The 144,179-nt window shown below is 39.9% G+C and overlaps 7 protein-coding genes, 1 long non-coding RNA gene and 1 pseudogene across 8 annotated transcripts; 4 read left to right on the forward strand and 5 right to left on the reverse strand.

The window, feature by feature from the left end:
* Positions 1–57,824: 57,824 nt before the first annotated feature.
* On the forward strand, positions 57,825–63,540 carry LOC147864014 (callose synthase 10-like). Its single transcript, XM_087319331.1, has 12 exons — positions 57,825–57,840; positions 57,958–57,983; positions 58,079–58,108; positions 58,210–58,310; positions 58,839–58,894; positions 58,939–59,123; positions 60,053–60,175; positions 60,265–60,494; positions 60,584–60,698; positions 61,268–61,372; positions 63,272–63,345; positions 63,462–63,540. Exons 1-12 carry the CDS (start codon positions 57,825–57,827, stop codon positions 63,538–63,540), a joined length of 1,140 nt encoding a protein of 379 aa, XP_087175457.1.
* Positions 63,541–63,948: 408 nt separating this feature from the next.
* Positions 63,949–96,248, forward strand: LOC147864015 (callose synthase 9-like). Its single transcript, XM_087319641.1, has 40 exons — positions 63,949–64,151; positions 64,384–64,560; positions 64,695–64,794; positions 64,882–65,005; positions 65,320–65,509; positions 65,590–65,642; positions 65,738–65,798; positions 66,944–67,025; positions 69,987–70,036; positions 76,187–76,273; positions 76,584–76,672; positions 76,747–76,777; positions 76,894–76,964; positions 80,299–80,401; positions 80,501–80,652; positions 80,736–80,844; positions 86,026–86,087; positions 86,220–86,295; positions 86,426–86,586; positions 86,700–86,806; positions 87,442–87,582; positions 87,669–87,737; positions 87,936–88,116; positions 88,200–88,293; positions 88,720–88,839; positions 89,281–89,396; positions 89,515–89,598; positions 89,668–89,780; positions 89,869–89,921; positions 92,519–92,695; positions 92,770–92,817; positions 92,906–93,055; positions 93,129–93,242; positions 93,333–93,421; positions 93,631–93,786; positions 93,887–93,989; positions 94,731–94,850; positions 94,926–94,976; positions 95,054–95,236; positions 95,540–96,248. The coding sequence occupies exons 1-40, from the start codon at positions 64,134–64,136 to the stop codon at positions 95,834–95,836; spliced, it is 4,362 nt and encodes a 1,453-aa protein (XP_087175767.1). The 5' UTR covers positions 63,949–64,133; the 3' UTR covers positions 95,837–96,248.
* Positions 72,961–74,205, reverse strand: LOC147864016 (uncharacterized; annotated as a pseudogene).
* LOC147864017 (uncharacterized) lies at positions 93,752–95,653 on the reverse strand. The gene is made up of 2 exons (XR_015529800.1): positions 95,523–95,653; positions 93,752–94,393 (listed from the first exon to the last, which is right to left on the reverse strand). It is a non-coding gene; the product is annotated as an uncharacterized LOC147864017 (long non-coding RNA).
* Positions 96,249–99,420: 3,172 nt separating the features above from the next.
* LOC147864018 (uncharacterized) lies at positions 99,421–105,799 on the forward strand. Its single transcript, XM_087319642.1, has 11 exons — positions 99,421–99,550; positions 101,852–102,086; positions 102,342–102,460; positions 102,577–102,767; positions 102,849–103,108; positions 103,427–103,533; positions 103,623–103,809; positions 104,083–104,372; positions 104,516–104,674; positions 104,806–105,039; positions 105,389–105,799. The coding sequence occupies exons 2-11, from the start codon at positions 101,897–101,899 to the stop codon at positions 105,572–105,574; spliced, it is 1,923 nt and encodes a 640-aa protein (XP_087175768.1). The 5' UTR covers positions 99,421–99,550; positions 101,852–101,896; the 3' UTR covers positions 105,575–105,799.
* A 2,027-nt stretch (positions 105,800–107,826) lies between these two features.
* Positions 107,827–113,035, forward strand: LOC147864019 (pentatricopeptide repeat-containing protein At1g15510, chloroplastic-like). The gene is made up of 2 exons (XM_087319644.1): positions 107,827–107,892; positions 108,011–113,035. Exon 2 carries the CDS (start codon positions 108,485–108,487, stop codon positions 110,531–110,533), a length of 2,049 nt encoding a protein of 682 aa, XP_087175770.1. The 5' UTR covers positions 107,827–107,892; positions 108,011–108,484; the 3' UTR covers positions 110,534–113,035.
* On the reverse strand, positions 111,095–112,106 carry LOC147864020 (uncharacterized). Its single transcript, XM_087319645.1, has one exon. It carries the CDS (start codon positions 112,104–112,106, stop codon positions 111,456–111,458), a length of 651 nt encoding a protein of 216 aa, XP_087175771.1. The 3' UTR covers positions 111,095–111,455.
* A 19,073-nt stretch (positions 113,036–132,108) lies between the features above and the next one.
* Positions 132,109–134,405, reverse strand: LOC147864021 (uncharacterized). Its single transcript, XM_087320339.1, has 3 exons — positions 134,219–134,405; positions 133,320–134,110; positions 132,109–132,602 (listed from the first exon to the last, which is right to left on the reverse strand). Exons 2-3 carry the CDS (start codon positions 133,952–133,954, stop codon positions 132,389–132,391), a joined length of 849 nt encoding a protein of 282 aa, XP_087176465.1. The 5' UTR covers positions 133,955–134,110; positions 134,219–134,405; the 3' UTR covers positions 132,109–132,388.
* A 3,567-nt stretch (positions 134,406–137,972) lies between these two features.
* On the reverse strand, positions 137,973–141,776 carry LOC147864022 (uncharacterized). Its single transcript, XM_087320606.1, has 9 exons — positions 141,668–141,776; positions 141,403–141,570; positions 140,950–141,020; positions 140,799–140,858; positions 140,232–140,498; positions 139,043–139,105; positions 138,834–138,902; positions 138,329–138,374; positions 137,973–138,227 (listed from the first exon to the last, which is right to left on the reverse strand). The coding sequence occupies exons 1-9, from the start codon at positions 141,717–141,719 to the stop codon at positions 138,166–138,168; spliced, it is 858 nt and encodes a 285-aa protein (XP_087176732.1). The 5' UTR covers positions 141,720–141,776; the 3' UTR covers positions 137,973–138,165.
* Positions 141,777–144,179: the final 2,403 nt, after the last annotated feature.

Below are 144,179 nucleotides of genomic sequence, written 5' to 3' on the forward strand. Positions count from 1 at the left end.
TGGAAGAACGAATCCTTGACAGCAAGGTGGAGCTATCGCTGAGGGAAGTGCTCGAGATCGCCAAGAAGGATTTCCACGACACCATCGTAGACTTGGTGAAGAGGAAGAGGTTGTCGACAGAGATAGAACCGGAGAATCCGGTGGAGGTGCGAATGACGCACATAGAGGACATGGCGCTGGAAGACGAGTTGGCGGAGAGCCACTATTCAAGGCCGCACTGGGCCAGAGCGACCACGGAGACCCCCGTGAAGATCGGAGATGTTCATGAACCGGTGGTGGCGTTGGTGGACCATGGTTCAGAAATCAATTTGATGTCCATGGACTTCTATAAGAAGGGAAAATGGCTGATCAACACCAAGCACGGTTGGAAAATACGGGCGGCGACGCGTGCCACCGAAGAACTGCATGGAGCCTGCCTGAACGTACGAGTAAAGATTGACGATGTTGAGATTGACCAACACTTCTTCGTGCAGGAGACGTCCTCACATCCGGTTATACTAGGAGAATCGTACATCACGGCAGCACGGATGGAGACCAAGGTGCTGGACAACGGCTCGGCCTATGCAAGGATCAAGAGCCAGGATGGACGTCACTCGGTCCAGTTCCTGACGGTGAGACCGAACCATGAGAGGAACCGCGAGACCCTTGGGGCCGAAAGTCGGGAGGATTTTTCAAGAGGGCTATCAAGGCATGGGGCCGCGATAGTCCGGACACTCCGGGAAAACCCCACAAGTGTATGATAGCGAAGAAGACCTGTGCTATAAGTAGGGAATTTTGGTTCTCCGACAACGGAGGGTGTACGATAGTCGACGTTGTTGGCCGGAAGAAGAGAAGGGCGGAGGAGCGACTTCGGGCATGTGGCGTCCTCGACCTCGGAGAGGAAATCAACGGAGCCGTGGAGGCGGTCTCTTTCGACGATACCTTGGGGGAGCTGCGGGAGGTAGTCGGAGGAGTCCTTAAAGAGGACCGGACGATTCCGGTATGTTCGGAAAAGATGTACGAAGTCATCGCGGACTTCAGTAGAGGGCTCGAGTTGGATCGGACGGCCCGGGTGGACACGAGGTACAAGACTGTGGACCGGAAGGTGAGACCAGTCGCGGCTCCCTTGCCGGAGGGCAGCGAGTTGCGAATAAAGGGGGTTGTGTCGGACCCGAGTTTACGAAATCCGGCCCGCATAGGACACATGTTCACCGACATAACGCTACGCGAGCTCAAAATCGGTGGGGGCGGCTTCCTACTGCTGGCGGAAGAGGACCGTTTTCGGGGAATGCTCGGAAGGCACGGGAAGGCTTTTGCATTCTCACTAGAGGAGATCGGGTGCGTAGACCCGAAAGTCGTGGAACCGATGGTGATATTCACGGTACCGCATGTGCCGTGGAGTCTCAAACCGATTCCAGTACCCAGAGCTCACATCCCGAAGTTGGTGGAGCTGTTAAAGCAGAAGGTCGAGATGGGAATCCTTGAACCGTCGAGTGCCCCATACTCGAATCGGTGGTTTACCGTGCCGAAGAAGGACGGCACGCTGCGCTTTATTCAAGACCTGCAGCCGGTCAACAAGGTGACCATTCGAAACGCAAGAATCGGACCGACAATAGACGAGTTCGCGGAGGCCTTCGTCGGAAGGTCGATTTACTCGGTCGATGATCTCTACTCGAGGTATGATTAGTTCCAGCTTGCCGTAGAGAGTAGAGACATCACGACAATACGAACTCCTCTCGGCCTAGTACGGATGTGTACCCTGCCGCAAGGAGGGACGAACTCGGTGGCTCACATGGTGAACGCAATCAACAAAGTGCTGAGGGATTGTATCCCGGACATCACCATGCCATTTTTGGACGACGTCCTGATCAAGGGATGCCCAGTGGAGGAAAGGGACAAGACGATCGGACCGGACGGATGCCGGAAATTCGTGGCGACGCACATCGACGACTGTGAGAAGGTGCTGCAAAGGTTGGAGGGAGCAAGGCTCACCTTCTCCGGGGGAAAATCGGCCTTCGGGAAATCAGAGATCATGGTCGTCAGACACCTATGCGAGCCGTACGGCCGGAAACCGTCTCCGGCTAAGGTAGAAGCCATCTCCGCAATGAAGAACGACTGCAGCTCGGTCACGGAGGTTCGGAGGTTCTTGGGAGCGTGCGCATTCTACCACATATGGATCCCGCAGTACGCTCATGTCGCGGAGCCGTTATACGGGTTGCTGAAAAAGGGGCAAAAATTCGAGTGGAGAGACGAGCATACGGAGTCTGTCCGGAAGATGAAGGAAGCACTTGCCGCAGCTCCGGCGCTCTGAAAGGCTGCCTACGGAAAGAGCACTCCAATTTACGTAACGGTAGACACGAGTCCGACCGAGATCGGATGGGTCGTCAACCAAGAGGACGAGGACAGCATGCGTTCCCCGATCCGGTTCGGCGCGAAGGTCCTTAGCGAAGGACAGCGAGGATACGCCCAGGTTAAACGCGAGCTCTGGGGTATCGTTTCAGCGGTAAAGGCCGATAAAGACTACCTGATCGGGACAGAGGTAATTATCGAGACGGACTACCTGCCGATCCTTGGCATGGTTTCCGGATGCGTGACGCCGGACCTGGCAATGCTCAGGTGGATAGCATACATCAAGTCCCTGAATCCGGAAATACGACACATTTCTGGGAAAGACAACGCCATGGCCGACATGCTTTCAAGGGCTAGGTTCGAAAACGACGGCAGCATGGTTTCAGAGGACGAGGAAGTCGGCGTGGACTTCTTCAAGGCGGCTTACGTAACAACCGGCAGGGAATGCTCTCCAACGCTTAACGATTTCGACGAGAGCAAGTACGACGGGGAGTGGCTGCAGACCGGCGGGTTCCTGAGAACAATGACACCGGACGCGGCATGGACAACGGACGAGGCCAACCGGATTCAGAAGAAAGCCTACCGATTCTTTCTCCGAGAGAGATACATATGGAAGCACCCGAAGAAGAGGAATGACATCCCGCTCCGAGTGGTGGCGAAGAAGGAGGAACAGGAGGATTTGCTGGCGGCGTACCACGATAGCCCGTGGGCTGGACACCGTGGAATGTGGGCCACGTTCGAAAAGCTAAAGGGGAAGTACTGGTGGCCGGGACTATACCGGGATGTGCATCAGTTCGTGAAGACTTGCGAAAGCTGTCAAGTGCACTCCATGATCCGACATTGGGACGAGCTTTACCCGACCTACCCTCTGACCGTCCACTTCATGTGGATGGTGGATTTGGTGACGATGCCAATGGGGGTAGGACAGATGCGGTATCTGGTGCGGGCTCGGGAAGATCTAACGAACCAGGTTGAAGGCCGAGCCCTGCAGAACAAGACGACGGCAGCCGTGTGCCGGTTTTTGATTGAGGATGTAGTATGCCGATATGGGTGCATAGGGAAGATCGTAGCTGACCGTGGTGAGTTGGACGTAGAAGAGGCCGAAGAGCTGTTCGACCGGCTAGGAGTCAAACTTTCGCTAACCACAGCGTACTATCCAGAGGCGAACGGGAAGGTGGAGCGCGGACACGGGCCAATTGTCAAAGAGCTAGTACGGGCGTGCGGAGGCCGAGTCGGGGACTGGCCACGACTGCTACCTTATGCCTTGTGGGCGGACCGGACTACGCACAATTCGGTAACCGGGTTCATGTCGGCCGAGCTGATGTTCGGACAGAAGCCGATCATGCCAACAGAGCGAACGATCTCCTCATGGGCCACGGTGGACTGGAGGGATGAGATGAGCCGGGAGGAACTGTTGGCGGCGCGGATTCAACAGCTCGAGCGGAGGTCGGAGGACGTAGAGCGAGCCGCGGAGAAACTTCGAGTAGCGAGGATAAGGAACAAAGCCTAGTTCGACCGAACACACCGGTTCAGGGAAAGGAAGATCGAGGAAGGCGATTGGGTGCTAGTCTACGACAGCAGCCTCGACAATCAGCACAGGGCCACACGGAAGTATGCGAGGAGGTGGTTCGGGCCTTACGTAGTAACAAGCGCCAACGGCAATGGGACGTACCATCTCGCGGAGCTCGACGGTACGAGAATGGCGATACCGGTAGCGGGAAAGAGGATCAAAGCGTTCAAGAAACGGCACGACGGGGAGCCGGGGCTAGGGGGCATGGACAACGACGACGAGCAGCCCGAGGCGGGGGATGAACCGGTAAACGAGGAATAAAAGCAAGGATCGGTTTTCTCCCATAGGAACCCAGTTTTGGCGCATACCGGTGGATGCACGGTTAGGTGGGGGCGGATGTCGTGAAGAAAACCGTCCCCAGGCGCAAACCGTGTATAATGTGTGTGAACCGGCCCTTACACGTGGGCACGTCCCTTGTCGTATAGTTGATAGGTAGTATTATAGATCTAAATACTAACGTAAGCTTAAGATAAGGATAAAGAAATGATAGATAGAAAGGAGAAAGAGAAAGATGGGTGCCGATCCACCCGACCACCCCCGAGCGAAGGGATCGAGATGGACTCGAGCCTCGATCGGCGTCCCATACCACCGCCGTGGCGTCGAGTCGTACCTGGTGCTGGTGCGCTCGCTACAAGAGTTGACCCACTACAAGAGCAGAGTCTCGATGTAGTCAAAAGATGATCCAATGAGGGTAGCTAGGCCTCTTATTTATAGCGATACACAAGGCCCCCAGGCAAGTTCACACTTGACCTAATGGGTTGTCTCAATCCCGAGGATTAAAAGTAATCCTCCCCTTCTTTACACTCTTGTTTAACCCTCACACTTATCCACGTGTATAGAATACTACAGTAAATTCTTACCACGGGATATTATATGGTCATTGCCCGTAACATACTCCCCCTCTTTAAAACATTGCACTCTTGCAATGGAAAGTTAGGGAAGTTAGTTCTAAGAGTATTTTCGCGTTCCCATGTGGCATCTTTTATTGATTTATCCATCCATTTTATTTTAAATTCTCGGATTTCTTTAGTACATAATTTTTTTGTTTTAACATCGAGAATTCTTTCTGGTACATGTGGTTTAGAAGATAATTCTTCAAAAGTAACCAGAGTTTCAGTCGTAACTGTATTGTCGCCACAACCTAGAAGTTCTTTTAGAAGACTCACATGAAAGACTGGATGAATTCCGACACCATCGGGAAGAGCGAGACGATAGGCTGATGACCCAATGCGTTTGAGGACTGTAAAAGGTCCACAAAACTGTGGGGCTAACTTAGCGCACTTACCCGTAGACAATGTCTTAGAATTGTGAGGTACACGTAAAAATACCTTCTGTCCAGGGTTGAATACACGAGGTTGCCTATGATGATCGGCATAAAAACGTGATCTATCTTGAGCTGTTTTTATATTATCTCGTGCAATATGCAACATATCTTGCATATCCCGAAGAAAGTTTTGCGTACTTCGCAACTCATCATGATGTATATTAACATCAATTGGGGCTCGTGGCTGAAAACCATACATCAACATAAAAGGACTATATCCCGTCGACGTATGCTTGGAGCTGTTATAAGCAAACTCCAAAATTGGGAGATAACGTTCCCATTTTGTTGGTTTTGCACCAACGTATGCTCGAAGCATGTCCTCAATAATTTGATTTACTCGTTCTGTCTGTCCATCGGATTGAGGATGATCCGTGGAGCTCATGCTCAACGTAGTTTCTAACTTCTTAAAGACTTGTGTCCAGAAGTCACTAGTAAACTTTGGATCTCGATCACTCACAATATCCATCGGTAACCCATAAAAACAAAACAATTCGTCAACGAATTGGTAAGCCAATTCAAGAGCTGTTACCATGGTTTTAGTAGCAATAAATCTGGCCATTTTAGTTAGTCGATCAATGACAACCCAGATGGCATCATGACCTTTTTGGGTGCGAGGAAGGCTAACAATAAAATCCATGGATATACTTTCCCACTTATTATTGGGAATGTCCAAGAGATGTAAAAGTCCTGCGGCTTTAAGTCGCTCGGCTTTGTTAACCTGACACTGGTGACATTTAGTCACATAGCTATGTATGTCAGGACGCATCTTAGGCCAATAAAATTGAGTGGAGATGAGAACGAGTGTACGATGTATTCCAGGGTGCCCTGCTGAGGGTGCATCATGGCATTCAAAAAGAATCCTGTTTTTGACCTCGGGTAAATCTGGAACACAAACCTTCCCATTGCGGTAGAACAAACCGTTAGCAATGTGGAAGTATTCCTTCGAGGATGTGGTGGTGTCTGTTCCAGACTCAACTCTTGCCCAGTATTTTGCGAAATAACTATCATCAGGATACTTTCCTCGAAGGTGATCATAAAGATCTGATGATATTTCAGTGAAGCTAAGCATGTTAACTTCACGGATGCGACTTAGTGCATCAGCGACAGTGTTCATGGAACCTTTACGATATCGTATGGAAAAATCAAAGTCTTGGATGAGATCAGCCCATCGTGCCTTACGACCTTTCAGGTCTTGTTGGTCACAAAAATATTTCAAGGACTCGTGGTCCGTAGTTACCACAAAGTGATTTCCATAAAGATAATGGCGCCATGTTTTGAGCGCATGTATAACTGCAAATAATTCCTTTTCTTGAACGGTATACCGACATTGAGCAGAATCAAGTTTCTTACTCTCGAATGCTATTGGTTTACCATCTTGATACAAGACAACACCTATAGCATAATCGCTTGCATCGGTTTCAACCTCAAAAGGTTTTGAAGGATCAGGTAAAAGAAGTGGAGGAGCCTTGCAAACCAGGTCCTTGAGTTCCTTAAAGGCAAGGTCTAGTGTAGCATTCCACACAATAGGTTTTGTAGACTTACGCGTTTGACCTTTTAAAAGATCAGTAAACGGAGTCGTCAATTGGGAGTAATTACGAAGAGACTTTCGCAAAACCCCCACAAAACCAAGGAATGATCGAACTTCTCGAATATTCCGAAGAGTGGGCCAAAGCTTGATTTTCTCGATGCGAGAAGGATCAATTTCAACTCCTCGTTCAGTTATGAGATGTCCTAGATAAGTAATTGATTTCTTGAAGAACTCACATTTTGAGATCTTCGCATAAAACTGTTTGTCACGCAATGTTTGTAAAACAAAGCGGACATGTCTAGTATGTTCTTGTAATGTACGGCTATAAACTAAAATATCATCCAAGAAAATAACGACAAATTTTCCAAGTTGTTCTCGGAAAATGTCATTCATTTCTTGTTGAAAAGTAGCCGGAGCATTGGTCAAACCAAAAGGCATAACCAAAAACTCGTAATGGCCATAGCGCGTACGAAATGCCGTTTTAGGAACATCGTCCTCACTTATTCGTATTTGATGGTAGCCAGTACGGAGATCAAGTTTCGTAAAATACCGAGCTCCCTGGAGACGGTCAATTAGATCGTCAGCCCGGGGCAATGGATACGAATTCTTGATCGTCACTTTATTCAAGCGTTGGTAATTAATACACATACGCCATGTGCCCTCTTTCTTTTTAACCAAGAGAACTGGTGCATCCCATGGAGATTTACTATAACGTATATAACCCATTCGTAAATAGTCCTTGAGTTGCTTAGATACCTCATCTTCTTCGGATCGACTTAAGCGATACGGAGGTATACTTATTGGTGCAACACCAGGTACAATATCTATATGATGGTCTATATTACGTTTAGGAGGTAACCCATCAGGTAGTTCACTTGGAAAAACATCATGAAAATCATTTAAGATTTCATCAAGTTGTTGTTGTTCAAAATATGTTAATTGAATCGGGACATTATCGATATTGTAAACGTGAATGTTCGGATCAAGTACACAATAAAATAACGTAGAACAAGACAACTCGGATATTGATGGACACGAGGAAACAATCGAGAGGGATTGTTTTTTTACACATTGAATAAAATGCGTACAATCGTTCAGTACAAAAGAAATGGAATGACGAACCCAATCAATAAATAAAGAAGAGTTTTTATTATAAAACCAGGGATAACCCAGTATTACATCGGTGGTACAAAGATTCATTACATGGAAGTCTACTTCCTCTATATAAGTATCAATAGAAATTCCTAATGAATGAATCGCCCCGTTGATGTATTGTACTCTTCCATCATCCAAGTGCACCGTGTAGGTGTGATCACTTACGGTGGGTTGGATTCCCCATATCTGAACCAAACGATCATTCAGAAAATTGTGTGAGCTTCCCGAATCAAATAAAAATTGTACGGGAGATCCATTGATATACCCATTTGCACGTAGTAAATCACTGGGACCCAATACATAGTGAGGGAAAGAACATTGACAATTACTTAAATGATGTGTATAGACCTGAAGGACATTAGGAATCTGACCTTTATGGTCTGCAACTTTAGCTTTGTTGTCGTGCTCTTTCCGTTGGAGCTTTCGACATTGATCTTTTGTATGACCCTTCTTTTTGCAGAATACACAAAAAGGATGTTGTCGCTTACAATCGCGATCCAGGAATTCGTTGGGTGTCTTGCGTTTCCCAACAAATTGCGACTGCTTAGTCCCGGGCGCTTCGTTGGGTTTGTTATGGTCCTTCTTCGAAGTGCGTTGATAGCAAAGAACTATTTCAACGGCCTCTTCGAAGGATTTTGGATCCTTATTGTGCACTATCCAGTGATAGTCCGAATTGGGGATGCCATTGACAAAACAAGCTATCAACCAATTGTCCCCTTCTAGACCCGATTGTTGGATTTGGGTTCTAGCATGGTGAACATAGTCTTCTAGCGAGGAAAATTTCCTGCTAGAGAGGTTCATTAAAGCTTGTGCTGCCTCGGTTCGAGAGGGAGGTTGCAGAAATTGGCCCTTAAAAACCGTGACAAAATCTGTCCAGGTATCGGGCAATTTCCCCATAGTACGGAGGCCACGCCACCAGGCGGCGGCCTTACCCCCGAGTTCTCGGCCGACATATGCAATCTTCGTACTATCTGGCGTGGGATAGAGCTCAAAATGAGACTCCCATCGTCCCAGCCATGTGCAGATTGCTTCTTCGGTTCTTTCCTTTTTGTCTCCTGTAAATGGCTTAACGACAAATGATGGTTCACCTTGTCGCTCATCAAGTCTATTAGTCTCACGTTGTAGACTAATGACACGTGCCTCAAGAGCACTTTGAGATTGCCGAAGTTCGGTCATCTGTTGAGCGGTGAAACTAAGGTATTGGGTTATTTGTGCCAAATACATCTCAGTGGACATTTGTCCAGGAGGATTCCCTGGAGTTCCTTCTGCTTGAGCAGATGACATGGGGTCGTTAATTTGAGCCATTAAAGATTATTTCTGGAAAAGAAATAGGACAAGGTCAGAGATATAGTCATAACATCATGTCGTGATGTAAACATATCATGGGCGAGCATTAATCGATATCATTATCTCACGTCAATACCCCTCTAGACGTATGAGATGAGGTTCAAGATCAGGTTACTATGGTAACACAAAGGTGTTTTAAAAACCATGGGGGTGACAAATAAATGTCTTTCCTTGATCTCTATATCGATTTTTTCATGGTGGCTCCCCGAGGCTCAACCATGTATGTTCGCGTCATGAATTGTTTATACACGAAAAAAATGTTAATAATAAACTATGTTTCGGTGCCCACATATGTGGTTTCGGCTCTTTAAGTCCTATTACGAGGACCCTGAGGTGCACTTAGACCTTAAGTCTAAACATGTGTTATAGTCATATGTATCAAGGATGTTGTATGGTCTTGGTCATATTTGAACTCGAGACCTCGAGAACAAATACATTAAACACTTGAGCCAACCAAGTAAGTTGCTCTTCTCGAATACTTAATGTTTGATGCGTATAAGAGATATGCGAGATCATATATGTTTTTTTTCAAAGAACATATATGTCAAGGGTCCTTATTTCGCCCTCATTTACCAAAACTATGTTGGTACGTTACCTATCCTCAAGTCTCGTAATTACGATGGCATACGCCAAAGTGCAACCTAATGGTGAAGCCAAATGAGCCCTTGTTTCGTAGTAGGCTCACGTGGGCCATCACATGGTCACGTCATTACGATTGCCTCTCGTAAGAACGAGCTCATGGTGGCATCGTATCCATGTAACAAGGGAGGGATGTTGGATACGTGCGTCATTGGAGCGACCTCACTTGAAGTGGGTCAAGCCCTACGTACTCAACATCATTATGGCTATTGGCGTTTCTTTACGTAACGAAATCGAGGTCATCAACGGGGTTATCAACAATAAAAAATTGTTGAAAAAGGGATGGTGACAACGCCATTCTCACAAAAATGTGCGGACGGCCACCAACATCCTTTTCCCGACCATGACAACTTTCGACATAATCACGTAATAACGAATATACACATATGTTTACTTTTCACATATATACGATCAAATACGTATATATGTGACCACATATGCCTATATTAAACATATCGTTATATTAAATAGCCACAAATGATGTGATCGAGATACGTAATCGAGGTATATACCTCTACGCACACGAAACATCCACAAATAAGAGATCATCGTAATACGCAATTGAGGTATTGACCTCTTACGCATACGAGACCAACCGCATATCGTTTACAACAAATCAAGGTATTAAACTCATACGCAAACGTAACATATGTTCGTGAAAGTAATACGTAATTGAGGTATTAACCTCGTACGCATACGACACTCATCACATATTATTAATATGTCAAACGAGGTATTGACCTTGTGCACATATGTAAACGTTTTAGATAATCAATTAAAGACCACTACAACATCATTGACTTAATGAAAAAAATTACATATAAACTAAACACATGATTAGATGGGAGAAGAGAGAATAGAAAGAAAAATTATGGAAAGAGTTACCGAAGTTCTTTGTTGATCGTTGTTTGGATCAAGGCCAACCGCACAACGATCGATCAGCATCAATCAAAAGACAAATGAAAAACAAAGAAACATTAGTACAAAAATCTGATACCAAATATTATAGATCTAAATACTAACGTAAGCTTAAGATAAGGATAAAGAAATGATAGATAGAAAGGAGAAAGAGAAAGAAGGGTGCCGATCCACCCGACCACCCCCGAGCGAAGGGATCGAGACGGACTCGAGCCTCGATCGGCGTCCCATACCACCGCCGTGGCGTCGAGTCGTACCTAGTGCTGGCGCGCTCGCTACAAGAGTTGACCCACCACAAGAGCAGAGTCTCGATGTAGTCAAAAGATGATCCAATGAGGGTAGCTAGGCCTCTTATTTATAGCGATACCCAAGGCCCCCAGGCAAGTTCACACTTGACCTAATGGGTTGTCTCAATCCCGAGGATTAAAAGTAATCCTCCCCTTCTTTACACTCTTGTTTAACCCTCACACTTATCCACGTGTATAGAATACTACGGTAAATTCTTACCACGGGATATTATATGGTCATGCCCGTAACAGGTAGGCACAAAGGTTAAATCCTAGGTAGCAATATTCTATAAGGGAAATCGAGGAGTATCTCTGTCCGACAGGACAGATAATTAATGTGATGTAAACGGGTGAAACGGCCTCCCTCCTTGAGCTATAAAAGAGAGGGAGACGGGGGAGAGAAGGTATTGTGCGCTAGAAGGAACGAAGTGTTGTCGGACTGGGACCGAGCTCTTCTTCTCTGTCGTTCTCCATAGCTTTCTTTTGCGCAGGTTCTCAAGAGGCTAATTCTGCTCCGTGGAACGCCCGTGTGCTTCCGGCAGAATCTCCATCTTGCTCTCCTGTGTGCGTGGGTGATCAGGCGTCGGCATCCACCTCGCCAACTTGGTCGGCTGTAACGGTTCGAGTCGTCTGCATACATACAAATACATGCCTATATTTACATACACACTCTAGTGTTCTCAACTTGCGTCTCTTGTGTTGTTGTGACGCGTCCCCGTGCGCTTCTTTGTCTATACGTGAGTGAGCGTCTCTCTCTCTCTCTCTCTCTCTCTCTCTCTCTCTCTCTCTTCCTCACCTATTCCTCGGTCCAAGACCCCAGTGGTCCCGCCTTGTTCTCCACGCACACGCGTAACAACGCGACAACACGCTCTAATGGGTGAAATCGAACCTCATGAGGATCGAGCCTTACAGAAGATAGGACGGAAGAAGCAAGTACATAATTCTTCACTCCTCATGGAACTACCCGATCTGAACATGGCCTTAGTCGAGGCATATCGCAATCTACACCACACTACTCGGGCAGCCAAGGACATGGCCCAACGTATCAAAATGGCGCATTAGCAAGCCAAACGGGCTACCGACCTATGGCAAGCCGCAGAGGAGAAACTGGTGACATTCACGCAGCAACAACCGCCCTTAATCCTCTCTGCACCGAGTGACATTGTGTCACCAGCCACTCTTCCGAACCCGAGCCCGAGTGCTGATGGTACCGTTGCACACAAAGACGACACTGCCCACCCCAGGTAGCCATGGCCGAGGCCAGCACAATGACGGACTCGGTACAGACAAGTGAGCCATCGTCATGGGCAGATATCAGCCTGCACCCCCAAACCAGCCAAGCCTCCAAGCAAACGCCACCACCTCCGATCGTCATTGAACGAGCGACACAGACAGACAGGGAGTCCTCGGCCCAAATCCAGCAAGCGGCAACCCAGACAAGGCCTCCCCTTAGGGCCTAATAGGAGGAGCTTCAGGCCCAGATCGCTCTGGCTGAGTTGGCAGAACAGAACCACAACAACATTCTTGGCCAGCTACGGGAACAAGCCGCGAGCCGCTGTCGTGAAGATTTTCGGCAATAGTGTGAAAATCCCATAAAACGTACGAAATCGAGTATGAATCACGTAATACAATAATTGTGAAGATAACATTTTTAATATCTAAGTACAAAATGATGGAGGTTTCGAATGCACTTTATTACACGAGAAATGGACAACTAAATGTCAAGATATGAGGGTATAAAGTTTGTGAAAAGAAAAGAGAAAATTGTGAGATATCCCACATAGGCACGACAAATACGGCTCTCATCATATATAAAGTGGAGCAAAAGATATTATCTTTGTGTCTATGTGTGGAGCATAGAGAGTTCAAGGTAACTTGAACTAAGAGTGGAGGTGGCTAGCTACTCGAAAAGGGTTTTGGCCAACCAAAACCGGACCGGCGATGGAGCCGGTGATCCGATGGCATCTGACCGCAATCCGGCGGCGGCATGCGGCACCGGTATCCGGCGTCGGCGGCGGCATCCGGCGGTGGCACCGATATCCGACGGCGGCATCTGGCGACTAGATAAAATAAATATATAAATATATATACATATTTACATATACAAGGAGGGCAAGTATGGATTCGAACCTTGCACCTCCAAGTTAAGAGTCAATTGGTTTACCATTAAGCCATGCTATTTAGTTGAAATTATATTTCTATCATTGTACTTTTACATGTAAATTCTCATACATGAGAGCTAAAATGAGTGACATGGTTAGCATGCACCACATGTAATACTTAAGCGCCAAATGGCAAACATGCAATTTATGCATGTCTTGTACCCTCACATGCATCATATGCATGAGAGCATCTATAAAAGAGGGAAGGGGGAGGAGAAAAAGACAGGTTTTTTTTATGAAAATTAAGAGGAAGAAATTCGTTTTCAAATCAATCGTGTAATCTCAACTTCTCTCTTTCCCAATCTATCTTAAGTACTTTCTCGCCAAAGCTTGTATCGACTCTAAATCCTTCTGGTCCAGAACCCCGTCGGTTCCGCCTCACGATCCGCACGTAGTGACGGATCTTCACGACATAATTAAGTGGTGAACCCAACGTGAACGAGGCGGTAGGAAGGATCAAGTCGAGATTAATACTTGGAGATGGCGTCCTCAAGCAACCAAGCAGGAGAGCTCGAAAGGATGATGCTAATCGTCGAGCAAATGATGAGATCTCGGGACAACGACGCGAGCGTGGAGAAGGTTGTCGATCGTGTCGTAGAGCTCGAGGGCCAATTCGATGGAAGGAACGTTACGAAGTTCCTTGATGCATATAAGAGGGAGATGAATCAAAGGGACGTGTCCGAGGCACGTCAAATCGCAAGCTTCAAGAGAGTTGTCGCCAACAACATCCAAAGACGCGTCATCGAGCTTCAAGAAGGAAAGACAACATGGTCCGAGTTCGAGAAAACGATACTAGCGGAGTTCGTGACTGAAGACTCAACGAGGATGACTCGACATGCCCTGATGAAGTGGATAGAGAAGAAGAATAAGAAGATGAGCGTCTCGAGGGTGTACGACGAATTCGACCAGATGTTTAGTCGTCTCCCCAATACGGACCAAGTATTGCTTGAAGAGGACAAGACTTTGTACTTCTTGAAGGCCGTGGACATAAAGGATAGACGGGAGTTGGGGACTCTTCTCGAAGATGATACCCAAGCAAATGGGCTCGTAGCGGACTGGATCGCGGTGTAGCGGGCATGCAATAGGCTCGACAAGCATCACCAATGGGTTGATGACACCGACTTGACGAGACCGACTACCACGGAGAAAGCAAGACCGCCGAAAGTAGTTGAGCCGCCAAGACAAAGTAACGTGGAAGAAAAGAAGATTGATGACGACATCATTGAAGAGCTAGCAAAGAAGTTCGAGAAGGTCACTCTAGCCAACATGAATCGTCGGGGCCCTAAAGGAAAAGAACCCTTTAGATGCGTGTGGTGCGATAGCATGGACCACATGAGAAGGGATTGTGCAAGCCTTCGAGAGGCGATTCGACAAAATATCGTATACATAGAGGACAACATGATCTGCTCAAGCGAGACTAGAAGACCCCTACGGGTGAATTTCGGAAGAGGAGGAATGAAGAGATCTATGGAGGATGCCGATGCGACTCATGTGGATGCGATGCATTATGCTGCGTCGGCCGGAATAAGAGTCTGGAAAGACAAGACTGAAGCTGCTAGAGCGGGAGCAAAGTTTTGGACCTCCGTTCTCGAATATGAGAAGAAGGGAAAAATCACATCGAACGAGGTAGAGCTTGCGGACCGAAGCGTGCAAAGCATAACCGGGTGGTCGGATCCGGTGGACGACAACACCATACTCGCAGAGGTGATGTGCGACAACCACGAGGTGTTCGTCAAAGAAAAGAGAAAGAGAATAGAAGAGCAAGGGCCATCAAAAAGACATGAAACAAGGAACGCGAAAAAGAAGGACGATGCGGAGACGAGTCGACCTTTACAAACGGAGGAACGAGAATCAAGCCGAAAAGGGGAGCCGAGCATACGAGTTGAAGAAACGGTTCGGCCCGTGAAGGTTGGTGTCAAAGACCCCGCTCGGAGGACAAGGACCATATCTACCTATAAGCTAAGGTCGGACATAGAGCAGACGACGGACCTAAAGAAGATTCTCGAAGAACGAGTTCTTGATAGCCACGTAACTTTGTCCTTGAGGGAATTGCTTGGCATTACGAAGAAGGAGTTCCATGACACGATCGTGGACCTTGTAAAGAGAAAGAGACAACAATCGGACGAGGAAGAAGAGAAGCCGCAGAAAGCAAAAACGAATGCCATAACGATGGCAAGAGACGAAATCGATGAAGATATGGTGGACAACCACTACACTCGACCTCATTGGGCACGAGCGACAACGGAGACGCCGGTGAAGATCGGGGAGAAGAAAGAGACCATCGTAGCCTTGATCGACCACGGCTCGGAGATCAACCTCATGTCAACAGACTTCTACAAAAAGGGAAGATGGCCAATCAATACAAACCACGGATGGAAGCTTCGCGCGGCAACAAAGTCTACAGAGGACTTGTACGGAGCTTGTCCCAATGTCAAAGTCACGATTGGGGATGTGGAGATGGATCAACACTTCTTCGTACAAGAATCGGCGTCACATCTTGTCATCCTAGGGCAACCTTATATCACATCATCTTGGATGGAGACCAAAGTGTTCAATAATGGAGCAGCCTTCGCACGAATAAAGAGTCTTGACAACCAAAGATCGGTCCAATTCCTAACAGTGCGAGCCAATCATGAAAGGAATCGAGATAGTCTCGGAGGCGAATCCTCGGATTTTTAGAGCGGACTATTGAAGCATGGAGCACAAATAGTCTGAGCAATCACAAGACCCCACAAGAAAGAAGAGTGCGTGGATTGCAAGGAGAAGCAACATGTGTCACACCTAGTGGCGCATGTAAACTAGTACTACCCGACAAGAAGCACAAGCGCCGGATACAAGAATTCGAGAAGATGCTGAAAGAAGAGAACATAATAGAAGAAGGAGAGTTCGTGACTCATATTATGGAAGAAGCCTCATTTAATGACACCATCGGCGAAATCGAGGACGTCGTGGACTTGAGCTATCTTCACAATCAACGCGTGATTTCGGTTAACTCCGTCAACATGTACGCTATCATCGATGAATACCGTCGTGGCATCTCGATGAAGGAAGCTGACATCAACACGAAATATAATACGGTGGATAAGAAGATCAAGCCAGTTGCGGTTCCGCTACCGGAAGATAGCTGGCAAAAGATGAAGGAAGTCGCTAACGATCCAAGCTTAAGAGATCCGAAGAAGATAGGTCATGACTTCACCAAAGAGACGAAGGGGAAGCTACGAGTTGGAAAGGAGGATTTCCTTCTCCCTGAAGAGGAGCGAATGTTTCGCGATATGCTTGAGAGACATGGGAAGGCTTTCGCATTCTTCCCATGAGAAATCGGATGCGCCGACCCAAAGGTTATAGAGCCAATGGTGATCTTCACGGTGCCTCATGTGCCTTGGATTTTGAAACCGATACCGGTTCCAAGAGCACACCTTCCGAAGTTGATCGAGCTCTTAAAGGAGATGGTGAGTATGGGAATTCTAGAACCGTCGAATGCTCCTTATTCCAATAGGTGGTTCACGGTGCCGAAGAAGAATGGATCATTACGATTCATCCAAGATCTTCAACCCGTCAACAAGGTGACAATTCGAAATGCCGGAATCGGTCCGAGTGTGGACGAATTTGCCGAAGCGTTTGCGGGCCGGTCCATCTACTCCATTGGCGATCTCTACTCCGGATATGACCAATTCCAATTGACGATCGACAGTCGGGACATTACAACCATGAGGACTCCGATCGGGCTTGTGCGGATGTGTACCTTACCCCAAGGCGCAACGAACTCGGTGGCTCATATGGTGAATGCCATGAATAAAGTCTTGAAGGATTGCATTCCGGACATCACGATGCCATTCTTGGATGATATTCCGATGAAAGGATGTTCGGATGAGGAGAAAGATGAATCGAAAGATAAGGAAGGTTGTAGAAAGTTCGTTGCGGATCATATGAAAGATTGCGAGAAGGTGCTTCAAAGGCTCGAAGATGCGAATTTGACATTTTCGGGAGAAAAATCCGCATTCGGGCAACCAGAGATCTTGGTGGTAGGTCACTTGTGTGGAGCATACGGCCGGAACCCCTCGCCATCCAAAGTGAATGCAATCCAAGACATGAAAGAAGAATGCAAAAAACAAACGGAGGTTCGAAGGTTCCTTGGAGCGTGCGCGTTTTATCATATATGGATTCCTCACTACGCTCATGTCACCGAACCGTTATATGGACTACTAAAGAAAAGAATAAAGTTCGAATGGCGAGACGAGCACACAGAGGCGATGCGAAGATTAAAGAAACTGCTTCTTGAAGCTCCGGCACTAAGGAAGGCCGACTATGCCGAAGGGAAACCAATTTACGTGACCGTAGATACGAGCCCAACCGGAATCGGGTGGGTCATCAATCAAGAAGGTGAAGATAATGCGCGATATGCCGTCCGGTTCGGAGCAAAGGTTCTCAGCGAACGGCAACAAAGATATGCCCAAGTCAAGCGGGAACTTTGGGGTATTGTGTCGGCAGTGAAGACGGACAAAGATTACCTGATCGGGTCAGAAGTGATAATAGAGACAGATTGTCTCCCAATTCTCAGAATGGTCTCGGGATGTGCGACCCCAGATCTTGCTATGCTAAGGTGGATCGCCTACATCAAGTCTTTAAACCCAGAGATCCGTCACATCGCAGGGAAGAAGAACGCCATGGCTGACATGCTGTCGAGGGCAAGATTTTCAAATGGAAGTAACATGGTTTCGGAAGATGAAGATGTCGCCCTCGACTTCTTCAAGATGGCTCGATTGTCGGCGGAAGACCAGGACACGCAAACCCTCCACGCCTTCAACGAGAACGAGTACGAAGGAGAGTGGTTACTCATCGGTAGATTCCTAAGAACATTGACGACCGATGCTTCGTTGACAAAGGAGGAGGCCCTACAAATCCGGAAGAAAGCTTATCGATACTTCTTGAAGGGAGGATTCCTTTGGCGACATCCAAAAAGAACGACAGGAATACCACGTCGAGTGGTGGTAAAGAAAGAAGAGCAAGAGACGCTGATGACCGAATTCCACGAGAGTGCTTGGGCAGGTCTTAGAGGAACATGGGCGACGTTCGAAAAATTGAAGGAGAAGTACTGGTGGCCAAGCATGTACAAAGATGTACTCCATTTCGTTTCCACATGTGAAACTTGCCAAATATATTCAAATATACATCATCGTGATGAGTTAAAGCCGACATACCCACTCACCATTCACTTCAAATGGATGGTGGATCTGGTCTCGATGCCAATGGGAGTGGGACAAATGAAGTACTTAGCGCTCGCAAGGGAAGACTTGACAAATCAAGTGGAAGGACGAACCTTGACAAATAAGATGACTTCAGCCGTTTGTAAATTTTTATTTGAAGATGTTGTTTGCCGATATGGATGTGTAGGGAAGATAGTGGCCGACCGAGGGGAGTTGGACGCGCACGAAGCGACGGAGCTCTTCGAAAGACTAGGCGTGAAGCTCTCCCTCACGACTGCCTACAATCCGGAAGCAAATGGGAAGATCGAGCGAGGGCATGGACCTATCGTTAAAGCCATCGTACGGGCATGCAACGGTCGAGTCGGGAATTGGCCACGACTATTACCCTATGCCTTGTGGGCCGATAGAACGACACATAGCTCGGTGACAGGGTATATGCCGACGGAGCTTATGTATGGACAAAAGCCGATTATGCCCATTGAAAGGACGATCGCCTCATGGGTAGCGATATCGTGGGGGAACGAGATGAGCCGAGAAGAGTTATTAGCAGCGCGGATAAGGCAACTTGAAAGAAGACCTGAAGTTTTAGAAAAAGCGCGAAAGATGATGAAGGCAGCCCGAGTAAAGAACAAAGTTCAGTTCGACAACACGCATCGACTTCGTCCCAAGAAGATTGAAGAAGGGGATTGGGTTTTGGTTTACGACAGCACCCTTGACAATCAACATAGTACAACAAGGAAGTTCGCAAGAAGATGGTTCGGGCCATATGTGGTGACAAGTGCCAACGATAATGCCACATACCACCTTGCGGAACTAGACGGATCAAGGTTGGCCGTACCCATTGTGGGGAAAAGAGTAAAGCTTTTCAAGAAAAGACAAGACAAGGATCCTGACCTCGATTACCTCGATGATGAACATAATAGGCCGGATGAAAATGAAGACATGGAGGAATCTAATTGATCATCGTAGCCGAAATCTCACTTCTTCTCTTCTTGGCACGTACCGGAGGACGTGCAGTTTGGTGGGGGTGGATGTCGTGAAGATTTTCGGCAATAGTGTGAAAATCCCATAAAACGTACGAAATCGAGTATGAATCACGTAATACAATAATTGTGAAGATAACATTTTTAATATCTAAGTACAAAATGATGGAGGTTTCGAATGCACTTTATTACACGAGAAATGGACAACTAAATGTCAAGATATGAGGGTATAAAGTTTGTGAAAAGAAAAGAGAAAATTGTGAGATATCCCATATAGGCACGACAAATACGGCTCTCATCATATATAAAGTGGAGCAAAAGATATTATCTTTGTGTCTATGTGTGGAGCATAGAGAGTTCAAGGTAACTTGAACTAAGAGTGGAGGTGGCTAGCTACTCGAAAAGGGTTTTGGCCAACCAAAACCGGACCGGCGATGGAGCCGGTGATCCGATGGCATCCGACCGCTATCCGGCGTCGGCGGCGGCATCCGGCGGTGGCACCGATATCCGACGGCACCGGTATCCGGCGACGGCATCCGGCGGCGGCATCTGGCGACTAGATAAAATAAATATATAAATATATATACATATTTACATATACAAGGAGGGCAAGTATGGATTCGAACCTTGCACTTCCAAGTTAAGAGTCAATTGGCTTACCATTAAGCCATGCTATTTAGTTGAAATTATATTTCTATCATTGTACTTTTACATGTAAATTCTCATACATGAGAGCTAAAATGAGTGACATGGTTAGCATGCACCACATGTAATACTTAAGCGCCAAATGGCAAACATGCAATTTATGCATGTCTTGTACCCTCACATGCATCATATGCATGAGAGCATCTATAAAAGAGGGAAGGGGGAGGAGAAAAAGACAGGTTTTTTTTATGAAAATTAAGAGGAAGAAATTCGTTTTCAAATCAATCGTGTAATCTCAACTTCTCTCTTTCCCAATCTATCTTAAGTACTTTCTCGCCAAAGCTTGTATCGACTCTAAATCCTTCTGATCCAGAACCCCGGCGGTTCCGCCTCACGATCCGCGCGTAGTGACGGATCTTCACGACACCGCGAAGCGAACCTAAAGCGACTACTTGCTGAAAGGTCGGTCGCGCTTGAAGCACGAGAACGAGAGGTGATGACCCTCCAGATCTCTTTCACTGAGGCTAAAGAACGTTTCATCAAAGAAACCGAACGGAATAGCCAACGGGAACATGAGCTCTTCGTAGACAACCAGGAATTACGACATCATCAAAGAGCCTTCCAAGACATGGCCAATGAACATATGCAAAAGTGGAGGATCTCGGAGGAGCAACGAGCAAAAATTTCCAATGCATATCACCAATTGCAAACCGAGCACATCACCGTCAAAGAACAACACCGGGACGCTTGGTGATAGGAAAGGGACGAAACTGTAGCTAAGCTCACCAACCGTTATGAGCAGACCATCGCGCTCATCACTGAAAAAGCAAAAGATAATCAAGCTACTTTAGCACTCTTCGCCCGCAAAAGCCAAGCCAAAGCCAAGGCCGCAAGGGAGGCACTGAAAGTTCACCGCGCAAGCATCGGCATGGACGATACCAAAATGAAGACCCTAATCAACAATTCACCACGAAGATCAAAGAAACGCTTGACCATGTCTGGCAAGGGTGGTCAGCCCAAGCCACGGACCTACACATACTACGCGCGGATGCCGAGAACCGGTGGAAGGAGGGCTGAGGGTTTTACAAAATGGATGACACCAGCATCCAGACCCTCCGTGAAGACTTAACAGAAGAATATCATACCTTGGCAACATCCCACACCGCGGCCATCGAGCAACTCTTGGAGGAATTCAACGACGATCTAATGGTGTTTTGTTTAGAAGCCGAAGCGTACAAGGAGGAACGACTCGCTACCGGGAGTCACAGGGCTCCACAAACACTGAGCAAGGAACCGAGTCACTCCCCACGGCAGCTCAACCGGAAGAACCGGCCCCTACCGACCTCCACATCCCAACCGAGCCACTCACCACGGTAGTTAGACCAGAGGAACCTACCCCTGCAGACGTCCACATCCCACCGGAGCCACAGACTATAACCCCGACCCTGCCTGAATTGGTCCCAACAGAGGAGGGCACACACAACAACACCGCCATCCTTGACTCGGCAACACAACCTCCATCACCAACCCCACCTGCCGAGCAGCCAGCCCAACCCCACACCCCGAGGATATCCTCGGCATATTGGAAGAGGAATAAAACTAACCTATAAACCCTCGTAGGAACGGGCAATTTTTGTAATTTGTGTTGTTTTGCCAAATCCATGGTGAACCGTGGGTCCAACAAACAAAGTCCTGTCCCACGGGCATGCCAGGTGTTGTCCATAGGCCAGAAATATAAATTAATTAAATGTAATATGTCGGTAGGTAAGGCGAGTAGGTAAGGTAGAGTTAGGTAAACACCAAGTTTCGAGCCTCACAGTCAGCCGACCGCTCGGCTCTGTATGAAGAAAAAGAAAAAGTATATAAACCGAGGTCTGCATACCTCGGCAGAGGGGGAGATATCTAGAGCCTAGGTGAGGTCGTTTCATAGTTATAAGAGCTTTGTAAGGTCACCGGTTGTGGGCCGTGTTTTTTTGTAATCATCGCTAACTATTTGCAGTAATACATATCTATTAGCTCTTGTTGTTTTCATCTGTGGGCCGTCGTTTCTAAGGTCTCAACTACGTAGATGACCCGGGCTCTATTCCGGGTATGCTCTCCGTTTTCTTCCCCTAACGACGCCTCTATGCACAAGTCTTCACGTTAAACTTCCCTTGATACCGATAGCTTGTAGGCATATCGAAGGTGTTTCCAACAGAACGGTTAACAAGCTAGAGGGTTGAATATATGTGATGGCTGAAAGCCAACGGAAATCTAGCTAAAGGTTTGAAGAGCTACCTAAGTATGAAAGTCGACTGAGAGCCGATTAATGTTAAGTGATGAATCAGTTGAAGCCAATTTGGCTAGGGAAAAATATGTAAATAAGTACATATATGTATGTATGTATGTATAAACCCTAGGTTGTTAGTTCATTTCGATTAGTGTGTGAGAGATAACGATGCAGAAAAATAGGTACAGTGGATGGTGTTGTGCAAGTTGAGCTCACATGAGTGTGTTGACCCTTGAATCTGATCTCACCAAAATCGATAGCTCTATGCAATCCAGATTCTAGTGTTGTCGTTTCTCTATTACTTCTTCTATTCATTGTGTTAATCCGTCAGCTGAGATGAAGCTCTATTCAAGATTGTGGCCTTGACTGAACGACTATAGCCCAAAACACTTGTATACAGTCATATAGTGATTTTTTGTTGAATCAGTGGAATCCTATGGTTTTTCCTATTTAGAGTTTTCCACATTAAATTTCTGTGTTGGCTCTTTCTTTTCTGTTTTTTCTGTCCATAATACCTAATTGTCAGTTGAGTAGCGTAGGATAGACCTATAAGTCAGTTGTCCGACCTTGTATTCCCCATCAAACTTGTATCAGAGCGAAGTTTTTTTTTTCCTCCCAAGTTTTGTTTTGGAATATGGACGAATCCTTTCGTGGGATGTTCAAGCTGACCGGCCCAAACTATTCAGTTTGGAAGTCGAAGATGAGAGGCATGCTTGTGTGCAAGGTGTCATGATATAGCAAGACTCGAACCCATGACCTTATGCTACATGGGTCGAGCTCTTGACCATTAGGTTATACATTGTAATACGTAGAATATTATTTTCATTTATGTTTTATTATAGAAAATTGATGTATATTCCAGATTTCTCTGGAACATTCTAGAAACTTCAGGAGTATTCCTTAGAACACTATAAAAGGAGGCACAAGGCATTATTTCAAACCAAATCGGTTCAACGCCAGTCTTAAGCCTCCTAGTTACTGTACATTTTCTTCACATAATATATATCTTTTCTTATCATCACTCTCTCTCTCCCTCCTTCTCACTCACTCTTTCCTTCTCTCGAGAGTTCTTCACCTCTCTTAGTACTAATACTTCTTTTAGTACTAAGTCCTTCTCTGTCTTAGTACTATTCCTGACAGTTTGAACCGATTTGCCCTACCTTCTGTCTCTCTCATTTCCTACTAATCTCTTATTCCTCTTTTCTTTCATCCCATGGCCACTGTTAGCGCTGAAGAATATCAATCTGTTTTCTCAGAATTTCAATGCTTGAAAGAGAAGTTCCATGCTTTGGAACAAGAAAACCAACGGTTGCTGGGGGGATCTTCAACAAATCTCCTTAGAAAAGCAGCAAACGCAACAACAGCATGGGGAACTTGCATTACGCGTGCAACAACTCGAAGCAACCATCGTAGCGATGCAATAACAAGGGCTCGGAACACAAGGGATTCATAAAGAACCCAAGATTGGCCTTCCCACGAAGTTCGATGGAACGCGATCGCAGTTTAGAGGGTTCCTTAACCAAGTACAATTAGTTATTCAAATGCATCCTTCCCGGTATCCCACCGATGCATCACGAGTGGGTTTAGTAGGCACTTTGTTAAGTGGCTCAGCGTTGGCATGGTTCGCTCCACTATTAGAAAAGGAATCTCCGTTACTCAACAATTTTGAAGAGTTTCTAGGTGAGTTTAAAGCATGTTTCGGAGATACTGACAGCATCAGGACCGCAATCAACAAAATTCGGCGATTACGCCAAGGTGACCGTCCAGCCTCCGCATACGCTGCAAATTTTCGCCTACTCGCCTCTGATATCCCTTGGGATGATCAAGCGTTGATGGAGCAATTCTGTTATGGTTTACGCAACGATGTCAAGGATTTATTCTTGACCTTCCCCGAAGAGCCAAAGTCCTTAACAAAAGCAATCAGTCGCACGGTGAGATGTGACAACCGCCTCTTTGAGCGACGTTCGGAACGACAGCTACAGATACCGAGGGCAAGATCAGAGCCCACCTATGCCTCAGTGGTAGCAAGACCTTTTCCGAGGGAGTCATATAATGTGCCTCCAGCAAATACTCTGACTCCGATGGAGGTTGACACTACACGTCGTCGAGGGCCATTATCCGAAGAAGAAAAGCAGCAACGTCATACAAATCGACTATGTCTTTACTGCGGTGGACCAGGACATATTGCAATAAATTGCCCCCTTAGGCCAAGAAGACAGGTGAACCAAATAGTTGCTAGTTCTAATTGTACTAAACCCGAGCCTATTTCAATAGGGATATTTGATAGTCCTAATAGTACTAATAGCCCAGATCTAGCGAACAGATTTGATGTCCTTAGTCAATTAGAAGAAGAGTTAAACGACTAAGTCCAGCCAAAATAGGAGCCGTTTGGTTCAACAACCCTAGATCTGTGCAGCCCATTAGTGGTTCCATTCCCTCTAAGCAAGTTAGTGATGTGTTCGTAGCCCAAGTAATAGTTAGTACTAAAAGTACCCCTCCAGTACATGTCCTAGCACTCCTAGATTCCGGAGCTAACTCTTGCTTTATGGATAAGAAATTTGCTCAAGCTCATAAGATATCCCTAAGAAAACTCCAGTGTCCAGCCTTTGTAGTAGTCATTGATGGACGTCCCATTGCTTCCGGAAATATCATAGAAGAGTCAGAGCCCATTAATATTGTCCTAGATAACTTAGCATGTGTAGTATCATTTAATATTATTAGTATCCCAGAACATCCCATAGTTTTAGGATTACCGTGGTTCGAGTTACATAACCCAGACATAGATTGGAGAACAAGAGAAATCCGGTGTCGACAAACCCAAGGGTCAACTCAGAAGATGGCAACCATTTCGCTACGTCAGTTGCGTAAAGAAGGGCACAAGGAGGAAATGTTCCTCTTTGCAATATCAGTAAACCCCTCCAACACCACTAAAGAAGAATCCACCGTTCAACTTCCCGAGAAGTATTGTCATTACGCCGATGTGTTCGATAAAGTACAAGCCAACACACTTCCTCATCATCGACCGTACGATTGCCCCATCAATTTACAACCGGGAAAAGAGCCGCCATGGGGACCGATCTACAATTTGTCACCAACCGAGCTGGAAGTCCTTCGAGCCTATATAGAGGAGAATTTGGAAAATGGTTTCATCCGGCATTCGAAATCTCCAGCGGGCGCGCCCATTTTCTTCGTCAAGAAAAAGGATGGATCGCTTCGTCTCGTTGTAGATTACCGTGGCCTGAATAAGGTTACAATCAGGAATAGGTATGCTCTTCCCCTTATCTCAAGTCTTTTAGAACGGATCAATGGTGCCAGGTTCTTCACGAAGATTGACTTACGGGGAGCATATAACCTCGTACAGATCCGACCAGGAGACAAATGGAAGACCGCATTTGACACCAGATATGGGCACTTCGAGTATACGGTCATGTCGTTCGGCCTCACTAATGCGCCGGCAGTCTTCCAGCACATGGCTAATGATATATTCCGAGATCTTTTGGATGATTATTTGATCGTCTATTTGGATGATCTACTGGTTTATTCAAAGACCCAAGAAGAACATGATTCTCATGTACTATTAGTACTAAAACGACTTCGAGAACATGGTCTGTATGCAAAGTTGGAAAAATGTAGTTTCGGATGCAACCAAGTGGAATTTCTCGGCTACATCATTTCGTCAGAAGGCATCTCCATGGACCCAGCTAAGGTCAAAATGGTGGTAGAATGGCAGACTCCGCGTTCGGTGCGGGATGTGCAATGCTTCCTAGGCTTTGCCAATTTTTACCAGAAGTTCATACAAGATTACTCAAAGATTGCTCTACCTCTCACACAACTTACCAGGAATGGACAACCGTTCATCTGGTCTGAAGAAACGGATGTGGCTTTCGAGAGTCTTAAAAAGGCATTTACCTCGGCTCCAATTCTAGCTCATGTCGATCCAGAAAAACCATTCATTATCAAAGCTGACGCATCGGATTTTGCATTGGGGAGCATTCTGTCACAACAGGGGAATGATGAGAAGCTACATCCTGTGGCTTTTCACTCACACAAGTTTGACGCCACCGAAATCAACTACGAAATTCATGATAAGGAGCTATTGGCAATAGTGGATTCTTTTATGCAATGGAGGCATTTTCTGGAGGGATCCTCTCATTCGGTCACCGTATTTAGTGACCACAAGAACCTTGCCTACTTTCAGGATGCTCGTGTGTTGAATCGATGTCAAGCTCGGTGGGCCCACTTCCTCATGCATTTCGACTTCAAAATTACATATCGTCCAGGGAAGCACCAAGGGAAGGCAAATGCATTATCACGGCGTTCGTATCTAGCACCCCGTCCCGGCGAGCCAGCTTTCGATAACCAAAAATAAGTCATCTTGGGACCGGCACGACTACAAGCAACACAGATCTTTGACATGCCCATGGATTCCCGCGTTATCGATACCATATGCGAAGACTTGAAGACAGATGCGTTCGCCCAAGCTATACTAGCACAAATTGATCCCTCTCGAGCGTCGTGTTCATAGTCACAACCACCAGGTACGGACTATCGGCAATTCAAATACCATGATGGATTACTCTTCTTTAAAGAACTTTTGTATGTTCCTAATGGTTCTTGCCGCCTTCAAGTAGTACAAAACTGTCATGATACATATATAGCTGGCCATTTTGGTAGTACTAAAACACTACATTTAGTACAACGATCATTCTGGTGGCCCTATATGCGACAATTTGTCAAGGATTTTGTTCGGACTTGTGATACATGCTGCAGAGCGAAAATGCCAAGGCATCATCCATATGGTTTATTAGAACCATTACCAATTCCAAGCAAGCCGTGGCAGTCCATTGCTCTAGACTTCATCACAGATCTTCCAGTCTCTAAGGGGTTCAATGCGATTCTAACGATGGTCGATCGATATACGAAGATGGCTCATTTCTTGCCATGTACTAAGGAGATCTCCAGTGAAGACACTGCCGAAATTGTCATGCGTGAAGTATGTCGGCATCATGGACTTCCCGATAGTATCATCAGCGACCGTGGACCCCAGTTCGTGTCAAAATTCTGGAAGCACCTTTTTAACATGCTCAAGGTCAGTTGTAACCTCTCCTCCGGCTACCACCCACAAACCGATGGCCAAGCCGAACGAACCAATCAAACGCTGGAGCAGTATCTGTGTTGCTTTCTCAGCTATCATCAGGATGACTGGGCAAATATCCTCCACTTCGCCGAATTTGCCTATAACAACTCTATCCACGCATCCACGAAAGTTACGCCATTTTATGCTTATACGGGATGTCACCCCCGGTGGTGTGTACTTGAAACCCCAGAGGTGTCCACAAATCCTTGCGTAGAGGATCGTTTGGAGAGGTTACGCAAGATACAAGCGGATTTGTCTACTCATCTCCAACAAGCTCAACAAACACACAAGGTTTATGCGGATCGTCATCGACTCCCATCTACTTTTAACATTGGAGATCGGATATGGCTACTCCGACGACACATCAAGACTACTCGCCCATGCGAGAAGTTGGATTATCGGCGATTAGGTCCTTTCCATATTATAGGAAAGATTAATGATGTCGCTTTTCGTCTTGATCTACCTCCACAACTTCGGATACATCCGGTGTTTCATAGTTCTCTCCTCGAACCCTATCAAGAGAGCACCATCCCAGGCCGTATTACACAGCCTCCACCCCCGATCGAGCTTGAAGATGGACTTGAGTACGAGCTTGCTGCCATCCTTGATTCCAAGTTTGTTCGCAACAAGCTCTACTATCTAGTCGATTGGCTAGGATATAGTCCCAACGAGCGTACTTGGGAACCAATAGAGAATGTCACCAATGCTCGTGCTCTTCTTGAAGACTTCCATCGTCAATATCCAGACAAACCGGGTCCTCAATCCAAAACGACTCGTTACACTCGTCGTTTTAAAGGGGGGATAGTGTCATGATATGGCAAGAATCGAACCCATGACCTTATGCTACATGGGTCGAGCTCTTGACCATTAGATTATACATTGTAATACGTAGAATATTATTTTCATTTATGTTTTATTATAGAAAATTGATGTATATTCCAGATTTCTCTGGAACATTCTAGAAACTTCAGGAGTATTCCTTAGAACACTATAAAAGGAGGCACAAGGCATTATTTCGAACCAAATCGGTTCAACGCCAGTCTTAAGCCTCCTAGTTACTGTACATTTTCTTCACATAATATATATCTTTTCTTATCATCACTCTCTCGATCTCTCGATCTCTCTCTCCCTCCCACTCACTCACTCTTTCCTTCTCTCGAGAGTTCTTCACCTCTCTTAGTACTAATACTTCTTTTAGTACTAAGTCCTTCTCTGTCTTAGTACTATTCCTGACACAAGGCATTGTGGTTGCCGATACAATATGGCAAGGACAGACTTGACAAAATAGATGCATTAACTTGGGAAGCCATGCATCAAAAGGCAATCACATATATATGGTGTTTATAGACAGGAGTCTATAGAACAACTTCAATGATGAGACAGAAGTTGATGTCATGTGGAAGAAGATAACGAGTATGTTTGAGACGAAAAATGCCTTAACTCGAGTCTTCGTCTTTAGGAAGATAGTGAGGCCGAGATACCAGGATGGCTTAAGTATGGCTGAGCACTTGAATGCCTTTTAAGGGCTAATAAACCAAACCATCTCTCTAGAAATGCCTCTAGGTGATGAGGTATTAGCTTTGTTGTTGCTAGACTCACTTCCAGACATTTGGGAGACACTTGTGGTGACTTTAAGTAACTTAGCACCACGAGGGAAACAATTGACACTAGACATGTTGAAGTCGAGCTTGTTGAATGAAGAAGCTTGACAAAAAGACAAAGAGTCCAACTCTGACCATAAGGCCCTAGTCACAGAAAGTGACTCTAGTAGAGGAAGGGGCAGGTAGAGAGGTCCTCTAAACAGGGACAAGTACAGATCGAGGTTGAAGTCTAGATGAAGGCTCATGTGCTTCTACTGTGGAAAGTCGGGGCATTTCCAAAAGAATTGTTGGCGCTATAAAAAGGACAAAGGGAGTGTTCAAGGTGTTGGACCGAAAAGGATTTTGAACTATAAGAACACCTCGGCCATTGTCATGAGTGAGGAGAACCTATTGTTCGTTAGTGAATAGAACAGTGTAAACCTCGCATATGATGAGTCCACTTCGGTAGTTGACTTAGGTGTATCATTCCATCTAACTCCCAAGAGAGAGTGCTTCTCATCCTACACAATTGAAGTCTATGAATATGTGATTATGGGAAATGAGGATGCATTTAAATTTGTTGGAATTCCTAATGTGTGTTTGTTGACATCTACAAGTTGCAAAATGATGTTAAGATATGTACGCCATGTTCACGATATCAAATTGAATATGATATCAATCAAACGGTTAAACGATGAAAGCTATAGTGGTAGCTTTCAGAGGGGAACGTGGAAATTCTGCAAAGGCAATCTAATAGTGGCTCATGCTCAAAAGCAAAATACACTTTATGCGATGCATGTATGGTTGTGCCGAAGTGAGGCAAATGTGGATGCCGACACAACTGGTGAGTTGTGTCACAAGAGGCTCACCCACATGGGTCATAGGGGAATGCAGATGTTGGCCGAAAAGTAACTCCTACAGGAGGTAAGAAATATGCATCTAGATAAATGTATTGATTGTTTGGCCAGCAAGAAAAATAGGTCTTCCTTTCGCCCTAGGCCTCTGATGAGGAGGAAAGTTGCTTTGGAATTGGTGGACACAGATGTATGTTATGTTGATGCAAAGTCACATGTTGGTGCACAATAGTTTGAAACGTTTATTGATTATTACAATTGAAAGTTGTGGGCTTTTGTCTTGAAGATGAAGGACCAAGTGACGTCCGTCTTCAAGGAATTCCAAGCAAGAGCAGAAACAGAGTCCAAACAAAAGTTGAAGGTTGTCCTGACAGACAATGGGGGTGAGTATACAATACCCAAAACTCCTGAGCTAAATGGTATGGCTGAAAGGATGAATAGAAGGATCGTGGAAAGGATCATATGTATGCTATCACATACCAAGCTTGGAAAGACCTATTGGGTTGAGGTGTTGATGATGGCAATTTACATTATAAACAGGTCTCCCTCAGTGACACTTGATGGTGATGTCCCCACAGAGGGTGTGGATAGGAAAACATGTGTCTTACCGGCATATGAGGGTGTTCGGATGTCTAGGATATGTACATGTGGCAAAGGACCAAAGATCAAAATTGAACAACAAGTCCCAGCCATGTATTTTCTTGGGGTACTATGAGGACGAATTTTGCTATAGACTATGGGACCTGATAGGCAAGAAGGTCATAGGAACCTGGACATAGTCTTTATGGAGGACAATACTATTGTTGACTGGGAAATGGAAATACCAGGGTCATCCTCCTAACCAGTCGGTAGATGGAAGCCGGTTGAAGCAGCGAAATCCATATTGGTAGAAACAAGCCGAAGCGAATACAAGCCGACTAGAAGCTAGCAGCCGACTGATGTACATATAGAGTCGGCCAACACTAGGCAACCAACTGATGTACATATAGAGCCAGTCGGCACAAGGCAACCGACTGATGCATATGTAGAGTCGGCCGACAAAAGGCAATCGGCCGATGAAGCTGAATCAAATTCGAATGAAGACCTAGCTAAGGCAGCCGAACCAGAGCCAACTACTCATGGAAGAAGGTACCCCCACGAGGAGACGGAGAGCTCCCTGCTGATATCTAGCCAGAGAGTATGTGTTGCGAGCTTATGAAGGGGAGCCGGAATGCTTTGAGGAAGCAATGACTGATGCCCATAGAAAAGGAGTGGTAGTGTACCATGCAAGGCGAAATGGATTCCTTGCATGAGAGCCACACATATGAGCTGACTAAGTTGCCAAAAGGAAAGAAGGCACTAAGAAATAAGTGGGTATACAAGTTGAAACCTGGAGAGAATGGAAATCCACCCCGATACAAAGCCCGCATTGTGGTGATTTAGGGCTTCCAACAGAAAAAAGGTGTAGATTTCGATGAAATATTTTCCCCAGCGGTAAAGATGACATTCATTAGCAGCCAGCATGAACTTGGAGGTAGAGAAATTGGATGTCAAGACGCTGTCGTGGAGGATTTCGTCCACAAGGAGAAAACACATTGAATGCCTAGGAACGAGGGTGTGCACATATGCAAATGAAGGGGGGCTTATGTACAAACAATTGTAAATAACATAGTATTAATAAGTACAAGAAAAGATAGCTTTTATTAGTGCTTATGAGCCCTCAAAAAGAGGGGAAGAATAATAGGACGTGATGGGAGGAAGTAACAGAATCATGGGACATCTTTGAGGGAAACGGATGCCATTACAACTTGATGTAACTGGCCCTCCTTGAGCTATAAAAGGAGGGGAGGAGTATTGGAGGGGGAATCATTTTTGGGTATGTCGAAGTGTTGTCGGATTTGGAGAGAGGGTTGTGGTTCTGCTTGGGTCCTGCTAGTTGTGGGGGGCCTCCGCTCGCGTAGTGAGCCCGTGTGCTCCCAACCAGAGGTTCACAACCATGTATTTGCCTAAGCCTTGTGTTATGCTAGCCGGCCTAGGGCCATTCTTGTATTTTTTTATTTACTATTAATCGATTCATTGTCTTCTGCATTTGTGTGTTGTGTACTATGTGATCTTTGTCTTCGTTGTTTCTTTTCTCGTTTCATCTCGTGCTTGCGGCATGCATCTACGGGCTCGTGTGCTCATTACCCAGAAGTCGGATCCAAGGCCGGTCCGATCACGACAAACACTCAGTCGGCACCTATCATTAAGCTCTCTAGTCCGAGATCCCGATGGTCCCACCCAAGCTGACACGTAAGTTGCGGACTACCACGACAACGCTTTCTTGCATGGTGGTCTAGAAGAAGAGATCTACATGCAACGACAAAAAGGATTTGAAGAGAAAGGGAAAGAAAACCCAGAATGTTGGTTGAGGAAGAGCTTGTATGGGCTGAAACAAGCTCCCCGACAATGGTATAAAAAGTTTGAATCCTTCATGGTAGATCATGGATTCTACAAAACACACTTAGCCGACCATTGTGTTTTTGTGAAGAGATATGATGGAGGAGATTTTCTAATTTTCCTATTGTATGTTGATGACATGCTTATTGTCATACAGGACATAAAGAAGATCGCAAGTTTGAAAAAGGCTTAGCGTAAGTCCTTTGCAATGAAAGATTTGGGTCTGGCAAAGCAGATATTGGGGATGCACATAGTCTAGGACAGGACAAAGAACATGTTATGGCGGTCACAGGAAAAGCACGTGACAAAGGTGCTCCATATGTTCAACATGCAAAATGCCAAGCCAATCAGCTCGATATTGCCAACAAATTGCAAGTTGAATGTCAATCAATGTCCGAAGACCAAAAAGGATAAAGTGGAGATGAGGAAGATACCATATGCCTTAGTTGTGGGAAATCTAATGTATGTTATGTGTGTAGCATGTTGGACATTGCATATGTTGTCGGAACTATTAGCTAATACATGAGCAATCTCGGAAAGGAATATTGGGTTGTAGTAAAGTGGATACTCAGATACCTGAGAAGAACCTCAAGTGTTTGCCTCAAATACGGCTCAGGGCAACCCATGCTTGAAGGGTTTACAAGCAGTCAATGATTATTCTAGTTGATCTACATCTAGGTATGGAATGATCTATGCTGGGGGAGTTGTATCTTGGCAATATAGGTTGCAAAAGTCTGTGGCTTTGTCAACCACCTAAGCTTAGCACATGGCGGTTGAGGAACTAAAATATGGATGAGAGATTTCATGAGTGAGTTAGGAATGAGGCAAGATGAATTCCTCAACCGCCATGTGCTTAGCACTGTGATAATGAAAGTGGCATCCACCTTGCTAACACTCTTGGATCAAATATATCAAGAGGATATATCTTTGGTTACGAGAAAGACTGGAAGAAAAGGAATTTGCCCTTCAAGTAAAGATCCATACAAATGATAATGGATCAGATATGCTGATGAAAGTTTTGTCAATGGACAAACTAAAAGCTTGCCAGCTGAAGATAAGCATGGTCGACTCTTCCATACATGATGAGTGAATGGGGAGTTTGTTATAAAATGATGTCCCTCATCATGGGAGAAGAGTTTATTCGGCTAGAGGGCTGAGTATATGGGCTGGCTTAGAGCCGACTGAAATCTAGGTAAAGGGTCTAAAGAGCCGGCAAATGCCAAGTGTTGAATCTAGGGACAAATATGTAAACATACATATATACATACATACATGTGTGTGTGTATGTATGTATGTATGTATGTATGTATGTATGTATGTATGTATGTATGTATAAACCCTAGGGAGTTAGCTTATTTTGATTAGTGTTTAACAGAGAACGATAAAGAAAAACAGGAGTGGGCGGTGTTGTGCCGATTGAGCTCGCATGAGTGTGTTGACCCTCGAATCTGATCTCACCAAGATCGACGACTTTGCGTAGACCAGGTTCTAGTGTTGTCATTTCTCTGTTGCTTCTTCTGTTCATTGTGTGAATCTGTTTGTTGAGACGAAGGTCTGATCAAGGTTGTGGCCTTGGCTAAATGACTATACCTCTCATCGGCTAGGGAAGCCCAAAAACACTTGGACATACTGTAATAGTGATCTGTTGTTGAGTCTGTGGACTCCCATGGTTTTTCCCATTTAAGGTTTTCCACATAAATTTTTTGTGACTGCTCTTTCTTTTCTATTTTGTATGTTCGTAACACCTACTTATCAGCTGAGTAGCTTAGGATAGACTTGTAAGTCGGTTGTCTGACCTTGTATTCCCCATTATTTTTGACATACTCATAAGGACCCATGACACATGAAAAAGAAAGAAAGAAGAAAGAAAGAAATATTAATGTCTTCTAAGACCAAATTTGGCCCATGAGAACATGTATAGTCTAGACTCTATAAGCCTAAGGAGTTGGGCAAGGGGCTACTACTAGCTTATACACCCTTCAATCATTATCACATCTTAAGACACAAGGCAAATCTCCCTTCTTTCAAATTTGTTCATCCCAATTTCCAAGATATGATATATAGTTATTTTATATAAGTGGTATTTTATATATTTGTCTCTTGTCTTTTGGTGTGGGGTCACGGGTGGTCAATGTGGTTAAGCACTTTTGAACTATTAGTATATTAATGTTAATATTGATTGTTTATCATTAGTATTTGATTTGTAATGCATACCTCCATAGAACGTTATAACGTCTTCGTGCAAGCATTCAAACGTTTGAAAAGGGAAAAATGCGTACTTTTTTTTTCTTTTTCTTTTTATTATCATTATAGATTAGCTCACCCTAGTGGTGAATTGTCATGCTATTGTTGTCTATGTCTTGGGTTCAATTTTGAACTTTTTCATCTCTCTCTCCTTATTGTCGTGTCATAGCAAAATTTTATGTTAGTGTCATGTTCCTTTTTTTCTTTTCTTTTTTCTTTCTTTAATATTAGAAATTAGCTCAACCTAGTGGTAAATTGTCATGCTACCATTGCCCATCTTGGGTTTAATTCCCAATTTTCTCATATCCTTCTCGTTAGTGTCACGTCATGGAAATTCTTAAGAAGCATCCCAAAGGTATGCATGTGATACAATGCAAATATTGCAATCATACTTATGTTGGTGGTTCACAATGGATTAGAGTCCACTTATTGGGATTGAGAGTGAATCAATATATAATATAGACCATAGTCAATCCAATCCAACTTCCAAATGATTTACCATACACGTTGTCGTGCCTTTCAGCTCCGGATCGTTGCGTCAGTCGGGTGGGAACCGCTGGGGTTTTGGACTAGGAGGAAAGAAAATTCTAAGGCAATTAAGAATATGAAATATATTGTAAGAAAGAAAGATATGAAAAACTCGTGAATCCCACGAGTATAGTGTATTAGTGAGTACTCAAATTAAGAGAGAAAAATAGTTAGCAAACTCGTGGATCCCATGATTATATTATATTAATCAACCCTTGTAAAATAATCAACAATGTAATTTTTCACATAGTGTGCGAATTACACTACGACACTCACCCCCTCCGAACCCGCACATCCTCCGGTATGTGCCGAAGTCCTCGATGCTTGCTATTCACCTTCATCCGAAGCTTCCTCCAATTCTCCCCTTAAGTCGATTATGAGTTGTAATCCACTTTCCTCGCTTTCCGCATCACCGCGATCTTCGTCTGATTGCTCCTTCTTGTCGGTCTTGTCTAGGATCACATAGGGTTCTTCTTCAGTCCGCTTCTTGAAAATCTTTACCCGTTTCCCGGCAATAGGCACTTGTAGCATCATTCCATCCAACTCGCATAGTCGGTAAGTTCCATTGTCGAAAAATTTCCGAATCTCATATGGCCCGAACCACCTTTTCACGAACTTCCACATCGTTGTATGTTGATGATCCAAACTACTGTCGTAGCAATCACCCAATCTCCTTCTTCAATCTTCCGCGGTCGTAGTCGGTGCTTTGTGTCGAACCAGCTTTTATTCCGGAATCGTGCTTCTTGTTGTCGACGTATTGCTTCCGCTATGTCTTCTAGTCTTCCCTCTAGTTGTCGTATCCGGACTGCTAGTAGTTCTTTCTCGGCTCATCTCTTCCTTCCACGGTAGCACTGTCCATGTCGCGATTGCAGTTTCCATTGGCATTACCAATGCTTGTTCGGTCATGAGTTCTGTTGGCATGTAACCGGTTACGGAGCTATGCGTCGTCCGATCCGCCCATAGTGCATACGGAAGCATCAGCGGCCAATCCTTCACCCTTCCATCGCATGCCTTCGCAAGTGCTTTGACAATCGGACTATGTCCTCGTTCGATCTTCCCGTTGGCTTCCGGATTGTATGTCGTTGTCAGTGTTAACCGAACTCCATGCTTAGTGAAGAATTCCTTAGCTTTATCAGAGTCGAGTTCTCCCCGATCCGCAATCACTTGTCCTACGCACCTGTACCTGCAAAACATTTCTTCCAAGAGGAATTGGCATACCGTAGAACACGTTTTCCTCCGTAGCGCCCGACCTTCTACTTGGTTTGTGAGATCTTCCTGAGCTAACACCAAGTACTTCTTTTGTCCGATCCCGGTTGGCATGACAATATCGACCATCCATTTGAAGTTGATTATTGGTGAGAATGTCGGATGTAGCTCTTCTCGGTGTCGAACTCCGGAGTAGATTTGACACTTCTCGCAACTTTCTGTGAACTTCGCTATATCTTTGTACATGTTCTTCCACCAATATCTTTGCTTGATCTTCCCAAATGTTGCCCATGTTCCCCGATGTCCAACCCAATTAGATTCATGAAATTCGGACATTACCTGGTTCCATTGCTCTTTTGTCCCGACTACTCAAAGTGGTATGCCATCCGGTCTTTTCGGCTCCCTCCATAGTAATCCACTTTTCAAGAAGAACTTTCGGACTTGCCGCTTCTTACTTCGGATCTCGGCTCTCTTCTCTTTATTGTTCGATGATTCCTCGATTTCTTGTAGCACTTTCCCGATCAACAAGCTTTCTCCCTCGTATTCTTCTTCCCGGAATTCTCAGATTACGTTCACCCGGCATATGTGCTCCGAAGCAAAGTAGTCTTTGGAAACTTCTTCATTATCGGATTCGGTTATGTCATCTCCGAACCGCGCCCTTGATAGCATATCCGCTACAGCGTTGTCTTTTCCGGAGATGTGTCTTACCTCCGGATTAAGTGACTTAACATATGCAATCCATCTTAGCATAGCCACATCCGGTATCGTGCAACACCGCATCATCCCGAGTATCGGAAGACAATCCGTTACGATCACTACTTCGGCTCCGATCAAATAATCTTGATCCGATTTGATTGCCAACACGACTCCCCATAATTCTCTTATAACTTGTGCATATCCGCGTTGCCTTTCGTTAAGAACCTTTGCTCCGAATCGGATCGGATATCGCGAACCTTCCGGATCGGCTTGATTGATGACCCATCCGATTCCGGTTGGACTTGTGTCAACCGTTACTATGATTGGTTGGTCGTAGTTCGGCTTCTTTAGTGCTTCTGCCCTCCGTAGTGATTTCTTGAGCTTCTTCACGGCTTTGGTATGCTCCGGTTTCCATTCAAACTTCTTACCCTTCCGCAACAAGTGATAGAGTGGGTCCGCTATATGTGCATAGTGCGGAATCCATATGTGGTAGAATGCACATGCTCCAAGAAACCTTCGAACTTCGGATTGTGACTCACATACTTCTTTCATAGCTTGAATTGCATCGATCTTGGTTGGTGATGGTCTTCGGCCGTATGGCCCACATAGATGTCCGACTACCAATATTTCTTCTTGTCCAAATGCCGATTTCTCTCTGGAAAGTGTTAGATGCACATCTTCTAACTTCCGTAACACTTTCTCACAATCACGGATATGGTTGACTACAAACCTTTGGCATCCCCGTTCATCCATAGCTTCATCTTTTTCTTCCACCGCACACCCTTTCATCGGAATGTCATCTAGGAACGGCATCGTTATCTCCGGTATGCAATCCCGAAGCACCTTGTTCATTGCATTCATCATATGTGCGACTGAGTTCGTCGCGCCTTGTGGTAGTGTACACATCTGGACTAACCCCATCGGTGCCCGCATGGTAGTGATGTCTCGGCTCTTCACAGCTAGTTGGAATTGGTCCTATCCGGAGTATAGGTCTCCGATGGAGTATATCACGCGACCGGCAAATGCTTCCGCAAATTCGTCCACTATCGGACCGACTCCGGAGTTCCGGATTGTGACCTTGTTTACCGGTTGCAAATCTTGAATAAATCGGAGTGACCCATTCTCCTTCGGAACCGTAAACCATCGATTTGAGTACGGAGCATTTGATGGCTCTAGAATCCCCATCGCCACCTTCTCCTTGAGCAAGTCGATGATTTTTGGAATATGTGCCCATGGCTCCGGAATCGGCTTCAGGTTCCACGGCACATGGTCAATCGTGAAGATCACCATCGGCTCCACTATCTTCGGGTGAGCGCATCCTATTTCTTTCGAAGTAAATGCAAATGCTCTCCCATGTCGCTCTAGCATCCCACAGAATCGTTCTTCTTCATTCTTTAATAGGAACCCACCTCCACCAATCCGAAGTTTCTTCTGGGTCTCATCCGTGAAGGCATGTCCGATATCCATGGACTTCCAAAGTGTTGGATCCTGCGAGACTTCTTTCCTCTTTTGTTCGCTATCTACGGGTAACGGTCTCGCAGCCGGTTTCATTTTCTTCTCCACGGTCTTGTATTTCGTACTTACCACTGCTTCTTCTTTGCGGAGCGCATCCGGGCCCATTTTCACAATGATCTCGTACATCTCGACCGACTCCACCGGAATTACCCGGTTTCCCTGGCTTGTATCTTCCGCGAGCTCTTCAAGCCGTTGTAGTGTGCTCCCATAGAACACTTCTTCGACTATTCCCACGATTTCTTCGTCCTCTTTTATTATTGATGCCGACCGTAACTTATCCTCCACTTTTCGGTATTCTTTCTTCATTCCTCCAGTTACGGTTGTGTACGTGGATGCCCCATCCGGACCGATTCGTACTTGTTTTGCACCAAGAGGTTTCTTCCTGTGTGGGGTATTAGGGCTTCTCGGACTATCACTTCCCCACTCCGCAACAGTCCGCTCTAAAAATCCATTCTTGTTTGGGACAAGAGCTCTCTCTTGTTCCTTTCATGATTTGCCAGCACCGTTAGGAATTGGATGGATTTCCCTCCGTTTTGGCTCCGAATTCGTGCAAAAGCCGCACCGCTATCGAGCACCTTCGTCTCCATCCCTGATGCCGTGATAAAGGGTTTCCCGAGGATCACGGAGTGTGAGACCTCGTCTTGTACGAAGAAATTTTGGTTGATCTCGACATCCCCGATCTTCACCGTCACATCCGGACAAGCCGCAAATAGATCTTCCGTTGCTTTCCGGATCTTCTATCCATGATTGGTGTTAATAGGCCACTTCCCCTTCCGGTAGAACTCTTTGGACATCAAATTGATCTCCGATCCGTGATCAATCAATGCTAGCACGGGCTCTTTGATGTTGCAGATTCGGACCGGAGTCTCCATAGTTGCACGCGCCCAGTGTGGCTTTGTATAGTGGGAATTCGGAATCTCGTCCTCCACTTCGGTGTCGTTCATCAGAACGGTATTTGCATTCACCATCGGCGCATTTTTCTCCGTAGTTTGTCTTTTTCTTTTTATGAGATCCACAAGAAGATCATGGAACTCTTTTTTTGCTATTCCAAGTAGTTCCCGAAGCAAAAAATCTACCCGGCTATCAAGGATTCTCTCCTCGAACACCTTTTTCAAGTTCGTTTGTTGTTCGATGTCCGAGGCGAGCTTGAATGCCGAAATCGTTTTTCCTTTCCCTCTTCCGTCGGACTTCCAGCTCTCCGGTGTCTTCGATGGTCCAGTCGCATCCTCCGTGCGTCGCCGCTTCTCGTCCACATATACCTCATGTAATTGACATAGGGCGTATACGCTATTCTTATCGACGGGGCACTCCCATCCCGTAGCTTCCCGGATGCCTTCCACGGTGCTTTGGATCTCGTTAGAGTCGGTTTTCTCGGTGTTTTCTAGCACTTCCGGCCAAAAAGACACCTTTGCTCCCGATGACTCCTCGACACGTATTCCCGCGGTCGTCGCGTAATTGCTCTTCGCAGCTATTTCCTCCTCTAGGACCTTCTTCATGCCACCTTTTCTGAAGTTCGGTCGGAGCGGCTTCTGAGAGTCCATCGAATGAATATGATTTCCCTCGTAGTAGATAAGATCCTGTCGTAGCGCTTCCTTGTGCTCGTCGCAATCCCTCCGATCATGTTCGGTGCTATCGCACCATATGCATCGACGGTCCATATACTTGGAACTTGTAGGACGGTCATCCGACTTCTTCACCATCGCGATTTTTAGATTCTCCATCTCCTTCAGCAACTGCTCCATCGTAGTTGCGTCGATTCCCTTCTCATTCTTAGCTTCCCGAGCCCGCAGTTGATGGTCTTCCGATCCGGATCTCGGTTTCGGAATCGGTTCCGAAACCCTCTTTTCTTCGTTGGCAAGCCATTGCCCCCTCTTTGTGTATCGCGCGACGATATTCCACACGCTTTCCCATGTTTCGGTGAGGTCACTCTCAGTAGTCGTGTCCTCTAGAAGCACTCCAAGATCCTTCCGGTCCCGGACATCTACGGCTCGTAAGAACATGATAACTTTGTCCGGTGCGAGGATAGTTTGATCTCTCGCAGACAACCTCCCGAACCAACTTTCGAATGCCGAAAACACATCGAGGACCTTCATCCCCTTGTCCGGCGTTTCTACCCAATCCTCGAATCCTCTCTGCGTTGCCTTGGAGGAGTCCTCAATAGCGAACGTGGTCTTTAGCGCCTCTTCAAATGCTTCCCACGTTGGATTTTGTTGTCGTAGCACGTGGATACTTGCTTGAAGCCCGTCAGTAGCTACTCGGTTGAAGGATGTCACTTGCAGTCCTTCCGAAATCCCACATTGTATCATTTCCGCCTTGTAGTCCCGAAGATAGTGCGATATGTCATTCCCGTTGAATTGCCCGATCTGTAGCCGCTCTACTGCCGCCGCTATCTCCGACATCGCACATTGTTCTTGAAGCATCCGCTCGAACATCATCATCATGTTGTTAGCCTCCGATTGATTTTCCATCTCCTTGCCACCCGTGTTCACGTCGGGTTCACCACTTGTGTCGTGCCTTTCGGCTCCGGATCGTTGCGTCAGTCGGGTGGGAACCGCTGGGGTTTTGGACTAGGAGGAAAGAAAATTCTAAGGCAATTAAGAATATGAAATATATTGTAAGAAAGAAAGATATGAAAAATTCGTGAATCCCTCGAGTATAGTGTATTAGTGAGTACTCAAATTAAGAGAGAAAAATAGTTAGCAAACTCGTGGATCCCACGATTATATTATATTAATCAACCCTTGTAAAATAATCAACAACCTCTATACATCTTTCTCTCTTCCTTATATAGTGTTGGAAGAGTCTAAGTTTATCCCATGCAAGCATCATGCTTTTCCTATCTTTAGTTTTCATGCACACTGCATGTCCATGATTAGCTTTCTATCTCATCTTTTCTTTTAACTCGAGTGTCTATGCATAAATAACTTTTTGTACCATGCATGTCTAGAATATTTACATGGGATAAAGTTTAGTATAACTTTAAAATTCATAATACGATGTCGTGCCTTTCAGCTCCGGATCGTTGCGTGAGTCGGGTGGGAACCGCTGAGGTTTTGGACTAGCAGGAAGAGGAATACAACTTAAGGCTAGTTATCAATAGTAGAAAGAGAAGTAAGATAGCAATCTCGTGAATCCCATGAGTTTAGTGTATTTAAAACAATATTTAGATTATAAGAGTAATTTAGATGGCAAAATTCGTGAATCCCACGAATATATTAGATTGATCAATCCTTGTATATTAATCAACAACCTTATACATATTTCTCTCCTCCTTATATAAAGATGGAAGAGGCTAAGCATGGCTTCATGCTTTTTCACCAAAAGTGTCCATGCACACTAAATGTGCATGTGATGCTTTGTCATTTCCTAAGTATAGGGCTCATGCACGCTAGATGTGCATGAGTCACTTTTAATGTCACGTGTAAATAAAATATTCACACCCTAAAGAATACATGATTTTTACCTTTTAATAAAGGTATGTGTAAATAAAGGTCTTATACGTATTAAATCTATATGTATAACACTAAAGATAAGTTATTACAATGGTAAAGTTGGGGTTTATCTACGTGGAGGGGCAGGGTTTGAATCTTGCCCTATGCACGTGATAAATGTTTTGATATATTATTTATTTATTTATATGTATCTAAAATCGGATATATTATTTTATGGTTTTCACGTAGTGTGTGGAATACACTATGACAACGCTAGTATAATGATAAGGCTTAACATTATTAACATGGAGGTGCAAGGTTCGAATCTTGCCCTATGCATGTAATATATAATTTTATACTTTCTTCTATTTACAAATATGTCTCTTCATCTGGTGAGAGACTCTCGCCGGCCTTCTTCATCCGGCTCTTGCCAGTTCTGCTTCATCCGATTCTCACCGGTTTTCTTTATCCGGTTCTTACCGGATCCTCCTTACCGGTCCTCTTCGTCCGTTTCTCACCGACTCTCACCGGCCTTCTTCATCCGGCTCTTGCCGGGTCTCCTTACCGATTTCGGTTTTCACCGGTTCTTCCTTCCGGTTCTTACTGGGTACTCCATATCCTATTCGGAGAAACCAAAAATGTAATTTTTCACGGTGTGCGAATTACACTACGACAACATTTGATTGAATCATCTCGAATGTGAATGCACGTATGATATGTATGGTTCATTCTATCCATACCTCTATTAAATATGTCCATGAAACAAGATCAAGGTGTTAGAAGCATATATAAAATGCCAATCTACATATAGAGAGATATATGGGTAAAAGCGTGCGAGTGGAAACATTATTATAGCTAATTAGCTACTAAAATGGCCATAGCTAATTAGCTATTTGTTTAGCTAGTCTTTTTTGTGGGAAAATCAAATATTTGAAAAACTAATTTATGAAAAAACTCAAATATTTGAACTTCTGTTTCAGACGTAGTGGAACTTGGGGAATAGCACCATCATCTAAGGTCGACTTCAATGTCATCAATTTCCTATTTAGCCTAAGTTTGATTTTGAACGCAGATGGAGTACTCAAAGCATGAACACAGACGTAGCTCCCGCAGCAGAAGAAAATCGACATTGCAGATTGAGAGCTACAACACAGAACCCGCTTGATCATCGTCCATGTATGTTTCAGTTACAGAAACCCCAAACATTTGTTTTTTCTTTTTGACTATTGTCTGAACTTTGGTGCCGATTCATATTTCCCCAAAATCGAATAGGGCGAAGTCCTTGGAGTCCCATACAAGGATGTCTCGCAGATCGGGCAGTAGCAGCAGGTGTGTTTATATTACTTTTTTTGTGTTTAATCCTGTCTTTAGTGATGATTAGGATTTCTTATTGAAATTTCTTATTAGGGTTTTTGTTTATAAATTTTTTATTAGAATTTCTTATTAGGGTTTGTGATTGAAATTTTTTATTAGGGTTTCTGATTGAAATTTCTAATTAGGGTTTTTGATTATAAATTTCTGATTAGAATTTCTGAAAAGGGTTTTTGGTTACAAATTTTGATTACAGATTAGAATTTCTGATTAGAATTTTTGATTAGGCTTTTTGTTTATAAATTTCTGTTTAGAATTTCTGTTTAGAATTTCTGATTAGGGTTTGTGATTCAAATTTCTGATTAGGGTTTTTTATTATAAATTTCTGATTAGAATTTCTGAATAGGGTTTCTGGTTACAAACTTCTGATTACAGATTTTGATTAGGGTTTCTGATTTCAAACTTTTGATTACAGATTTTGATTAGGGTTTCTGATTTCAAATTTCTAAATAAAAATTATGATTAGGGTTTCTGATTTGCTAAGTTAAAGAGTTTGCACTATTTCTGTTGTTGTTGATTGGGGTTTCTGATTCTGACATATTCTGATTTTGCACTATTTCTTATTTCTGAAATGATATTTCAGATGGCTCGTTCCTCCATATCCGAGAGTGTTAAACTTCGCAAAATTTTGCGAGACAAAGGAGGACTTCCACAACACCTATGGTCTGTCACTCGAGGGTGTTGACCCTGCTGTCCTAAGTGATAAATTGATCAGTGATGTAGACTGGATGACAGTATATACAATGCCTAGAGTCAAAGGCAAGGTCAAGCTGAAGCATGTACGAGCCGACTTGTACGATGATTGCATGAGGCTGCACCAGAAAGTTCATTAGGAGATCCCAGTCAACAATGAGTTGTCAGTTTCATTTGCTAGAGCATTTGCATATGAGTACTGCAAAACAGCGAAGGAATCCAGAGACCTTGAAATGTATAGGGTAGCTTGGGCAGTCTATGCTGAGGCATTGGTAAAAAGATGCCGAAAGATGGGGACCTTCGCACAAAAAATAGACAGATTTTGGAGCATAGCAACTGTTGATGCAACTGCCGACTCCCAGCAAAACTGGGGGCATACACCACACCGACACCCAAGGAAAGCCAATGTCGATGATACAGGTGAGACATTGGTTAGCTATATGCTAAAAAATGTCCATGAAGCCTGTGAGACATTGGCATTTTTTAATACTGATTTAGAGAAAGCCACAATGGCTTCTGCAATGGAGAGCAAAGTTACTTCCATTGTTACAACGATTAGAAATAAGATTCAGGTAACTATTGTTTTGCTGGTATGTGATTGTGTTATAAATAACTTTAAGGGTAAAATGTCTTAATCAAGCATTATCTGGAATAGGTTGCGCAACAAGAGCTTGAATTAGAGGGGCCACTGGATCCCCAGCGTAAAAGACAACTATAAATAGAGATCCAGGTTCTTTCAATGAACTTGGACCTTCTAGGTGTAAATATTGTTGCAGATTACAATTTGGAAAAGCTTCAAGTAAGTTAACGATTCCTGAGCAAAGTTGGTGTATCCTTCTCAGACAGGAATAATTAATCGTTAAATTTCTCTGTTGCGTTGAAGGAACAATACATTCATCAAGAACAGGTAGTTAGTTGCCTTAAGAAGCAGCTACATTTTGTGGAGGGAATGGTAAGGACCAGACAGGATTTGGACCTGAACATTCTTGCTCCCTTACCAAATGAAGGAGAACCAGAAAATGATTTATTGACAGTTCAAGCACGTTGCATCGCTTGCGGGTTAGGTGTGGAGAACAAAACTGCGTCTTTGTTGGTTCACCTACAACCATGTAACCACACATATCATCTGCTTTGTTTTCAACATGCCTATCGAATTGCTGCATTCTGTTTGGGAGATTGCAATACAACTCTACCAAATGAGTGGAGAAAACTAACAGGTATACCATATTGTAGCTAATAAGCTTAGTCTTTTCTAATTAGCTAAGCCGTAAAAAGTATGGAAACTATTTTGCTGCTATCGTTGTAGCTAATTAGCTACTACCATAGTTTATTAAAGTAGCTAATAGCTATCCTATTAGCTAATTAGCTATTGCCATAGTTTACTACAGTAGTTAATTAGCTAAGTGGCAGCTAGTTAGCTACTAGCTAATTAGCTATCCTACTGGCAGCTAATTAGCTACTAACTAATTAGCTACCCATAGCTAATTAGCTAGTACCATAGTTGTGTAAAGTAGCTAATTAGCTATCCTACTAGCTAATTAGCTACTGGCAGCTAATGAGCTACTAGCTAATTAGTTATCCTAGTAGCTAATTAGCTATGGTACTAGCTAATTCGCTAGTGCCATAGTTGTGTAAAAAAGCTAATTAGCTATCCTACTAGCTAATTAGCCACTGGCAACTAATTAGCTATCTTACTAGTTAATTAGCTATCCTACTAGCTACTTAGCTATCCTACTAGCTAATTAGCTACTGGTAGCTAATTAGTTACTGCCATAGTTGTGTAAAGTAGCTAAGAAGCTATCCTAGTAGCTAATTAGCTACTGGCAGCTAATTAGCTATCCTAGTAGCTAATAAGCTATCCTAGCTACTACATAGTTGAGAAAGTAGCTAATTAGCTATCATTGTAGCTAATTAGCTATCCTACTAGCTAATTAGTTGTCCTACTAGCTAATTAGCTATCCTACTAGCTAATTAGCTATCCTACTAGCTAATTAGCTACTACCATAGTTGTGTAAAGTAGCTAATTAGCTATCCTAGTAGCTAATTAGCTATCCTAGCTACTACCATAGTTGAGTAAAGTAGTTAATTAGCTATCCTAGCTACTACCATAGTTGAGTAAAGTAGCTAATTAGCTATCCTAGCCACTACCATAGTTAGTAAAGTAGCTAATTAGCTATCCTAGCTACTACCATAGTTGAGTAAAGTAGCTAATTAGCTATCGTACTAGCTAATTAGTTATCCTAATTAGCTATCCTAGCTTCTACCATAGTTTAGTAAAGTAGCTAATTAGCTATCCTAAATAGCTGCCATGTTATTGTAGAATCTTGTGGATTAAGGACGGCACATGATGTGTCTAGTGCTGATGACGCTGCAACAGATGAGGATACTACTGCCAACGTGGCTGAAAGTAAGAGTCCTGCTATCACATCTCCTTCAGATCAGCTCCACCCTATTCTTTTGGAACAGTGTACTGAATTAGGCAACGATGTGAAATGCCATGAAGTAGTGGAAACAACATGTAAAACTGAGGTTCACAACAACAATGTTTATGAACACTTGATGCAACATTTCTTCGAATCTCAAGACCTTGATTCCACCCCACCGAGCCCAACTACTGAAAATGTCCAAACAGATCCCTCTGTACTTGAAAAGCTAGTTCAAGAAACGACTGATGTGCAATTAGTTGTTGAGGTGATGGAAAGGTTGTCAGAGGAGGACACACTTGTGCATTGGGTGAAAGAAGCAAGGCTAAATGGGGAACCGACCAAAAAAAGACTGAAGAAGGGGCCATGATCGGGAACAAGACCAGTTACTCGGTCAAGGGACCCAGACGTTGTCGTGAAGTACGAAAGCTTCACATTAAAAGTCTACAATAAGATAAATACGTAACTAAAATAACATTTGATCATGTTTTATGTATAAAGATAATATTAACAACACATATGATAATATTATATATATGTAAAGAAAAATAATATATATATATATATATATTATATTACACGAACAAGTCTTAGAGAGGACTTGAACCAATAACCCCACCCTATGACTCTCAAATCTTACCATTTATTCTATACTAGTAATATACATAAAATAATGCATACTTTATATATACTTTATATTACATAAAGGATACTTGAACCAATAACCCCACCCTATGACTCTCAAATCTTACCATTTATTCTATACTAGTAATATACATAAAATAAAGCATACTTTATATATACTTTATATTACATAAAGGATTTGCTTCATGATATAAAAATAAAGTTGTATGTTGTATTCAAAAAGTTGTATGTTGTATTCAATAGTATTTTGAGACTTGAACCCACAACCTCATACACCAAAGTCAACACACCTACCATTAGGCTAGGCCCTTTCTCTTTAACATTATGTTTTCATGTTTACTGTTATTGCATATATTGTTTCATACATACAAGCTCAAATGAGCGAGATGTTTATCATGCATCACATGCATTTCATGCACTACATGCATGACTTGTACCCTCCAATGCATCATATGCATGGGGGCACCTATTTAAATGGTGAAAGAGAAGATCAAAGGGAGGGATATGTATGAGATATCAATCAAATTATGTATTACATAAGAGATACCATAAAAATAGATAAAGAAGGGAAGAAGTTTAACATAAAGGTGGAGCTCTAGCTTGGCGGTCGTGGTAGTCAACTCTCAACAAGAGGGAGGCGGTTCGAGCCTTATCTTTATCAAAATATTGAAGTGAAGATTGTAGTGGTCTACGATCAAGAAAGAGAAGAGCGATTACCTTGCAAGACAAAGTTCGGAGGTTCAACGACGTGCACAATCATTTTGTAACTCTTTCATGAAAATGATTATAAATTTCATACACTTTCTCATATATTATTTTATATCTTATCTTGTCTTATCTTATATTCCTTAAAAATCCTATTTTGTCATATCTTATTGATCTCTATTCACTCCATCTCTACTCTTTCGTCTCTTCCGTCCATAATCCCAATGATTCCTTCCTCACTTTCACGTTATCTTTTGTGTGCGCAACGCTACGCTTCTAGGCGAGCCACGTCACGACAACGTAGTGGAGCGAAATATTGTTTAGTTGGATATGATTGTTAGCTTAGGGATTTTGCTAGGGTTTTATGAAGTTTTACTATCCTGTTGGAGAAGTAAAACCTCATATTGGTTGTTGCTTGATCCACATTATGTAATGGAACTCTATGATGTTTTTCCAAGATAATTTGAAGAGTGTTGTTCTATGACTGAAACTCTTTGATGTTCAGGATGTTGTTTTGTGAGACTGTTAGTTACTTTGTCAGTGTGAATATGTTGGTGTTTTCTGATGTTGCAGAGTCTAAAGGGTTTGATTCTATTGCTCGTAAGGCCAATGGCAGTGTGGATATTGTTGATGTTGCGGAGTGTTTAAAGGGGCCCATCTTGAAAGTAGATGTAGCAACTGACACAAGTGATCTGGTCACACAAGTTGATCAAGCATGTTGCACGGATGACTTGGTGTTGCAGGTAGATGCAGCATGTGATACCAGTGGATTGATATCGAGCAGATCAGTAGCTACATGCACCAAGGTAATCCAAGGATTGATAACTAAGTCGACAAAACAAGAGCACCAGAATGTGAAGCCAGGCCCAACACAGTCGACTAGGGGTTTGAAGAGGAAAAGGATGCCAGTTGTGTCGGCCGAACCTGAGCTGATTAAGATTGATCGTGTCCTACCAGAAAATGGTGTAACAGCGGCTCAGTTTCAGGAATGGAAACCTAAACCACTAGAAGTCGAAAGAAGAGCCTTGATCTTGGAGCTTGATAAAGTCTTGATGAGTGTGAGATATATGCAGCCAAGGAGGGACGCGAATCAGTTTCTAGAGTGGGTTGTGCAATACTTTGATTTGTTTATTTGGAGTGAAAAACCAAAATCAGATGTGTGGAAGTGTTTAGCAAGATTCTTCCCAAAATGGCGAAGTCATTTTAAAGGTCAATGTGCACGAGAAAATTGTGAGCAAATGGAAGCTGCAAGATTCAAGAAACTTTCTGATTTTTGGGCTACTTGGCCTGAATATAATGCCGACAACACATTGATTTTGGATACATAACATTTCCGGCACTACTTTAATATTCGGAGATGCTGTCTCATTCTACCCGAGGAAATGCCTGAACAGTACCTGGTGCAAACAGTGAGCTGCCAACTAGGTGCATGGTTGTGGACTCCATACCGAGCTCGATATGCGGATAATATATGTAGACTCGTTCCACTGACTAGCAAGAGCTTAGCTGTTTATAGGAGATTTGTAGACATTTCCAATGGTAATTTATAAATATGTAAAGAGATGACATTGTTCAATGAAGAATTTAATTACTTGTTCCCACTGTACTTATCTACTATGTAATTTGAGGAATATGTTGCAGATTGTTGATTTCATGCTATTGATGACTATTTAGCTATTGACAGCTAATTAGCTGCATTTGTACAGCTAATTAGCTACTTATGACTATTTCGCTATAACTTATAACTTAAAACTTAACAAAAAAGACATGATTTTGTTGAGAAAGAATCCCAGAAAGCAAACTGTATACAAGAAATTGATTCTCAAACGAATTTATTTAATTGTTTTCGCGAAATACATGTTTGTTTTACAAGAGAACATGGTAATTGCTACATGTAGCTACAAATTCCATGGCATACTATTGTAAATACATTCATACACATTAGCACCAACAGTGTATAAACCTGAGCAGCTATTGTATTCTGACATTGGGACGTTGATGCACCTGACCAAATGAGAGTACATGTACGCCGCGGGTTTGTCTTCTAACAGCTTGTACACATATTCGTAGTCATCTAGTTTTGCATAAAAAAGGCCTTCGATGTAGAATGTCCTGGCAGATACAAAATTTCCCCATGCATCTACAATATTCTGCCTTGCACACTGTTTACTAACCGTGCACTTCAATATATAGAAATCAGCACCCTCTGAATTGCCTTCTTCAGCATTTACAGCAAAGTTATCCCCAACGTTCAGGACATCACTCAAAGTATCTCCAAGTCCCTCATATGTGAAGTCAGCATTCTGCCCTGTTTCTCCATCAACTGCTTCCTTATCATTCAGAGTGTAATACTCCCAGTTCTGAATGTATGCTTTGTTTAGACAATATCTCCAATTTCCCTGCACACAATGGAAGCAAAAACAAGTCAATTCTCTAACCGCAATACAATGACCATCCAACCTGGAATAACCGCGAACAGCATGCAGAGATCGCAATTCGGGAATTCCTTGGCACTCCCAGGTCTTCTCCCTATTTACTTCATCTATCTTCACTTCCCAAAATTCACGTTTGATATCTCGGACTTGCGAGGAATAAACACATGTTGCACTCGTTGACATATTTGTTCTTAAAAATTCAATTCATGTGCACACCATCTATCTTTAGTTGTTCATGGGTAAGTGCCCGCTTTAAAACAGCCCCTGCACCATCATGTTCACCTTTACCATGGCTAGACCCAAAAAAATTCCATCTCATCTCCAAACCTGTTATAGCAGGATACCTCCCCACAAAATAAAATGGACGTCGAGCCTTGAATTGTGACGCGGCTCCGTCAAACCAGACCCAATGTTGAGTAAGCTCCAAACGTTGAACGTCGAGCCTTGAATTGTGACGCAGCTCCGTCAGACCAGACCCAATGTTGAGTAAGCTCCAAACGTTGAGCTAATAACCACTACCAATGTAACTTAAAACAGTGTTGGACGAACAAGGTATCATGCTTCTTATCATCAGAAATAAAGAAATGAATTACTTTTTTAACATCACCTGAAACTCGAAAATATGTTATGTGCACAAAAATGGTTACCTGAACTGAACACCAATGCATAGATTGAATTTCATTCTACTGCTTGAAAGTATAATTCTCTGCGAAATCTACTACTGAGACTACTACATCATTTGGGAAATCAAATATGTAAGTCTTAAACTAATGGGCCTGCCATGAATAAATGAAGTTGTGTTTAATGAACTTTCCTAGAGATACTACAAACAAAGACACCAAATCCCTTGGTTTAAGCATCTTCCGAACTAGATCCTTTCTTTTACACACCTTTCCTTCGAAATTGGTGTTCACTGACTCAAATAACTTCACGGAGATCAATATTTCACTACTCAATTCATTTGGACACCACCTAAATCTAGTAGGGCCACAATCTTGACATAAACCCATGACACATTTATGAATATGGAAGATAGCGTCAGTTTCTCTCAGACACAATATTGAATCTAATAAATAACTAATGGAAGAGATAACGTGCTCAAATGATTTACACTCCTCTTGCGGGCTTGATCGACAGATTGGGCATCCGCATGTGCAAACTGTATTAGTTAGGGATTCGTTATGGTGACGTAGTAGATTAACAGAGTCCTTCAGAAAACTCATTTGTACATGGTAAATGCAACAACATGTGTATCGATCCTTTAAGCATCTCACAAAGTGTGGCTTAAGAGACTCGAATGTTCGTAGTTGAACTTTGATATTTGGATGCATTCGTTTGAACCTAATAAATAAATCGACCTGCGTAATAAAGGGGAATTAGTTATTCTCATAACTAGCTAACTATCCTAGTAGCAGCTAATTAGCTATCCTAGTAACTAATTAGCTATCATGGTAGCTAATTAGTTGTCCTAGTAGCTAATTAGTTGTCCTAGTAGCTAATTAGTTGTCATGGTAGCTAATTAGCTATCATGGTAGCTAATTAGATTTCCTAGTAGCTAATTAGCTATCATGGTGGCTAATTAGTTGTCCTAGTAGCTAATTAGCTATCATGGTAGCTAATTAGCTTTCCTAGTAGCTAATTAGCTGGTAATAACGAAATTAGCTATCCTAGTAGCTAATTAGTTGTCCTGGTAGCTAGTTAGCTATTTTGGTAGTTAATTATCTAGTAGTAACTAAATTAGCTATTGAGAGTAGCCAGTTACCTATGTAGTAGCTATCCTAGTAGCTAACTGAGGTAAATGTAACTGATAAGCTAATTAGCTTGTCTACTAACTGAGCTAATTAACTTTCCGTGTAGAGTCAAAACAAATGTTGAGATCAATGTAAATACCTGAGGTACATCAAGAAGATGAATGGGATGCTCCTCGTATTGATTTCTTCCAACACGTTTCCTGCATAAATCCTTTTTATTGGGTGAAACCCTACTCTCATTAGTCCAAAACATTGTGATTACATCCTTGATTTCAAATGTTATGGGTGTCATTGGCTTACATCTTGTAGTTAGCTTTAGTAGACTAGTTCCTTCACCCGAAGAAATTATACGGTTCATTGTATTGTACATTGTTTTTCTACTAACACCAATTACCTTAGATAGCTCATTGATGTTTATATCGTCAACATCACTATTAAGTAACATCATTAGACTAGACCTTTTTAAGACAAGATCATCTTCTGACCTGCTCATGGATACGAAACTATTACGAAGATTATTTACTAAAATAGATGATATGTTTGCATTAAGACCATCACAATCAACTAAGTCCTTTATCGATGGATCATTACATATTCCATAAAGTACTACCTTCTTTTCTTCATTGCTGATGTGCTTGGTTTGAACATTGAAATAGTCTACAACCTTTCTCTCTATGATGGTAGTCACATTACTTACATTCTTAGCTAAACTATCCTTACCTTTACTGAGTGTGGCTTACGTATCCTTCAACAATTGACGATGTTTCCTTCTTTTTCTTGCCCAATAGTTTCGTATGGCTTGTTGTGTCCTAATAGCATCATCCCTATCCTTATGATCATTGAGGGGTAATTCTAAACACCCTTCTTCCCCTTCCATTTGGCTGGACATATTAAAACTCTAAATTTCCAAAAAAAAACAAGTATTTAAGATGGCTATGGGCAACAACAATACACAAAAATATTCCACAATACACAAGATTAGACACAACAATACACAAGATAATCAATAGACATAAAAGTTATTGCAATCCAAGACCGAACAGTAGAGGAGTTCACTCCATTGGATCGAACAGTTGAGAAGGCGATCCAGAACCTACCAATGGCAACAACTGAGTGTAGAATGTTGCCGTTGGATGAGTGAACTCCGTCAAATCGAAATGTGGAAGCAATCCAGGACTGGACGGTAGCGGCCCCTGAGTGTAGAGTGGCACAAAGAAGAGAACCCCGTCAGATTGAACAACTCTTTGCTGATGCTTGGAACGCACAATAACGGCCCCTAAGTGTAGAGTGTCACAGAGAAGAGAACCCCGTCAGATTTAACAACTCTTTGATGATGCTTGGAACGCACAGTAGCGGCCCCTAAGTGTAGAGTGGCACAGAGAAGAGAACCCCGTCAGATTTAACAACTCTTTGATTATGCTTGGAACGCACAGTAGCGGCCCCTAAGTGTAGAGTGACACAGAGAAGAGAACCCCGTCAAATTGAACAGCTCTTTGATGATGCTTGGAACGCACAGTAGCGGCCCCTAAGTGTAGAGTGGCAGCAGGTGGACTCGATAGGGTTTAGCAACAGTGGTAGCAACTAACCCACAATACTCAACTAGAGATGGCCTACGTGATGTGGCAAAGGATCATGCATAATGGACCTAGGAATTCGATATATAATTTATGGTACACATTTATGGTGCACATATCAATTTATGTTGCACATTTATGGCACTCATTTACATATGTAATTAAAACACTCTAGTATTTTCAATGGTAGTTTTTTGCATAATTAATTTATTAATGATGGCTTTTTACTAAAATGACTATTTATCAATGGTAGCTTTTTGCATAGCTAATTAGCTATGTCAAGGACATAGCTAATTGTTTCCACTCTCATGCTTTCACCCATATAATATAGTTAAAGGGCCACGTACCATGTTTTAGAAAGCTTGGACATCGGGGATACGCCTCATTCTTGGAAGATTGGTTTAGTAAAGCCATTGCCAATGTTCCTTTCCTAATGTCCTTTTAGAAGCATATGTCTTTAATGGGGAAATTTACAGATTTCTGGAATAGAAATGGGTGAGAGGTTACTTGAAGTGTTGCCTTCTTTACCCACAATTTGCTCTATATGGTTTCTTGGAAGGAAGAGATGTTTTGAATAATGTTCTAAATGCACAAATGACCATTCATGATTATGCAAAGGAGTTGGAATAGGAAGTAGTCATGTTGCAATTAGAGCTTGAAAATGTATGTGATCATAATGTGTAAATTGGACTTAGAAAGAGTTGGAATGGGAAGTAGTCATGTTGCAATTGGATCTTGAAAAGGCAAGTGATAATGTGTATTGGACTTAGAAGGAGGCGTTGGAATAGGAAGTAGTCATGTTGCAATTAGATCTTGAAAAGGCATGTGATCATAATGTGTATTTGTTTTTTTCTAAGTGGATTGATGGGTCAAATGGGTTTTGGAGATAATATGTTGAAGTTGACATATACCATAGGGGACGGTTCAATTTCAAATGTAATACTTAAATGGAGAAGAAACAACCTGTTTTCGTTTGAAGATCAGCTAAACAAATCTGCTGCTGTTTACTATTGTCACACCTTTTATTATTGTTAAGTTCCATAATATGACCGTAGTGGATCAAGAATTAATATGGCACTGCAAGCTGTTGGAGATGATCATATCATGTTTCTGGAAGCTACACATAATAGCATTTACAGGTCAAGGCTAAGGAGATGTGGGCATATTTGTTTTAAAAAAAGTGTGTTTTATCTGCAAAATACATGTATCCTACATTTTAATACTGTAATCTCCAAATTTTCCTCTATGTATTTAACAAGTAATTTATGGAGTATTTTTGGTAGGATTCCTCCATTAAATGCAGTTTTTTGTGACATGAGACTTGCATGACTTAGGGAGTTTCAATCATCCAAAATAAAGTTAGAAAAACAGTTGTTGGATGCAGCTGATACTAAGTAAGAATTTTACAGCTGATACGGATGTGGGGAATGTTTGTCGTTGCTTCAGGGTTTGAAGATTAACATGCACAAATCTGATTTGTTCTAATTTTTTATGGATTGAACAACATAAAATTGAGCTTGGGTGAGGGTTTAGGGTTTAATTGTATTCAATTGTATTATCAATATCTGATACTGGCGCTAGTAAGGTTTCTTTGCTTAGATTCGTGTTTCAGCACATTGCAGTGATTGCAGCAGTACTCATGGGTTTGGCAATGTCGATGGACATTTTGAGAGCTAAGTAAGGTATCTAATTTGGAGGATTATGTTGGTGGAGGCCTTGCCTTTGGTAGATGTAGCTGTAAGTAAGCTAAAAGAAGAATCGATAATGCAGGAATGCAGGAATTTGGAAATGGAAGGATCGGGCGCAATCGCTTTTAAATGTTTCTCGTCCAACTGAAATTAGTGGATTAAAAGGGATCAAGGCTTTCTTAATTACATAGCAGCTAATATGAAATTAGTGGATTAAAAGGGATCAAGGCTTTCTTAATTACATAACAGCTAATATGAAATTAGTGGATTAAAAGGGATCAAGGCTTTCTTAATTACACAACAGCTAATATGAAATTAGTGGATTAAAAGGGATCAAGGCTTTCTTAATTACATAACAGCTAATATGAAATTAGTGGATTAAAAGGGATCAAGGCTTTCTTAATTACATAACAGCTAATATGAAATTAGTGGATTAAAAGGGATCAAGGCTTTCTTAATTACATAGCAGCTAATTGTACCGTCTGTTGGTGATGGGATGATGGCTTAGGATGGAAGCGAAAGGACAGGAATCTATAAGAGGAAGTGGAGATGACAGCGATGGCGATGGAGATGATGCCTTCCTTCTGCCTCACGAAAAATCCCTTCTTCCTTCTTCTTTTTGGTCCTTTTTTCCCCTGCTTTTCTGACAATTAATTAATCAACTCTTCTTCTTCAAGTCTTCTTTAATTACCAACTCTGGAAGAAAGCTTGATTTGGAAGCTTCTCATCGACGCTACCTCCTCCTCCCCACCATTTTCTTCTTCTTCTTCTTCTTCTTCTTCTTCTTCTTCTGCTGTTTCCTGCTATCGAAGCTTCATACCACTTCTTCGCCTCCTCCTCCTCCTCCTCCTCCTCAGATCGCAGCAGCTATGGCGAGCCCTAGTGATGAATCCGCGCTAAATAACTGGAATAAACTCATCGACGCTATAAGGAACGTTATAGTGTCAACTTCTTCATATGTGGCCGAGTACCTCCCTGAACTAGCAGGCAGTCTCAGCTCGGAGGTCCCTCAACAAGACTCTCAAACTTTCAACAAGATGAAAGCCATCCTTCAGTTTGCAGACGAGATCGAACAGAAACCCTATCCTCTTCATGCAGATGTGGCTCAATACCGTAGGCTCTTCTGATTACCTATCATTTTGATTCTCTCTCTCTCTCTCTTTCTCGACTCTTCCTGCAATTTGTTTTACCTGTGATTTCATGGCATCCTTGTTCGTGGCTTTTTAATTCTTGATTGATTTTCTTAATTTTCCTGCATTGAGGATTAAGAGACCAAGTTCTCTGTTGGTATTATCAAATGCTGAATATGGAAATCGATACTCAGTTCCCTGCATATGTTCAACATATTTGTATCTATAACAAGCACATGCATACTCCTCATACATCTACATTGTGTATTGTGTATTGTGTGAAGTGCATGCAAAACCATGTACAGTTGATTAATCTGGCCTACATTATCACTAGTATATTGTATATGTGTTTTGGTAGAACAATGAAATAATTTGTGTTTGTATGTACAAATGTACATACACACACGTCCTATGATTCAGGCCTCTAATACTGCAAATTGTGTGGTTTGACCTGTACATTTTTGAAATGTTGAAGGAATCTCAAGAAGGTTTAACAATTAATAATAATAGAATTTCTCTGACTTCCGGCGATGCCAAAGTCTGGGTCCTTAATTCTCATATGCTTACTAGTGGTAAAGATGATCTTATGCATGAGTTGATAATGGGGAGAATCATTGTACATTTCTCGATGGAAAGGAGCTCAAGTAACAGGAAATTAATTAAGAGGGTGGGATGTCATGTTTCAATCCAGCATAATATTGTTCGTGCTAATTTAGCTAATTAATCCCTCGTTTGGTGGAATAAACCCACCACGTCCTTAGATTTTGAGAAATTATTCCAGATTTCCTCGACTGAAATGTACATCCAAAAGGCCAAATGTGTGTGTGACAGGCGAATTAAGGGCTTTTTTATATGTGTGTTCACATGCCTCAGCTATTAGATGCTTATACAGTAGTTAGGTTTGTAGTATTGCCACTTCATGCAACAAAGCAGCAATTCCTTATGGAATAAGGCATGCAACCATCTTAGTCTTGGGGGGATGAATTAGCGGCTAGTTCATATCCAGGGTTCTGTAAAACTTTTGAAAATATGATCAATTGAAGGGATTTTTACAAGTTACCCATGTTAAAAGATGACAAAAAAGAAGAAGATGACAATTCCTGCAGGCATGAAGCTTGTGTGGACGGTGTTTTGCTCATTCTTGGGATTACATGATTAATATAGCCATTGATACTCTGAAAATTAAAATAAGGTTTACAGGTTGTGTTAAATATTAATTCCTACTTGAACTGTTGCTCAGGTTAATGATTATATTGATTGATTGATTCATATGTGTGTGTATACATACTTGTATTTGTGATTCTAGTTTACCGCTATGCGTACAACTTATCTGAGCAATTAGATAACAACAGCTATGGCAGAGGAGTTCTCATGCAGCTCCAGATGGGGATCAAGGTTGCTTTCAATAACTGTTCTCTGCATTAATTTTCTATCTGTGGATATGGGGAAATGCTGTTGTAAATTATTTCGTGCTGATTAATGTTGACAAAGTATATTGGTTTGAAAAAAAAACATTTCTCCTTATAAAAACTCGTGAGAAGTACTTGGTATCTAAACCTGTTTGAAAGATTAAGCTTCCTTAAATTTTGAGACCTTGCAGGTATGTTAAACCTGTTTGAAATCATTACACGCCAACTAGGTTTCCTTTAAAAACGTCTGAGAGCTTGGCATATGTTTCCATTACTTTTTTTGCAGAGAAAATATAAGGAATTGAAGCCTCATGAGGTACTCCCACATTTCTTCTTCTTTTGTCATGTTCAGCAGCTTGTTTTGGAATAACTCAAGAGTTTCTTAATTTGGAAACATTTTCCACGACTGTTCTGCAGGAAACGTCGAGTGATCTCAGAAAGCTCATTGCATTTCGCGAACATTATAGGCGTATGCTATATGAGGAAGGGGCATCCGAAGATGATCCGCTAATGGAGGAGTGAGTACTAACTATATACTAAGCATACATACCTTAATCAGATTCTTATGCGAGTCTAAAATACCCTCATTCGATCGTCATTAATCATGCTGCCCGCAGCAAATTAATGCCTGATCCATTTCTTTGGGTGTCCCTTTCACTGGTTGTCATTTGGAGATTGAATCTTTATATATATATGAATAGTGCATGCTTCTATCTAAGACAGAAATGATATATCAATCAATGCCTGAACTATTATTTAAGATCAGATCATGTCCCATAAGATCAGGCCTAGCAAAGATTGCAAATTTGGCGTACATTAATTACTTGTTAAAGCTACGAGCAGGTAAAGAAAAATCAAGGCGCTAATTCTTAATCTAGGAAGCTTCCTGAATGGCTTGAAGATATCATGCTGTAAGCATGAGTTAATTTACTGATACCTGCAATAAGCTGCTGGTTTAGTACCTAATCACTAGACGATCCGAAAACATACGAGGGAGCTTGAAGATGATTGATTAGAGTGACATTGGGTTCTTTTCCTGTTTGCAGGCAAAAAAAGGCATTAATTCGCATGCATTTGGAGCTTTTGGACGAGGTCATAGGTGGTAGACCTAGAGAGGTTGTTCTCTGTTTCTTTTCCTTCCATCAGTTTTGCATACTACCTACTCTTTTGGAAAGCTTCTAGTTCTATTTGTGATCTGCAACCCATGCTCTAAAACCTCCAATTGTTGTGGGCTTCAGCAGCCTAAAGCTCCAATGCCTGCAGGTTTTCATGGCAATATCTTGCAAATCGATTTTCGCGGAAAGCCAAAACAAATTGGATGTCCTCCTGAGGTACGTACCTGCATATTGGTTTCCGGCAGCATGGATATTGTATATACATATATATGTATATATATATATATATCTACATTGCAGAGCGCATTAAGAACTCGCCAACATCTAGGGTGTTGTGTTGCGCTTATTCGTGTATCTTTGGATCGATCTGCGAGTAAATCCCTATTCTTATCAAGATAACCTTGATTGATCGAAACCAGAGCTCAAATTCAATGGAAGCCCCACCCAGTTAATGCAGGAATGCTGAGCTTGGATGAATAGATTATTCATGAATATAATCACTAGATTATTGTTTTTTCTTAGAACCATGGATGGAGTCCACGTCTTAAATTAGAATGACTAGATTTATCATCACATGTGTATGGTAGTGGGCAATGAAATCCTTGGATTTCTCGTATGCCAAATATTTATCAGCTTGACAAACAATCACTTATTTTGATGTCAGATCTGTTAGGGTTAGACTTTGATCAAGAAATTAGCTAGTAGATATCCTTGTCTGCCAAATATTTATCAGATTGAGAAACAAACGCTTATTTTGATGTCAGATCTGTAAGGGTTAGAATTTGATCAAGAAATTAGCTAGTAGATATCCTTGCATGCCGAATGTTTATCAGATTTAGAAACAAACACGTATTTTGATGTCAGATCTGTTAGGGTTAGAATTTGATCACGAAATCAGCTAGTAGATATATATATCCATTAAGGTGGGAATTTGTCAAGGATATTTGTGTAGACCAATATGGCATTGACTCACCCCCCCCTAAATTTCTCTAGTTAGTTTTGTTACAACTTCACGCATACCGTCACTTCTTTCGTGCAGCCATGCCTCAAGAAATTTGTTTCTCTTCATTATTCTGCATTATAGCACTCCACAAATTATTCTGCATTTGTTTTTCGATCATATCAGCCCTGGGCAAAATGCACAGGTTAGTGTTGCCATTGCGTCGTTGAAAGCATCAACATTGCCAATTTATATGGCAATCAGAAGCCTACATCAATTGAAATATAATGATATATTTGAAGTTCTAGAGAAGATATTTGGATTCCAGGTTTGAAAACCCAACTCAATGTTTTAGAGAAAGTTGGAAACTAGTTGTGTTTATGAATGTAGTTCCTTTGTCCTATATACACTCTATAGGTTGACAATGCAAACAATCAATGGGAGCATCTGGTACTTTTGCTTGCCAATACCCATGTTCGAGCTGCAACACATGTGAGGTGCGGGCATGAGCTTAACAACTATAGCACGATTGTATCTTCACAACAAACAGAGTTATCTAAAGAAGCGTGTCATGAAGTATGTAATAAAATCATGGACAACTTCAATAATTGGTGTCGCTACTTACGTATTCCAAATATATATGAAAGGTTAGTAATAAAAATATCTTCGATTATGATTCATCGATAATAGATTTATATTGCGGGACAACTCATTCAGTTGTATCATGTTATTATAGAAACAAGGATAATCCAACAAAAGAGCTTTTATATACTGCTTTGTACCTATTGATATGGGGTGAAGCCGCAAATCTCCGTTTTCTTCCAGAGTGCTTGTGTTATATATTTTACAAGGTTAATTTCTCTCCCTTCTTTGTGACGGGTTATCACAAAATATAACACAAATTTAGGGTAAATTGTTGATTAAAAAGCTTAGTTCTTTTTAAGAAACTATTCATACAAGTTTACAACTTTTGTCTATAGAAGGCACACATTTAATGCTTGGTGTAAGAAATTTCATACACATTATACCCATAGGCTATAGGTTTAAAAATTTTATCATTTTATACCCATAGGCCTGAGCTTTGAAAATGATAAGTATGAATTTTGTATTATTATTAGAAACAATGAATCAAATTGGATCTTGGATAGCTACTATTCAATTTGATTACCTCCTTATCCGGTAGTTTGAAAGCTAATTCTTTTCAAAGAACCTATTTAGCAGTTTATTGCGCACCTCTATTTGGATGTACAATGTGGAGCAAAAAAGATAGCGTTTATATTGCTCACGCAATTGGGGAGGCCTATATTTCTTTGAATAAAATTTGATGGAGTGTCATCTCTAGTGAATCATTATTGTAATTTTGTAAGTTATGACTACCATATATCTTGCGCCTTAACATTGATTAACTACTTATTAACAGATGGCAGAATTACTTGAAAACATTATAGAGAAAAAGGAGGTTCATATGTTGCCAATTAAGGGGATTTTTTTGGACAATATTCAACCAATCTATCTTCGTTTATCTGTAAGATTAAGTAATAGAATTCCATTATTTTGGTTGATCATCTATTGCTTTATTATAATTGCTCTTATTAACACCTATGAAAACTGTTTTAATAAATCAAATTTACCATTGTCATTGCAACGAAGCTCTATATAAGGACAAAAATAAAGCTAATCTCTTTGAGTCTCCTTTCTAAAGAGTTACATATGTACATGCCTAAGTAAGAGAATGTTTGATGCAAGGTTCACTTGCCACCTTGGTGATACAACTCAACCTAAACCATGACCATGATATGAAAAAATCTTGTAGACAAAATGATCATTTTATATGAAAGTCACTCACCTTATAAGACCCGTCCACACACCAAAAAACATCATAAAGATATAGTTCTTCCATGATTTTTTCCCGATCAATTCTTATTACTGTGCATGACTAATATTTCATTATTGTCTTTGATTAGACTTCATTAGATATTTTGTCTTTCATTTTTCTTCTATAACAGGGTTTATACTGTAGTTGGAGGGCTCACGATGAGTTCCTTTTTTATGATCAATGTGGTATATTTAATCGTTTCCATAGGTTGATTAAAGGAGTGATGGTACAAAAGTTTCTCTCTCTATAGTTCCCCTAGATTTTGACGCACAAGGAAAGGATTGTTTGTTATTTGGATGCATAACATGTTTAAATACACAAAATCCATGGTGTGACAATCCAAACGTATGTTTTGTTCATGTACTTTATGATTGGTTAGCCTCTTAGTGTCATATTGGTAGTTACGTGCTATAAGTGGTTTTTTGATTTTGTATCTTAGTGACATATATGTAAAAAAGACCTACATGAACGAATGAAGGAGTTTTGTGTTGATGCTTGCATAAGGACTCAAGTTTTGGGACGAATCAAGCCCACTTGTTGTGTACATTCCACTTTAGATTATGCCAATGGTGCATATTTTGAAAAGAAAAGCAACAAAAATACTTAAGAGTAGTAAAAATATTGATAAATTACATTACACATCATCATATATTAGATGCAATAAACGTTTGATGAAGGTAGATATTCACGAGTTCTTTCTTTCTTGATCGATTGCTTGTCTACTTTTGCTAGTGTCAACTCATCTTCCATCTACACTTTTCCCAATTTGTGAGGGTATTTTGCATGTCACAAACCCCATATGTACTTGATTGTTGTTAACAATCGGCAATGATTTGGTGCGGTTTGAGTGTTAGAATCGAACCCTTTAAAAATTGAAACTTGAACTGAACCGAACTTAACCACGAAACCGTTGAACTGAACAGTTAAAAAAATTCAAACTGATAAACCGTAAAAATAGGTATTCATGGTTCAGTTTCAATTTTCAACTAAGGTCAAATTTTAAAATTTAAAATATTTCATTATTTTAAATTTTAAAATTTAAAAATTATAACGATTTTCCTAATATGTGAGAATAAGGCTTGAAAATGAAAAGATTGTTTAAAAACAATTTTTTTTTTAAAATTGTAGAAAATTATAAATAATAAATAATAATAAACCACTAAACCGTTTTAACCATTAAGTTGTTAAACCACGGTTCGGTTCAGTTCAAACCGAACTGTTATCGACTGTTAATTGTTGCTTGAAGTTGACTTCTTGGTCAATGCCCCAACTCTTCTTTCTCGACATTTCCTTAGTCTTTGTTATTGTTGGTGTAACCACCTTTCATTCAACTATCCTATTCATTTGCAAGCTTTTATCAATAAGCTAAATATATTTGTGAGAAGATAAATGAATGTACTTTTTTCTTAGGTGTAGTACATACAACATCTCATTGGAAATATTAATTAAATAAAGTCACAAGGCAACATCATTCATAAATATGACTCATATTTGGTACTACAAAAATTTTCTTATATATGTTGGGGCATATGTTATTTTTTTCACTAGGACAACATGATGAAATCAAGAGAGAAGTCATACTCAAAATGGAGCAACTATGATGACTTCAACGAGTGCTTCTGGTATGCAATCTCCCACGTCAAATCAGGTCGATTTCGAAATCTTGTTGTCACTATTACGGAAACTTGGTACTAGTTTTACTAATACTTTGTTGTGTACTACGTACGGTTGAACGAAGGTCATCATCGTGTCTTCAGCTCGAGTGGCCATGGCCATCCTCACCAAATTCTCCGAGTGTAAGAGCAATCTGTATTTAAAGTAGATGTGGCATTATGGGCGCGCATGCATTTGTTTGTTTTGTCCATGGTTCGAGATGGAGGTCGAGTTTCCGTGTATGAAGAAATTGAAGGTGCCTCGGCGCAATGGGATGGCGATGTTTGGTGTTTTGGAGAGTGTTCTATTTTTTCGTTCAAAGGAAAGAAATAATATATATGAAGGGGATTTTGTTGTTGCCATTGGAATCGCTCTTCTTCCATTCCATGTACATATGATATGTATGCATGGAAGTGTGGAACAGAAGAAACAGTGGTCTCTCAAATAGACGCCGTTCCCATGGCCCTTGTGGCCACTTTGCAGGCTCTGCAGAGCGTAGTCTCGAAACCATCTAGTGGTAGATTTTCTCCCTGCTGTCGTAGGATGCCACTCAATGTAGAAGGCCAGCAAGCAACCTTATGTTTTGACGCCTCTCTACATTGCAGAGAGTTAAAGAAAGGGTGAGATACGGAGGCTTTCCATGAGAGTAATCGATAAGGATGCTTCTGAAAGTTTGATAGACTTAATAATGTGCGGATATGCAATCAATGATTCCCGGTGCGAATAGTAAGTTGTCGTCGTTCATCAGCGAGGATTAATGATTTGTTGGCTAATTGTATGTGCAAAGGGGTCCAAAATGATGTACTATTATCTTCTCGTGCCTGCACCATCATCATCTGAGGGTTTGATTTAGCATGGAAATTCATGATAAAATTATCATTCACTTTTAGTTAATATCTCTCGATATTTTCTTTTGACAAAAATTTCCAGAATTTTGTCAAAATTTACTGATATCACCCGATAAGACACTAAAATTACTTTGATTTTGTTTTCTTGCTTACTCACAGCTGTTTTTTTGTCTTATGATCGGAACTACTTGCCATATTGTTGTCCAGGGTGAAAGAGGGTACCAAAATCACGTACAAGTGTTAAGCAAAAAGAACTCATTTGTTGAGCACAGAACCTACTTACACTTGTACCACAGTTTTCATCGACTTTGGATATTGCTTATTTTGGCATTTCAGGTTTGATGCCCCAACCCAACTTCGCTGCTTGGCATACAGTAACAACGTTTTCTTTTTGATGAATTGTTCTAAGTATGACATTTGTGTTCCTCACTACTACTGTACTTCTATTGGTTTGGACTTGGAATAATCAGGTGTTGGTGGTTGTGGCATTTTCCAACCATTTGAGTCTTGACAAAGTGAAACTGTTGTTAAGTGTTGGTCCGACATACTTTTTGATGATGTTTATCAAGTGTATGTTCTAGACAAGTATAATTGGTTTTTGATTCAGTCTTCAAATAAATGCTCATTATTCCATATTGTGAAACTCTCCGTTTGCAGCTGCTCTAGACCTGTATATGATGCTTGGAGCATTTGCACATGCACAAAGCATAGCCAAAATCAGAATTATCTTCCATCTTCTCTGGTTTGGAGGCTGCTCTGTAACAGTTTGCTATCTATATTTGTAAGTGTTGGTTACACTTAGCATAGAAAAGCATGGACCAGGATATTGTATAAAATTACTTGTGCTCATCCCTAAAACAAATAATAGAAACGAAAAGAAAACTAATATCTGGGAAGGGAAAGAACACTTTCTCAATGATTTAGTGTACAATCTTCATGCAATGTTCTTTCTTTGTAAAAGAGACATTTCTATGGAGTTTGAGAATGTCGGCAGCATCATGAGAAACTATGATCTGTTTAAACTGTCTCTATTAATGCATTCACCTGACTTTGTGGGAATTATTGAGTGAATCATTAAGATTGGACAATTTGCAGGTTACTTCTAATGGAAGAGGGAAAACTTCTCCTTGGTACTTCAGTCAGGAATTTATATACTATCCTGCTTGTGATATATATAGTTTGCCATATTCTGGCAAATATACTACTGAGGGTATCCACTTTTCGATTTTGGATGAGAACATGTGATCATTGGGGGTTTGCAAGATTGATCAAGTGGCTGCATAAAGTAAAATATTCTTTATTTTGAGTAGTCTTTTAAGGTATATAATAAGAAAATACATATTAATTAGATCAAAATCCTTTCAGGAACACTATTATATTGGGCGAAGACTTTATGAAGAAACATCCAGTTATATAATGTAAACATCTCAAAATATAGTTTCTCTTAGTATAAGAACGGAAAGAATATTGAGCATTATCCAAAATGAGTGAATTTATATTGCAATGCTATCAGATATGCTCTGTTTTGGATGGTGGTTCTATCCTTCAAGTTTATTTTCAGCTACTTTTTCCAGGTAAGAACACATTAAAGTGATATGAAAAAGGTGTCTTTTATGCATCCCATTGATACTTTACATTAAATACAGATAGAAAGCGTTGTAAAAAAATGGATATTAAAGGCATGCCATAGCTTCTGAATACTGTGGGTTTACCATTATCTCGTGTTAGTGGGGCCTGGAGTTTGCTGTATCCATTGGCATTTGTTATATGTCCTATTCTAGTCATCAATTAATAAGATGAAGTTGGGAGGTAAACAATTATAGGCCTTCCAGGTAACAATCGGCAACGGTTCGGTTTGAGAGGGTCCAAACCGAACCGTTAAATTTTTTTGAAACCTGAACCAAACCGAACCGAACCGCGAAACCGTTCAACATTTTTCAAACCGTTAAACCATTGGAAGCTTTTTCCTTGTCATGATACATGATGGCAATATTGCTTTGATGAGGTTGTGTTGTTTCTTGGCAAAATTTAGACAGCATGACATGCCCCACTATTGTGCTTTGTTATTGAAAGATGCATCTCTAAGGCCTAGTCCATCAATTATGCTATGTTATTGGAATTTTGTGCGTAGGGTCACACAAAAACATTTTTGCAGCCACTTTTCTACAACAGTCAATAAATTTGGAGTCAGATCAAGTTCTTGAGAGATAGAAACAATCGAATCCTTTCCAATATCTGAATAGCATCCAGTTTTGTCTTTGGATTTGACTAGGGTTGCAACAGCTGGGCTTATGTTATGAAACAATGGAGAGAGGGTGCTAGACCATAATAATGAGATGCTGTCTTATTATTCTGTTCAATGATGAAATTCAATCTCATGGCCATATAAATATTCTGTTCAATATGATCTAATATGTTACCCCTTAGCCTGGATGTGACAGTTCTTATCTGTTGAGTCTAGGTTTTGCTGTTTTTCTGAATGGGAGAGTTATTTTTCTTGCTATCTAATCATGTCCCTTCTCTAAAGTTTCGATCAGCAGTATAAGCAATCAGTGTTGTAATATTGTCAATTTGGAATAGAAACTCAGACAGTGCTCTAAAATAAGAAATTTGCCTTCGTAAATGGTAAATACTTTGAGTGTATACATAAACTTCAGCTGCCAATAATTTGTATGTGGTATTGGTGCATCCTTCTAAATGTTTTTTGTTTTGTGTCTAGATCAAGCCATTGGTGGAACCTTCAATTAACATTGCTCATTATAAGGGGTTCATTTACCTTTGGCATGATTTTGTCTCAAAGGGTATGCTTCTTGATTTATAATATTATATTCTACATCATAAAATAATAGTGGTTGTAGATAATAAAATAATAGTGGACACTTCAGACAGAGTTTGTAACTTGAGAGTCCAGACAGTACTTTAGGTTAGTAAGGTTAGAAACAATAGCATTATCAGGTAGGCAGGCAGACACGAGATGGTCAACATATAGGAAACGAAATTTTATTTTAACATCTTTAGAAGCCCAACTGACCTAGGAGACCAAAACTTACGTCCATGTGAACGTTCTAGATGTTTTGCAAAGGCAAATTAAATTGTATCTAAAACAGTAAGTATCTATATGTGACAAGGCTGTGATCAAAGCACATTGATATAGGGATCATGAATACAAGTAGTGTGGATGATACACTATACAAAATAAATATATATCTGGGAGAGGTAGAATGTCAGAGGATCAGCCAATGTACTCTCTCATATGATTATGCATATGACATCTATGTTCTCTGTAGTGGACCAATTGGGCAATTGTGCTTGATATTGGGCAATATATTATGTACCCTCCAATGTAGGTAACGTCTTCTATGGATGATAGGAAACCAAATCAAGTGCACGGTCAATCAAGATCCTTTTATGAGGTTCTGGCTGTTCGTGCTTGAAATCCCTTAGAATGTATTCCAAGATGTTTGACATCTGCCCTTTTAGTCCTCAGCATAGACTCTAAATTTATGGATTTCTAGCAAGAACAATGACCCAGGAGAATGGGTGAATCCCTGCCTAAAAGAGTTTTCTTGAATCTTGCAGTGAAATCGACAATGGCATATGTAGAAACTGTTTTGTATAGCATGTATAAGATATCCTTTTCTCTGGGGAATCTATGCACTCTATGAATCCGTCTTCCAAGGGTTTGTCAGAGGCGGTGGCTAGCACCATCAGAGTGAAGCAAGGATGCCCACTATCACCCACTCTCTTCGGTCTCTATATAGATGAGGTATCACATTACATAGAGATTCGGGGGTTCAGGAGCATGCCTAGCACAAGTATAGCTATACAAATATTACTATATGCTGATGATATTTTGTTTATTTCTGACTCTCGGGAGGGACTACAAAGACATCTAAATGCCTTAAAACTATTTTGTACGCACAAAGGTTTGTTGATAAACATGGATAAAACTAAAGTGATGGTGTTTAACACCACTCAAGCATGGGTAACAAGATCAAAACCGGAAAACTATTTTGTACTAACAAAGGTTTGTTGATAAACATGGATAAAACTAAAGTGATGGTGTTTAACACCACTCAAGCATGGGTAACAAGATCAAAACCGGAATTCTTCATGGGAGAGGAAAAGGTGGAATACACATGCCTAGGTTCTCCTTACAGGAGGCTGCTTGTGCCTGACTTTCTCGTGGATATGCAACCCTTGGTGCTCTGGAGAGACAATGTGCACATTTGCAGTTCCAAGAGCTACGAACGAAGCTGTGGTTATTTGATACACTTGTCACACCAACTCTTATCTATGGAGTAGAAATGTGGGAACTGAGTCTTAACAAGGCAAATCATTGGAAAGATTTAGAGAGACCTTTAGTGTCAATGATTGCCCACATGATAAGGAGCAAAGCTTCGGTATAATTTGGGCAGAAATGGGAGCAGCACCTATCATTACGGAGGCATAGTTCTGATTAGTGACATTTATACGACACTATTGTAACCAAGTTTAAGTGTCTCAGTTGAGAATCCACTGTTGTAGCCCCTTGGTTGACTGGTAGCACGAGGAATGGTGTGGCTAAAGAAAGTCAATAGTTATTTTTTGTTGATGACCTGTTGTGGTTGTATTGTTGTCCAACAACTTCTCTTTATGTCTCTTAAAATACATTAATATATCTTTCTTTTTTTCTTTCTATAGTTCTAGCAAGAGCAGTTCTAACTTGAGAATCTCACATGTGCCGAAAACTAGTTTCCCTCGTCTCTTTTTATCTTATTTACTTTTATATTTATGGAGTAATATTTATTTTATTTTGATTTGTTGATTTGTTGCTCTCAAAGACGAGACAACACTTAAGATGTAATCTCTTGTTTGGTCTTATAGGCCATTTTGGCCTCTTAGAAGACGTTAACATATCTTTCTTTCTTTCTTTCTATTCCATGATCTGGCATAGTGGGTCAAAGCCTTGTTTGGGGAGGCAATTGATCTCCTTATTTCATAAAAAACGCTGCATTGGCAAGATGATGACTAGGGTGATGAGGGCATGTGCAGATGGTCGTAGCCTAGATGCACAACATATTGCTATTCTGTGATCTATTGTAAACACCATTTGAGTGCCTCATCAAGCCCCACTTGTGTAGTCCTTGATTGACTAGTAGCATGAGGAGTGATGGAGCTGAAGAAAGCTGCGATTGTTCTCTATTGATGAGATATTGTGGATGTATTGTAGTTTGTCAACAATTTCTCTATATGTCTCTTAAATTCTAGCAAGGACAATCCCAAGCACAGTTGTTCTTCATATTCCATCACCTTGCATAGTGGACAAAAACCAAATATTGTAACTTGCTAATCAACCTTGTCCTAGGGATTGTGGCAAAAAGGTTGCAAACATACTTGAATCAACAACCAATGTTCCTCTTATGGGTTCTACCCTGTTCAATTATATAGGGTGAATATATGAGTAGAGAATCTCCTTTTGAAATCTATGGACTACAAGTGACCAACAATTGTAATGCGATAGCCAGCTTTCAAGGCAGGCTCCCTTCACTTGACTATAGGCAGGATCTTGGTTGTACTACCTGAACGTGCCTATAGTCAAGTCAGAAGGATCAAAATTACACACCACCTCAATGAGATTTTTGTCAAAGTTTCACTGCTGGTAAACATTTCTAGATCCTTAGATGTATCATTAAACATTTAAGACATTGTGAACAATAGTGACTATCTAAATAATTAATTAATTGTTCAAACTATTAATCTTCTATTTGCTGTATATGCAGGTAATCACAATGCTCTGACTATTTTAACTCTATGGGCTCCTATTATTTTGGTAAACCCTTTTTTCTCATGGTGTTCATATACTTATGCCACAAATTTACTTTTGACATTTGAAGCGAAGATAAACTGAATCATAAGAAATTGAAACACAAACTGAAATAGGGGAAAGAATGGACAAGTTAGGCAAAAATTGTAGAAGAAGACCAAATTGCACAGATCAAAATTGATACTACCATTCTTTGTAAAGTAAGGAGAAAATTCTCCCTCTTCCTCTCAAGATGGAATAATAAAATTGGAGACCATGTTAATAGACAATATAGAGGCTGCACATATAGTGGTCAACACACGTTTATATAGTGCTTTCTTTTTTTCTCTAGGTGTTTATAGCTCCATCATTTCTATATTTCTCATCTTCATGCTGCTTACATTTCTGCTAGGTCAACAAAGGATCTATGCACATGAACTTCTTATTGTTAATCAGACTTTTTAACACATTAGCCAAGTTGTCTTTAGTATGCATTTTATGTATATCCACACTTTATTCTTCTACCGTCTTATGAACGAAGTTATACTGAACTCATGCATGTTTTATCCTCGAGTGAAATGCTGGATTATTATCTTCCATGTGGGAAGCACTCTGGCAACCACAGAATAGAGGAATCTTCTCGTGTTTGTGTCTGAACCCTTCTGTTAGTTTTTACCACCAGATTGCCTCTTTGCTAGCTTGTGTACTGCAACATATTCTGCCTCCAACAAAGTAGTCACAATAGCTCACAGTTTTGAAAGCACACTTACATAAACTGTTGTGGTCTTTATTATTTTCAAGATAACTTGCAAATTCTTTATCAATATAGCCAATGACAATAAATTCTTATCCTCCATAACATAATGTGGCATTTAAGGTACCATTACCTTTGGCTTATCAAGGATCCTCTTTACAGAGGATTGATGATGTATTGAATACTGCCTCCATTGCCCATGCGGTGTCTAACCTTGTACATACGTTAGCAAACATTAAGCTACCCATTGCTGATGTATAGTGTACTCAATACATTTCTGTGCTTTTTGCTTCTTTTTGAGGACTCATACATGAGGATATCTCAAAATTTATTGAAAGATGGGCAGAAATTGTATTATTCTTGAATGATGAAGAATTGCAAGATTTTCTTCAAGCAGTTATCTTGAGAAAGCTAAATCATCATGATGTTTCCATCTTAGTAAATTTGCATTCCTATAATCTTGTTTCCTGGTTCGAAGTCCTTCATTTCAAACTCCTTAGCCGTTGTGCTATCAAGTCTTTAATATGTTGGGGCTTGCTACCAACATGTTGTCAACATACAACAGAAGAACAATAAATCATCACCAACTCTCCTTTTGTAAGTACCAAAATGCAAACTGAGATGTATGTATCCAAGGCTCATGATGAAAGATGGATAGCATGATTGGAATAAAACAAGGATTCCCACTATCTCCTACTCGCTTCAGGTTTTATATAGATGATATATCTAATTAAAAGCACCAAAATGCAAACTGAGATGTGTGTATCCAAGGCTCATGATGAAAGATGGATAGTATGATTGGAATAAAACAAGGATTCCCACTATCTCCCACTCGCTTCAGGTTTTATATAGATGATATATCTAATTACATAGAAAGAGAAAGAAAGATTGAAAGGTGTATTAACGTCTTTTAATCGGCCAAACAAGAGATTTACATCGTAAATATTATCTCATCTTTGAGAAGGACAAATCAAAACAAATAAATGCTACTACGTAAAAAAAAGAAGTAAATAAGATAAAAAGAGACTAAAGAATCTTGTTATCTATGCATGTAAGATTCTCAAGTCAGAAAGAAAGATATAGACGTCTTTTAAGAGGCCAAAATGGCCTAGAAGATGAAACAAATGATTACATTTTTAAGTGTTGTTTCATCTTTGAGAACTACAAATCAAAATAAAATAAATGTTACTAAGCAAAGACAAAATCAGATAAAAGAGTTCCAAGAATCTTCTAATCGGCACAGGTTGTCTCAAGTTAGATATATTGTCACTTGTCTTGGAAAGATCTCTAGCATAGGTCGATCCAGAATGGAGAGGTCTCCAAAGCGCAAGAAGCACTTGCAATGGAGGGAGGAAATGGCGTTTATCTGTTGATGACAAGGGTGATGAGATCGTGGTCCATGGGATGGGGGCCTATGTGCGCGACTAATTGTTATTGCCCGATCTATTGTAACCCTTCACTATGTCCTGGTTGGGAGCCCATTTGTGTAGCCCTTGATTGACTTGTAGCAACAGTAGGAGTGATGGGGCTAAAGAAGAAAGAAAGAAAGAAAGATATATTAACGACTTTTAAGAGGCCAAAATGGCCTATAAGACCAAACAAGAGATTGCATCTTAAGTGTTGTCTCGTCTTTGAGAACAACAAAAAAGAAGAAGAAGTAAATAATACTCCGTAAATATAAAAGTATATAAGATAAAAAGAGACGAGGGAATCTGGTTTTCAGCACATGTGAGATTCTCAAGTTAGGTGTATTGTCGCTTTTGTCTTCGAAAGATTTCTAGCATAGGTCAATCCAAAATGGAAAGGTCTTCGAAGCGAGGGAAGCACCTGCGATGGTGGCAGATAATGGCTTTTATCTGTCGATGACAAGGGTGTCGAGGTCGTGATCCATGGGGCCGAGGCCTACGTGCACGGCAAATTGCTATTGCCCGATCAACTGTAACCCCTTTGTTATGTCCTGGTCGGGAGCCCATTTGTGTATCCCGTGATTGACAACAACTTTTCTCGATGTCTCTTGAGCTCTAGCAAGAAAAGTCCTAGGCACCGTTGGTCCTCATATTCTATTACCGTGCGTAGTAAAGAGGCAATGGCATCTCCCTCTGATTTCATAAAAGACACTACAGTAACAAACATAGTGTTCTTCGGATTGCAAATTCTCTCTTCTTTCTTCTTCTTCTAGAGGTAGTCGGGTATATCTGCCTACCTCGATCTGTAACTGATGTGATGAAGTTCGTCGCTGCCCTATCACACTACGCAGTACATAGGATAGATGCATGTCCATATAAGGTGGCCTAATGATGAATCCATCCTCCAATGTGTGTAAGAAGTGTTTTATTGTGGGCCATCTTCGTACCAAGTGATATTTTGGGGCTGATCCATGTTATCTTGTTTTCCAAGTTAATAATATCAGTTCGGATCACTCTATTCTTTTCCACTTTGGTCACATTTAGATGGGGACAGTCCAAGCTATATTGGAACGGGGGTAGTGCATCTATACTCATGCCACGTGACTTGAACCATTGCTGCATTTCAGCATACCAACAATAAATGTCTCCATTTTTAGCCAGTTGTCTTGACGATGAACTACCTTGGGTACCTTTGTTTAGGGAGCTCCCAAAGACGTCGTATAAATGTCACTGATAAAAACTATGCCTCGGTAATGATAGGTGCTGCTCCCATCTCTGCCTGGACTATACTGATGCTTTGCTCCTTATCATGTGGGCAATCATTGACACTAAAGGTCTCTCTAAATCTTTCCAATGATTTGCCTTGTTAAGACTCAGTTCCCACATTTCTACTTCATAGAGAAGAGTTGCTGTGACAAGTGTATCAAATAACCATAGCTTAGTTCGTGGCCCTTGGAACTGCAAATGTGCACATTGTCTCTTGAAAGCACCAAGGGCTGCATATCCACGAGAAAGTCGGGCACAAGCAGCCTCCCATAAGGAGAACCTAGGCCCTGCAAATATTACTCCTAGGCATGTGTAGGTGTGTGTGTATTCCACCTTTTCGTCTCCCAAGACGAATTCCGGTTCTGATCTAGTTAACCATGCTTGAGTGGTGTTAAACACCATCACTTTAGTTTTATCCATGTTGATTGATAAACATCTGTCCGTACAAAATAGTTTTAAGGCATTTAGATGTCTTTGTAGTCCCTCCAGAGAGTCAGAAATCAGCACAATATCATCAGCATATAGTAATATTTGTATAGCTACACCTGCTAGGCGTACTCCCAAACCCCCAAATCTCTCTATGTAATGTGATACCTCATCTATATAGAGACCGAAGAGAGTGGGTGATAGTGGGCATCCTTTTGGATTGTGCTAGCCACCGCCTCTGGCAAACCCTTGGAAGATCACACTTTTCCTGACACAGATTCATAGAGTGCATAGATTACCCATTGCATATCTGTAGGAACACGAAGGGCTTCTAGGCGCTGCATATGCCGAGCACGTGGCACAGTGTCAATAAGGGCCCACAGGGTGAGTATGTGATCCAAAGTTGTGAACCCCTTCCGAAAGCCTGCCTATCCAACTGAATGGCAGCCATTCCGCTCTGCCCATATACTCAATTCTGATTCTAGAATCGAGCCATATAGTTTAGTCAAGTAATGGCCAATCATGATTGTCCTATAATTGCTTGGCATCATGGGGCCTCCACTCTTCAGGAATGGAACAATGGTATGCTGAGTCCATCTAGTAGGGAAACCTTCACACATGGCTCTATTGAAGATGTCTGCTAGCAATGGGAGCAAGGTGTCACGGGCATAGATAAAGTGCTCATCCACCAATCCATCATGATCTTGGGACTTCCCAAATTGTAGCTGATCAATGACATTTCTTACGTTTTGTGGAGTAAAAAAGGTTGATTCATGTGGGCATGAGCCATATGGGTGGGGAAAAGGAGGTTGCCCCGGGATGTCATATAGAACCTTTGCATATTCATGCCACACCTGAGGTGAGGTCAGTTGTGTGGTAGGTTGCCTCTCATTAAACATTTTCCATACTCTTTTACTTTCTTGTCCTAGAAATAAGCGATACAAATGATCTTCAAATTTAGCCAAATACAATCTCTTCTTCTTCCTTACAAGGCGTTGGAAGGTTGCTCTCGCTTGTTTGTGTGTATAAATGCCCCGAGTTACATCACGTTGCAAGCATCTCCTTATGTCACGACATTCCTCATCATACCAACTATTTTGTATTACTCTACCAAGTTTGGGGGGATTGGCTGTTGTGTGAGGAAAGGCATTTTTGGCTGCTTTATGCAATGATTTTGACAATCCTTGGGTAAGTTCTTCAAGGGGTGCGAAAGGATCCAAATCGAGGATGCCATTGTATACACCACAACTATACACACAATTGTCTCGCGAGTAAATAGATACTTAGCCAGCCCACTCTCCTTAGCATATACATCCTTTGTGCATCTATCATAGTTATTATCTTTTGTAGATTTGATAATATCACTTAAGGTATGCTTAAGGTACATTCTTTGTGGTGAGGCTCGTTTACTCCAATGACTTTGGTCATGTGTGGCTTGGGCTCATTACAACTCCAGGAGTCTGTAGGATGCTTCTACCCTAATATCAACCGCATGAGAGGAAAGAAGGCATTATTCCACGTATCTTGGGAGTATTCTCGCATTCCTTTTATAGGTCTCAAATTCTCCCCATGTTTGATTGGACACTCTGGTCGTTGATTCATTCGTCATGGATCCTCAATGCTCACGTAGATCACACTGAGATATGATTTGTGTGGTACTTGTAAATATTGATTTTGTATAACCAGGGTTTGGCCATTTGCCATTTCCGAATTTTTTGTAGCTAATTTTCTTAGTGAAAATTAGGAATTTCTAATTTCCTTTGGATATCCATATTATATTTAAATCATTAGTAGATTTTGCCTTCTCCTCTTTTAAAGGGTTCTTCTCTTCATTCAAACTAGTGGAAACAAGTTTAGTTTTTTATTTCAGCTTTCATTTTTTCTTTGTGTTCTCAGGGAGTGTGGTTTTTACGATTGATTGGTCATGTATCATGTTTGTCTTATGTGGACTCATGTTTGCCTCCTGATTTCTTTCTTTTGTTCTTTCTTATAATGTTGCTTTGTATCTTTTTTATTAATCATACTTTATTTGAATTTGCTCATCCTGAAAAGCAGCAATGCTGATTAATCTTAATGATGGGGCTTAGAAACATTTTTTTCATATTGTTAATTTGAAGCCTTGTACTAAAACAAGAAAACCTAATACCCACACGTTTGAGAGTATCTCAAGGGTTTATAGTGTAGAGATTTTGCTTCTAGGTGCACTTCTCTTGGTTTCTAGCTTTATTACATCTATGCTACAACCCATTGTGATCAGGCACTGTCTAGTATGACCATCTGATGGTGTTACAGGGTATAACCTTGCTTCTTTGATTTTCTATGCAGATATATTTAGTTGACATTCAAATCTGGTATACATTAGTTGCATCTATTCTAGGAAGCCTTATTGGTGGAAAACAACGTCTTGGAGAAGTATGTATTTGCTTTTGCTTTTGACCTAGATAGTTCTGCATGATAAAATTTGAAACGATAGTACATTTGCACCATTATTACATCAAATTTGCTTTATTATAAAGTATGAAAAATCATAAAAAAACAAAAAATAATCTAATGGGATATTCTAGAGAATGAATTGCTGAAAAAATGATCATTGTTAGAATGTCACCCACATAAAGATTTGCTGCTATTATTTTTACTACAAACTTCCATGTCTTTTATAACAGTATCATATTATTACGAGTTATACAAATAACTGCCAAACTTTCTTTTTCCTTGAAAAAAGATACACTCAATCAATATGCTTTGGCGTCATTTTCATGAATATCCTGCTGCATTAATGAGAAATATGGATCCACAAGATCGACCAATATCGTAGGTCTCTTCTAATCTATAATTGTGTTTCATTGATGTGAAAAGAATTTATAAGACGTTTCTTGATTTTGTAGGCGTTCTACTGGTGAACAGGCGTCAGTTAATGTAATTTTAACTTGATTTTCAGTTAGTATTTTTAGCCTTTCTTTTGAAAAAATTTCAATGTCTCTTTCTCATTCTGGAACTCTTTGGCTATTTTGTGGCGGTTTGTTCCCTTTTAGGAAAAAGTGTTTGCTTCATACTGGAATGAGATTATAAGTTGTCTTAGAGAAGAAGATTACATCAACAACAGGTCAGATAAGATTGGATTTTCATAATGTAGCACTTTGAATAACTTTTTGGACTATTTATAGCCAACTCTTAGTAGTAATGTTATCTTGGATTTCTCTGTTAGGCTATTCTCAGTTAAAAATTTCCTGCAGCAAACATTGCAATAATACGACATCTGTTCTTTTTTATAAAAGGACAAATGATATATTAATGTCTTCTACGAGGCCAAAATGGCATACAAGGCCAACCAAATGATTACATCTTAAAATGTTGTCTTGTCACTGAGAACAACAACCAAAATAAATGTAACTAAATCAAATTAGAGGTGAATAGAGAATCCCATGGTGTACACATAAGATTCTCAAGTCAAATGGATTGTAATTTTTTGTCTTCAAAAGGTCTAGCATAGGTTGTCGATCCAGAATGGAGAGACCTCCAAAGTGAGGGAAACACTTGCAACAGGAGATAATGGCCTTTATCTCTCAATCACAAGGTTTACGAGGTCGTGGTCCACAAGGCTAGTGCCTATTTGCATGACAATTTGCTATTGCCCGATCTATTGTAACCCGTTTGCAATGTCCTAGTTAGGAACTCACTTATGTAGCCCATGGTTGACTCGTAGCGTGAATAGGAGTGATAGGGCAAAAGAAAGTTGTGATTATTTGTAGTTGATGAGATTGTGTGGTTGTATTGTTGTCCTTCAACAACTTCTCCATGTGTCTCGATTTCTTGCTAAAACAGAATGAACACCATTTGTCCTCATCTTCCATTATGTTGCGGACTGGGCCAAAGACATGCATAGAGAGGCAATGGTATCTCCTGCTTATTTCATATAAAAAAGTTACAAACAGTGTTGATACGATGCTTGAGTGGTGTTAAACACCATGAACTTATCTTGGTTACCAACAAACCTTTGTCTGTGCAACATGATTTTAAGGCGTTTAGGTGTCTTTGCAGTTCCTCGAGAGAGTCAGATATCAGCAGAATATCATGAGCATATAATAATATTTGAATGGCTATACTGGCCAAGCATTGCCTGAACCACCAAATCTGTCTATATAATACGATATCTCTTCTATATAGAAACCAAAGGGAGTGGCGATAGTGTGCATTCTTGTTTTACTCTGATTGTGCTAGCCATAGTGTGAGATAACCCATTGGGAGATTGCATTTTTCCTAACACGGATTCATACAGTGCATAATTTGTCAATTGCATATCTATGGGGTGACGGAGGGCTTCCAACTGCTGCATGAACGAGCATGCAGTAGGTTGTTTGGAAATTCACTAAGCAGCAATAAATCTCTTTTTTTGAACTGCAGTAGGTTGTTACCTTCAAACAATCACTGGAAGAGGGGTTGCAATAGATCACACACGTAGCATGTGCAGTGATGTAGGCTACAACCGTTTGAACCACATCCTGGTCACCCTTGTCATTGACAAATAAGGCCATTGTCACCCTTGTTTCAAAGATTTCTCCATCTTGGAGTAGTCCGTGTTAGAGATTTTCCGAAGGCAAAAGTTTTTGTCTATCTATGTCTAGAATTTTAAGTTTTACATATCTAGATCCTCTGGTACCTTATAATTCATTAGCTATATTTATTTTGGTTTGTTCTCAAAGGCGACGAAACACTTTAAGATGTTTTTGGTATCATAGGCCATTTTGGAGTCTTAAAAGTTGTTAATATATCTTTCTATGTGTTCTGCACATATGCCATGGCTATTTGAACCATGGCCACATTACGTTACCGACAAATAAAAGGCATCATCACCCAGTTCCAAAGGTGCTTCTTCTTTCCATGTTGGTGATGATCTTTTGAAGACAAGTTTCAATCTATCTAAGTTCTGAAGCATGAGTGCACAGATAACAAGATTCTTTAGTATCCTATATTTAGTTATATGTGTTTTCCGTTTCCAGTTCTCAAACACGAGACACATTTAAGATGTAGTCTCTTGTTTTCTCTTATAGTTCATCCTGGCCTTTTAAAAGAGGTTAATATAATATATTTTTCTAATAATCTCTTGTTCAGTCTTATAGGACATTTTGCCTCTGCCTTTGAGATCTTTCCATGTTGGTGATGATCTTTTGACGACAAAAGTTTCAGTCTGTCTAAGTTCTGAAAAGCTTGAGTGCTCAGATAACAAGCTTCTTTAGTATTTAGTTATATGTTTTTCTGGTTTGCGTTTTTCTTGTACAATGTATTTTTTTTACATTGACCTATTATTCCTTTCATAGGTGAGACACATGAGTTCACCTGGCTTAATACAATGTAGTTTGCTCTTGATTTCTTGCTAAAGAGATGTTGTTTAGGAAAATTCTCAACTATATTTAGCTCCATCACTCCTAATGCTACAAGTTAATTCAAAGGCTACTAAAGTAAAGTCTTGATGACAACACTTGTTGTGTTACGGGCATGACCATATAATATCCTGTGGTAAGATTATACCGTAGTATTCTATACACGTGGATAAAGTGTGAGGGTTAAACGAGAAAGTAAAGAGGGAAGGATTACTTTTAATCCTTGGGATTGAGACAACCCATTAAGGTCAAGTGTGAATTTGCCTGGGGGCCTTAGGTCTAGCTATAAACATGAGACCTAGCTACCCTCATTGGAGATATTCGATTACATCGAGACTTTGCTTAAGTGGTGATCAAACTCTTGTAAGTGAGCGCGCCAGTACCAGGTATGACTTGATGCCATGACGGTGGTATGGGACGCCGATCAAGGGTCGAGTCCCTCTCGATCCCTTCGCTCACGGGTGGTCGGGTGGATCGGCACCCTTCTTTTTGTCTCGCCTTTCTTTTCTATCTATCTATTATATCCTTATCATATGCTTACATTAGGATCTAGCTCTAACATGTTGGACTACAATAGGGGGTGTGGAATCGAAAGAACACTATACCTGCCATTGTGTTTTTTATAAAATAAGAGGGAGATTCCACTGCGTCTTCAAATAAGTCTTGGCCTCTACGTAAGGTCATGGAAAATGAAGACAAATGGTGATTGGAACTCTTCTTACTAGAACTCAAGAGACATGAGAGAAGTTGTTGAAGTATAATAATACAACCTCAGGAGCTCTTTGTTCCTTGGAATATGAAGACTAATGGTGATTGGAACCTATGTTTCATTGTTATTACTCTGGTTTGTCATTTTGAAAGATGAAAAAAGACTTTAAGATGTAATTCTTGTTTGGTCTTATAGGCCATGTAGACCTCTTAAAAGATGCTAATATAGTTTTCTTTCTTTCTGTCCTTGTTTAAAACTCACTTGCCTTTGTTCTTGTTAAAGTTGTGACTTATTGCTCATTCTGAACAGTTGCATTGTACTTAGATCTTGTTAATATATTGGGTGTATAGTGAAAAAGAGTTCCTTTCCATGCCGGAAGCTGCAAGAGATTTGAATCTTCATAATCATCAGAAATACTTTGTCAAATGGCCATTGTTCCTCCTTGTTGGTAAGGTATAAGGGGCTTAATTATCTTTAGCTACAAATTACTGGTTCTATTTGTTATAATTTTGTTTGGAAAGTTCTTTTGAGCTCATAATGCAAAATAATCAGGTTGATCAAGCAGTGACAGCCACGAAAGATCATGAAGGTAGTCCAGAAGAAAAGTGGAAGATGATAGAGAAGGATATATATATGCGATCTGCTGTTTTAGAAGCATATGTGACATTTACAGATATTTTACTACAATTTCTGAATGATCAAAGGTAAGATCATCGTATGAAATTAATGTGTAACTATAGTTCATGTTACTAACATCAATTTTTCTCGATGTTCTGCAATTATTCAGCTTAAAAGGCAAAGAATTTGAAATTGTGACGAATTTTAAGTTTAAGGAGCTTCCAAATGTTGTAAAGAATGCGTCAGAGCTTCTAGAAGCCCTTCTAAAATTAATCCTGGTGCACATTTTAACACCTTTTCTTAATATTTATCAATTTCTGAGAAAGTTATTAATATTCCATTTTCACGTCCATGAACTAGGCATCTAAGTTGGCTTGTTTTAATCTTCTGTGCTTTAATTTAATTTTGAACTATAAACTAAATACAAGTTACCAACGAGTATATTTAGCTAAGCACCTTATATCTAGGTATTCTTCTTTTGTTTGTTATTCTCAAAAATGAGGCAACATTTAAATATGTAATTCCTCATTTGGTCTCATAGGCCATATTTGCCTCTATATGTATATATATATAGAAAGAAAGAAAGAAAGAAAGATATATTAACATCTTTTAACAGGCCAAAATGGCAGAAAGAGAAAGAAAGAAAGATATATTAATGTCTTTTAAGAGGCCAAAATGGCCTATAAGACCAAATAAGAGATTACATACATACATACCTATATAGATATAGATACATATATATTCCACATACCTATATAGATATATATAGGTATTACAAAATGGCAGAAAGAAAGAAAGAAAGATATATTAACGTCTTTTAAGAGGCCAAAATGGCCTATAAGACCGAATAAGAGATTACATCTTAAATTTTTCTCGTCTTTGAGAACAAATCAAAATAAAGTAAATATTACACAGTAAATATAAAAGTAAATAAGATGAAAAGAAAAGAGACGAGAGAATCTGGTTTTTGGCACATGCGAGATTCTCAAGTTAGATATATTGTAGCTTTTGTCTCCGAAAGATCTCTATCATAGGTCGATCCAGAATGGAAATGTCTCCGAAGCGAGGGAAGCACCTACGATGGCGGGAGATAATGACTTTTATTTGTTGATGACAAGGGTGTTGAGGTCGTGGTCCATGGGGCCAGGGCCTACGTGCACGGCAAATTGCCATTGCCCGATCAATCGTAACCCCTTTGTTACATATATATTCCACATGGCTCACGCCCACATGAATCCACCTTTCTACTCAAAATATAAAGAAATGCATTTGATCCATTACAATTCTGGAAGGCTCAAGATCATGATGGATTGCTAGGTGAGCGCTCTATCTATGTCCATGACGTCTTGCTCCCATTGCTGGCACACATCCTTAATAGAGCTATGTGTAAAGGTTTCCTTACAAGCTGGACAAAACATACCATTGTGCCAATCTTCAAGAGTGGTAATTCCATGATGCCGAGAAATTATAGGACAATCATAATGCAGAGAGAGAGATATATACATACATACCTATATAGATATAGATACATATATATTCCACATGGCTCATGCCACATGAATCCACCTTTCTACTCAAAATATAAAGAAATGCATTTGATCCATTACAATTCTGGAAGGCTCAAGATCATGATGGATTGCTAGGTGAGCGCTCTATCTATGTCCATGACATCTTGCTCCCATTGCTGGCACACATCCTTAATAGAGCTATGTGTAAAGGTTTCCTTACAAGCTGGACAAAACATACCATTGTGCCAATCTTCAAGAGTGGTAATTCCATGATGCTGAGAAATTATAGGAAAATCATAATTAGCCATTCCTTGACTCAAGTATATGGCTAAATCCTAGGATCAGAATGAAGTATGGCCTCCGTTCAGTTTGACAGGCAGGCTTTTCAAAAGGGGTTCATAATTTTGCATCAAATATTGACCCTCGGAGCCCTTACAGAGGAGGGCACCCTAAACATTGTACTTCACTCTAAGCTCATGTTAGAAGCTTGAAGCCCTTGGCGTCATCTTATATATACAATCGGGAGTCTATGAAATGTTTGAATACGTGTCAAGAAGAATGTGATCTCCCATTAAGTTATTAGAGGCTGTGGCTACCACAATCAGAGTAAAACAAGGATGCCCACTATCACCACTGTTTGGTTTCTATGTCGAGGATCTATAATAACAAACAACTCTCAGCAATGGATATCTTTGCTCTTGCAATGATGAAAGCAAAATGCGATACGTGTTAGATATAATCAATGATCAGCCCCAAGTTGTAAATCTATCCCCATATGTGCTCTTAGAGTGCACATTTTGTGATAGCGCCCCAAATGAGGAGCGGCTAGTGTGCAACTCGACCATATGGGTCGATAAGGTGTTAATCTAGGAAACCGTAGATGCGTAGGACACAATATATTTAGGAAAGAGAGAAATAGATAAAAGGATTGGCTAATCAAGTCAGCTAGAATATTTTGTGGGCAAGTTACGATGTACTTAGTCTTGAAGTATGCGTCATTGACTTCAAGATAAGTATTATCTAGCACTAGCCTGTACCTAGGGAGTTGGGTCATATTAAATGACAAGTCAGTTGACAGAAAAGGAATATCTCCACTACTGTCAACTGACTTGCACATTTATACTAAGACCAAACATAGATTATAAGTCACTTTTCTCACACAGTGGTCAGATTGATCATTTGTCCCCACTAATTTTGTAGTGAGCCGGTCCATATCCTATCTAAGCTCTAAGGTGTGAGCGCATGGGAAAACTACCATTTTGAACTACTCTCATATGTAATAGAAATTCTGTTTTCATATATCCATCTCTGCAGTTGTAACTCTATATACCTATCTACTCGATTCTCAATATTTCTAATAATACGCAATGTGAATTGCCGAATTCGGATAATTATCAAGTCTTTGAACGTGACTTGCGCCGGGGGCTTGTCCAAGGGTACGTCTGCCTAAGCGTCCTCATGAACCCCATGCCTCTCCCACCATTTGTTGGGATGGAGTGGAGGGGATGATGACGTATTGCATTACATAGACAGATTTGGTGGTTCGTGATTGGCCATTACTTGGCTAAACTATATGGCTCGATTCTAGAATCAGAATTAAGTATATGGGCAGAGCGGAATGGCTGCCGTTCAATTGGACAGCCAGGCTTTCGGAAGGGGTTCACAACTTTGGATCACATATTCACCCTCCAGGCCCTTATTGAGGACGGAAGAGTCCAATAAGAGAATTTATTGCTGCTTTGTGGATTTCTGAAAAACCTTTGACATTGTGCCACGTGCTCGGTTTATGCAGGGGTTAGAAGCCCTTGGTTTTCCTACAGATATGCAATGGGTAATCTATGCACTCTATGAATCCGTGTCAGGAAAGTGCGATCTTCCAAGGGTTTGCCAGAGGCGGTGGCTAGCACAATCCGAAAGGATGCCCACTATCACCCACTCTCTTCGGTCTCTATATAGATGAGGTATCACATTACATAGAGAGATTTGGGGGTTTGGGAGTACGCCTAGCAGGTGTAGCTATACAAATATTACTATATGCTGATGATATTGTGCTGATTTCTGACTCTCCGGAGGGACTACAAAGACATCTAAATGCCTTAAAACTATTTTGTACGGACAAATGTTTATCAATCAACATGGATAAAACTAAAGTGATGGTGTTTAACACCACTCAAGCATGGTTAACAAGATCAGAACCGGAATTCGTCTTGGGAGACGAAAAGGTGGAATACACACACACCTACACATGCCTAGGAGTAATATTTGCAGGGCCTAGGTTCTCCTTACGGGAGGCTGCTTGTGCCCGACTTTCTCGTGGATATGCAGCCCTTGGTGCTTTCAAGAGACAATGTGCACATTTGCAGTTCCAAGGGCCACGAACTAAGCTATGGTTATTTGATACACTTGTCACAGCAACTCTTCTCTATGAAGTAGAAATGTGGGAACTGAGTCTTAACAAGGCAAATCATTGGAAAGATTTAGAGAGACCTTTAGTGTCAATGATTGCCCACATGATAAGGAGCAAAGCATCGGTATATTCTGGGCAGAGATGGGAGCAGCACCTATCATTACCGAGGCATAGTTTTTATCAGTGACATTTATATGACGTCTTTGGGAGCTCCCTAAACAAAGGTACCCAAGGTAGTTCATCGTCAAGACAACTGGCTAAAAATGGAGACATTTATTGTTGGTATGCTGAAATGCAGCAATGGTTCAAGTCACGTGGCATGAATATAGATGCACTACCCCCGTTCCAATATAGCTTGGACTGTCCCCATCTAAATGTGACCAAAGTGGAAAAGAATAGAGTGATCCGAACTGATATTATTAACTTGGAAAACAAGATAACATGGATCAGCCCCAAAATATCACTTGGTACGAAGATGGCCCACAATAAAACACTTCTTACACACATTGGAGGATGGATTCATCATTAGGCCACCTTATATGGACATGCATCTATCCTATGTACTGCGTAGTGTGATAGGGTAGCGACGAACTTCATCACATCAGTTACAGATCGAGGTAGGCAGATATACCCGACTACCTCTAGAAGAGAGAATTTGCCAATTGTGCCATCAAGGATCAGAATCCGAAGAACACTATGTTTGTTATTGTAGTGTCTTTTATGAAATCAGGGGGAGATACCATTGCCTCTTTAAACAAGGCTTTCGCCCACTACGCAAGGTAATAGAATATGAGGACCAATGGTGCCTAGGACTTTTCTTGCTAGAGCTCAAGAGACATCGAGAAAAGTTGTTGTCAATCACGGGATACACAAATGGGCTCCCGACCAGGACATAACAAAGGGGTTATAATTGATTGGGCAATAGCAATTTGCCGTGCACGTAGGCCTCGGCCCCATGGATTACGACCTCGACACCCTTGTCATCGACAGATAAAAGCCATTATCTGCCACCATCGCAGGTGCTTCCCTTGCTTCGGAGACCTTTCCATTTTGGATTGACCTATGCTAGAAATCTTTCGAAGACAAAAGCTACAATACACCTAACATGAGAATCTCACATGTACCGAAAACCAAATTCCCTCGTCTCTTTTTATCTTATATACTTATATATTTACGAAGTATTATTTACTTATTTTTTTTATTTGTTCTCAAAGACGAGACAACACTTAAGATGTAATCTCTTGTTTGGTCTAATAGGCCATTTTGGCCTCTTAAAAGAAATATATCTTTCTTTCTTTCTATCTATCTGATTGGAAAGAGATCTAATTACTTCATGGGCCAACACATAAACTCCTATGTTTTTGTGCATGGGCAGAAAAATAAAGAACTTGATGCAACAAAGGTCCACCAGTAAATTCCTTATACATGGTTTTGTTGATATTTCTTGCGATTCGCTCATGGTTTTGTTGATGTTTCTGGAGACCATCTTTTTGGACCTACAATTATACCTTTTGTCAATTCATTGATGTTTTGTTCATGGCCAGGAAAATAAACAACTTGAGGCAGCAGAGAGGTCCATCAGTAAATTCTTTGATATGCTTGAGAGGTTTGAAGATAATTTCTTTCTTATGTTTGCATAAATGTGTTAATAGTAGATGTATGTGCTTTTGTGTGTTGGAAGATTTTCCTCATTAATAATAGTCAATAAGGTAATCTTATAGTCAATCCTTGTTTTTAGATCGTTTAAGATATATCCTGAGGTCCTTCGGAGTACTTCGCATGAGCTTCAGTGGCCTACTGAAGCTCACAAGGTGGTAGGTATCTCCTGAGGTGCATCAGCTGAATTATACAGATAATGTGTTGAAAGCTATTTTCTTTCTGCAATTATATATTAACAAACTTGTGAACTGAATTTTCTCATCATGTGAAATTGTGCTCATGTAGTGTCGCTCAAAAATAGAAAGGTTACAACACCTTCTAAAAGGAGATGGATCAGAAAGTATCCCAAAGAATCCGGAAGCGCGTCGTCGATTACAATTTTTTGCAAATTCGCTATTTATGAATATGCCCAAGGCTAAATCTATTGAAACAATGAGATCCTTCAGGTATGTATTTGAACCTGAAGTTTTTCTTATTTTCTCCTGCAACCTCATTCTTGTCAGATTCTTCCTCTGATGTTTTCCCTGTTTCCAATCCGAGTTTTCCTTTCTTTCGGTAGTGTGATTACACCATTCTCTTCAGGGGATGTCATATACACAATTGAGCAGTTGAATAAACAAGAGGATGGCATTTCATTGCTATTTTATTTGCAAAAAGTTTTTCCAGGTGAATTACAACTTTATGATTCTAGGTTTTTTTTTAAAAAACGAATTCCTCCTGTTTCAGCGATTCATATTGTCATCCTCTTCTACACTAGTTGGAGGGACATACTGTTTACTATGTTTTTGAGACAAGTCTGCATTTCTTTGAACTTTTAATGTTTTTGACAAGTTAACGTAAAAACTATTTCTAAGAATTGAAATATGGCGTTTCGAAGATGCAAATAGAACTATCTTGATTTCTTTGTAGCAGAAAATGAGGCCATTTTTACCTGGCAACAAAGAAGTTTTAATCTATTTAAGATCTGTTGTTTCTGGAGTAGTTAACAAGAGTTTTTGGTAACTTAGAGCTAGTTATATTTATGTTAGTTTCTTTGTAAAGATGAGGCAATATTTTAAGGTGTAATCCTTCATTTGTTCTTGTTGGATATTTTGGCCTCTTAAAAGATGATAATATCTTTATTTCTTTGTATTAATCTGATGGACTGAAAGATATCTGCATTAATACTGCTGCTTTGGTTTTGATTCTTCAAAATTGTACTGAAATCAAATGATCTAGAATGTATGGCTGTCCTAGAGCTGAAGTGTTCTATATAAAACTATTGAGCCAAAACCACTGTAAACTGTTTTTTTTGCTTTTAGATGATTGGAAAAACTTTTTGGAAAAACTGAAAATGAAAGAGGATATATTGATGATGAGAGTGAATGAAGATAAGACTTTGCAAGTAGCTTTGAAATTACGTTTGTGGGCCTCCTACCGTGGGCAGACATTAGCAAGGACAGGTTTACAAATGATTTATTGTTTTTTGCTGTAGCATTAAATGCTCTTAGAATTCTAGCCAATTTAAATGAATGCCACCTTTATACAGTTCGGGGAATGATGTACTATCACAAGGCCCTTCAAGTACAAAGACTTGTAGAGATTTCAGCTTCTGAAGGTTGGTACAAAGAAATGTATTGGCCTATATATATAATACTGTAAGAGGTAATGACAGTACAAAATTTCATTCATGTTAATTCTTTTGCATAAAAAAATATTGCATCAATCAAGATGTAGGTAGATATTACATCTACAACAGTTTTTTCATATGCATCCATCTGGTCATCTTGACAGGCTGCATGTTTATAAAATGCAGATAAGGCTGCTAAAAGTGATCAAAATGCAGATAAGATTACTAAAAGCGATGGAGATCCCAGATCACAGAGGGATCAGGTGCATGCAAACTTGAAGTTTACCTATATTGTGACATGTGAGATAAGCATGCAACAAGAACAACAAAAACAACAGAAACGGGATATTCTCTATCTGTTAAAGACGTATGAAATACGCTGTATTTTTACATGTATTTTTTAAGGATATAACTTCTTGTCGAACCATCTATCAATTATCCTTGCTGCAGGAATAAAGCATTACGAGTGGCATATATACACATGTCTGACCGGAAAGAATATTTCTCAAAGCTTATTAAAGCCAATGTTAATGGCATAGAAGAAGTAAGCTTACAGTCCGCAATCGTATTAATCACTTCAATCAATTTTTGAAACTAATCAATGGATAAAATTTAGAACTCTTTATTCAATGAAAGCAATGCTCCATTTGAAATCTTCTGCCCACACCAAACTGAGTTATATGAAATCATATACGTCCATCATGTGTTTCCTCTTCTGTAATCTTTTAGCATTTTTCAGTATTACACTCCTCAACAGATGCTAGAACTATTCCAAGAGGCATCTTTTGTAAAATCTTAACTAATGGAAACAATACTATGATTGTTCAGTTAAGTTACCCTGTCTAGATATTATGTCAAAGTTAACATGTTAAACATACAATCTTCTAGAGGTTTGAGCATATTTGGTGTACTATGTATTATCAATTAAAGAATTGTTTACCTGTGTTTGACATTCTAAAGTAATTTCCAGGAAATCTACAAAATAAAACTCCCTGGGGATCCATGGTTGGGTGAACGAAAATCCGAGAACCAAAACCATGCTATCATATTCACACGTGGTGATGCACTCCAAAGCACTGCTGCTGACCAGGTGCAACTTTAGAGCACATTTATAATTAAGAGTTTGAATTAGCATTTTGTAAAGAAAGCTGCCACTTTGGTGCACAACACATGTTTACAATGTGTAATAGCTGTTGCATGATAGTTGAGAAATGGGTTCATTGTCATAAAATAAACAAAAAGGCATAGCTTGAAATTATGTGAACTTTAGAGCACATTTATAATTAAGAGTTGGAATTAGCATTTTGTAAAGAAAGCTGGTACTTTTGTGCACAACATGTTTGCAATGTGTGCTAGCTGTAGCCAGGTACTTAAGGAATGGGTCCACTGTCATAAAATAAAAAGAAGGCATTGCTTGAAATAATGTGATCTTTGAATCTCTTATCCCTTTTCCAAGGTATTAGTTTTGAAAAGTTGACATGGTTCCTGTCATGTTTTATATGGTTCCGTACATTACTGTCTCTTACTATAGGACAACTATTTTGAAGAAGCGTTAAAGATGCGGAATCTGCTCGAGGAGTTCAGTTGCAAACAGGGGTTATGTCCTCCATCAATCCTTGGAGTTCGAGCGCATGTGTTTACGGGAAGGTGGGTCCATTGTACTTAATATATTCACTCTAGTTTACAGTTTCGTAAGGCACATGTATTGTTATGTATTAAGACCAGATCCCCCAATGACTGCTCTTCCACTGGTTCCTACTTCCAGTGTCTCGTCCATTGCATGGTTCATGTCAAATCAGGAGGAATGTTGGGCTACTCTTGGCCAGAGAGTTCTTGCTAATCCTCTAAGGTATATTCACAATAGGCTGCAGAATTTACTCAAATATCTATATTGACAGGCAATTTATGAACCTAATAGGGTACGAATGCACTATGGAGATGGTGATATCTTCGATAGGATTTTCCATATAACTAGAGGAGGAATAAGTAAAGCATCTAGAGGCATCAATACCAGTGAAGATATTTTTGCAGGTTTCCTTTTACCCTCTTGAGTAGTAACTGAATGAATATATAGAGCCAAACTTTATATCTGAATGAATATTTTTCTTTATTGATGTAGGATACAACTCAATTCTCAGAAATGGAAGCATCACTCATCACGAATATATCCAGGTCAATTCAGTGTCTTCTCAATTAGTAAATTCATTAAGTATCAATGCAAAGGCCAAGAAAATGTTCTCCATTATCCTCCTTAATTACTTATATGTATGTGGAATGCTCAAATATATGTACTTGCATTTGGACAAATATAAGTGATAACAGCGGGTGCCTATTTCCGTTTTCATTGACAATGAGTAACATCATCCCCTCTATGTACCCACCCTCAAGCACACCTGTTATTCCATACAGAGGATAATTGATGGTGGCGAAGAAAGAAATGTTTACTTTCTTAAGAGGCCAAACTGGCCTGTAAGACAACTTAAAATGTTCTCTTGTCTCTCAGAATCAACAAAAACCAAAATAAATATAATTAAGTTACTCATAAACAATAGAATACCTCCTAAACATTCGCAAGGTTGGCAACCCATGTAGCCTTGAACATGATCCCAGTATGAACACAAAAGTGGGTCCCTAAGAATGCAAATTTTGCTATTGGTATGTTCAATAGCGGTTGTAGCTAAACAACACTTTAAGACCACTGGTGCTGCCGAAAAACAAAGTCGGTTGACCTTAGAAAGCATGATCAGCGAACCAACATGACACAACCTCCCCTGAGAAGAACTACACTCAATCTTCCAAGAGTCCCACCAGAGGGTCACTTTCGGATGTTACTTTTACTCCTGTCCGGATATATTTGCTTTCTACCCCTATTTCCTCCAACATAAATTGGATATTTCAGGAAGTGCGCCTCACAACCCTTTCCAGCTGTTTTCCCCCTCCCAACGGCAGGTTCTCACACATTACTCACCCATCCGCCACTGGAAACACCATGAAGATGCTTCCCGTCTGACTTGCATGTGGTTCAGACTATGATTATGGAGATTCGGTAATTGGGTTTAATCAATAAACCCACGGTCACTTCGATCCGACAAAACTATCGATTACAGAAATCCAAGTTTACTTCGTCGATTTGTTAGCGTGCTCAGTAGGTCTAATTCCTACTGTATTTTTCGGAATGCACAAGAGTTGTTGAAGCTAGTGTATTGGAAGATCAAAGGGCAGAAGAATTGTAAATGCTTTACTGGTCGCTAAGATTCTCACTACGCGTTCCATTTATTTACAGATATCGATAGGGTTTCTTTGTGCACGCAGTACAAAGATGAATCGAGTATTTCAGAATAGCCCCTGGTTGAACTAGGATGCCTGACGTCCCTTTTAAGAAGGAAATATGTGCAGATGTGGCTGGCTACCCACGCTCTCACATGAGATGCCGATGGTCACCCAACCCAATCCACTAGCCATTGATTCCCACACCTGCCAACTACGAGCTTGCATGTCAAAGAAACGCTGGAACGACCTTTGAAGATGCAAGTTCTAGGAATTGGCAATGGCTTGGCTCAAGCCTAAACCGAACCATCAAATCGCGGTTTGGCGGTTCTGTTCGGTTCGGTTTAGACTTGAGCTTCCTTAACCGGTTTGAACTTGGTTTGGGATTGCTCTAACCAGTTACCAAGCCGGTTAAGGCTTAATCGGCTTGTCCAAACCGGTTTAGAAACCGGTCCGGTCCAGGTTTGGAAACCCCCAAACTGCAAACCGTTGCCGATTCCTAGATGCAACGCTGACAGAGCGCCAAAGCCCTTCATGCCACCACGCTGACGACTGCAATCACAGTGCTACTAAACCTCGAAGTTCATTCTGGAGCATTTCAAGACACGATGGACGCTATCACCACTGTCTATGCCAGACTTGATGCACTTTCTTGGGCCAGTGCTGAATATTAACATCAGGTACAGCGCCTCATGCGACAAAATGCTGAACTCTCTGCCCAACTCAAGGCTGCCAAGAGCGAGTCCACTGCCCACACATGTGCCTACAAAACTGCAATGAGTTTGTGAAATTCCCTTGCTAACCAATTGGCCGAATCAGAGTTAGACTGCCACAGACGTTTAGAAGAAGCCCTGCATACCACCACCATGCAATGGCATACACAAAGCAGGCTACCTACTCATGCCGAACTCAGTGCCACTTTTGTGCAGTTTACTGAAACCTTTCAACAAGAGGAGACCCTGCACACTGAGCACCCTGCCCAGCTTGAGGCGAAACTAACAACTATGGAAGTGAGCCACAGACCACAACTCACAAACTCAACCAGGGATTTGATCATCTTAGTGGAATCCTCCCTACAGGGATTTAAGACCCTGAGGACGTCTAATGATAATGTTCTATGTACGAAGCCAGGGGGACACCAATCGAGCAGCTGCCTATTATACTCTTCCTACACTAGATACATGTGAGTCAAGTTGCACAAGGAAACCAGTCACAAAGATAGAAACATATAAGCAAGAGGCAAGAAGAATGAGAGGAGCTGCACAAAAATCTGGTTTTATAGTGATGTGAAACGAGCAGATGGGTTTATCCTTGTCATAGTGTTGATCATCATCTCTCCCCAAAGTGTTGTGGATGACGAAGTCAATCAGACCATCAGTAATAGTGTCAATTGCCTTTCAAGCTATGAAAAGTCTATGTACAAGCATAAAACCAAACCTGAAATATGTAACATGTGCATGCATGCAATTGTTTTTAACTGAATAAAATGGTTGTTATTTCAGGTTGGGAAAGGTTGTTCTGTGGGCTTGAACCAAATAGCTATGTTTCAAGGAAAAGTAGCTTGTGGAAATGGTGAACAAAGTTTGAGCAGAGACATGTATAGACTGGGGCAGCTTTTTGACTTTTTCCGGATGATGTCCTTTTATATCTCATCTATAGGCTTCTATGTATGCTGCATGGTAATGCGATATCTTTGTCTATTATGTCGTAAACTATGAAATTCCTTAAGCATGACTTCGAGACTGATTTACAGATGATGGTGCTTACTGTTTACGTCTTTCTTTATGGGAGAGCTTACTTGGTCAGTTCTTCAATTTACATTTCACTTATTCAGTGCATGATTCTTATGGTGTTTTCACTTGACATTTGAGTTATTGTCTTACTCTTAGGCTTTTTCTGGAATTGGAAGATACCTCAAAAGTGACACTGCAAGCCCTGCTACTGATACTGCTCTGGAAACGGAGTTTCTATTTCAGATAGGTGCCATTGCCATAATACCAATTGTCACAGTGCACATACTTGAAGAGGGTGTTTTTAAGGTCGTATAAGCATAAGATTATGTCATTTATACAGGATCCAATATTATGTTTCTGATTGTCTTCGTTCATGTAGGCCTTGGTAAATTTTATAACAATGCAACTTCAACTGTATTCAGTATTCTACGCTTTCTTGTTGGGCACATGTACACACTATTTTGCGAGAGCTATTTTGCATGGAGCTGCCAAGGTATCTGCAGATCATTTATGTCTATAGTTCAAAGCTAATCTCTAGTAAAATTTTATAATTCTTCACTGAGAATCAACAAATAAACTGCAGAACCAGGAAACAGGAAGGGGTTTTGTGGTTCAACACACCCGATTTGCTGAAAATTATCGCTTATATTCCCGAAGCCATTTTGTAAAAGGGTAAAATGTTGTTTACCTATCCATCAGAACCAGCAACAAGAATTTGTAAATAAATGAAAAGAATGTAAACACTTAACTATAGTAACGATCTGAATATTATATCAGATCCCTAGAGATATAGTGCATGTAATTGTATACATTTGAATACCTTGTATCTGTACATTTTTGCAAATATTGTCATCAATACCACATGTCCTTTGCCATTTCAGACTAGAAATTTTGATGCTCTTGCTGGTTAACATCATATATGGATTTGAGAAAACAAGAAGCAGCTATATTATTCTGAGTTTAGCGAGTTGGTTTCTGGCAGTATCTTGGCTTTTTGCCCCATTTCTTTTCAACCCTGCTGGTTTCGAATGGCAAAAGTATATTTTTCTCAGATTAGATTATCTAAAGGTTTGAAAGAAGAATGAGATTTGTTGACTTTATTGTAGTTCTCATAGTCTCTTTACGCCAACTGACCAGGACGGTTGAAGATTTTGCTGATTGGACAAACTGGATTTTATACAAGAGTGGCATAGGAGTGGATGTTAGAGAGAGCTGGGAAACATGGTGGAATAATGAGCAGGTGAAGAAGATAAATGGAAAACTACACTACTGATTTCCAGCCTTTGAGATTGTGGCATACTCTGTTTGTACGAAGCTTTGACTCCTGGACAAGATGATTATTGCATTACAAACAACCAAACTTAATAATAATCGATTCACATTTTGTACCATATATCCCAAAATTTACTATGTGACAGGCAAGTTTCAGGCTCTGAAACCAATAGCACAGTGAATCATAACACATTTCAATTCCTAAGAACCAACCATAGAGCGACACCAGCCACACTAGTGCTGTTACTGATGTTTTTGTTATTTTTCTTATGAAGAAGTTTCCTTTGAATGGTTCTTGAGACGATATTTCTGAACTCACTCCAAGCTTCTTTGTCCATCTTATTTGCGTGCAGCTCCTTGCACTGACAACATCTAAATTATACAATGTCTTTGTGATGCATAAAATTAATATTTTACAGTTTATGTAAATATTTAAACTCTCACCATGCTGAAGAAGTTGATCAAACTGTTAATAATCTTTCTTCTTTTCCTAGTTCAAATATATTAATGGCTCTAAGATCAATCAACATATAGTCAAACTTAGTTCATGGTTTTTATTTGAAAGATGACCTTGCCAAAACTACAACTTTTCTTTAGTTTCTTTTAGTTTTTTGCATTGTAAAGTTGCACTGCATCACATATTATTGTGCCATTTATACTTTGTACTTATCCAACTTTATGCTATTTGTGTTCAAAACCAATACTGCAGGAGCATGTTCACAGTTGCGGTGGAAGAATTGTGGAGTCCATATTATGCTTGCGGTTCTTCTTCTTCCAATATGGTGTGGTCTATCAACTACATGTTGTAAATGGAAATACTAACCTACTTGTAAGTGTGATTCAACATTTTGCAATCCATTTGAGATTTATGGCAGATTGTGAATGTCACTATGGAACTTTGTAGGTGTATGCTTATTCGTGGCTGATATTTTTCATAATTCTTATTATTTCAAAGGTTTGGAAACCTCTCTTTCCTAATGTGTAAAATATTATATGGTTACCTCTTCCTAATTTTATTTTAACAATTCCCAGGTTTTTACAGTCAGTCAAAAGATGTCTGTTAATGTTCAACTGTTCCTACGTCTAGTACAGGGAATATTATCTATGCTTTTGGTTCTCACAATAATTCTTTTGGTCATATTTACGAGCATTTCGATCAGTGATATATTTGCCCTTTTGTTGGCGTTCATTCCAACAGGCTGGGCTATTATTTCTGTAAGATTCTCTCCTCTTTTTCTTTTGTTTTTTCATGCTTATAGAAGAAACAAATGGAACAATGAGATTGCATATCATAGATACCCAAACAGAGCTGCTTTTAATATCAGATGATGCAACCACTTCTCTTTGTGTGGATATCAGAAGTTTTTTATAATTTAAAGAATGGTTCATGTATTTAATTAACATTATCTACTCACACCTGAGACTCTCAGTGTAGTTTTCTGTCTTACTCTTTTATTCTTGTTGAGGTAATGAAAGGGGTGTCGAGATCTTGTGTGTGTACTTTGTTGTGACATACAGATTGCTATTTTATGGAAACCACTGATGAAGAGATTAGGTGTATGGAGGCACGTGCGAAAAATGGCTAATTTCTATGATGCAGTGATGGGGATGTTATTATTCATTCCTCTGGTGCTCTTGTCATGGTTTCCCTTCATTTCCACTTTTCAGACACGCATTGTGTTCAATCAAGCCTTCAGCCGGGGGATGGAGATATCCCTCATCCTTGGTGGTGAGCAAGTTGCACCCCCATCTCCTCGGATTCCCAGGACACCTAAATCCTCAGCGTCATCCAGAAACCATGCCAAACTCCAGTGATCAAATTCTCCTCATTTTACTGAAGTTCAAATCATCACAAACTTTGCTAATGTGAAACCCCATTACCTCTATTAATCAAGTCCCACACACCTTAAACTTATACACACCCGTATGGAACTCGCATCATCAAGCTGTTCTATTATACCAGGGTTCAAATCTAGTCAAACTGTCCTGTACACAACTCAAAATTATCAATTTGGATCTCATATGAAAGAATCATGCTGAGGACATATTCCTTGGTTTTGTATTTCTGGAAGTTTGTATTAAATATTCAAGAATTATAGTGACAAATTACAATATATAAAAGAGAATGACAATGCTCGATGGAGTAAAATTTTCCATCTTTAAAAGAATATTCTGGGGATTGCCAGTTCTTTTATCTCCAGAACATGTGGTGGCATGTTTTACCACTCTTGCTCTGATTAAAAGATGTTGCATATTTTCTGATCATAATGTGTGACACAACAAATGTGGCGATTCATCAGTTACGGGTACTTGGAAATTGGACCATATATATTTTTTTAGCTAATGGTTTTTTAGCTTGCATATATTTATCTTTACTTCAACTTAAATATAAATTTTCTGGTCTAAAGCCTACACGCAATCATTCCTTGGATTTCAGATTTCAGTAGGAGCAATATATGACCACTCATATTGGAAATTTGTGCAAAAAGGAATATGGCCGAAGATGGAAACCTAATCTAAACAAGTAAAGAGTGTAGAGAAAAATTAGAAAAGATATGTCGGTTGAAACTCGGTTCCATGATCCTCTTTCGGCCCACCCTATGGAAATTTTGATTTTGGTAAAAATTCTAGGCTTTGTATTCGCACAGGGGAAATGTATAATTTTGGCATTCGTATAATGCTTAACTTGGCCCTACATTTAAGACCACACTTGTGAATAAATGTGAATGCAACCTTAGTGTTCTACACATAGGTTCATACATAATTTGGGCTATTACATTGATATGAAACATAATACAATTTTATGGATGCAACTTATAAACTCGTGCATTTCTTTATCCAAGGTAGAGCATTGTATCAAAGTGTGATACTCAAACTCCCAAACTTGTGGTAAAGAATGCACAGTTGGTTACTCTCATCACTTCTACCCCAACCCCTCATCTTACATTGTAGTGAATGTGAGCTAAGAAGTCACATGAAAGCAATGGTTTGGATGGCAAACAATGGATGGGTTCTAATTTTCCTATGTCATGATATATTAGCATTGCAAAATGACTTATTCATAAAGTAATCTAATGATGCATTATGAAGTAATTGCATTGCATTCCATTTTCTAAACCATTTTCCATATCTTTCACCCAACAAGAACACAAAAGTTTGTTTTATTTTATTTTATTTTTGATTGCTTCCTATGTGATTCTAGGAAGTTGATGCGAGGGACTTTTTCAAACTTTAAGCATGTATTCACCAACCTTTTCCATGGCCATGAATGATCTCAATGGGAAGTGATCCCATCTCAAGAAGTTGAAGAGTGTGTAGCATTTGTTTCTTGACTCAAAGAAACTTTGTGAGAAAATGCATTTGGATATTTTTTTACGATTTCCAAGTAGACTTAGGGATGTTATTGGCCCATACTTCCACCCCCCATAAAGAAGCATTGGTCTCAACCAAGTGTCTAAAATGTATTTCTTAAAGACCCAACACTTATATTCTCCATGATTGTATGTGTTTGTATCTTTGATTGTATGATGGTTTGCTAGTTGCGTGCACATTATTTTCTTTTCTGCCTTTATACAAACATTTGATCCAATTTGTAGTCCAATCATAGGGCATCCCATGTTGCAATGCATGATTAAACATTCACTTATCCATGCATGCACTTCCTTTCCCATCCATTTGAGTGTTTTGACCTTTAGATATTGAAGATCTCTTGCCTTTCAAGATGCCAATTTCTTAATCCCTATGCATACATTTTCAATTGTAAACAAAGGAAGCATATATGAAAGACAACTATAAAAGATCATCTTTTTGGCAATTGGCAACTCATATAAATTCTATGCCACATTCCACATTGCATGGGATTCCATTGTAATCCCAATAGCATAGTTGTAGAAAAAGTGAATTAGTCGCAAAGATGTCCCTATTTGTTTTTCATCTTAACCACATTTTTCAAATTTTCTTCGCGTGATTTACAATGGGCCTGTTGTTGTGAGATATAAGTATGATCTTCACTCACAAATCATTGTGTACCTTTGAGGTTCTCCCAACTATTTTCAATTGTGATTCTTCGCTTTGTATCGTTGACCATTGTGCATACAATAGGCCTTTCTTTGAATTAGCAATGCCTTATTTAATTCCCAACTTAGTATGACCCGTACATATTCACATACCCTAGTGCATACTAAAGAATTTAACAATGACCTTGCCAAGGGATGCAAGTATTTCCATGCTCTCACTCCCATAGATTACAATGTTTTTCAATCTTCATTCGCATTCTTTCAATTTTTGGACATTGTTTTCTTGATTCATCAAATGCATTAATAGTTCAAGAGTTACAAGATGAATCCCCAACACATGCATTAACCTATGACTTTGCTTTGCATATATTTTTCATCTCTCACATACCGCCTCATCATATCCATTATTTTCATCATTTGTTGCTTCCTTTTACCTCAATATTGATTAAGCTCTCATTTGTTTTCAATTAGAAGCTTTCTTACATTCTTGAATCTTATCCTTAAGTTTGGCAATTGTTTGCTTAAGATTATCGTTCTTAATAACAATGGTTTGTAGTTTTGCATTCTCCTTCATGAATGACCTAATCTTTAGAAGTCCCCCCACATTGCAATTGAGAAGGGCCCAACAATTGGGATGGCCTTCTTTGGATCAAATAATGTTTGGGATAGAGTGTTTGTAGTTTATATCAATGGATACTTGAGGCTTCCACATTATCATATACTCGAGTCTTCAATATTATCACCATAACATTGGAGAAATGACATTGATGATGGAGTTGGGAATCTCTTTAATGGCTTCCAACATTCACCAAGTTTGTTTTATATGGCAACCGATATGCCTCTTAAAACAAGAAAGCATTTGAGGGAGGGGAGGGGGGGGGGGAACTTTTTGCTGCAAATGTGACGAGAGAAAGTCCGAGGCAATGAAAGTGTGTGTGTGTGTGGGGGGGGGGGGTTAGAGGGCGATAAAAGTGCGGGGAAGGAAAGGCTTGAGGCGGGGAGGAAATTTATCGAGCACTACAACAAGTAAGAGAAGAAGAAAAGGTGAATAGAAAGGAAAGAGAAATGCTCTTTGAGAATCATGGAGCCTTCCATCTAGATGCCATGAGGCAGAGGTGGCATTCCAGTTTGCATGGGGATTTTTGTTTGGGTGTGGGGGGGGGGGATATACAAAAAAGACCTAATATTTTTTTGGTACTAAATATATATGTATGTAAACAGTAAATCCATATGTATGTCAATATACATATATTTGTATTAGGTCTTGTGTTCAAATCTTGGCAAAGGATATTTATTATAAAAGAAAGCTTTTAGGGTGAGAGAGAGAGAGAGAGAGAGAGCCTCATCTCCTCTCCTTTCCTCCCATCCATAGGGAGACCAAGAAGCAGGGGTACTGTACTCCCTCTCCTGTCGTTCTACCCCCCCCTCTCTACCTTTTGATTTTTTAGGTCTTTGTTTTCTTGGCTGGAGTTTTCCCTCCTAAGCTTAGAACTGCGAGACAGCACAACCACAGGTATGGTTTTCACTCTTTTGTTGTTGATGAGGTAGAGAGAGAGAGATTGTGTTTGAGTATATACATGTGTTTGTGAGAGATATATTTTGCATTTTCTAACATTTTTGGGAACTACGCATAATTCTTGTGAAATTCTTCCTCATGGAGTAGGGTGAGTTTGCAATCTCTGACACCCTATACAAACTAACCGTGGTTTTGTCATGGAAAAATGTCCTGAGAAACTCTCACAAATGGAAGATTGTCCTGAGAGATATGGAGATGTGGAGGGGGGAAATGAATTTTTCTTTTTAAATGCTGTTTTGAAGAGGCGAAAATGCATAAAGCTCGAGAGTGATTTGAGAGCATGACAATACATCCCATCCTCGCTGCCTCTTACACGTGGTAGTTCTGTGTGGAGGAGGAAAAAGATGAGAGGTAGGGATATTATCTTAGAAAATATTATATTTTGTGTTAAGCAGAGTCAGATTAACGCAGTTGGGCACACATTAAGGAGGAGGGAGAAATATGTTGAGGCAAAAAACGATGAGGGATAAGATACCCTTTATGTGTTAAGGAAAATCAGAGTAACGTACCATATTAAAAGTAAGAAACAAGAGAAACGAGACATATATCAGGGACATTATTATAACGCCATCCGTTAGGTACAGTGTAAAACTCAGTTTAAATCCATCTATTAGGGAGAGGGTGAGGTACATTGTAAATAAATCTAGTACATTTTGAGGATCAAACAAAAACAAAAGTGAGTCAAGATCACATTGCAAGGAGGTAAATGAACCCAAATCATTTATCAGGTAAGAGAATAAGATACATTGTGAATGAATATAGCACAGGTTGATGAGTAGAAAACAAGAGTGAGAGAACAACAAAAATGAGACAAGTTCACATTGCAAGGAGGTGAAATGAACCCAAGACATCTATTGGGGATGTGAGTAAGATACATTGGATATGAATATCGTATGTTGATGAGTGAAAAAAGAGAGTGAGAGAAGATCACACTGTGAGAGCCAGAAATGAAATGAAATGTTGTATCGACATCTTCAAGTTGACAAATTGACCTGTGATCTGTGTGTTGTGCATATGATTCTTATAGGATGTATGATAAAACAAAGGGACATTGAATGGTAAACCTTGGGCAACCAATTGAATTTTACCTACACTAGGTAGCTGCCTTATATAATTAGGCTATGATGAAAGTATAATGATGGAACATTTGTAACATGTAATGTGGGGGGGATACAATCAGTTATATATATGGCAGTGGTGTTAGTTGAGTATCTGGATCAGCCCATGAATGCTGCTGTCATATGATAATTCTGTATGAAATCAATATCCACTGTAGTCAACCACCTGGGGGATTTTACTTGATTTCAGGCAATGATGCCATGTATTCCCTCATGCATCCAAGATCTTTTATGAGAATTTAGAGAATGAGCAAGTGACATTGCAATACATCTGCCTTAAATGCGTGATGCAAGATGAGCTTTTATAACCATATCATTTTATATTGTAAGATAAAGTGTCGTTGTAAAGCCATCTCCTTTTATATGTTAAGGAGGAGAAAGGAACACTATAAATCCATCTCTTTTTACATGGTAAAGAAGAGAGGGAGACAGAAGATAAGAGCGAGAAGGATATTGTAATTTGTAAGAGGAACTGTGAGTCAGGATGACAATTATATTGTAATTTGTCAAACTATCTATATTTGCTTATGAAGGTTGCGAAGACAGTGACACACTAATAACATCAATATCTATGAGTCAAAGGAGGAAAGCTTGGCACTTGACAGGAGAGTGGGGAATTGTTAAAAGCCATTGTTTATTATGTGTGAAATAGGGGAGATTACTTCTGATTTCTCCCTTCTCATAATGCGATTTTATTAAATCTATAATTGATTCTTGAAACGAGAGCATTGGCTAGAGTTTTTTACAATTTGGTGCATTTTTACATGTTATAGGGGAGGGGGGACTTTAAACTCTCTCTCTCTCTCTGTGACATTTAAGCTCTAAGCCAATGCATTTTCATATATAATGTATGGACGGGAAATAAGTTGAGAATCACATTATCACTATAATCACTCTCGAAAGCTATATTTATTGTACTGTAAGGTGACATAATAATGAAATTTTACTCTGTCTCTATGTGACATTAAAGCTGTAAGCGATCGCATTTTCACGTACAATGGAGGAACAAGAAATAAGTTGAGAATTACATTATCATTATATCACTCTCTAAAGTTATATTTATTATATTGTAAAGTTTTCATATCTTAGTGATACTAAAACTACTTTGATTTCATTGTAGGGTGTTTATTTTATAAGGCGTAGAGGAGGCAAGGGAGGCAGTGCTATGGCAAGTGTGCCAGCTCCTGCAGCTGCTTCGCTCTATGTAGGAGACCTTGATGTAGATGTAACAGAAGCACAACTATATGACCTCTTTTCTCAGGTCGGACCTGTTGCCTCTATTCGTGTTTGTCGAGATTCTGTTTCCCGTCGTTCACTCGGCTATGCATATGTAAATTTCAACATTTCAGCAGATGGTACATTTCTTGCAAATCTGTCTTAAATTCCGTTTTGATGTCAAATATTATATTTATCCCATATTCAAACCTGTGATCTTAGATTGCACTTTCACTAACAATTGTGTTGTTTTTTGGCTTCATCTATAAAAAATCTCAAAATTTCCTTCACAGAAACTGCTGGTAAGGCTATATGATCTATGTGATCAAAATCAAACTTTCTGGTTATAGTGTGAATAATTTCTTTGTTTTCTTTGGTTGTGTTTTTTCTGATAGCAATTCGAGCTCTGGAATCTCTTAATTACACAGTTGTAAATGGTAAAGCTATTAGGATTATGTGGTCGCATAGAGATCCGAGCACACGGAAAAGTGGCTTGGGTAACCTTTTTGTTAAGGTATGATAATCCATATCAGGAAATTGCTTAAATAATCAGTTGTTTGGTTTCCTAAATAGGCTGAGAATGATGTGTTGTTCTTTTGACTGCTAAACCGTAATTCCTGTTTCTTGCAGAATTTGCATGAATCTATAGATAATAAAGATCTTCATGATATCTTTGCACCCATAGGCAAAATTCTTTCTTGCAAAGTTGCAATGCAAGATGGTAAAAGTAGAGGATATGGTTTTGTACATTTTGAAACTGATGAGGCAGCAAATCTTGCAATCGAGAAAATGAATGGCACAGAGATAAAGTCAAAGATAATGTAAGCCAAAAATAAGGAATTGCTTGCCAGTTTTTTTTGTTAACAGATGAAATCTTTTTAATGTACTTTTCACCCTTGTAGCTATGTCGGACGATTTATGAAGAAAAGTGAGAGAACTTTGCCTGGGGCTGAGCTGAAGTTCACAAATCTGTATGTGAAAAACATTGATCCTGATGTTACAGAGGAGACTTTGACACAAAAGTTTTCAGAATTTGGAAATATCACTAACCTTATTATCATGAAAGACGAGGATAACCAGCCTAAGGGTTTTGGATTCATTAATTTCGAAACACCTGATGAGGCTAAACAGGCGGTGGAAGCAATGAATGGAGCGGTATTAGGTAATTATTAAAGCAAATTAAAGTTTAACTCATATGAAAGTTGAAACCTTCGATATTTATTAGATGAAATTAGAGTTGAATTCATTTGAGAGTTAAGACCATTGAAGTTCTTTGGAATACAAACTAGTGGTTGCCCTATTAGGTATATATATTAGATCACATGAGAGATAAACCTTTTAATAATGCAAACACTTTGTTTCTTCTTTACATAATTTGCTTACATTGGATAATGCTGAGGTTCTGGAATAGCCAAGCATGAAGGATGTCCTATATGGTTTATTTGACTGGCGATATTTCTTCTGTCTTTTCTGCATACAGGCACAAAGGCTATTTATGTTGGCCGAGCACAAAAAAAATCGGAGCGAGAACAGATGCTTCGCCGGCAGTTTGAGGAAAAGAGATTGGAGAGGATACAAAAATATCAAGTATGTGAACATGTCTCAAATATATTGCTCCATATATAAGTTCCTAATATGAAAATTATTTTATTGTCTTGAATTATGTTTTCCTGCAGGGGTCAAATGTTTATGTGAAGAATCTTGATGACATGGTAGATGATGAGTATCTAATGAAGCATTTCTCATCCTATGGGACCATTGTTTCTGCCAAAGTGATGCGAACTGAGAAAGGAATTAGTAGAGGGTTTGGGTTTGTTTGTTTTTCATCTCCTGAAGAGGCTGCCAAAGCTGTGGCTGAGCATGGTTTGTTTTATTCACTTCACAGAATAAATTAAAATTTTCCTTCTGTTTTGTCGATCTGTGCATGGTAAATGATCTTTGAGCTAATGCAATGTGATATTTATTTAGGTTTTATGGTAAATGAACTGTGAGCTAATGCAGTATGTAAGCTAGATTTCATGTTGATTTATTCTGAGCTAATAGAGAGCTAATACATTGTGCACATTTGGTTTGATGTACATAATGTAAACAATCTGTTTTCTCATTATATTGAGCTAATACAATGTATACATTTAGGTGCGATGTTTTTTGGCAAACCTATATATGTTGCTATAGCGCAACGTAGGGAAGTAAGAAGAGCACAATTAGAGCAGCAATATGCCCAACGGATAGCAGGGATGCCTGGACCTCCTGGTGCAATGGTGCCTAGTCCTTATCCACCCATGTATTTCCCGGCTCCACCAGGTGTTGTTCCGCCACTACCTCAGAGGCAAGGAATTATGTATCCAGTAAGCATTAGGCCTGGGTGGAGGCCGGGTGTCCCACCTGGAAGACCAGGTTTCCAACCAATGCCAGGATTACCAGTGGTATTACATACTTGCAACTCTTATTTAATTTAATTCTATGACATTCTATGCTGTTATATTTTTTGAGTGTTTTGACATGCACTTTACTATTCTGTTATATGAGATACCCATTTTTATACGAGGAAGTCTTGTTATATTTGTAGGTTCCAGCAGGGCCAAGACAACAACGGCAGATACGGGGTCGAGCCAATGGACAGATTCACCCTCAACCTGGACCACTGCCCATGGTTATACCTTTGCAGCAACAGCAGCCCCAGCTACAACAGCAAGTGTCTTATAAAGATGCTTCGAGGAGTCAACAAGTGAGTATGGACTCAATATTTAGTCAGAATACTAACCATATATTTTTAAGTCCACAAGTTAATAGAGTCGTATCATCCAGTGTGCACTTTGGATTGGATTTTAACCTTTTCTTTTTGTATAATGTGTGCAGAATCGCCCAAGACAACAACCTCCAAAATATGTGTACAATGGTCGTGGACGCGAGGTTGCAGTTAATGGCGTTCAAACTGTTTCTTCAAGTGGATTGGCCTCACCACCTCCTGCAGTTGTAGCAGTGCCTCCAACCAATCCCACAGAATTGAGTAGCTTGCTTGCGAATGCATCTCCCCAGCAGCAGAAGCAAATGTTGGGAGAACGTCTATTTCCCCTTGTACAACAGTTTCAGGTCAGCTATATTCTGTTCTTTGTTTGACTTTCGTTCAGCTTTATATTCTGCTCATAGTTTCATTTCATTTAGCACCATAGGCATTAACCTTTTGTGCGCTTTATTTTGAGTTTGCTTTCATGTTGCACCATATGCAGCCTGTCATTTGGTTTTTAGCATAATTTCATATGCATAATAATGGTGCCCACTGTTTGAATTTTGTGCCATATGCTCTGCTGCTACTGGTTTGAACTTCATTTAGCAACAGATGCTATCCGTTGTTTGTTCTATTATGCTATATGCTGCCCATTGCTCGAGTAATTACATTTTACTACCGTGCGATAACTATGTTAAATTATTTTTTTGGCAGTTCAACCTTGCTGGTAAGATAACGGGTATGCTTCTGGAAATGGACAACTCAGAGTTGCTTTTATTGCTAGAGTCTCCGGAATCACTCACATTAAAAGTGGATGAGGCTGTGCTAGTCTTGCAACAACACTTAAAAGTTGGGCAAGATCCTCAAGATGCCCTTGTGCCAATAGCTGGTCAACAGTGATAGCCACCACTGATTTTTTGTCTCTATTTATTGTTTTTCCGGTAGTTAACTTTATGCTTCATGGCTTATGGAGTAGTGAGTGAAGAAGAGAGAATGCGGTTTAGTTAAAAAAGCTTTTTAGCCCTTTCTAGCCCTTACTGGTGGCCAAATCTCTACTTGTGATCTGGATTTATCAGCTGTGTAGGATAATTTTGGTTTTTAAAATTCATTCTTTGCAGATCTTAATGGTTTATTTATGTGAACCATTTGTTTTCTGATTTGGGGCAACAAATGTACAACTTCATGGTGTAAGGTCTTTGTGTTAACTTCATGTCAAAGTGTGGGTTGGGGCAACAAATGTATTGACTTCATGGATCAAAGTTCAATGTATATAAGCGATTTGTTTTCTGGTTTGGGTTAACACTTGTATACGTTCATGGAGGAGATTCTAAGGTTTTTTTGGGTGTAATCTGCACTTAAACGTTTACTTGCCTATTTTTTTGTTGTATAAAGACGAAATGCATTTTGTTCTGAACTAATTTGTTATACTTTATATTTTCTTAGGTTATTCAAGTTTTTCTAAACATTAGACAAAATCGTTAATTTAAAATGAATTAACTTGGGTACCAAATTTGAAATCTTAACTCTGCCAATAGCAAGAGGTATTTGTGAAGTTCTTAGTCTTCTAGTTAAATGCACAGGCTCTTGCCAATAAGTCATTCAACCTTGGTCTTAGTAATGCTGGTGATGTTGAAGGTTAAGATGAGTGAAATTGATGATCAATATTCAATAATATGTTGATGTGTGAATCAAGCGTTGAACATAGCTACAGCTGACCGAGCTATGTGAAGATGAGGTTGAGAATGGGATGCAAGTGCCTACCTTATATGTACATTAGAGAGACAAGCACGCTAGAGTCTTTTGCAGACTTTATCATCATTTGGCAATTTATAGAAGGGACCTCAGTGGTCATTGCTTGTGCTGGCCACAACACATCACTTACCATAGATGTATCCACTTTCAACATGCCTAGGAGTCACCATTGGGTGAGCAAAGGAATGCCGCCAATGATGATGTAGAATTTGTTAATTGAAATACAAGGCACACAACCCATACTAACACTAGGTCATGGATATCATTGCTCACCATGTCTGCTTAATGTTATTGATGAACTTTCCAATTAGTCGATCAGGAGACAAGGATGCTAGAGTCTTTTGCAAACTTTATCCGCATTTGACAATTTATAGAAGGGACCTCACTGATCATCACTTGTGCTAGCTTCAAAAGTGATAGGGAATCAACCTTGATATTAGCACATGGGATGCAATGCCCACAACACATTACTTACTATAGATGTACCTCCACTTCAACATGCGTAGGAGTCACCATTGAGTGAGTGAGCCAAGGAATGCCACCAATGATAGATGTAGACTATGACAATTGGCATACAATGCACATGGCCCATACTAACACTATGTTAGAGCTAGCTACTAATGTAAGCATATGATAAGGATTTAATGAGTTGACCCACCACAATGACGGAGTCTCGACGTAGTCGATAATGTCCCAAATGAGGGTAGCTAGTCCTCGTATTTATAGCCAGACCTAAGGCCCCCAGGCAAGTTCACACTTGACCTAATGGGTTGTCCCAATCCCAAGGATTAAAAGTAATCCTTTCCTTTGTTACACTCTTGTTTAACCCTCACACTTTATCCACATGTATAGAATACTACGATAAAACTTACCGCAGGATATGGTCATGCCCATAACACATTAGGCTATGGATATAAAATTGCTCACCATGTCTGCTTAATGTTATTGACGAACTTTTCACGTTCCCACCAACATCTCCTACCATGTCTCACCAACACATTGTAGTAATGCTCTTCATAGTTTTGGATAATCTAAGGAATAATTACCGAATTGTTTGGTCTAGATGTGGCTTTGATTAAACCGCGCATTCCCCTAATATGTCTCATCACAAGCCATTGAACTACGTACAACCTTATCTAATCACCCAATATTTTGCTCACGCTTGCAGCACACACAAGTCTTTTTTGACAAAACTTCTTGTTATTTTTTCTTTTCTTTGGGCAGCATCAAATTCAAACCAAGACTTTCGAGTTGTTGTAAATTGACCTTGTGTATGAATGGGGAAGCCGAGAATTTCTCTTCTCTTGGAATTGAAGCCACAAATTACAATATCATCAGAGTGTATAACTTCCTTCAAATTGTCAGGTATGAGTCCCTATCAGAAGAAGGGTATATATATATATAGGGACCTCTCTTCTTTCAAGCACATCATCTTCAACCCCTCAACTGTCTCCCTGTTTCTTCAGGTATTTACTCTTGTTTCTTTGCTTTCCTCTCTGTTGTGAATCTCTCTGTTCTTGTTTTCTTGTTTCATTTACCCATTATGATGTGATGATGTTGGTATCATGTCATGGCCTTCTTTAGAAAGCATGAAGGGACTCTTAATGCTCTTCTACAGCTGCTATAGTCGTAGAAAGTATACACAATACCAATGTCAGCAACTGTAATCAATGACATCTTATGCAAAAGTATGCGCTACTCAATACCATTGCTTACAAATGCATTCAAGCAGAACTCATTATCTTATGCACAATGGCATCTCCTAAAGAAAACGAAGAGGGAGTATACTGGTTTAAAGAAACTTCTAAACTTAGCCAATTAAGGTATGTTTTGAGAGGAAGTATAGCTAATACAGATAAACTTCAAACCTCCTTGACAAGGTACAATGCTAAGAGATACCCACATGAAACATATAATACTCCATACCTTTGTCTTAAATAAACTTTCAATATTACCCAACAAGATATAAGTGGAGATACCCAGAGGAAATATCCTCCATCCCGTGGACTTAATTTGTTAAGTTACCTGACAAGATATATAATTGGTCATACTCATCCTATGGTGGTGCTTGAAGCATCTGGAGCATCGCCAATATGCCTGCCACCAGATATTCCATCTATAGAGAGCATTATATTCACTCTCCGCAAGGTTCGAGAGAAGAGAAGTCCAGAGGGTGTCAAGAAAATGCATGTACATATAAGCAGCTATGGTTTGGATTCTCATCTCGCTCTTGGAAACTACCTACTCTCGTTATATGTAGAATGTGGGCATCTATCTGATGCAGAACAGATATTTCGATCTTCAGTTGAGCGGAACGAATATTCTTGGACATCTCTAATACAAGGCTATGTTGACGGTGGTAAACCCAAACTTGCCTTTGAAATGCTTGACGCTATGAAAGAGGAAGGTTTCTGTCCGAGCACTTACACATTTGTAGCATTGCTAAAAGCTTGTGGAAAGATGGATTGGGTAGAGAGAGGTCAAGAACTACATGCCGAGATTGTCGAGGAGGAGTTTAACCTGGATCTTTTTGTTGGCAGCAGTTTGGTTCACATGTATGTCAAATTTGGTATGCTGGATGAAGCACGAGATATTCTCGATAGTCTTCCGGAGCGAGATATAGTTTCATGGACTGCATTAATTACAGTTTATGTGGAACAAGGTTTGTGTAGTGAGGCTCTGCTTTGCTTGAAACAAATGCAACTTGAGGGCATGTCTCCTGATCCTGTGACTTATGTCTCTTGCTTGAAAGCTTGTGGCATCCTTGGAGATGCAGATAAGGGCTTGGAAATACATTCACACATTGTCATGATGGGTTTTGAGGAGAATCTCATTCTTAACAATGCTTTGATAGACATGTATGTGAAATGTGGATTGCTTACAAATGCCAGGGAGGTATTTGACAGGGTAAAATACAAGGATATCATCACTTGGAATGCATTAGCTGCAGGATATGCAGAGTATGAACTTGGTGAAGAAGTATTAGACCTATTAGAAACAATGTGTTTGGAGAAGGTACAGCCAGATGAAATTACATACATTTGTGGATTAAAGGCTTGTAGCAGTATTGGAGACTCCAAGAGAGGACAGAGCTTGCATGCTGAAATTGTTAAAGAAGGGTTTGAAAGTGACCCATTTATTGGTAGCGCCTTGATTGATTTTTATGCTAAGTGTGGAGCACTTGCAGAAGCTCGTGAGACGTTTGATGAAATGCCTGTGCGAGATTTGGTAACATGGACTGCATTGACAACTGGTTATGCAAGCCATGGGCTTGATGAAGAAGTGCTTGCTTGTTTTTGTCAGATGAGACAAGAGGGTTTGCCTTTGGATATGATTTTGATAAATACGGTCATGTTTAACTATGCTGAGCAAGGAGAAATTGAGAAAACTCGCAAGTTGTATTTTCTTATGCAAGAACAAGGTTTATTACCAAATAACAGTGCCTTTGTGGGAATCCTCATAGCATGCGGCAACTCGGAGGCCCTTGAAATTGGGAAAAGGGTTCATGCTCAAGTCCACACTATGGGCCTCTCTGAACCTATTTTGGCTACTGCTATCCTTGATATGTATTGTAAGTGTGGGAGTATGAGCTATGCTCATCAGTTTTTTGATGTGCTTCCAACAAGAGGTGTTCCAATCTGGAATACATTGCTGACAGGATATGCTCACCATGGCATGGCTGAAATTGTTTTCCAATTGGTTGATCAAATGAACGAAGAATGCGTAGTGCCTGACAAAGTAACATTTCTTACCATTATCTCTGTTTGCAATCATTTGGGCCTAGTAGATAAAGGTCTTGAATACTTTGAGGGGATGAAGAAGCATAGCATCATTCCAGCAATGAAGCACTACAGCTGTGTGGTTGATCTGCTTTGCCGTGTGGGAAGGCTAGAAGAGGCTGTGAGCATGGTGGAAAAGATGCCCATTCAACCAAATCTTGCGGTTTTGCACATTTTGTTGAGTGCATGCCACAAGTGGGGCAATGTAGAGATTGGAAGACGTGTATTTAATCATGCGATGCGCTTAGATGAGAATCATGGTGCAGCATATATTTTAATGTCCAACATATATGCAGATTCCAACATGTGGGAAAGTATGCTAGAGTGAAATAACTAGTGCAGGCATGTAAGGATTAGATGATAGTGCCAATGCGCATATAAGGTTGTTGGTCAAATTTAATGCCATGAAGGTAGATCGTATTGTTGGTCTTGTTTGTAGTCATTATTACCTTAGCTACCATAGCAAACTTCATAGAAACTCAATTTCTTTAAATATTATGTTCTCTAATCAATTTCTGAATACTGCATTAGCATTATTGTGGCTAGAAGATGGCTCTACTGACTATGAATTATTTGAATACATTGTGCAAGAATAAATGAGCTGCACAAACATTTTTGATCAGCAGAAATATGTACAACTCTTATGCAAAGGCTTTTACTGGTAAGAAAGACTTGGAAGGTAATCAGAAATTTATGTTGATTGTGTATATGCACTTGGTTTGGAAGTAACTGGTAAGAAAGCCTTGGCAGGTAATCAGAAATCTATGTTGATTGTGTATGTGCACTTGGTCTGGAAGTGGACTGTGACCTGAGCCATGTGAACCATAAATCCATGAAAATCATAAACAATTGAAACGAGTTATAATCAATTAATCAAATATACACAAGAGAACTTAACTCGGTTTTTAATTAGATGGTGAGAGTGGGGTGAAGAGCTGGCGAACACAAATGAGAAAAAGGATATAAAGTGTCGATTTGTAATCTATGCCAAATATAGGAAGCTGAATGTCTGATTTCTAACAGCAAGTTTCTCGAGGTGCTCCACATAACTAGCAAGATATGATGGGGGGAACAAGGAGTACGTACCAGTGGATTTAGATTTATTTTTTTCCATGAAGGAAAGGCTCCACTTTCTCTCATATTTCTTTTGGAAGTTCAGCTCTATGAACTTATAATTTCCAGAATCTCATAACTTTAGGTCCTAATCCACATGGGAATAAATCACCGTGGGAGAATGTCTAAAAGACTGACTACTTCATCGAAGTTTGCTGATCAGTGTTGATGAAATCCTTCCATTTCTCACATATAGTGTCACTTCTTAGGACTAATTCCGGGTCTACACCATGATATAACTGCCAAACCTGATGCTGGAGAAACCTCACATATTCTAGGGTTTGTCCAAGCATGGAAACAGTATCAAGCTTCCCTGCATTTGGCACAAGGCTCTGGAGGATTCGAATTCGAGCACTGAATCGCTCTCTCCTACGTCGTGCCGCTATGCTTTGTGGATCCATTGCTGTCCCTATATGGTGATGCCTAGTTCTCCTCACCTTAGAAGGAGGGAGGTTGATGAATATATTCAATTCTTCATCTAGAGAAGAATGCTCATCTTCTTGTATGATATTGGAGTAATAATCAAATCCTTCATAGTGAATACTACCCCTTTCGACCTCATTATGTGAAGGTGGTGGCTGCGGATTGTTTAATGATGCATAGCTTGTGTCAACAAGACATTGTAACTCATTGATGGGCACCTTTGGATATTCAACAATGCAATTGATCATCTGATCACTATTACTGTTGCTCTCAAGGAGTACTGGTGAGGATAATTTTGGGGCTGGATATGGATGGTGCGCATTGAATATGGAAGCTAAGCTACCAGGGTTTGGAGTAGACTCCATATATCATTTTGGAGTAGACTTCCCTGCAAGGTATGATAAAGTATAATGATGGAACAGTAGTTCTTAGGGTTTCTACTATGGCGGAGAAATAGGCATGGGATGAGCAGGGGAAAGGATTGGGATTAGGAAGTGAGTATTATAAGGGCAATATGGTGGTTTCTATTTGATGCAAAATATAATCAATGAGTATGGAGTAAACTTGAAGCAAGGTATTATATTATATTTGTAAAGCCATACATGAAGGAAAAAAGGGGTCTTAAGGATCAGAGTAGAACAGAGGTGAAACAAAAAATCTTTGGAAAGAGCAATGGCATTCAATGGTTCTGGATCCAATGCAAAAAACAAGAACAAAGAGAAAAACCACTCTCTTAACTCTCCACAAACAAAGGTTGTATCACTTGTGTTCAAAATAAGCACATTCCACTCTCCATGGATTACTCAGATTTACACTCGGATTCTACATACTATGCTAGGATCAGAACTATTACCTAAAAATGATGGCTAGTGAGCTTATTCTCCACTGGAGAAATGTTGGAAAAAAATGTTGGGTCCATACGATCAAGCACATTCCACTCTCCATGGATCACTCAACTTTATACTCGGATTCTACATACTATAGTAGGATCAGAATTATTACCTAAACATGAGGGCAAGTGGGGATCATTCTCCACTGCAAAAATGTTGGAAAAAAACTTGTGCCCTTAAAGATCCCTTTCCGTTGGTATGTGAAGCATCACATGTAGAATACCATATTCGTGCACTTTGAGAAAACATGAGGGATCTTTCTCACATGACAATGTCTAATAAACTCTTATATGTTAGACCATGCTCTCTTGTGAGATTGTATTGATTAAATAACACTCTACTTGAATCTCAGACATTTATGTTGTATGCAACATCATGGATAAATGATATGGATATATTATGTATATATTGCTTGCATCGATTTGTCTTTTTGACACTTACAATTTTCGACAAAGTATGAAGTAATGCTTAACAAGGTAAGTATGTTTTTCAATAATCGTAAAAACAACTTGCACTACATAAATTTACTTAACAATATCCAAGAAATCTTGACATCTTCCATTTGTTCATATTTCTAAAAACTGAAGTTTTTTATTCCATGTTCCCTTACCAAACTTTTCATATTGTATACCCACTCCAAGGACAATGCTCTTCTAACTTTTCTCCTTAATGCTCTCTTTAAATCCATGTGTGCAAAACGATATCATTTTTTGTAGCTACCCTTGATCTTCCATAATTTAAAAATCGAAGATGTTATGATCATCAAAAACTCAAAAACACACAACTTACATACAAACACCTATTGGACTTGTAGAAAATTACTATTGCACAAAATCAGATAATCGGATTATATAATCAATTTCCCCTTAGAATATGCGAAAGTCTCAATTCTCAAAACCTTTGTCATATGTGATTCCTCGATTGTGACACTCAATTCAATGATATGATAGTGATTTATCCTTAAAATGCATCGGAGACATTGTTTGCCTTTGAATTTACTAATAATTTTACATACCAATGGTGCACAGGGTAACCAAAACGTAGATGCAGGGAAGCATATCCTTAATAGAAGGGTAAATATAAATTCTACCCATTGTAAATATTAAATACATCATTAATGTACATTAGTGATAAACCATCTTGATTGATCAAATTCACACTCTACTTCACTTACAAGTCACATGCTTACCCCCCCCCCCCCCTCCTCTGTGTGTATGTGTAGCTAAAATTGAGAGAGCAAGGACTAATTTGAGAGAGATAGATTATTAGAGGGGTAATTGTGATATATTCAAAATAACAAGGGGTGGAAATGGTATTAACCTTATCACATGGCTATCCTTAGTTTTGTTATTTCTAACCAATCCACTTATCAAGAAACTTTAAATAGAAAAAGACCAATAAAAAATATGAACTAGTTCGGCAAAAACCTATTGTTTATGCTACATCAATATTTCGTAGCCGAATTGTTTTCATTTTGAGAGATATGATAACAAAGAGAGAAATAAAATAAGAATTGCAAGTACAAAGTCCAACTCAATTAAGAACTTGACAATGACCAAGATACATGTGCCTCGAAATTGATACGTAAAGTAGGTGCCAACTTGTGATAGTTGGTGCAACTTTCTATGCAAGAGGTGAGAGCTCCAATCAAGTATATATTGAATTATTTGTGAAATTAAAAGGTCAATATTTTAACATTAGAACTATTGACCCCATAATGATTGGAAATTCATGCAATGATAGTGTTAGGTGTTGCCTAACATGTTCTACGTCTCCTCACATGCTAGGATAAAATGGAACTTAGTTGGCTAAGTGATGTATTGACTATGATTCACATAGACAATTCCAAGAATCAATAGTTTGCTTGGAAATGTAAGTGCATACCACAATGCACTGGAAAGTATCAAGCAAGTACCTTGGACTGGGGTCTGTGCTATATATAAAATCTTGAAATTGTAACACTACTGGAATAAGGGAAAATAGAAGAATGAATGGATATGCACAAGAAGGTAGCAAACTCTTATATATCCATGGACCATGTGCATCGTGTCTAGACCACAAGTACACATATTGTACCTATAAACCAACTCCTAAATTTGTCATAAAAAATCTTATCTCTTGATTCATGTTTGTTTTGCGAGCGGTCTCCTGTGCTTCATTGGAGGACAAATATAATTAGTAAATTTAGGGCTTCCTCAAGGGAATGTCCATAGCCCAACTCCATATTAAACATGCGTGATGGGCTCATAGGCCCAAGTGCTTTTCTTGAAACACACTACATGATCATAAGTGTCTTTGTACCCTAGGAATTTTAGGACCAACATACTAATCTGGGTCGACTTACCACTCTCACTTGTGGATCAACTAATTATTTAAAGAGTAGTAAGCAATAGAATTAAAATAGAAAAATAACTTGTGGTTGAACTAGTGTTATTATCTATTTTAATGCTAGTGCTAATTTTGTGTTGGTCATGGAAGTTTCTTGGAGACCATTCTCTAGGGTGAGTAGTGTGTTCTTGGCTAACGTTAGCACACTATACTTTCCTTGATAGAGCCAATGAGATGTCTCTTGTAAAAATCTATTTTACCTCTTCAAATGTTAGTGGGGGTTGTGTGTTGCCAAGTCTACTATTACCTAGAAGCAAACCTTCAATGATAAGAGATTATTATGACACCTATTCAAGAAATAGAACATTGAATTTTTTAGGCGGACTAGAGATATACCTCTTTTTTGACAACTTTGATTTCCTAGAAGACACCCTTTTCATTATGTCATAATATGCCGTCATCTATATTAACATATCATCATATTTAGGGGTTGTAGCAGCCAAAGTGCTAGTTGAGCCATGTTGACTAACATCTTTGCTTTGGTTTAAGTCTAGTTGTGCTTTCACTTACTTTTCATAACTTTGATTGCTTGCCTTGGGAAGTCCTTGTAGCAACACCAAATTAAATGTGTTGGCTCAAGATGGGTACACTATGTGCATGTCTTAACCTTCATCAATTTTATGCCTCCTTGTTGCGATTGTGTGCGGAGCTAGAATATTATCCATATTGCTAGCAATATGGGTAGGAATGATCATTAATCATTCCTAATCTACAAACTCAGGTAACTGAGCAATAACTTACTTTACCTAAGGACTTAATCTAAATCTTTAAAGTATTTAAGTGGCAAGAAAGAACACAAAGAGGAACACCACAATCTCTATTGCTTAAGTTAACAACACTTATTTGAAGTGATCTATCGCAAACGTCTCTTTCCATAGGTCAAAATTGGTCTCTTTATGCACGATAAAAATTCTAATTCTAATTGGACTAATTGGGGTGTCTCAACTTTGCATTTGAAAACCTACTGGAGATGTATTTGGGCATTCAAGGGGCCAACTAAATTTATTCTCTTCAAATGTCTATCAGTGCATGTGGCATTGCCAGTTGGTCATTCATTGAAAGGGAATGTAACACCCAATCTTAGGCAATGTGGCTTTTGTTATGCAACTTAGGAGGCTACCCAGCATGTCCTTTGGTCTTGGCTCAACAAGTATGGAATAAAGTTCTTTCTTTATTCCTAACGAGCAATGTTGGTTGCTTGTTTTCATGGGGATCGGTGATGTGGGGAGTTTTACATTCCAACTTGATGTAGTATGAGGTAGATGATGTTCCCAAGGCCATGATGGTACATAATAGAATATTGATATTAGTTCGCCCCTTTCAGTAACCTCAAAAGCAGGTGCAATCTGTCCATGTCTGGAAAACAATGATTGTGGTAACATTATGGGCATTAGGGAGATGTAGATGTAACCGACTTTATGACGCAATAGATCTTGGTGTCTCATATGTATTGCTCTAGATATGGGAGAATTTGCTTGCAGTAGTCTGTGGTTAGTATGACAATATGCATGGTTCTCTAGAGAATGTTAATAAGAGAAGGAAGAAGCGTCTTCACTTGTGAAGAAAAATTGACTCTCTTTACAGTGTCAAATCAAGGGTCTCAATGGAACTATAAACTTCCATGAACCCTTTCTTGATTATTAGTACACCATGGCAATGTACATCATTAAATTTCAACACCCTTTACAAGTTCCTATATTTGGTCTTAGGATAACTGTACCTCATTGTACATAAAATATTGTAAGCTCCTAGGCAGATAACTTCAAGTTGTAGCCTTTGGATGTTTTTCTTAGTACTATTGACGAAAATCTTTCTATATATATATAATTAATGTTAATCTTATGAGAGAGAGAGAGAGAGCAAACACTCAAGTTTAGAGATGCAAGCCCTTTCCTAGGTTTTACATGAACTATGTCTCCCATTACATTGTTTCTTCTAAAGGTAGGGCTTGGAGGATTGCGGGTCATTTTGGAGGGTGTGAGTTAGAGAGAGAATTCTTGTACATCATATTGTACATAGTATTGTCATACTGAAACCATTGTCTCTTGTGTTGTGCATTGGTTAAACGTGACCTTTTATCTTTGTGTGTTTGTGTACATGTTCTGACCTTGTTTGTGGCCTTTGAATTGTATGTGGTTAGCTAGAACATTTGATTTCCCTAACTCCAATAATTCAAGCTTAATAATACTCCCTATCAAACCATTTTTTCTTTGAGCTACAATTAGTTGTGTCTTTGCAAGGCACGTGCTTTCAAATTGCATTCTAGTGTTTCTTCATTAAAAATTCTCCTTTATAACACGCTCCCAACCATTTTGATATATTAGATGCTCTTTTCAAAGTCTATACAATTTGAAAGGTAATTGGCTTGTGAACTTATTTATGCATGCGATCCAAGATACCTTACAAAATAATATGTAGTCAATCAAACTATTTCTCTTATGTTTTTATTAGCAAAACCATAACTAACATTCCATAAAGATACACAATTTGCAATGAGCGTTTCAGTACTATTGCACATTTTTTAGTAGCGACAAATGTTGATATTGATCTTTTTCATTCACCGAAGAGTGACCATACAATATATATCCCGATGTATCCTTAAGAGATGTAGCATGGAATGTTGTATGTCATGTTGTAAAAGTTGTATACAAGCAATCATGTTACCAAAGACTAACATTTCTAGATTGATATAAGGTTTGCCTTTATTGAAACAAGCATAAAAGTGAGAATCATGACAAGGTCTAACTACAAAAGTGGGATTTGAATTTTTTTTAATGATATGTAGCATTTATGCTTATCACCTTTGACAATAGAGACGTAATCTTCCAATTCTTTCTTAATCAAACATATTACCCCTTTTTTCTCTCGTCATTGTCATAAAGTTTTATCTATATCAAAGTGTACAACCCAAAACTTGATCCTTTGTGTATCATGCCTCCAAGTTTCAATGAGAAGCATAATCTTTCATTCATAGGCTACCTCACCTTGTTAATTCCTACATTCCATGCATATCCATTGCAAATCCAAAAACATAGTTGTAGAATGTGTGAGCTAGTTCTATAGGTCAAGAATTTTTGCATTCCATGTGTATCCATTGCCAATCCAAATACATAGTTGTAGATTATGTGAGTTAGTTTTATAGTCAAGAATTTTGTTGAGTGAGCAAGCTCAACTGGATTCGGATCGGCTAAAGAAGCCTGAGCCGGATCGACATCTAGAAGGATGAGCCGGATCGGTATCCGGATGGTATCCGGAAACAACCGGCCGGATCGGGGAGCCGGATTCGAATGGGAACCGGAAGCCTAGTAGTAGCCTAGACTACCAGGTAATCATTGTCTTGTAGTTAGTGTCAGTCGCACGTAGGAATATTGAAGTACTTGTTAGTACTTTTGTCAGTCCTTTATGGACTTGTATAAATAGTGTTGTTTAGCATGTTGTATGTGCAGAATTTTAGAGTGATATTTTGAATTGAGTTTATGTTATGCTCTCTTTGTGCTCAATTGTAAAGAGGTTCCAAGTATGAAAGGTGCAATTGGAAGACATGTTATTGGTTGGATGAAAAGTTAGTTTCAGTTAAATTGTGAAGTAATGCTCACTACAGGTAGGATGCACCTCTTTGATAATTACACACGTCGGGAAGTTTATGATGTCTATCAATCAAATATGGTGGGCTCACGTAATAAATCTGTCACATATAGCCAATTCACAAGATTATGGAGAGCTCAGTTTTCAAATGTTATCATTCCACGTAAAGTACGCATGGGGTATTGCTCCATTTGTGCAAATCTTAAAAGTTTGGCTAAAGGTGCAAAGACATCAATGGAAAAGGATATGAGTAAGAAGTTACTACACGAGCATCGTGAGGCACAATCGTTAGAACGAAAGAAGGCAATACATCATAGAGAGAAGTGTTTGAAGAGGCCCGAACAATACATGTGCTTAATGATAGATGGCATGGACCAGAAGAAGACGTGCTTGCCGCATATGCGGAGGCTCCCCAAAGACGTCAATGATGAGTGCCTTGTTCAAATGCACTTGGTGGGATGCTTGGCTTATAATAGGTCAGTTGGATCTCACGTCTTCATTACATACCCCAATGTTCACAATGACCCTAACCTAACAGTTACATTGATTCGCCGAGTTTTGATGTCTTGGGGCCAACTGTTCCTCCCTGTTTTATACATTCAATCGGACAATACTACTAGAGAGAACAAAAATTCAATTGTGTTTGGCTATCTAAGTATGTTGGTCAACCAAGGATTGTTTAGAAAAGTGAAAGTCAATTTTCTTTTGGTTGGCCACACACATGATCATATAGATAAGATGTTTAGCACATTCTCTAGGCAGTTGTCTCGGCATGATGCTTTCACATTACCAAAACTATTTGATGTCATTTGTGATGCATATACACCATGCCCAAAAGTGTTACACTTGAAGGAGGTATATGATTTTAAGAGATATATATCAGATGAGCGTGTTGTGAATGTTAAAATGCTCACAATATTCATCTTCTACAACATGGGAACCTAGAGGTGGTTGCTAGTTATTACTTTGTATGCTGAGTACAATTGTCCATGGAGCTAAACAAATGCCAATTGATAAGAAAGGACAATTGCATAGTGACTTGGTATCGGAACAAAAATGGTTATGGCTCCAAGCCTTAGAAGAAAAAAGAAAGCATATTGAGGCCGTTAAGAAATATGTCGCACAACAAGACACGTCATGGTGGGATGTATTTTTTAGTGATCAGAAAGGAATTATAGACAATTGTGTATTTGGTGATAATTGGAATTTGGAAACGCCATTCACATGGTCGCTACAACATGATCATGTAAATAAAACTCCAGAGCAACCAACAAATGTGATTAATGACAGTTTGGTCCATCCACAACAAAGAGACATTTATGTGGGACCAAGGATGACCAAAGCAGTCGAAGCTAGATGGCAAGGCAATTTGCAAGAGCTCGCGGCGAGGATGTTGATTGCAATGCCGGCTGATGAGAACTCACATGGCCACCAATTTTGGGTTGGTAAAATTCTAGAAGTGCTAATGCATGAAATAGAAAACACAATCAAGTCTATAAACGTTCATTGGTACAACACTAGAAGTGCAAATGCTTTTACAAGTAAGTATACATTGGAGATGATTGAATGCCCAACGACAAGGGGAGGTAGGAAGAGGAAGCGAAACATTCCTAACACCTCGACCCTTGATATCTCTGATGTGGATATCATTGTGTATAGCTTCACGCTTACAAAAGCCGAACGATTAACGAAGTCAACAATAGATATAATAAAAGAAAAATTATCAGGTCTACAAGGTGGATCGCGTCGAAGGCAAACAAGATCTACTACATATAATCTAGAGTCAAACCATTTGGTTTATGACGAAGATAATGCACTGATTGGTACATCCGAGGAGTATGAGGAGGAATCGTCATTGTATATTAGTTATAGTAGTGATTCTCCGTAAAGGAGTGATCATGAATGTATTTTTGGCTATTAAGTGTAACTACATTCCGCTTGTAACAAATCGAGTAATATAAAAGCATGTGTTTTGAGTTCTTATGATTTCTAAAAAATCGTTTCTTATAAAATAACATTGGTTGTAAAGTTTGTGATATAAATTGAGAATGTAACTTTTTGAAATTCCTCTTCTTCTTCTTTTTTCTAAATAATGAAAATAGTGGATTTTTAACCTTTTTCATTGTATATTTGAACATGTATGATACTGGTGTCAATGTGTTTTGTAAAATCATTGAAAAAGTACTAAAATCAATCAAAATATTCCTTATCCTTCCATTTATGCACGATCCTTCCACTTGTGAACTTGAACGTGTTATCCGGCAAAGAGACATGTCGGTTACGGATTACACCACCAAGATAAAGGAGATTTGCGACGTGCTTGGGTCCATCAACGTGATGGTGGACGAAGACGAGATGGTACAAATCTGCCTCGGTGGTCTAGCGCAAAGGTATGGACCAATCCGGAGAGCGATCTGCACCTTGGAGAAACCATCGTCTTTCTTCGACTTGCAATCAATGTTGATGGTCGAAGAAAACCACGTGAGTGGGTCAAGGACCACTCAATCGGACGGCCGGATGTTGTACACAGAGACAAATCAGCCCCATGGACGTGGTGGACAAGGTGGATCAGCACACAATGGAGGCAGCCGGCAAGACTAGGACCGAAGGCACAGAGGTGGTGCCGATAGCAGTTCCGAACCCTCCACAAGCAGGGGGAGTCAAAGCGGCGCCAGGAACCGGCAAGGAAAGGACGACACGGAATGTTGGTACTGTGGTAAAAAGGGCCACAGGAAAAGCGAGTGCTGGAAGAAGCGCGCTGATTCGGACAAATCCGGATCCGGAAAAACCGATCGGGAGAACTGGCAAAGCTCTCACTACGCGGAAGGATTGGATGGATCCGAAACCAAGAAAACCGGTACAGGGCCAGCCTTCGTGATGAAGCACAAGGCTAACTCGATGAAGAAGACTACTTCCAATTTGGAGGAAGTATGGTACGTTGATTCTGGAGCGTCCAACCACATGACGAGCCATGAAGAGTGGTTCTCTTTTTTGGAGAAGCCGGAACAACCAACGATTATCGAAACTGGAGACGACACCCCTCACCTGATTGTGCATGTCGGAGAAGTCCCTTTAAGCCATGTCGGACAAAAGGGGAAGCTGATGAACATACTACACGTTTCGACTATCACAAAGAACCTGGTGTCAATTGGACAAATCGGCAACCAAGGGATGTAGGTGCGGTTTATGCACCTAGGGTTCTTCATCGAGGAAGAAGGTCAGATAATTGCGCAAGGGTGTAGAGAAGGGAGGATGTTCATCCTCAACACCAATGACGTTGGCATCGCCATGTTTGCCAAAGGGCGGAAGATCGAGTCGAACATCGACCTGTGTTACAAGCAGATCGGCCACGTCAACTACCGAAGCCTTTAAGACCTGCAATCGAAACAAGTTGTCTTTGGTTTGCCAAAATTTAGCGGCCAAAAGGCCGAAATTTTGTGAAGCCTGGCAACTCGAGAAGCAACACCGGCTTCCATTCCCCACCAAACGAAACTGGAGCCGTAACAAGCTCGGTCTAATACATTCGGAAGTATGGGGACCGACACAAAATGTTAATCTTGGCGGGAGTTGATACTTCGTCTCCTTCATCGACGACTACAGCCGGCACACGTGGATCTACCTCATCGAACGGAAGAGAGAATTCTTCAAATGTTTCCAGAACTTGCAAAGCTTAGTACAACGGGAAATGGAGAGGAAGTTCAAGTGCTTGCGGTCAGATGGCGGAAAGAATACTTTTCCGTCCAATTCAAAAGTTATCTGCAACAGAATGGAATTCAAAGAGAATTCAGCTACAGATACACGCCGGAGCAAAACGGTGTGGCTGAAAGGAAGAACCGGTCGATTGTCGACGCGGCAAGGGCAATGCTAGAGGAGAAGAGCATGCCCCAATTCTACTGGGCTGAGGTGGTCCGAACGGCCGTCTACATCCAAAATCAGATGTGAGACAAGGTGTCATCACATGAGTTGTATTTCGGGCGGAAGCCGAATTTGAGACACCTTCGGATATTCAGTAGCATAGCATATGTGCATGTACCGGATGAGAAGCAGAAGAAGCTAGATCCAAAGTCGGAGAAATGCATCCTAGTCGGCTACTTGCATGAGCAGAAGGGGTATAAGTGTTATAACCCTCGGACTAAGCAGGTCTGAGTAACCCGAGATGTGGAGTTTGATGAGACGGCATCATGGTACTCCTTACCGACTCCAACTCCCGACAAAGACCCGATTCCGGAAGTTGAGGCTAGTGAGCCCGAGGAGGTTCAAGAAGAAGATGAAGACTTCGGCACTCTAGAAGAGAGTCTGATCTCATTCCAGCGTAGTGGACCGAATGAGCGGCTGAGTCAAGATGACTAGTCGGATGAAGAACTGGCGAGTAGTGGAGACTCTGACGTGCTCTCCCCGCGCAAGGAACCGAGGAGATGGTTCAAGCGCAAAGAGAAGGGGAAGTAGAAGATGCGGATTACGAAACCAGCAACGTTGAGTCGGATTGGAGCGAATACGACTCCGGAAAGGATGAAGGCGGATCTTCAGGAACGAAGTCTGAACCGGCCAAGAAGGGCCCCAAACCGGGTGATGACAAGTTACGCCGGTCTTCCCGCTAGAAGAACCCCGTTACGCGGTACGGGTACAATGAGTACATGGCGCATCACTATGCATACATGACCAAAGTGGCAGAAGTGCATGAGCCGGAGAGCTATGCAGAAGCGGCAAAGAACGCAAATTGGCATGCCGCTATGGAAGAAGAAATGCGGCCACTCGATGCCAACGACATATGGGACCTCGTTGACCCTCCCCGACACTGTAAACCGATCAGGTGTAAGTGGGTGTACAAGGTAAAGTACAATGCCGACGGTTCAGTTAACCGGTACAAGGCCTGGTTAGTGGCGAAGGGATACGCACAGACCCACGGAATCGACTACGACGAGACCTTCGCTCCGGTAACGAAGATGACGACGGTTCGTGTGGTACTGGCGGTTGTTGCGGCAAGGGGGTGGCATCTTCACCAGATGGACGTGAAGAATGTGTTTCTTCAAGGTGACCTTGAAGAACGGGTCTATATGATCCAACCTCCCGGTTTTCAGTCTGAGATGAACAAGTCGACGGTGTGCTGGATTAAGAAGCCGCTTTACGCTCTGAAACAAGCCCCCCGAGCTTGGAATGCGAAGATTACGCACTGGTTGCATAAGATGGGGTTTGTGACCTCTAAATCGGACTCATCGTTGTTCATCCGGCAAGGTTCAGACAGTCCGGTTTGCATCCTACTTTATGTTGATGATTTAGTTATCACCAAACCCAGACTCAATGAAATTGGTCGAATAAAGTCCCAGCTATCAAACGCATTTGAAATGAAGGACCTGGGGGACCTTCATTATCTTCTTGGGATCGAGGTGATTTGAACCCCCAATGGCATATTGCTCTCATAACGACACTATGTGTTGAATATGTTGTACAAGTTCGGCATGACGGAATGTCGACCTGTGTCCACACCCCTGGACCGGAACCAGAAGCTCTGTCCCAACTCCGGACTGGCCTACGATGAGAAACAGTTCCGACAAATTGTCTAAAGCCTCATATACCTGACAATCACTCGACCCGACCTCAGTTACCCAGTCGAAGTGATCAGTCAGTTCATGCAGAAGCCGACCGTCGAGCACCTTCAATGTGCACACCAGATACTCTGGTATGTACGCGGCACAAAGGATCGGGGACTGTTATACCGACACGGTATAGCTGGGAAGCTAGTCGGATATACCGATGCCAACTAGGTTGGTGATGCATCGGATCGTCGATCCACCTCCGATTACATGTTTTCTCTAGGTAGCATGGCTTTTGCGTGGAGCAGCAAAAAGCAACCAACAGTGGCGCTATCGAGTAGTGAGGCTGAGTATCGGGGTGCTACCAATGCCACCTGTGAAGCCATCTAGCTTCGGCAACTACTACAAGACCTGTGGATTGAGGTACCGACCCTGATCCTTATCTACTGTGACAGCATGAGCAGCATTCAGCTCGCCAAGAACCCCATGTTCCATGCTTGGACGAAGCACATAGAAGTCCACTATTACTTTGTGCGTGAGCGGGTTTTGAGCGGTGAAGTTGAACTTCGGTATGTTCAGACGGATAGGCAAGTTGTCGATATCTTTACCAAACCGCTCGGATTGGACAAGTTGCAGCACTTCACCGAAATGCTTAGTGTTCAGCATCTTGACATGCCGCACTTGAGGGGGAGAAAAGGAAAGGGAACATATGGCACCGGACAAGGAGTCTGAGAGGAAGAAAGAACCAACAAAGGGGTAGACAAAGGGAAAAAGAAGTCGAGTTGACGAAGGAAGTCGACACATCCGAACAAGTCGAAATGAGCAGCAACAGTGGCAGAGTCAAGAAGGACAGAGCCTACCGGAGGGAGAAGGCCAAGACCCAGACATGGTCTGATATGGTAAAGGGCCTGAAACCGGAAGACGAGTTGGAGAACACTGACTCGGGCAAGAGCCGGAACGAATCGGGAGCAACCGATTCGGACAAGAGCTGGAACGAATCAAAGGAAACCTATTTAGTTCAAGATTCAGAGAAGTCGGATCAACTAAAGGCCAAACGGACACGGACACAGAGGAAGTCGACGCCAACACAAATGAACTGATGGGTCAACAAGCGCCGGAGTCGTAGCAACGAGGGAGCTGAAATGGGCATGTTGAGCAGACAAGCCGATCGAGGAGGTCAAGGTGCGCAAAACCAGAAGGGTCGCGGCAAACAGGACCGGACCGGACGAGGAGCGCAAGCAAGGCATAGCAATGCCAGAAGGAGCCGCGTAGAAGAACCGGCTGCCACAGACACTAACACCACGATCCGACCTCAAGTTGAGCTTGAGGGGGAGTGTTGAGCGAGCAAGCTCAACTAGATCCGGATCGGTTGAAGAAGCCTGAGCCGGATTGGCATCCGGAAGGATGAGTCGGATTGGTATCCGGATGGTATCTGGAAACAATTGGCCGAATCGGGGAGACAGATCAGAGAGCTGGATTCGAACGGCAGGGCAGGAATTTGACGAGTGTCATGCCCGTCAAAAACATACACATAATAAAAATGCCCATCAAGTGACATATAAAGTTCAAATATCCATTTTTCACGCGAAAGGGCCCTACAAATTATGCATGTCAAATGACATGTTAAAATTCTATTTTCCATGTCATATATATTATATACATATACATATGTCACTTATTATAGATATGAAATGTGTATTATAATATATTAATATTATATATAAAAAAATTCAAAATATTTTTTTTTTTTTATAACACTCTTAAAATAATATCATTATCATGTAATAATGGTATATATTCTCAAATATTTATTTTTTATTTCTTTACTAATAATATTAGTTGAAATTTGATTGAAATTTTAAACAATAACCTTTATTAAATACGTACTTTAAGAGTGTATAACTCTAGGTTTGATTTTAATGTTTTAAGTTTTAAGTTAAAACTAAACTTTTTTACTTACATAAAAATTTAAGTTAAAACTAAATTTTTACTAACCTTTTTTTCATACTTATTAGTAAAACATTAACATGATATTAATTTTATGTATTTCATTATCTTTGTTAAGTAGTTATGTTTATTTGTGCACTTTCTATAGTAATGAAATGTATAACGATGAATCATCATATAGAACTTTCATTATTAAAATTGGTAAAGCATCATATAGAACTTTTATTATTAAAATTGGTAAAGCATCATATAGAACTTTCATTATTAAAATTTGTATGTCAACTGACATGTTCGTTTTTGCACTCTTGTGTCATATAACATACATCTTTAAAAAATGCCTATCAGAAAACTTTTATACTAACCCGTCAAATTCAGGCCTTTTTTGAACAGGAATCGGAAGCCTAGTAGTAGCCTCGACGACTAGGTAATCATTGTCTTGTAGTTAGTGTAAGTCGCACATAGGAATATTGAAGTACCTGTCAACACTTATGTTAGTCCTTTATGAACTTGTATAAATAGTGTTGTTTAGCACATTATATGTGTATTGTGATATTTTGAATTGAGTTTATCTTCTACTCTCTCTGTCTTTGTCTCTCTCACGTATACTCTCGGTGTATTAAGCTTCTCCATTAAACCTTCATCTTATTCTCTGTTGCTATCGGGTTGAGCCGGTTCTATCTAACGCTTCCACACGTTTACATTCACAAATTTGTTTAATGACTTTCAGAATGTATCATTCCATCCTTCAAAATGCCAACCTTATTTTTCTTTTCCTCTCACATGCTTTGTGACAAGAATTTCATTGTGAAAGGGTGTGATATTTCCTCTCTTTGTTTCGTTAGCCATTAGGCCTACAATATGAGTTTTTAAAATAAGATGTGGCTTACTTTCGAATGTTATGTGCCGTATAGACATTGGCTTTGAACAAGCCATATTGTGCATTAAAGATTCCCAATGTACAATTTCTAAATGATGTAAGGGTTTCAATAGCAATGGGCCCGGTTCGGTTTCTTTGCCTTGAAACCAAACCAAACCGTTTGTGAACTTTCAATCCATTAAACCAAACCACTTAAGAAAAGGTAAACCAACTATTTAAACCAAAACCCTTTAGGGAAATGTGGAAACCAAACCGAGTCATTTAATAAAAAGTTTAAACCTAACCACATTTAAGCCAAACTAATTAAAAAATTAAATAAATAAAAATATACTAAATTAAATAATTATTTATGTTTAAATAAATAAATAAGCATTAATTAAGCCATTAAATTAAATAAACATTTAAGTTAAGTGAATTAAATCAATAAAAAATTCTAATTAAACCATTAAATTACATAAACCTTTAAACCAAACCACTTAAACTTATAAAGCCCAATTTCAGAACCAAACCGAACTAAAACTGAACCGTTTATTAATAATTAAAACCAAACCAAACCATTTAATTATTTTAGAACTTATAAATTTTTAAACCATGGCTTAACGGTTCGGTTCGGTTCAAGCCGAAACCGGGCCCATTGCTAGTTTTCAATGTAAAATTTGTAAGTTATGTAGGGGGCTCCAAAATTTTCTCCATGAAGCCATGTATAACATTATTCTTCAACCATCATTCATTTTCTTTCAATTCTTGCATATCCATAGTTTTCCTATATATTGTTTGAGCCAAAACTTTCATGATAATGGAATTAAAAACGATAGTCCATTACACATAAACTCATGCATTTTTCTTTTCAATCATATCATGGTGTTTATTTCCTCCTCTTTCAATGTATGCTCATGATCAATTATGTTTGTTATGCCCCTAGTTTATAGGGGTCTTGAAACGCACATAAAACATGATTGGGACACCGAAAAGGGGACACAAAAGAGGATTTAGATTATATCGAGGAGAAATGTTAACAATACTCCCAAATTGGGACAAACCAAATACGGGGGTTGGGACAAGTCAGGACAAATCAAGACTCAGTCGAGACAAGTCGGGACAACTCCCAAAACTATGTAGATGGACAAGAGAGAGCTTCCATATTTACAAGAGATGAGAGTAGAAGTTAAAGGTCGGGAATGATTGAAAATGAGGAGAAACTGCTCCATATATAGGCCAAGGTGCCCTAGCTATTATGCCAAGAGGTGGTTGTTGGGCTTGTTTGTTACCCAATGGGACAAGTAGGACAAGTGTGACCCGGGCGTGCTAGGTGTTACCCGTTTAGGTGTACGGGAGGGTTAAGGGTATAATGGACGAGATCTGTAATGTGTAAGCATGAAATGTGTAATGTGTAATGTGTGTGTGTGTGTGTGTGTGTGTGTGTGTGTGTGTGTGTGTGTGTGTGTGTGTGTGTGTGTGTGAGAGAGAGAGAGAGAGAGTGTGTGTGTGTGTGTGTACACATGCACATTTGGTTTTTGTGTGCATGTGTACAAGAGTGGGGTAAGTAGGTGTAACTACCCCCATTCAGCTTTTTGTACTGTCTAGATCTTGCACTATATAAACCCCCACCCATGGGGCATGAAAAAGGGAGAAATATAGTGAAGTTACCCTCAACTTGTGTCTGGCTCGATTTTCCCTCTCATTCTGTGTGTGTGTGTCTCTCTCTCCCCGCACGCTCAAAACCCCTTGGGAGAACGACTCCATCCCCCACCCATCAACATTGTTAAGAGTCTATTGTTTAGTAATATAGACTCTTACCACCCCAACCTATGATCAAGACATGGCCAACCTATTATCAATGTCCCATACCGACGGATATTAGGATGACTAATACCTTGGAAGATATAATATGATTGTAGTGACGAAAGCCTAGCCCACACCACCCGATGTCTTAAGATGATAGTCTTCCAACGTAATGTGTTTTATGAGGGTAGTTAGGCCTTATATTTATACCTCTGCCTAGGCCCCTTGAATAGATGCGCCTTTCTAAAAGAGTCTCCATTCATTAGTTGTCAAGATCATGATAGTGCATGCACAAATCATTCCTTCTATCCAATCACATTACCTTTCTTTTACTTTAATTGGTCTATTGTTTAATAATAAAATGTTAGCAAGGCTCCCCAAGCGTTGGGCCAAGAGGTGGCTATCGGGCTCCCCAAGCCTTGGGTTAAGAGGTGGTTGTTGGGCTACCCTATGGTTGGTTGTTGGGACTGGGACGTTGGGGCTATCCTAATTGCATTTAGGACTGCTTGGGACTATCCCAACTCTATTCGGGATTGCTTACTAGTTGGGATTGATTGGGTCTATCCCAACCCAAACCCTGATTTGTCCCAACTCTGTTTGGAACTTCGTGCTAGTGCTTGGGTGTGCCTCCAACCCAAGGTGGCATTTTCTATGGGATTGAGACTGAGCCCCTTGGTGAGTTTTGGGACTATGTCCCGCTTGGGACAACCTAGGGACACCACAATATTGAAGTACACATTTATCTCCAAATGAGCATGCTTACATTGGTTTACTTCATTCTCAACTCTTTTTGGTCTTGTTGAATGCATCTCAACAAAAGTTTGTCTTTGGTTGTTGTATTAAGGAACTTTGTAGCCCACTTTATGCGTTTTCAACATTTCAAATCTAATTGCTAGAATAAATCTAGTTTTAAACTCTTTGTATTCTCTTCTAAGAAACTTCCCCATTTTAGATCACAATGAACTTCGTTCAAGCTATAGCTTATCGAAATTACTGTTCATCAGACCAAGTTATGGTTAAAATAGTAACAATGGAAGAGAAAAAATAGAATTAGAGGTACACAAATTCTGTAGTCTTCTTGGAGATCAAATGTGACCAAAAGAGAAATATTTGACTTCCAATATTCAAGAATATTACTAATGACCATTGCAATGGCATACATTGTGACTATACGAGGAATGTGTATAGGATAGGTAGTGAATTGCCAATTTGAGGAAATTAAACTTGAATGTAGTTGAAGTTCGAGATTATATCAAAGTTGAAAACTCTAAACTGCCATAATTGTTCAAAATGTGAGATAAGTCATATGGAAACAATTGGTGTAGTTAATGAACAAAGAAATTACCTCTGACATCTAACAATGAGAGTGATTTCTCTATTTAGTGAAGGTTATTTTGTTTGACGCAATGTATGTAATACAATGTATCAAACCATTTTTTCTTTGAGCGACAATTAGTTGTGTCTTTGCAAGGCATGTGCTTTCAAATTGCAATCTAATGTTCCTCCATTAGGAATTCTCTTTTGTAACATGTTCCCAACCATTTTGACATATTAGATGTTCTTTTCAAAGTCTATATAGATATGGTCCTCTTGCACTATCGTTGTGAACTTCACATATTAAAATCCTTAGTACATAGTTGAATGACACAATTTGAAAGGTCATTGGATTGTGAACTTATTTATGTATACGATCCAAGATATCTTACAAAATGATGTGTCGTCAATCAAGCTATTTCCTTATGTTTTTACTAGCAAAACCATATGTGACATTCCACAAAGGATTGAAAGGACATGGATTGAATTGACAATGTGTGGAAATCAAACTTGAATGTGGTTGAAGTTAGAGATTGTATCATAGTTGAAACTCTAAACTCCCATAATTCTTCAAAATGTGAGATAAGTCGTATGGAAACAACCCAAGTTAATGAACAAAGGAATGGCCTTTAACATCTAACAATGAGAGTGATTTTTCTATTTAGTGAAGGTTTTGTTGTTTGACACAATGTATAGGATATAATGTACGAAATATTAGAGTCCAAATATTTCTCAAGCCATGATACATTGGCAAAGTGAAAAAAGACCTTTCATGGATGAATCTTTTGGCACATCGTTAAACAACACACCTCGTCTTCAAAACCATTTCTTTATATCTTTCAAATGCCTTTCTTCTATTAACACTTGATGGGTGACAAGGTGATTGATGGTCCTATATTGTTTATGAAAACCAACTTCTTTTTAGGCCCTATTACCACTATTTTTACCCTATGCACTCAACTTTACATCCATAGCACATCAAAGATAGTTGTGCCATAAAAGAACCGACCAAGGTCAACTAATAATTCTTTACAACCCCTTGAAGGTATGATCCAATGTCTTCTCTAACCATGAGGCATGCCATAGTACAATGCCCGATTAACCATATCATTTATCTAAATATATGCTTCCTTGTTACCTTGAAAATCTCCTCCCTTGTGAGGGGCCAATTTCTTAAGAACTATGCAGACATTCTCAGTAGTAAACTGCCAAATGAAATACAAGTTTGCCTAATAAAGAATTAGAATTGCAAATTTATAAAAGAAATAGTAAAACCTTTTCCTATTTCATCAAGCATTTTAAATGACTTTTCAAATTTAGGATCCCAAATCAAATAATACTAGTAGCAATGGGCCCGGTTTCAACTCAAACCGAACCAAACCGTTAAGCCATGGTTTAATGGTTTAATGGTTTATTGGTTCCAAAAAATTTAATGGTTTGGATTCTCTTTAAACGGTTCGGGTTTGATTTGGTTCAATTCTAAAACTCGAGTTTACAGGTTTGGTTTAAAGGTTTATAAGTTTTTGGTTAACTTTTGTTTTACCTTAATAGTTTATTGATGTAATGGTTTAATTAATGGTTTTTTATTGATTTAATAAATTTAACTTAAATGCTTATTTAATTTAATGTATTTTTGTTTCTTTAGATGTTTAACTAGTTTGACTTAAGTGATTAGGTTTAAATTTTGTATTAAATGGTTCAGTTTGGTTTCAACTTTTCCCTAAACGGTTTGGTTTTAGCTTTTTCTTAAATGGTTTGGTTTAAATATTGAGAGTTCATAAACGGTTTGGTTTGGTTTCTTTGCCTTGAAACCGAACCGTGCCCATTGCTAAATACTAGATTGTACCAATAATTTTGAGATTCAATTACACATAAGCTTTCTTCCAATAGCTTCAAGATTCATTCATATGCTAAAACTAATTGAATGCACATGTTTGAGCTTTAGTCTACTCTCTAAAACCTTCGTCCAATTATGTACCTTCATATACCATAAACAAGAGGACATTGCCCAAAGCTTTCCTGTTAAGCCCTCTTTGTTCATAAGAACACACAATAATCCAAAAATATATATTCCGATCTTATGGTAGCAAAACACACTCCAACATGGAAACAATTAAGTGAATGAATTAACATTCCCAAACATACATACATATACAAATGAACACCATAGCCAAGGATATTACAAAGGTACTACCATAGACATTTTAGTTTCCTACAGATGATTCGAGATCATCATCCACATTTTGCATTGAGCAATACCCTTCTTCTTTACTTCATAGTTGGTTACATGAAATGATTATTTGATGCTTACGAAGTGAGATTTGCATGTCATTCTAGGAAATCGTAACCCGAAACAACCAAAGAAGGATAAATGTGACTACCATGCAGGCCAAGAAGAAATTGCATAGTGATAGACTTTGCCAGCACCTTGCATGAGGCTCGGTTCTATTCTCGGCATCGGCATCAGCATCATTCCATTGCTCCATAAAGTTGGAATTCTCATTCCCAACAATATTTTCTGCCGTTGCTCCACATATTTCACATATCCTATCATCACAAAATGTATTCTCTTTAAGAGACTCTAAAACATTTAACCTAAACTTACAACTCTCTGAGATTCCAAACATTGACCGTGAAGTTTATATAAAGGTGCTCATTATTTGAAGTCTTTCAATATGTTACACACAAATTGAACATAACATGAATGTCTTGCACATTTCTATACACCATAAAAAAAACAAAATAAACATATCTAGAGACGCTCGTTTGGTTAAAACACAAAATCACCCTCAACAATAACAGCGCGACCAGATGATAACACAAGTTGTTTTCAATTGATCTCAGAAAATTATAAACCTATGAGCACAAACTTGGACATGTATTCCAATACATATTGAAAACATCGATCTGATAAGGATGTAAAGGGTAATTGTGGAGTTTGATGTTGATACTATCTAGGGTCAAGTGAAAAAAAGGCACTATTTTAGCATCATGATCCATCCAGAGAAATGTTGCTGTAATTTACCTACATCGAGAAACTAATCTCTAGAATCAATGTTAACAAATAACATTAATCTTGTTTCTTTTGAACATGTCTCTTGGACAAAAAAAATATTCAAAACTTGAGTTTCAAAGTCTTTTTTTGCAGTAGTTAACTGTTACTTCTCCAAAATCTCAACACACTTAACGAAAACAAAAAATGAACAATTGAGTGAAAGAAATCGAAAAAGAATGAGAACTAGCAAGAAAAGCTTATTCTCTTACCGATTACCCTTGATTTTGAACCAAGCTTCAGCACAATTCTGATGAGCAATTCCAAGGTCATGCTTGCAATGGCATCCAAGCTGAATGGTTTCGGAAGTACCAAGTTCAACATCAAAGAGTAAATGGCATACTCTACACTGACCTTCCTCTTCTTTTCCTTCCTCTTCTAAATTTCTTTCGAGATCACGACTATGATTTATCACCTCCGATACCTTAGTGTGAACCACCACTTCTGAATCCATCATCTCTACTACCTTTTTTCCGCTCATGTTTACCGACCCTTCTTCTGTAGCCTTAGTACTCTGTTGCAGTGTTTGATCTAGTTCCTTAACACTCACATCATCACATGCTTTCAAGCCTTTCTCCAAGTCATCTTCCTTCTCAAGGATTATATCTAGATCCACAGTTTTGAAGGCCAGCTGTTTTATTTCACTCTTCGTCTTCTTCGATGATGATGAGGGCATGGACGATGATGATGGAGGCATGGTGGATGATGATGATGATGATGGCACTGATGCAGATGAAGGCATTGATGATGATGATGATGATGATGATGATGATGGCATGAATGAAGATGAAGGCATTGATGATGATGAAATTTCATCATTGGCATTCCATGGTTCATCGAGTGACATTTCTTTTGGGATCAAAAAGAAAAGTCACTACTATCTCAAGCTAAATTTAGCTTCTTTGAGAAAGTAACAAATCTATGTGGTGCCAACGATCATGTTGTGCAACCAAGGAAAAAGAACCCTTAATTTTGAGTTTTGAAGGAACACCAAAAACCCCATCTGCAAACATGTCAATAATTAACAATACAGAAAAGAGAAGAAGAGAAAGAAGAAAACCCTAGAGAAACCCTAATTTTAGAATGAAAAAGAAGGAAAGTAAAAGAAAACCTGGATCTCATTCGTTTTGATAGAGGATCTGTCTCATCTATTCTTCTTCTTCTTCTTCTTCTTCTTTCTCCTTGTTTTCCGGGAGAGAAGAAGAAGAATGGTAGTGAGGATCTCTTTAGGCCATGATGAGTGAGAGAAGGGGAGGAATTTCAAAACCCTTTTGGAAACCCAAATGGCCATCAATCGATCATATACATGTATGTATATGCCCAGCAACAGAGAGTAGAGAAAGGAAAGGAAGAATAAAGTTGAGGATGAGGGCATGGTAGGCCCCTTCCACATTGTTCAGTCAATCATTCATCCCTTCATTGAGACAAAGAAAAGAGAGAGAAAAGGGATCCATCTACTCTGCATATACCTATCAGATCTACACTGCATATACCTATAGAATACATACATATGTACATATATGATATACCTATACAATACATTCATATGTACATTATACATATATGGAGGACATGTATGTACATACATACATATCTCCATATACCTATACATATATGTACATACATACATACATGATACATATATGGAGGACATGTATGTATTTGTATATACCTATACATACATGTATCTGCATACACTTGCTAAGTTTGTTTGTATATGTATTTTTATACGCTTATGTATGTATAAGTAAGTATGTATTCCTATATGTATATTAACAACTTCCCTGATGTATTAGGCCTTGTGCATCTGCATATTGTAATGTATACACACACACACACATATTTATGTGGTTGTAACTTGTAAAGAATCTTCCGTGTGTTGAGCCTTGTGCTTTCCTTCGGGCAAGCATGCTGATTGTTTTTGTCGAGACTCCCCACCCCCACCCCACCCTGAAGACATCACCAACTCCATGAATGTGATCGATATTATTAGGAAAGCAGACATTACATATGTACTAGAACACGATCTGAATAGACATGTCAGTGTTTGATCAAAAAGGTGTTGATGGGTTTGGATTTTATTACATATGTAGCTTGATTTATAATATACAATCATAACTTATAAGAATAAGCCTTACTTGTGGTAGGTTGGTTCATTTTGTCCATGTAAAAGTCATTGGGTTGCATGTTCGACCTCGTTTACATCACCATGGAAATGAATCGTATTTTCCTTGACCTAATAAAATGGTCCTTGGCATGTGGATCCACCCCTCGTGGTGATTCAGTATGAATTTTACCTTTTTCTCGCAAACGTGTTGATGATTTAACATTTAGAAACCAATGAGAGAAAGTCACATTGATGTGTGTTTATTGATACTTAGTAAACTATCATTTTTTATATCCATTAAGACATAAGATGAAAGCTTGCTACTTGGATAACATTCCTAGTTTTAAGTCGTTTTGCTAAACTACTCTTTCAAAACCCACAACGCCTTGTTTCAATAGAATTCATACTCTCCACTGAACACAAATCTCATAATACGATTGTTGGCCCACGTCATGAAGGTTTGTGTTTCCACACATTCCAAAATGTATACTACAAATCCTTTGCATGAAGTTATAATCTCACTCTAAGTGAGTTGCGACATCAATAGAGATGGACATGACAACACAATACCAACCAATTAAAAATGCTTTTGCTTTCTTTTTTGAAATCTAACATGAAGTTAAGTCCCAAGGAGATAAGTCAAGTTTATAGCTCATTCACACTTTCAATTTTACATGGTCGTATCATTACAAAACTGACATAACCAACCAACTCTGATCCTGTCTCGAAGTCTATACCTAGAATAATATTTGAAAAACAATAAAAATATAAAGGGAAGTTTGTGAATGTTGAGTGGGTGTACGCTTTGTTCTTGCAAATTGTGTCTCAATGTCTATAGTATATACCTAGAGTCAAAGAATTTTCTCAAAGTTTTCACTCTCTAGTTTTTTTATCAACTTGGATGGATTTGAAACTCAATAAAATTGGTGTAAAGTGGATATATTACATACATATTTATTGACCACGGGAAGATCAAGAATACTTTTTCAATATTTCAATCTCCACATGATTATTTTATAGTTTCCAATTGCAATCATATGTAGTGTGTATGTGATGTGCACATGTTTATGGCATCCCATCTCTCCTTGTTCTATTTTCCAATCTAACCACCTCTTGACTTCCTACTTCTCAAATAAAATAGAGTATAAAGAATGATTACAAATTGCATGAGCAAGAAAGTGTGAAATAACATATCATCAACAGCAAATGCCACAAAAGAAAAGATCAACATCAAAAAATTGGCTATCAACAAGAAAAGGTAGCCCCAAACAGATAGCAAACAATAAATCCATACAACAATGTGGGTCAACCCATCTTGTACACAACAAGATACATTAAAGATATGCTACCATGCTAGCCCCATTGGCATTTCATTCCATACTATGATGTGAATCCCAAAATCATTCCATATTACCTTTATGTGTTTCCATTACGTAAATTGGCATTTTGAAATTGAAGGTGTAAAATATTCATATCAGAAAAAGGACGTTACATCAAAGAATTTTACATCCAGCCATATCTAATACATATCACAAAGCTTTATCCAATTCGACAATTCACATTCGGGTAGCACCTTACAACAAGCTAAGGTGATGAGCAAGGCAATATCAAAATAAGAATGTTCCATCCTCCCATAGCTAATACATATCCCAAGGCCTTTATATCCAATTTGATGCAACACAAATTGGGAAGGCAGTGCCACCCAAAAAAAGTCTGTTACCCCGTACGAGATGTACGGAGAGTCAGTGTGATGAGCGAGGGTCGAATGTTATCATGATGTTGTTGTGTATGTGTAGGGGACATAAATGTAATTGTGAGTCTATACGTATGTGAACACATGCACACGTGTGTGCATGTGGATGGATACGAGGAGGTGTGAGTGAGTGTCTAGTATGAATGCTCAAGGGGGCTTACACCCCTATGTATCTATCCCCTCTTGTACTATTTAACCCCTTATGGGGAATGAATGAAATATGAAGGAATCATTTCTCTCTATCTATCTCTCTTTTCATCTCTCTCTCTCTCTCTTCCCTCCCCTTAACGTTGAACCCCCTTGGGAGGGGGGTGGAGCCATTCTAGGCACCACCCCCCACCCCGCAATGCTTCTTAATGCTTGTCTTGTTCTCTATATGATCTCTCTCACCATCATACTCTTCATCATCTTTGCTATTTCACCATGTCTATCTTCGTCATCGTTAACCATCATCATCCTTAACCCTAACCCTAACTCTAAAACCTACAACAAAGTCCACTGACATGTACACCTACATAGGAAGCTATACTATGGAATATGGAATTCAGATTAGACGGTTGGGGGATGACACTGATTACTCCTAGCCAGATATGGAAGTAGCTCAAAATGAAATAAATTCTTGTTTTTGATTTAGTACATTTATTTTAGACAAATTTCGGGCTTTTCCCATTCCCGTGGCACACTCCAAAAGCACCAATTATCTATCACTCGCAATAAACAAAGGTGATAATCATGTATACGTAGAATTCTAAGTATTCTGTATTTCAGATACAAACTATCAATGGCCATATCAGCAACTTCAGAAAAGAAAATCAAAGTATTCAAGCTTCCACTTTAAAACCCCACATCTCAGCCCCCCGACAAAAAAAATCGCACGAAAAAGATGAATTCAGTTTTGCTTTTCCGCAATATCGTCCATTTCCAGAACAAATATCAAGTTCTGTTTTTAAATTTGCAAGTTTCTCATATTATACTAATGAATAAATGATTTCCTCCATGTTCATATATATAAATCAATTTATATTCACTTTTGATTGCTACGTTATCTATCAAAAGATTTGATCAACAAGTAAATGCATCCCTCCAAGTTGATGATCAATTAAGACAATCAATTTCTTGACATCATCAAAACAAAGGCTATATATTTATATATATATATATATATATATATAGCCTCCTAACAAATTGTATCAATATTTTACTTGATGCCCGCAAAGGAAGGCCGAATTGCAATGAGTGGTTCACCATAGCCCACAGGTTCTGTTCCCAAACACAAAAAACAAACAGATGAAAAAGATCAAAATATTTTAACAATGCATAAATAATATGAATAAAAGAAGACCAATCACCACATCTCTCACCTCCATCTTTGCATAAGATCTTCATCACCTCTCCAGAATTCGGCGCCTGCAAAACAAAAATACACAATTTACCTTACATTTTATGCAAATTTTTCAAATACACAATTTACATTATGCAAATTTTTAGGCAAATTGACCGCAAACTGATGATAACAAGAATACACAATTTACATTACATTTGATGCTCTGGCACTTGCTAATGAGGTCATGCCACAATATGACATTGTTAAACTACATGCCAATAAAACTCGACACCTATTTTATTAATCCCCTTGTTAACATCCTACACAATATGTTTCTACATCTGCGACTATGAACTAAGCATTCAATAAAGATAGATAAATTCTTTCCTGTTCAACCAATAACACGAAACAGATATGATAAACTCGGAAAAGGATGCAGAAACGGCATACATTCCATATATTGCTATATGAATGTTGTGAAGCACGACAGATGAATACATTTCTTTTCATACTGAATATATATGACCATTGAATACTCATACCTCAATAGGTTGTTGTGTGCCAAGCTGATCCACATAACATACTACTTGTCCTTCTTTAACGATTTGGCCCTGTCAAACATTGAAAGTGAGAAAATCGATGCATAAGGGGCACCAGCATGACAAAATAAAATCGCCAAAAAGGTTTCAGCTGCAAGCAATCAGCGAGTAATATTGTAGAACGAGAACAAAATAGATATATATATATATACCTCCTCACACAATGGCCGACCACTCTTTTTCTTTACAACTCGAGACCTCCTAAAGAAGCCCACCTTTTGAAGATAAAAATTTGTTAGTTTGTATATCAAATACTGGGACTTGGAAAAACATTTTGCTCTGGATTACTGCTACGTGCACAGAAACATTAACATACACAATCTGCAGGGTAACATAATGTACACACTAAGTACACATCAACCTATCTCGAGTCCTCAATACATATTAACTCGTAGAAAAAGTTATTGCAAATGACTTTATGCACACTTATGGGTTATGTCGATTATGCAAAGACAAACACATCCACATGAAAATAGGTTTATCTCTATATTTATGAGTGACATCAAATGACAGTTATTAGCTATTATGTGTGCACGTCTATCTGCAAGTGGGACGATCCCTTATCATAAAGTTTGGCATCCAACAAAGGTTATATGTTCGTGCACAGAGCAATTATAGTGCCCAATAGAGAAAATAACAGGATGAACAGAACCAAATGCAGACAGTTTTATTTCTTTATCTTTAAGATTGACATCTACGATACATTTTGACTCCTACAGAAAGTTACCACATTGCAAATGGGTTTATCCACATGCAAATGGGCTTATTTATCTGTATTTAAGAGCGACGTCCATGACAGTTATTAGTTCCTACATGTCGACATCCACCTGCAAATGGACTGACCTGTTACCACTAAAATTGACACCCAATTAAGGTTATGTGTCTGTGCACAGATCTATTATGGTGCCCAAAAAGAAAAATAACTTGAAGAACACAACCACATGCAAAAGTCTAATTTCTCTATCTTTAAGATTGACATCTGATGAAGGTTATTATATGTGTGCACATCCACATCTGAATGGGCCAAAATCGTATGTCATTAAGACAGACACCTATTGGAGATTATGTGTCACATGCACACAAAACAATAACGGTGCCAAAAACAGAAAAGATTTAATTGGACAAAAACGTCCACATGAAAATAGGCTTATCTCTCTATCTTTAAGATTCACGTCTAATCAAGGTTATGATTAATGTCAGCATCCACATGCAAATGGGCCAAGCTCTTGATATTGTTAGGCTTGACACCAGGTGAACATTATGTGTGCAAGTGCACATAAAACAAATATTGCATCTGAAAAGGGAAAGTAATTAACTACATTCATATCATGCAAAACAAACCTTGGGAGAGGTGACGAAATGGAGTCCTTCATTGGCTGCTGCCTCCAAAAGCCCGATCTTTGATTCCCCTTTCGAGTTAGGATTAGAGAGAGCTAATGCAACAGACGGAGCAGAAGTTTTCGGTGTCGTCACAGGAGTAGTGGTGGAAATGATTCCTGATTCCTCCATAGGTTTGCTCGGAATGGGTGGAGCAACAGCTACAACTGGAGGAGTTGAACCTTTCAATTTTGTCACATCCCTCTTCACTCTTAGCTTAAAAGAATCCACCTAAAGTTGAAAAATAAAAAAGGCTCTCTTACTAATTCCAAAAAGCCCACATTTTAACTGTTTTATCACGTCCTTCTCTCTTAGTAATTCCAAAAAGCCCATGTTTTAAAAGTTTTTATCACATTCCTCTCCGTTGCTAGCCTTAAAAAGTCCACCTAGAGTTGGAATAAACGAACAAACAGCTCCTTTAGTTCTTTCAAGAACCCATATCTTGAATATTTTTGTTTTCTCATATCTTACAATTCTCTAATGTCAATCAATAAAGCATTCTTGCATGTGATAGTTTAAAAAAATCTAAACCTTGAGCTGGAGCTCTGCAATACTCGTTTCATCGCAGATCTCCATTAATAAGGATTGCACCTGTGAAAAAATTGTAATAATTTATATCTATACTCAATTAGATCAGCCAAAACAAGCAAACAAATCATGTTGGAGGACATATAGAACCCACCTCAAAGGAAGTGGGAGAAAGTGAATCACGTTGGTTCTTAACCTCCGGTTCATCTTCTACTTCAATAACCTCTGCAAAATGTATTCAAGATAATATATGAATGGGTTACACAGTGTCAAGAAAAGACTATGCATGATGAGGAAGAAGGTACGCCATGTAATATCAGGATGCTAATTGACATGCTATACATGGGTTTTGGGTTAATGCATGATGCTGATGGAGGGACGCATGATGATAAGATACATCCATACATGCATGGCTATGAAAGAAAAAAAAACACCCATATAGGCATGAAGGAGAAGTACATCCATACATGCATAGTGATGTAGAATTACATACATATGCATGATGATACGTGTGTAAAACACACAGGTACACCCATTCACACACAACAACACTGACATGCATTATGGAAATGACATAAAGAATGACTGAAAAAACAGGAAAGCTTACTTTGTGCAGTATCAGCGACAGATGCAGACACCGGCTTGCGATCTCTGAGTATAGAAGACTGAAGATAAATTCTCTCTATTCTTCTCAGAGGCTGACCCATCATAATTGCAGATCTAGAACAAATTTGCGAAGGCGGGCACAAGGGCTTGAACACATGACTCAAATTCCCTGCTCAAAGAAACAGAGCAGAAGAGAAAGAAACAGAGTGAAAACAGAGCACCAAACACAGAAACAGAGCTAGGAAGGAAGAGAATGTATATTGAACCTGGAGTTGCCATGGATGAAGCAGAGGTAGGGGAACAGAGGGACTCCATCATAAATCTAACAACTTAGATTAGAGAAGACAGAGATTTCCTGCAAAACTATATATATATATATATACCTTCTCTTCCCTTTCAGCTTCTCATATTCTTAATGAATGAAGGGGTGGGGGGGAGCTACTTTCCTTCTTAAATATTTTTTTACTCCTTCTGTCTACTAATAACTACTTCAAAGGAAAGGGCTTTTTGCATGGAAGAAAATTGTGTATATGTAATATGTATTGTATGTTATGTTACAACTTACATATGAATTACATATATTTTAGGGGGGGGGGGGTGGGTAGATCACTTTTATGGATGGATGAAGCTTTTTTGTTCCATTTGCAGCTTCATAGAAAAGAGATGGCCTCTTGCTCCTTGCGCCATCATTAGTTTCATTAGTTCAGTTCGCTCGCCTTCCTTCCAGCATATGTATACATAGACCATGGGCCCCTCACAAGATCCCTAGACTTCCTTTTGCTCACCATCATTGTCTCCCCCTACACCTTTCTTCGTTCGACCTCTATCGTGTTTGGCTCGCCCTCCTTGCTAACAAATAATCGTTCATGCCTCCTGCCAAATCTTGTTTATTGTCACCTCCTCCTCCAATCTTTTCTTCCATTTATTGTACCACTCCCTCTAACCTTCCTTTGAGATACTCTCTCCTAACCATCTCTTCCATAACATTTCCATGTATACTTTCTTCACCTTCATATCGGGCGGGCAAAGTGTCGAATCGTTTGTCACCTCATTTTGCTTGCCTTCCTTCCAGCATATATGTAGACCATGGGCCCCTCACGAGATCCCCAAACTTCCTTTTGCTCACCATCATTGTCACATCATTAGTTCAGTTCGCTCCCCCCCAACCCCCCCTTTTTTTAGGGCCATTACAATGTTGCAATTGCTTTCATGATTTATATGGACTCGCACATACTAGATTTTGGGTATTTCTAGCGTGTTTTCATGCTAATATATATTAACTTTGCACATCAACGTACATTCATGCTTCTAATTGTGGTTGCTAACTTGAAATTGCATGGTTCTCGCTCCTTTTCTAAACCGGGATAATGTATTGTTAGTGCCCATATAACTGTGCATTGAATCTGTGATTAGGAGCAAAATCAAGGCAGGGGATTGGGCAATCAACATTTGTGTGATCTTATCACAATCTACATTTGGGATGCCTACAATATCGACGATGTGTCTATTTGCACCCAAATCATAAAAAGAGCCAGATACTTAGCTAAGGGCGTGTGCAATAATATGCATTGTCTGATCTAGATTAAAAAATGTGCCCTACTCAAACCCTACCATTCAATATCCAGATGCCCTACTCACGCCCTAAATCACGACCTAATCACATTAACAAGATGCCCTACTCACACCTTTCCGCGGAAGACACCTATTCACACCCTTCCAACCCCCTAGACACCTTGCTCAGCACAAGACACCCCACTATAATGATTGGGTTTAGGGTATAAAATCTGCTGCCTGTCTTTCTCATACATTTTTCAAAAAACTACCTGCACCTGCAAATCATTCAGGTATCTTTCCTTCAAATGATTCTTCAGTTTTCTGCTTTCTTCTCCTAAAAAGTTTTTAGGAATCTTCAGCTTTCCCGCACTCTGAAGATGAAATAATCTTCAGGACACTACATATATGTTTGTCTTAAGACTAGAATGACTCAAAGAAGAGAGCATTTTAATGGTATCCTATACCTTTTTGCGACATGAGAAGAATGTAAAGTTCCTTGAGTGAAAGCCTAAACTCCAAAATGTGTCACAGGTAGGCAGTCCATGGAGCAGTTGATCGCAATATATCCATATTGTTGTCCACAAAGACCCAGAATCTAACCCATGCAATAAAATGGCAGCACTTGAATCTCTGGATGGATCGCCATAAAGGCCAAAATCCATGACTATCTGTCTTGAAATTCCAGGATCAATTTGGATCCCAAATCCTCATAACTTATAGAGATCGCCGAGATTGTTATTCCGGTTTGACTTCCGCTTGTTGAACAATGATTTTGAAAATGAATAATTAGAAATTATGTTTACTTTGAACAATGACTAGATTTTTCAAATGATTCTTCTTTGTTTTGCTTTTATCTCTCTTTTTCTGTCTCGGCTCCTTCTTGACCCTCGGTTTTGGTTTGATGTCTTGCCCTTTAAATTTCTTAACATACATTCCAACATTTCTTGGTTTCTCCTTGTCATTCAGCTTTTCGGAATCCTCATCCCAACCTATTTCACCATTTTCACTGATCAGACCTTTCTTGAAAAACAAACTGTAAAAGCTTATTTCAGATTAAAGTTATAGCTTACTGTTTAGCTGGCTCGGCCTTCTTTAAGTCAGGTGGTTTGCCATAAAAAACATACCTGTAAATTAATAGAATTTATACTAGAGCCAATTAGTAGAGATTACAAGCTTTTCAGGAAATAAATAAGAGAAGGATGTTGTTTGGAGCATAGCAAAATA

This window comes from Azolla caroliniana, unplaced genomic scaffold (genome assembly GCF_043228905.1).
Source record: "Azolla caroliniana isolate FFs.n. ecotype wild unplaced genomic scaffold, voAzoCaro1.0.p SCAF_5, whole genome shotgun sequence".
Classification (NCBI taxonomy): Eukaryota; Viridiplantae; Streptophyta; class Polypodiopsida; order Salviniales; family Salviniaceae; genus Azolla; species Azolla caroliniana.

Excerpts from the sequence above, each read along its gene's own strand:
- LOC147864022 (XM_087320606.1), bottom strand. The coding sequence starts at position 141,719 with ATGATGGAGTCCCTCTGTTCCCCTACCTCTGCTTCATCCATGGCAACT. Across the intron at positions 141,571-141,667 it reads TTCATCCATGGCAACTCCAG|GGAATTTGAGTCATGTGTTC; the intron begins GTTCAATATACA and ends TTCTTTGAGCAG. Across the intron at positions 138,375-138,833 it reads GCACACAACAACCTATTGAG|GCGCCGAATTCTGGAGAGGT; the intron begins GTATGAGTATTC and ends TTTGTTTTGCAG.
- LOC147864019 (XM_087319644.1), top strand. The coding sequence starts at position 108,485 with ATGGTGGTGCTTGAAGCATCTGGAGCATCGCCAATATGCCTGCCACCA.
- LOC147864018 (XM_087319642.1), top strand. The coding sequence starts at position 101,897 with ATGGCAAGTGTGCCAGCTCCTGCAGCTGCTTCGCTCTATGTAGGAGAC. Across the intron at positions 103,810-104,082 it reads CAAAGCTGTGGCTGAGCATG|GTGCGATGTTTTTTGGCAAA; the intron begins GTTTGTTTTATT and ends GTATACATTTAG. Across the intron at positions 104,373-104,515 it reads CAATGCCAGGATTACCAGTG|GTTCCAGCAGGGCCAAGACA; the intron begins GTATTACATACT and ends TTATATTTGTAG.
- LOC147864014 (XM_087319331.1), top strand. Across the intron at positions 60,176-60,264 it reads AGAAGATATTTGGATTCCAG|GTTGACAATGCAAACAATCA; the intron begins GTTTGAAAACCC and ends TACACTCTATAG. Across the intron at positions 60,495-60,583 it reads ATTCCAAATATATATGAAAG|AAACAAGGATAATCCAACAA; the intron begins GTTAGTAATAAA and ends ATGTTATTATAG.
- LOC147864015 (XM_087319641.1), top strand. Across the intron at positions 86,587-86,699 it reads GAAACAATGAGATCCTTCAG|TGTGATTACACCATTCTCTT; the intron begins GTATGTATTTGA and ends TTCTTTCGGTAG. Across the intron at positions 88,117-88,199 it reads ATTCTCTATCTGTTAAAGAC|GAATAAAGCATTACGAGTGG; the intron begins GTATGAAATACG and ends TCCTTGCTGCAG.
- LOC147864021 (XM_087320339.1), bottom strand. The coding sequence starts at position 133,954 with ATGTCACTCGATGAACCATGGAATGCCAATGATGAAATTTCATCATCA. Across the intron at positions 132,603-133,319 it reads TTCAAAATCAAGGGTAATCG|GATATGTGAAATATGTGGAG; the intron begins GTAAGAGAATAA and ends TTGTGATGATAG.
- LOC147864020 (XM_087319645.1), bottom strand. The coding sequence starts at position 112,106 with ATGGAGTCTACTCCAAACCCTGGTAGCTTAGCTTCCATATTCAATGCG.